The sequence below is a fragment of the Pinus tabuliformis genome, chromosome X (assembly GCF_031772625.1).
Source record: "Pinus tabuliformis cultivar Carrire ecotype Pingquan chromosome X, CPIR1, whole genome shotgun sequence".
NCBI classification, from domain to species: Eukaryota; Viridiplantae; Streptophyta; class Pinopsida; order Pinales; family Pinaceae; genus Pinus; species Pinus tabuliformis.
In genome coordinates, this window is record NC_142308.1 from 629,653,240 (window position 1) to 629,797,418 (window position 144,179).

The following is a 144,179-nucleotide window of genomic DNA, read 5'->3' on the forward strand; positions in this document are numbered from 1 at the left end:
TAGATAGGAGGATAGCAAGAAGAAAAGAATGAAAAGCTGGGTATGCTAGTTCAAGTGCACCCAAACCAAAAGAAGAGAAAATGCTAGGTGAGTAGGTCGGGTAGGTAGCTTTGTGGTTGCAGAATCATGGCTTGTGATCCATTTCATATTGTCAAGTGTTATATCTATCATATCACAAGTTGAAGGCAGTTGTTCAGTTGAAGGACTTCAAGAAATGCATGTCTAACTTCCCCTTCTTCCTCTTTCCCCAAATCACTCATTAACTTCCCCTAAAGAGGTCAAGATCTGCTTGATACCTCTTAGATTCATCATTCTCCATATCATCTGCCTTAGTGAAGATCTGCTTCACTAAAGGAATGTTCACACTTCTTCTGTCAGTCATTTTCCCCCATTGATAGCCTAAGACTTCATTCTTAGCGCTTTTTCTCATCATTATCATATTAACTACTAACTTTATTATGTAACTCCCTATCTCTTTTCCCTTCCCCTACTAAAACTATCTCTATAACTCCCCTATATACTTATCCCCTCCCCTTGGTTGAAAAATAACCATATACATCCTTGGGAATTGCTAAGTTTACCTGAAACTGAGCAAGAGCCCTCACTCCCCCCCTCAAACCATCTTCCAAATGCATTGGGACCCCTTCCTATGCATAAAATCCCTCCTTTCACCTATGTAAACCCTCCATTATCCATGTTTTAACCTTTTTTCAAGGCTCAAAACCCTCTCACCATGCTTCGGACCCCTTCCGATGCATTAACAACCTTCCTCCGATTTCATTTTACCTTTCTTCAAAGGAAAAAAACCCCTTCTGTACATATAAACCCTCCTCCAATGGATTCCCCCCCCGATGCGATATCGTTATCGGAGGCTTCCTCCATTATATTTTCCCATATATCCCGCATATACTCTTTTTTATCGCAACTCCCCTTTTTTGTTTTATCGTTTAAACTCAAGTTTTTTATAAAACTTAAGTTATAACGTAAAAACCCGCATTTTCAACAATATCGCATCGCAGCCGTCCATCGCCCCCGCTCAGATCAACGGCCCAGATCTTGTTGGCGATCTCCCATTTCGGCGATCGCAATAATATAAAGTCCTGCCCCATGTCCCCGCCGATAGCGAAATGCCGATTTAATCGCGGCCGCCCATTTGGGCCCTCAGATCAACGGTCTTTATTGAGTCGCGGCCCCATATACATCATTGCTTATTCCGGAGCCGAAGTATTAATAAAATGCAGCATATAAAATTATCGGGTCCGAAAGGAGGCCTTTGTACATCGAAATGGGAAAGCTCCGATATTCCGGAGCCGAAAAGTTATAAAGGGCAGTTTTAAGGGATTTCGGGTCCGCATATTGATTTTGTTAAAATCTGCCGATATGAAATCGCCGACGGATCGGACCCGATCTCCATAAAGGAAGGGCCTATAGCATATCGGGTCCGCGCAGTTTCGGCGATTGTTTATGTGCCACCCCCTGGTCCGCCCCGATGCGATATTGCGATGAGATCTGGGCCGTTGGATCGGCCCGCGCCGGATCCAACGGCCAAGATTTAATGATTGCTACAATGTCCACTTAAGCGCCAAATTTTCACAATTTCGCAGTGTTTTGAGAGCATTTTCATATTATGATAAAATGGCCATTGTTTAAGGTTTGTGTGCAGCGCTCCCGCCCACCACCACCAATAAGGGAAATCATACATCCTTAAGCCATTTAGGATCGCTCCAAGCCCGGTTTTGATCCACGGGGCCAGTCTCGGCCTCAGCACAGTTGGCAACACTTTTTCCTCCTGTTTGCACCATTTTTCAAAAAGTTTAAGGCTAGTTTTGATCGGCCAGAGCGCCGATTGCACCCAAAGGCCACGGAGGACATTAGCAGCAGTTATTTTTGCATTAAAAGGCAGAAGGGGGTGATGGGACAGTTTAAAGAGTATCAGCGGTGAGAAAAGGCCCAGATTCAGTGCCAAAGTGTATCAGGATGCGGCAAAGAGTATCAGTCCAGTTTTTCAAAGCAGATGAAAGCAAAGCAAGCCCAGCAAAGTCAACAAGGCATCATTCAGCCATTAAGGCTCACCAACACTTCTTTTGTTGCTTTAAAGCCACCTAAAGGCATAGATGAAGGCTTTCAAGGTAGAGTTATTGCAGAGACATTGTTCCCAGTCATATTTTTGGAGCAACGCTGGTTCCTTGATTGCGCAGTTATCACACAGAGGACAGCGCGTGGCTCAAGGCACTCTTTCTGTCCATTTTTGAAGCTGCAGGACCCTGTGCAGCCCTAAAGAGCCATTTTGATGAGGCTGCTCCCTCATGTGCAGCTGTTTTAGATATTTCATTGCATTTATTTCCAGCACAACTTAGCATTAGAAGCAGTCATTGCACAGATCTCTTTTGAATCTGTTTTGATAGATATTTTGGGATATTTTCTCCCTTGACACCTGTTCAAGGGATGCTTGTAAATATTTTCTATTTAAACCACCCTCTACACTGTTTTAAGGGTTGGTTGGTCGATAACTTCCTCTCTAGACTTGCACTGTATTTTCTGAGAGTCTCTATAATCAAAGATCGATGGAATGTTTGGGAGATGAACTGACTGTTGTGTTTTAATGACTAAAGAGTGACTATGGAATCCTAACGCTTCTGCATAGCCCAATAAGTGTTTCTTATCTCTGTTTACAGTTTATATGTGTTTATGCCATCATTGTTTCACTATCTAAATAGCAGAAAGAAAGATAGTTCAGAGCTCACTTAGTTGTATTCTGTTCTCAATTTCTGTGATTTATCTATGTTTTCCTCTGAATTAGTCCTAAATATGAATACTGATTTGCTCATATTTACACTAGTTCCTTCATATATGAATGTTGTTTAGGGATCCTTGATTGCTCCTATATAAATGTTCATTCACCTTCCCTCTGTTAGCATAATGAGAGCTACTTAGTGGCCTTTCATTCACTGACCTTCATTCCATCCTTATTTCCAGCTTGATATTGTTTTATGTGTAGCTATCCTGCTCTGTATTCCTCTTGTGACCAAGAAAACACAACAGCAAGCCTAATCCACGACTCCATGCCCAATGGTTTGAACTTCTCACACTATGCATCCCAACTCTGTTTGAAAGAAACCCCCATCCGACCAAAATCAAAACAAAACCCAAGAAAATCATAACTAGCATAAAATCAACCCAAAACAAAGCTAAATCCTAAATAGAGAGCCCTCTCTGATTGCAGGTAGGCTAGGACCTGTAGTCCAAAGATTGGTTTGTGGTTACCTCGGTCGTATCCTTTAAGGAGCTTTAAGGACAACCTGAGTGATAACAGCTCCGATGAGAAAAGGATCTTTGGGACCCCCTCCGATGCGATATCGCAGTCGGGAGGGAGGTCTTGTGTTGAAACAACAACATTTTTGCATGCCCGATCAACAATGGCCGATGCGATATCGCTTATCGGCATATCGCAAGTATTTGAGGTTATAAGGCATGTGTTATAATGGGCCGCCGATCGCTGATTGCGATATCGCATCGGCAGTCGGCGGTAGCATATGTTATATATCAAACAGTCCCGCCCCATCTACCGATGCGATATATGTGTTATATCGCATATATATCATATCGCAACATTTTTTCGCATCGCAACATTTGCTATGACAGCACCCCGGCCCCCTCCGATCTCCGATCCGCCGATGAATCCAGGACCGTTGGATCGGGCCCCAGATCTGACGGCCCAGATCTTGTCGCGCGGCCCCCCACTTCGCATCGCCCCATATACTGCTCCGATTTGGCGGAGCCGATGAGTTATCAAATGCAGTGTTAAGGGTTTTCGGGTCCGCGGACCCATTCCACTGTTAAAACCGCCGATTTGGGTTCCGCCGATGGGTCGGACCCGAAATAAAATAAAGAGGGCCTGTATAACTTATCGGGTCCGATGGGTTTCGACGTTTTTATGTGGCAACCCCATGACCCCGCCGATAGCGAATTGCCGAGTTAATCTCAGCCGCCCATTCAGGCCTGGAGATCAACGGCCCATATTTAATCGCATCACTCCTATATGGCTCTGCCCAGCGGAGTCAAAAAGTAATAAAGCGCGGCATAAAGGCATATCGGGTCCGAAAGGGTCCGCACTGTGTGCTCTTATAACCCGGAGCCGAAAAATATTAAAGGGCAGTTTTAAAGGATTTCGGGTCCGCATATTGATTTTGTTAAAATCCGCCGATATGAAATCGCCGACGGATCGGACCCGATCTCCATAAAGAAAGGGCATATAAGCATTTCGGGTCCGCCAGGTTCATCGCTATTCGGAGGTTTTATGTGTTGGGACCAATGGTCCGCCCCGATGCGATTTAGCGCCAGCCGTTGGATCTGCCTTCGCGCGATCCAACGGCCAGGATTTAATCTCCGCTACAGTGCCGCTCCCACCTATGTTTTTCACGAATTTTACATGGAAATTGGTCTTTTTCTGTGTAAAAGTAAAGGCGGCATTTGTTCATATTTTCACATATATGCCCGCGCCCGGCTCCCGATAAGGGAATTCATGCATCCCTAAGCTTTCTGAGATCGCTCCAAGGCCCAGTTTTGCTTCAGATAGCCAGTCTCGGCCTCGGCACAGTTGGCAACACTTTTTCCTCCTGTTTGCACCATTTTTCAAAAAGTTTAAGGCTAGTTTTGATCGGCCAGAGCGCCGATAGCATTCCAAAGGCCACGGGAACCTTTGCAGCAGTTAATTTTGCATTAAAAGGCAGAAAAAGGGGCGATTTGACAGCGTAAAGTGTATCAGAGGAAAGAGAAGGCTCAAGTGCATGTCAAAGTGTATCAGGATGCGGCAAAGAGTATCAGTCCAGTTTTTCAAAGCAGATGAAAGCAAAGCAAGCCCAGCAAAGTCAACAAAGCATCATTCAGCCATTAAGGCTCACCAACACTTCTTTTGTTGCTTTAAAGCCACCTAAAGGCATAGATGAAGGCTTTCAAGGCAGAGTTATTGCAGAGACATTGTTCCCAGTCATATTTTTGGAGCAGCGCTGCTTCCTTAAATGCATAGTTATCACACAGAGGACAGCGCGTGGCTCAAGGAACTCTTTCAGTCCATTTGTGAAGCTGCAGGACCATGCGCAGCCTTAGAAAGACATTTGTATGAGGCTGCTGCCTTAGATATTTTATTGCATTTATTTCCAGCACAACTTAGCATTATAAGCAGTTATTGCACAGATCTCTTTTGGCTCTGTTCTGATAGATATTTTGAGATATTTTCTCCCTTGACACCTGTTCAAGGGGATGTTTGTAAATATTTTCTATTTAAACCACCCTCTGCACTGTTTTAAGGGTTGGTTGGTCCATAACTTCCTCTCTAGACTTGCATTGTATTTTCTGAGATTCTCTATAATCAAAGATCGCTGGAATGTTTGGGAGATGAATTGACTGTTGTGTTTTAAGGTCTGAAGAGTGACTATGGAATCCTAACGCTTCTACATAGCCCAAATAAGTGTTTCTTATCTCTGTTTACAATTTATATGTGTTTATGCCATCATTGTTTCACTATCTAAATAGCAAAAAGAAAGAATAGTTCAGAGCTCACTTAGTTGTATTCTGTTCTCAATTTCTGTGATTTATCTATGTTTTCCTCTGAATTAGTCCTAAATATGAATACTGATTTGCTCATATTTACACTAGTTCCTTCATATATGAATGTTGTTTAGGAATCCTTGATTGCTCCTATATAAATGTTCATTCACATTTCCTCTGTTAGCATAATGAGAGCTAATTAGTTGCCTTTCATTCTCTAACCTTCATTCCATCTTTATTCTAGCTCGATATTGGTTTATGTGTAGCTATCCTGCTCTGTATTCCTCTTGTGACCAAGAAAATGCAACAGCAAGCCTAATCCACGACTCCATGCCCAATGGTTTGAACTTCTCACACTATGCATCCCAAATCTGTTTGAAAGAATCCTCCATCCCACCAAAATCAAAACAAAACCCAAGAAAATCATAACTAGCCTAAAATCAACCCAAAACAAAGCTAAATTATAAAGAGAGAGCCCTCTCTGACTGCAGGTAGGCTAGGACCTGCAGTCCAAATATTGGTTTATGGTTACCTCAGCCGTATCCTTTAAGGAGCTTTAAGGACAACCTGAGTGATAACAAGCATATTTCAGTATTTTACAGTATTGAAATGAAGTATTATTTCTGCTACATCTCTGTATGTATGGTTATATCTATAATTTGTTGTGTTCCTGTTTAAATCCAGATCAGTGGTATTAGAGGGTTTGCTCTTTCTTTATCTTTCTTTGCATGTCCCCAACAAGGTCGAGATATAAGGAGTTAGGGCTTGAACTGGTCGAACCTTTGCAAGACCAGCCTCGCAAATCCCGACGGCCTCCCATGGTAGATGAAAAGAAAGACGAGGGGGCAGGAGATCCTATCAAAATCTTGCTCGAAGAGGCCCTCGAGCGACAAAGGAACGCGATGATGGACAACTTTGCCCAGATCCTTCACCGTCTACCCAGGGGCGACACATCTACTTCCAGCAGCTACTTTGGAAGCACTGTGATGCAAGAAAGTGTTCCCTCTGCGGACAGAGGAAACCCCTCTAGCCCTAGAGTGGGTCTAGTCACAAACAAGGACAAATCAACAATAGATTTCCTTAAACAGTCATAGTTGGAGGCCTACCTCAACTGGTGGTTGATGGAGTTCCGTTGCGCTGCTCCAGCTTCTGCTTCTTTCTCCTAATGAGTGATCAACCTGAAACAATGCAAAGGAAATACAACAAAGCACGTAACCGGAAAACAACAATGATCTGTTTACTCACAAAGTCAAGAAGTCATGAGATATCAAGTAAATTACATACAAGAAATAGGTAAACATCATTGATTGTATTAATAATGAAATAAGAGTAAGCTTACAACCAAAGTCTTGACGTCACAAGCCTTCTCAGAGGGATCCAGCCAGCATATTCCTCAAGCATTCACTCTTTGAAGATGAATCTCCCAACATACAAGATCTCTCTCACTCATAAGGTTTCACAAAGTTAAGGGTACTTCACAACCTTCCACAAGCTATCAAAAATCCCACACTTGTCTCACACACACCATCTATCTAGCAAACTCACAAACGCTAACAGCACTGCTCAACTAGCCAACTATCAGAAACTAGCAATGCATAGCCATGGTGAGAGTTTAAATAGGAGAAGGAGTCTCCATGAAAGGTGGAAGAGTGAGCTTATCCCAAAGGAAGGTAGCACAATTGATGGAACTGCCATGCCAGAGAAAGGAGGGCGATACAAACTATGCCAACAACCAGGTCTGGAGTCATCTGGAAGGCCGACTATTGGAACAAATTCGCCCAATCTGGATCATCGTGGGGGAATAACTGAGATATAGTGCTGACATCGCTGGTGAGTAGCGTTGCTAGTCAGATCATCGCTAAAAATAACAAGTGACCTTGCGCTGGAGCATGAAATCGACCATCGCGGGAATCAGATGTACTTCCGCACTGACAGCACAGCCGGATTATTTATGAGCGCCCTTCAGCGCATATATTTTGTCCACAGTTGTGATGAAGCAGATAACTTAGGAAAAGTGGGTCAATTGGCAACATAAGAGAGCATTTGTTCAGTATGAGCATGTTTGACTTGGACACATGACATAGTAGATGGACTGGGAGTGAAGGCAGTGACAAATCACTGTGTAACAAGCACCACACCCTTTAAGGTACACGTTAACTTTGACAGTCCCATATTTGAGGGTCAGATAGATGCATATACTGTAGATAAATGGTTAAATCTGCTAGAAGGATATTTTTCTGTTCATGATTTTCCAGCCGGGAAAAGATTACTTTCTCTCTTCTCAAAGCCGCCCCCCATGTCAAGGACTGGTGGGAAACCTATTGTGAGTAGAAGGATGAAAGTACAGCCTGACGATTTTCAGCCGCACCCACTTGGAATTCATTCAGAGGTCGGAAGCTATGTGGATCAATACATAAAGTGGACCACACTGTGGTAGGGAAGGGACCAAGACATGCCAGAGTTCACCAATATTTTCCATACCCTTCGCACAAAGTTGGGTATCAAGGATTCAGAGCATCATTTGGTACTCAAATACCGTGGTTTCCTGCACAGGTACATCCAGGACGAAATAGAATTCCCGAACATCTCCTTGCTCGGCATGACATACCAATATGTCGTCAAGATCGAGAAAAAGTTTAAACAGAAGAAGCGAGACTTTGGATCTGCGAATCCGAAGCAAGGGAAAAGTGTCCCCAAAACACAAAACAAAGGATAAAGCCAAGCCATTGCGGCCCAAGACAACCTGCCAAAGCCGCAAGCAAAGAATAGTGCTGCGAAGCTGAAAAAGGACACGAGAAAGTGGTGTGAGTTCCATAAGAGGTCCACTCACAACACAAGTGAGTGTCGAGCCAAGCAGTCACTCATGGCCGAGCTAAAGGTTTCAAAATCAGATGCATGTTCTGACTCTGAGTTAGAACTCGACAAGGGGAATGACAAAGGGAAGCAGATTATTGATGCAGAGCCTAACGCCACTGTTGCCACTACGAAGATCCAGAAGGAGGAACCCGAAGATCCAGAGGAGGAGGAGTGCCTCTTCCACTCCCAGATGTGGGTAAAGGGATCCCCGCTATAGTTTATTGTTGACAGCGGGAGCCAAAAGAGCCTCATTTCGGTAGAGGTTGTGAAGCGGTTGGGCTTACCGACCACAGCACATCCACAACCGTACACCATTGGGTGGCTTCACCAAGGATGGGATCTTCACGTGAGCCAGCAGTGTCACCTTCCATACAACATTAAGCCCTTCACGGATGAGTTATTGTGTGACGTTGTTCCCCTTGATGTTTGTAATGTATTATTAGGCCAACCATACTTGTTGAAGCGACATGCTGTGTATGAATCAAGGCCTTGTGTTGTTAGTGTTACTTTGGGAAATAAGTTGTACAGGATACCAGAGGTAGCACCGCCTATCGCCATCTCTTTGGTTACTATAAAACAATGCAGTAAGCTGATTTCCAAAACCGAGAAATTTGTTTTCTTGATGATACGCCCTCAAGGAAAGAAGAAGATGGTGGCCACGACCTCCAGACAGGGCCCCTCCGCACAACAACTACAAATGGACAAGGTTGTGGAGGAGTATGAGGACATCTTCACCTCCCTGTAGGGGTTCCTCTGCACTGTCAAGTCAAGCACTCCATCAATATGACCCCAGGTGCACCACTGCCCAATGGACCAATCTATCGGCACTCTGTTCTAGAGAACGATGAAATCAAGAGGCAGATTCAGGAACTACTGCAGAAAGGTCACATCTGTCTGAGTTCATCACCCTGTGGGAGCCCGATGGTGTTGGTACAGAAGAAGGATGGGACTTGGAGACTCTGTATTGACTATCGAGCGCTAAACAAGATCAATGTCTGGAATAGGTACCCGATCCCATGGATTGATGACCTCCTGGACCAACTGAAGGGGGGAAAATATTTCAGTAAGATCGATTTGAAGTCAGGATATCACCTGGCACCAATCAAACCCTCTGTTGTGTGGAAGACTGCCTTCAAAGCCAAGGAGGGCCTTTTCGAATGGTTGGTTATGCCTTTCGGGTTGACGAATTCTGCCGCAACCTTCATGAAGCTAATGGATGACATCTTGCGACCATTCACCAACTCATTTGTAGTGGTATACTTGGATGACATCCCGATCTTCAGCCAGAGTTGGGAAGAGAACCTCCACCACATTCGACAGGTTCTCCAAACATTGCAGCAACACAATTTATGTGCCAATTTGGAGAAATGCACTTTTGGCATGACCCAAGTTTAGTATATGGGATACATTATTGATGAACGAGGGGTGTATGTGGATCCAACCAAGATCCAAGTCATTCGGGATTGGCCATCTCCAACCACTCTGACAGAGCTTTGCAGCTTTCTAGGTCTTGCCAACTTCTACCGCAGGTTCTTGTTGGGATTTTCTCATATCACTTGGCCCTTGAGTCAAGTCACCAAGGGAGGAGCAAAAGAAAAATTCTTTTGGTCTGAATCTCAAAAGAAGGCATTCACAAAGTTGAAACATCGCCTCTGCTCAGCACCAGTGCTCACATTACTAGACTTGCAACAACCATTTGAGATCGAGACAAAGGCCTCTGACTATGCTATTGGGGCAGTCCTTTCTCGACACGACCATCTAGTGGCTTATCACAGTGAGACACTTTCAGACACAGTCTGTAAGTATCCCACTTATGAAAAAGAGATGTATTCCATTATGCAGGCTTGCCAACAATGGAAGCATTACATTTTGGGGAAGGAAACGGTCATCCACAAAGACCACCAACCCCTACAGTTCATACAGGCCTAAGGGAAATTGCGATCGCCATCAGAAGTGGTCCACATACCTGCAACAATTCCATTTCAATATCAAGTATAAGAAGGGCATCACCAATAATGTTGCAGATTTCCTCAATCGACCACCGAACATAGCATTAACCACCATGCTCAACTCTTGTGGGCACGAGACTTCGGATTGACCACTTCTCTACAAAAGTGACACAGAATTCGGCCACACATACCATACACTCTTGGAGGGTCAACATGTTCCAGATTTTCACCTCAAGGATGCCATGTTATTCCACCTGGGTCACCTTTGTGTTCCTTGAAGCGAGCGTGCCAAGATGATTTGGGAATCACACTACAGTCGGGTTGCTGGGCATTTTGGGGTCGAGAAAACGGTGGCAGTACTGCAAAAGTATTTCTATTGTCCGAATCTTCAATAGGATGTCGGGAAGTACATTAGATCCTGCACTGCCTGCGCCATTGCCAAACTGACCATCAAGAAGCAAGGCCTCTATACCCCGTTGCCAACCCCTAGTCGCCCTTGGGAATCCATCTCCATGGATTACATGTCGGGCCTTCCTTCTACTAAGCATGGAAACGACTGTGTTTTTGTGGTCATCGACAGGTTCTCGAAGATGGCTATTATGGCGGCCTGCAAGAAGAATATCACAACAGAAGTCACTGCTAAACTCTTCTTTGAACGAGTGTGGGTAAACTTTAGGATCCCACAGTCTATCATCTCAGATTGGGACAACAAGTTCCTCAGTACATTTTGGTCCAGTCTCTGGTTGATGCTAGACACCAAACTCACTAAGTCCACAACCTTCCATCCCCAAACTGATGGCCAGACAGAGGTTTTCAACAGGATGATTGTACACATTCTGTGCATGTACAACTCAAAGCATACACACACATGGGATGAGAGCCTCCCTTATGTTCAAAACAACTATAACTGGGCTCTCCACAACTCGACTGGCCACAACCCTTTTTAGGTGTGTTATAGGCATTTTTGGGCACTGCAACCCCAATCAAATATGTCCATAAACCGAGGGCTCCTAAGTCCCTAAAAGTGTTGTTCCATCCCCTAAAAGAACAAGGTCAGTTGATTACATCATCTCCCAGAAGTTCTCTATGAAAAACTACTCAGAACTGGTCAAAACTAGACCATCTCACTTGTGCCATGGTCAAAGTGCGCTGCATCCCACCTAAATGCACATGGGAGGTGCGATGCATACTGAAAAGCCCTTCTATGGGGTGTGATGGGCAAGAGTGGACAAATGGCAGAGTCAATTTGCGAGGTGGAGGATCATGGAATCTTCCAGAAACTTCTCCTGTGACACTTGCCTCTCTACATTCGCCCAGGGATGAGTAAGAGATCATCAATCTCCAAGTGGAATCAAGAACTATCAGAGAGAGGACACTAATCATATCTCAAAAGCTCACTCACCTCCCTGCAATCATCTATATATGGATCCCTCATCCCAGAGATCCAGAGGCTGGAATTTTGTATCTTGTAAGGAAGTGCTGCTGGTTTCTTGGTGTAACATCATAGTGTTGGGTGATCTAAGCTTTTCATGAGGTGAAGAAGGGATTTCTTGCTGAGAGGATGACATTGGGTCAGAACAATTGGTTGTAATCCTCTTTGCTATTCTTGATATTAATAAAGCTATTCAAGTTTTCCTCCGCATTCTTGTATGATTGATGATATATGCATTTGTGTGGTCAATATATATCTGGTCCTATATTGTTTATGATAGTAGATCTCTGTTCTTGGATAGTGTTATGCTGCTTTAATTCCACAAGGGCTCTTTGAAGTTGGGTAGACGAGGAAGCGAGTGGCAAAGATCTATTAGAAGGGAGAGGAATCAAGCAAGGAACCAAGCGCAAGACAGAGGTTGGTCTCCTTTGTTCCCCTCTTATCTACTTCTCATAAAGGAAAACGAAAGTACTTTTAGTTTGTTTGTTTCTAAGATAGCTACCAGTCTTAGTGGGACTAGTAGCTCTGCATAGACACTAGATTTCCCGATAACAAAATGGTGACTCCGCTGGGGAGAGAATAGATTGTTTGTTTGTCTATATTTGTTTGCTTTATAAACTTACAGATGGAGCTTGAAGTTAAGCCAGCTAGCCTTCGAACTGCATTTGCTATGCAAGTGCAAAGTAGATCAATGCTGCTTCAGTCTATCTCCGGGTTTTGTTTATGAACTGAACAATCGATTTACAAACTCTCAAATTGCCCTTGCCGTGGCTCTAGTAACCTCCTTAGATCTACCCCTGTGATTTATTTACTGATTATCACTTGCTCAGCCTAAATCCCTTAACTGTGCTGCAAACTGTGATCAAGAACTGGATCAAAAGTCTCGCATTGTACCATCGCACCCTCTCTTCAAGGATATCAGTATGCATCACACTTCCCGTGTGCTGTAGGTGGGATGCATACTGGAATCCCTATGTAACAGGTGCGCTGATCAGGGAAGGCTAATTTTGCCTCCAGACTTTGGTTTTTCTTCACTCTTTTAGCTCTATTAAGGAGTTTTGCTGTATGTAGTCAGCATACCTCTGTTGGAAACCCCCTTCCTTGCCATTATTTCGCCTCCATTGTGCAAATAACTGTAATTTTTTTTTATGTATTGTGAGCCATTTTCAGTTCTCTTTTACGAAGAAGTAGCGTAATTGAATTGTCGTTTCTTGATTTGGAAGTGTCACAAGTGTCATTTTCAGTCATAGAAGAGAATCCGATTGTTCTTGATAGTCGATTACACTGTTACTCTTGTATTTGATTTGAATTAGTAGTGTTTTAAGTGTCGAAAGCAAGTTTTCAATTCCAAATCGCAAAGTGTCGTCATTGTCTTCATTTTGTCTTGAAAAGAAGCTTGTTAGTAATGTCGCTTTGAAAAATAATTCAGATTTGCACTTAGCTTTCTTTTTATCATTCACACATTAAGAAGGCTGAAAACAAATACATGCATGTGAATTTGCATTTAGACTGTTTGTTGGTTTGATTTAGGACATTGCATATAGTGTGTGCTCTCTGCTCTATGTTGAATGAATATCATCTCTCTTTCTTTAGTAGCTAGGATTTTCATTGCAAAAAGAAGATTAAACGATTGTTTATCATCTTAGATTGCAATTTTAGGAATTGTTTATCTACATCACGCGGTGAACCTGAAAGGCAAATTTCTTAAGCAAGATCAACTGTAAAATAAATTAATGAACCTAAAAATGCTTTGGAACCTAACGCACAACATTTAGAAGTCTAGGCTAGAGACGTATTCCGGCGTCGTAAAGCCTGGTAACTATTGCCTTCATTGCTGGTTGGGTGATTCCTCCACTTTGAGTCGACAAGTGCCAGTACGGACTTGTGCTCCCACGTACCGTTGAGTATATATTGGGAGACCATAATAGGCTATATCCTTTATCCATAGGAAGCCGTGTCTGCCGCCCTATAGATCGCAATGCACTGAACACAGCATTCGGGAAGATTGACTGCCGTACCGTAAAATGTATTCTGCAGTTTTGCGATTGGTTTGGTAATCCCTCTGTCTAGATTTCCAGAGTAGTCTCTTTCGTTCCTTTTCAGACTCCTTAAAGGAAAAGGTCCATCTGAGCACTTGTCACTTCAAGCTCATTAAAAATCGAAGGCGACTACAGTCATCTTTTGTTTTTTCTCGACTCTTCAAAAGTGAAAAAACAAGTTGTGTCAAAGCGTCTAAAATTCATTTAATTCGGAAACATATTTCCCCTTGATTTTTAGTTGATCGAGTAATCCGCAATCGTGGAAGAAAGTCAATTGAAACCCTGTCGTTCACGGAGGCTTACGAGTCAACCGTCTTTGTCTCCAGAATCAAAACTGTTACGGACGAAGCGAACTCGTTTAATCGGTTCAAAATCCCTTGGTAAAGTTGGAACAAGTGTTCCGACATCATTGGAGGCTCCGGTTACTCCAAACATTTCTGGTATCCCTACCTTTATAGAAGAAGTTCCGCAGCCACCAAAGGACAGTAGGGCTGATCCTAGTGTGAAGGTAAACACTTGTATTACTGAACCAGCTCCATCTACAGCTGATTCGGAAGGTGTTATTCCCCAAACATCTGTCGCTGCAGAATCTATACCTTCTTCGACACCGGAAATATTTTACGGACCTGACGGTCTACCTCTTCCACCTGGTCTGATTGCTATAGAAGAGATTGTGGAGGATCCTCCATCTAGTACTCCATCGCAATTTGGAGTCGGGATCAACCTATATCCTTCTTCATCAGAAATTAGTCTACCATTATCGGAAGCTCCTGTAGAATCGCTAGGAAATCTTTTGGATAGACTAGAAATGTCTGAACAACCATCGACATCTAGGACTGTGTCATCTGACACAGTGACGGCAGAACTTCCTGCGGTCACTCCAACAATGTTCGCCAGCATACCATCTGTCCTAACTAGCTCTCAATCGCTAGATGGGGCCCACTCAGGGGCCATTTCGACAGTGTGGTCCGTTCCCATTTGTTCATCCGGAATAATATTCGGGAGCTCTTATGTTGAGTCTTAGCAAATTGATCCTTCACGGTGTCAATTTGGGCAGTCCGGTCCTCAAGGACAAATCATTCATTTGAGTACCGGATTACCGCCGTATGGGGGGCAATATACCCTTTCATTGTCTCCTCCGGGAGAACAACCATATGAGAGTTCACAACAAAATTCAGGTTATGCTAGAATTTGTTGAAAAGTGTGCAACAAGAAATGCTTGTTGAGAATGCAACAAGATGATGGAGCTTAGTGAAAAGAGTCGACTTCACTAAGTGGGCCCGCAGGCAAATTATGGCGCAAGTTCTATTTTTGATCACAGTGTGGGTGATCATAGTGTGGGTGACCACAGTGTGAGTGATCACAGTGTGAGTGATCAAAGTTTATTTTTAGACTGGCTGTCAAAAATAGAAAAGTCAAATATTATTGTCTCATAATAATATTTGGACTATAAACTTGATCTTATTCTCTTGGAGCACTTCAGGATGAGCTACGGATGTGGTACATGCAGATCCCAGAGGGAAATACGTGGTTACCTATGGGATGACTAATATTTGCATGCAGGACTTCAGTTAGAACTCAAGTGAGTTGAGTTTAGTGGACTGGAGGTGCAGTTGATGGAGTTGTGTTCAGTTTAACTTTGTTAAACTAGTTGTATTTAGTCTAACTGATCAATAGACTAGAGATGAGTTGGGTGAATTAGTTATTAATTAATTCACAAGTTATTAACTCATAATGCAACTATAGAATACATCAGTTAACTTAGTTGCATGTCAGTGCATGTTCAGTTCAGCAGGGACAGGTGTTAGAGGATCAGATTACTATCAGTTGTGACTATAGCTGTGCATGATGATTTGCACAATCAGAGGGATTGAGTATGCCAATGAATTGGCCAATATCAAGAATTGTAGCCTGTGCTCACGTCCAACATAGTGTGAGTGATTCTTTGCAGGTCAAATACGAGTTTGGTAAGCCATTCTCATCAGTTCTTGAGCAGGTATTGAGCTGGAGAGGCAGGCAAGCAGTGGAATAGATTTGGAGATCAGATCTGAGCTGTATTGTGTGTAACAGGTGGAGCTGGTACTGGATTGCTTGTGATAAGCATTGTACTTTGTATTGTTACATGATTCAATCAATATAATATACAGATAGTGTGGGGTTTTTAGCGAGATGCTTTCCCCAGGATACATACTGTGTTAATGAGTTTGATTGATGCTTCTATGTGTGCCCGTGAATGTTTCTTCTTCTGTAAATTGATGATCAACGTAGAGGAGGTTATGTATTATGCATGTTCCGCTTATAAGTGTATAATCAGGATAATCTCTGTGAATATGTGTCATATTATTCAAAATTTCTACAGAATTACATCTATCGGTTGGATGCCAATACTGCCTCAACAACCAAGAGTTGTATACTCGATGCAACAATGTTTATCTATGTCAAATATATCAACTACACCGTCTATTGTGACGGTGTTGCAAGTACAAGCGTTGCCTGTTGTATGCCAACCTCAAGTTTCTCAGGTCGTAATGCAACAGCTTCTTATCCCTGCGACTCAAGCACAATCGCCAACTAGTGGAATGACACAGGCCCAAACGGGTACAATTACCCCTCATCTTGGTCAAACAGCTAGTATTGGACAACAGCACATGGCTTCACAACCATGGCTGGTGCAATATCAAAAACCGCAATTCCAACAAGTTTACCAAGGATCTGAGCAACAAATCTTTGCAAATAATGGGCAGTCGTATATTCAAAACGGTCAAAATCAACCATTCTACAATGGTTATGCCCATCAACCTTACCAAAGTTACCAGCATCAAATGCATTATGCTGGTATGCAAAGACCGACTGCCCAGCCGATTCCATCTTATCCCGGGTATGCTTCATCAAACCTGAATCAACAGTTACCCTTCATGGCGACTTTAGAGTTACCGGATCTAAATCGGCTAACGAACGATCCAATTGCTTACGCCCCTTGGTGGCCAGCGATTCCGCATAAACTTCCGTCAGATATTCCTAAATTTAATGGAAATCTGGGTGAAGACTCGTCGAATCATGTGATGACCTTTCATCTGTGGTGTTCATAAAACACCCTAAACGATGATTCGATTAGGCTTCGCCTTTTTCAGAGAACATTAACTGGTCCGGTAGCAAAATGGTATATCGAATTACCTAGAGCTTCGTTTGATAACTTCAGTACCCTAGCCACAACCTTTTTAACCCATTTTCAGTTACCCATAAGGTACGAAACGGGAACAGAACTTCTTACCAATTTCAAGCAAACGACGACCACTCACATATCTGATCATATTCATGAGTGGCGACGTCGTCGTAGAATGGTAAAAACGTATGTTCCTGATCAGCTTTTAGCTGAATGGTTTATTAAGTCATTATTAGCTTCCATTACAGAAGATGTGGCAAAGGGAGGAGTCGTCACTGAAGAGCAAGTTATTGCTCGTGCACATTATTTAGACTTGATTTATACTCAGTCTGGCACGCTCTACGATAAAATCCCTGACGCTCCCAGACCGGAATTTTCCGTTCCTCTTCCTCCTAAATTGAACAATGACTCTCATGCCAGCGATGGTGTGATTGGTACGACAGACACGAAATCAACAAAGGCTACATCTAAAAAGGCCCGTAAGATTTCTAGTCAAAATGAAAAAGAAGAACTTCTCGCCTCGGAAGTAAATGTTGTCTCAACTGACAAAGGCAAAGAAACCAAGCAACCAGGAGGCAAGAAGAAAAACAAAGGGAAGAAGAAGAAACAGGAGGAATCATCACCCGAAAAATCTTCTGCAAACCCTTATGGAGATAAGAAACCAAATCGTCCATGTCTTATATGTGATGAGGATCATTGGGTAAGAGATTGTCCATATAAAGCCGAAATTAAAAGATTCTTCAAGAATTCAAAAACCTCGGCGGTATTAACTGATCCGTTTCCAAATCCAGGAACAAATTTGGTTGCCAGTGAAAATGCTTCCCCGTCCCAAGTGTTGATGTTGTTGGTTTCGAAACAGCAAAATGATGCTTTGATAACGACAAGGAATAAAGATTACGGGAATCCACAGCTGTCGAACAACAAGGATAAAGATCAACCTAGTAGTTCGACAACAACTTCGACAGAAGTTGCGCCGCCCATCATTCCAGAGCTAACAATAAAACCGCCAAAGGGAGTAGTACACAAGTCGACATTTAATCCTCGTGCCAGAGCAGCACAACATTATAATATAGTGGAAGATCTGGCCCAATCGCCATCTGCTATGTCGACACTCGAGGTACTGCAAAATTGCCCCTCCCAAAAGCAGGCTTTATTATCAACAATAGGTGGGATTGACCCAAAGGATTCTAATCTTGTGTCCTTTAATCACAAAGGATACAATCCTCAGTTACCAGCTCAACTAGCTTTCCTCATTCAAGTGAAAGCCCTCAACAAAACTGTTCATCGAACAATTATTGATGAGGGGGCATCTACATGTATTATGTCGATGAGTTGCTGGAAAACTTTAGGATCTCCAACCTTGTCGTGATCTTCGACGACATTAAAAGCATTTGATGGACAAACATATACCCCATATGGGATTTTAAGTAACTTGCAAGTTGAACTGGGGGGGAAAATAGTAGAAATAGATGTTGAAGTAATCGACGGAAACCTCGATTACAACATCCTACTAGGAAGGCCCTGGATATATGCTATGGCTGCGGTTGTGTCGACCTACTTCAGGAAGATTGCATTTCCCTTTCAAGGGGGAATTACAATCGTCGACCAACAAACATTTCTCCCCAATAGTTCCCAAGTTACGGGAAGCATTCCGATGATCCATGGAAGCCCCCATTCGCTTCAAAATATTGGAGTAGGCCTACTAAAAGACCCTATATTAATGGGGACTTTTTCCCTCCCACCTCCAATCAATCTGGCGGAAGTGGCGATGGTATTAACCTGCAATATGATATCTTCTATTCAAAAGATATCGGAAAACGATATTAGCATGGATCATCTGCAGGTGTTGCCTCCAAGCCCAATAGAAATATTGTAGCAATCAATGTTTTTGGCATGGGAGGTAAACCCAAATCAACACTCATCAAGCGTTTGGATAAATAGGTCTAAGGAATATGGCACCCCTTCAGATCCTTGGTCGCAAGTACATTACACAGACGAAGGAATTGTTTAGTCAATGATAATTGACGGGGCGCCATGGGAAGATTACCACCATCGTTCCCATCTCCCGGATTGTCAAGAAGATACTCCTGATGACCTTCATCATCCTTTAGTGTTTGATTTCCTATCAAATAATGTAAACACAGTGGATTCCGAGCGAAACTTGTCCAATATCGAAGAGACTATCGCCATAAATATCTTAACCAAAAAAAAATGTTGTAGAGAATATTTATGTTGGCAAATGTTGTTCTCCTTCAGAACTGGAAATATACAAAGTTCTTTTTCACAAATTCAGAGATGTCTTTGCTTGGTCATATGATGAAATGCCAGGCATTGACTCGAGTATAGTTGAACACGAAATAAAGATGTATCCAGATGTCAAACCAGTACGACAATGGCTATGGCAGGTTCACCCCAAGAAAGCCGTTGCCATCAAGGCAGAAGTTGAAAAACTTCTCCATGCTGGTTTTATTTACCCGGTTCTCCTAACCGATTGGGTATCGAACATTGTTCCTGTTGTTAGTGTCAGTCTTTCCAGCCTTCCTACAGTGATCAAATGTGCTCTTACAAAGTGATTTTGAAGTGTCAAGGTCAAATTTTGTCATTTCAGTGAGTCTTCAAGCAAAATTTGGTCACTAGGCATTAGGTCTAGGGTTTGCCTAAATGTCAATCCATGCCACTATTCAGCTGAGTCTATCATCATTCAGAGGGTTTTCATTATCATGTCAGTGTCTAATGAGTCATTTAACACCTTGTTCATGCTTCATGTTGTGCCCAGGCAAGGTCATTTCCCTCTCCTAGGGTTTTGAAGCCAATTTCTCTTGGATGGTCAAATCACCGGCAAAACTTGTTTCCTGATGTTCATACACCTTCCCCTATCCTTAAAGTACCTTATCAAACACTTCCCATCCCTTAGATCCGCCAAATTCCTCATTTTTGCACAAACCCTAGTTTCTAGCTACAATCTGGCAATTTTCTAGGTTTGGCCTGTGTTTTGCCCTTTTCGACCCCTTCCCCTCACTCAATCACTGAGATTCCACTTTCCCCTGTTTCCTAACATCCTTCCCCACTCCCAAAAATTTCCCCAAGAATTTAGAAGCCCCCTATCCCCTTCATCTCGCTCCATTTCGACAAAATTCCTTGCTTCACACATCGGGACAAGTCGCACTCAAATGATGTTCCAGAGCAATCAAAGATGAATTTTGAAAAACTGAGAGAGGTTTTTGTCCACAACATGCCAAGTAAGAAAAGCCTCTTTCACTTTTTACACAGGTGTCATGGTTTGAGAGAAATGTCAAAAATACCGGCGAGAACGAAGGTGCTCCAAGGACGGTTGGCTAAAGCACAAAAACGAAGGAAAACGCCCGATCCACTCCAAACTTTGGCCAAAGCTTCTTTGACTGAGCATGGTACTTGATTGGGGACTCCCAGCCCAAATTTCAAGAAATTTGGAGAAAATTTTGTCATTTGTGAATTTTTTGTGCAATTTACAGGTTTTGCCCACGGTTTGGTCTCACCCCGGGTGAGACCATTTTGGAGAACTGCTCGGAATTTTGAAAACTTGGCATTTTTGGAAAGGGCATGCAAAAAGAAAAATTACCAATGCTTGGGAGAAGCCTAATTTTGAGTTTTGAGCCTCCAAAAGCTCAAAATACACCTTAAAAATGACTTTCTGCCCACTTTTTGAGTTGCAGAAAGTGACCTTGGGAGAAATGGTTTTTGAGGGGTCAAATCAACACCAAATCCAGAAATTCCACTTGGGATGGAAAGTAGACAGGCCAAGCTTTCCAATGAGCCATCTTGCACCTGATTTGGATCAGTGGAACCCACTCAAAAGTAGCTGCAAAGGGGCGCGACCAGAACTTCCAGGGGCGCGACCAAAACCTCCAGATTTGCCAATTTTTGACTAGTTCGGCCAGAAAAGCACTATTTTCACTTTGGTTGACTATTTGGGCATGTAAATGATGGATTATTGTGTAAATTTCATGGCATTAGATACTTTTACTCTTCTTTACCACTTCTAGAAGCTTCTTTGATGTAAATAGTGAATATTTAATGCATAGATAAGCTTCCTAAGTTTTAGAGGTAAGTTGTTGAGCTGGCCTATTATCTAGTGACTGATTTAGAATTAGTTGCAACAGCTCCTAGGAAGCTGAGCTCGACCCCTAGAGGTGGGGAAAGAGGTTTGACCTTCTATATTATGCCTTCTCTTTCTCATTTTGATGGTTGGACTCTAGAGGGAGAAGTGCTATTGTATTTTTGACTTGTATTTTCTGCAATTTGAGGAAAAGGAAGGCCAGGGTTTTGCAGACTTCATTGTGGATTCTTGTGGATTATTATGTTGATGGTGTGTCTCCTACTGTTATTGTAAGTGTGTTTATGTGTTCCATTTCTTAATCTCTTGCTGCTATTTAAACAAAAGAAGTGATAAAGTTTGAATTCATGCATGCCATGCTCAGCTTTCAATTTTGTTTAAAATTTATGTTTTCCACTGTCTAGAGAGGATTCGAATTCATTGTTTGCCCTCTTTAGCCTCTCTTCTTTCTTCCCTGATCATCTCTTTCAGTTAAAGGCATCAGCATAGACTCCTACCTTGCCCCAAAGACCCACCTGCAAAAACTGAGCTCAATCCCCGCACCCTAAATTGCACTCCCTCCAATTGCCACCAAAAACCCAAAAAATCTTTAAATCAACCCCCCTTATCAATTTACTAGCCTAATATCTTTGATCCTAATTGGTCAGCTTATTATATTATAAGATCTATCAAATCTGACCCGAGAGAGCCTTCTCATACCTCGTAGGGCTAGCTACGAGGTGAAATGGTTTGATGTAGCCTTGAGAGTTTGTCTATCTCAGCCTAGGTGAATTCCAAGCGCTAACACCTGTAATGAAAAAAAAGGAACGATTAGAGTATGCGTCGATTATAGGGATGTAAATCAAGCTTGTCCAAAAGACAACTACCCTACACCCTTTATTGACCAGATAATTGATGAATGCGTCGGATGTGAAATCTTTTCATTTATGGATGGATTCTCCGGGTATAATCAAATAAATATCTGCCCACAGGACCAGTCAAAGACTGCATTTATTTGTCCGTGGGGCACATTTGCATATCGCAAGTTACCCTTTGGTTTAAAGAACGCAGGGGAAACATTTCAGAGGGCAATGAATTATGCCTTCCATGACATCAAAAACATCGTTCAACCATATCTCAACGATCTTCCGGCTCATTCGCGAAAGCAGACCGATCATCCGCAGCATTTGAGAGCGATATTTCTACGTTGCCGACACTACAAGATACGACTCAATCCACACAAATGTGTGTTCTGTGTCAGTTCTGGTCGTTTGCTTGGCTTTGTAGTCTCAAAGGACGGGATTCGTCTCGACCCATGTAAGGTTTAGGCAATCATAAATTTGCCTCCACCTTCAAATTTGCTTCAGATTCAAAAACTCCAAGGGAAAGCAAACTTTCTGAGGAGGTTCATTCCAAATTACGTCGAACTTGCTAAAGGTTATACACGTCTATTGAAAAAAGAAGTACCCTTCGTCTGGGATCAGGTCGCGCAAGCTTCCTTTGATGCTTTAAAGGAATCCCTAATAAAAGCATCATTAATATACACTCCTGATTATCAAAAAGACTTTAACCTGTATCTGGCTGCAGCGGATACAACCATCGCAATGGTTTTAGTTCAAGAAGACAATGGAATTGAACATCCTATATATTATTTGAGTAGAAACTTAAATGATACAGAAAGAAAGTATTCCTACGTTGAAAAGCTGGCTCTCGCAGCTGTTCAAGCGATACAGAGATTTCGACACTATGTCCTCTTTCGAAAAATTACCATTTTGTCAGATTGCAACCCCATGACTTATATATTGTCGCGACAGTTGCTGGGGGGAAAATATTCAAAATGGATAGCAATTCTTCAAGAGTTTGATCTGGAATTTTTAAAATCCAAATCGAAGAAATCACTGGTTTTCGCAGAATTAATATGCAATCTCCCATCGTCGTCCAACGATGAAACATCCGAAGAAACCATCGTGGATGAATCTTTGTTTTTTGATATCTTCAAGCAATCCGTGGTATGGAGATATAATCATCTATCTCCAAACCCAAAAATATAGGTCTAATACCTCTCGCTCAGAACAAAAAAGTATTCGATACCAATCAAAAGAGTACATGATCATCGGTGATACGCTTTACCGTCGTGGTGTCGATACAGTTCTGAGGAGGTGCCTCACCCATGAGGCGGCCGAAAAAGTCCTGAATGATTGCCTTTCAGGTGCGTGTGGGGGGCATCAATCTGGTTACGCTATGACGCAATTTTTTTTACGAGCATGATACTTCTAGCCAACAATGTTCAAAAATTGCATAACCACAGTCAGAAGTTGCCATGCATGTCAAATTTTCAATAGCAAAACCAGAAGACCACCCGCACCCCTGCAACCAATAGTTGCTGTTGGGCGATTCGCCAAATGGGGCATAGATTTCATGACATGTAACCCCACCTCGACCGGGGGGCATGGGTATATCATGGTTGCGGTAGACTATTTTACCAAATGGGCCGAGGCGATGCCTACATTAAACAACACCGGCAAAACAGCTGCCCTTTTCTTTTTCAATCATGTAGTCACCAGATTCGGCGTTCCACAGGCCATAGTCACAGATCATGGATCGCATTTTTGCAATCACATGATGGTTGAATTGGTTGCCAAATTGGGGTTGTCCCATGACAGCTCTACTCCATATTACCCGCAGGCCAATGGAAAAGTTGAAACAATCAACAAAGTCTTGCAGCGGATGTTGCAAAGGATGATTGGAGTCCACAAAAGGAGTTGGCACCTGATCCTGTACTCAGCCTTGTGGGCATACCGAACATCGGGAAGGAATGAAACCGGGTTTACACCCTTTCAACTGGTGTATGGCCTAGAAGCAATCTTACCAGTTCAGTGTGAGATCTCGTCCCTCAAACTCGCAGTCGACCTTCTCCCCGGAACTTCAGAAGAGGAGGCTCGTTTCTTGGAACTAATTCAATTGGATGAAACCCGTCGTGATGCCACTTTGGCTAACGATGCCCATAAGAAACAAGTTAAGGCGCAGTTCGAAAAGAATGTCAAACCTCGTGTCTTCTCAGAAGGTGACTTGGTCTTACTTTACGACCAGGAATCCGATAAATTGGGAGCAGGTAAATTCAAGTCTTTGTGGATGGGCCCCTATATTTTTAAACGTGTATTAGCAAAAGGGGCCTACGATTTAGTGGATTATGACAGGATTCCACTGGCGCAACCTTGTAACGGGTTGTACCTTAAGCGTTACTATGCATGATTCACTGTAGTAACCCCTATGCTTTTGTTACATTTTTGTTTTCGCGAAGGGTAATTGTTTTGGTCAAGTAATCCACTTTTTACATTTGTTGCAGATGTCGAACCTATTGGAATCATTTGTTGGATATTCCGATGGAGCGAGTCGTAGTTCGTGGAACCTATCTTCTGCGGCTTGGGCCATTTTTGATCCAAGCAGCGAGTTAGTAAGTTTCAGAGGGGTATGTATTGGTCGGTCAACAAATAACATCGTTGAATATAGCACGTTGATAGAACTCCTCTCTGATGCCATCACACATGGCATATGCCGACTTGTCATCAGGCTAGACTCACAACTCGTCATCCTACAATTCACTGGTGTCTACTCCGTCCGAAATCCAGCTATATATCGCATGTTCCTAAGGGTCAAGATTTTGGAAAGGCAGTTTGATTCTATTCAATATCAGCATATTTCCAGAAATTTAAACACATTAACAGACTCACTGGAAAATTATGTGTTAGATAAACATTTGAAACATTTATAAAAAGAAGCATTTCATCAATATTTGCATCAGGATCATGTAACTTAACCAAAATAAAACCCTGAAAATAAAATATATATATATATATATATATATAAAACTGTTTATGGTTTACACATAATGTTCTATAACCAAGACAAAATTGGTCAGATGACCCAAAACTCAAAACGCTAGGGGGCGCTGGTGATAACAATTCACCGCCTGTGCAATCATCCGTAAAATCCTAGTCCATCGACTCGGCACGCCGGTAGTATGTCGCTGCAACCTCAGAGGCAGCTCGTCAGTCCTCATGTCTGGAATACCAAGAGTGAGGCCCTCGACCTGATCCTGCAATGCTGAAAGAGTCTCGGCCACATCAAGGTCACGAAGGATAGCCCTTCCCATAGCCTCTCCTGCTGGAGCGACAACTGGCACTCTCAGGCGTACTACTGGCCGAACTGGTCCAACATCTACATGAGCACATGAGTTTTGATTAGTCCTGATAGAAGAAAGCACAAGAACATTATAAAAAGAAACGATAAACATAGATATGGTCAGAGAATTTACCGATAGCACCCCACTGCTCGCCAGCTGGCAGCACGAAATTTGGGTCACCCGGAAATCCATACCAGCATATGGATACTTGGAAAAAACCATCTCCTAACGATTGAACCACTCGAAGAAGGTATCAGAAAAGGAAACCTGGGACTGACCAGCATGTCTGGCCATAAGGTCGACCCATCTCTGCATCTGTGGCTCAGTCGGTGGAGGTAAACCAAGTGAAACGTACTGCGGCTGCATCAACGGGATCTTTTCCAAGGCAAAAGCGGTCAAAATAGAACCATAACCAAAGTTCTTCAATCTTCCGTTTTTTACCTTGGTCAGCTATTCTTTCATCACAGAGAGTACTGCATCACACCAGTTGAACACCTTTGGTTCAAGGCATTCCAAGGCATACTGCATATAAGACCTGTTGGCCACATGAAGAGCCGCACTACCAGCTAGTCTAGCAAAAGTGAACAGAATGGTCCTCAAAGACCTGTCAGTGACGTCTCGGATATTGATCTTTTCGTCCTTACTCGGCTGAGATCCCTCTCTGCAGTATTGGCGAATATAATCTCTCACGGATTCACCCCCACGGGCCGAACCTGATAATGAGATAGGGGCACCACACCTTGATAAGCCAGTCAAAAAATAGATGTCGACAACAGTCAAAGGGATGGATTTGCCCCTAATCTGGAACACCTGGTTAGTAGGATCCCATGCATCGAGAAACTATTGCAACAAGTTGATTTGTTGCCTCATGCTAGAGATGCGGAAAAACTTGAACATGCGACAGCTCCGCAGTGCATTTACCGTAACCGGATCATGTAAAGCAAGCATGTCCTCTTCTTCATGCTCACGTTCTTGCCATGTAACAAGAATTTTGCTCCAATGAATCTCTGAAAACAAACAAGAGAAGAGTCAGGATCCTAATTTGGTGAAAAACAGGCAAAAATTTCCATGAAAAACTGTGCACAAGTTTCCCTCCTTGCGCCCATCACACCCCCAGCAGTGTACTGGGTGGGATGCATGCTGACTGGCCAATGGCCAAGCCAGCATGCATCACACTTTTCGATATAGGAAAGGTGCGATGGAGCCAGGGCGAATTCTTCAAACCCCAGGGGCTCAGAAAAACCAGGAAACATGCTCAGAATTCAAAAAGGAAAGAATGAAACTGAAGAGCTCAGGTTTAGCTCTTACCTGGTCCAGACGGCACCAAGAATCGTCCACAGAATCTCCCGGAATCAGCTAGTGAAAATCAAGGGGGAAAGCACCTCCAAAGCTCCAACAAACCAAAGTTCAAATGAAATGGTAAAATGAGAGGTAAAAACCACTTTTAAATTACTTTTCACGTAATTCAAGTAAAATATTAGTGTTTTGACTCATTTTTCAAGCATATATTATTCGTTTCTAACTAGTTTGATGAAGCAATTGAATAGGCAGTACAACCTTTGAAGGAACAAAGTTGTCAATGGTAAAATCAAGGTAATCAATGACCATTATATCAAGCAGTTTTTATGTGGAGTTCAAGCTCGTTAAAAATTAAACATAAGCAGTGAGAAAATGTTTCCCCCAGAGTTTAAGCTCATTCATTAAAAAATGAACCAATTTCCGGTAAATAACCATCGTGAATGCATTATCATCAGCCTTTGAAGCCTTGGTCGTGTTCTCATCATCACCTCCACTCTGTATTGGCCGATCATTCACCTCCATTTGATTGTTTACCCTTTTTGAGGAACAGTTGCGAAGAGTGATCCTGTTAGCCATCCTTGTGACACTGCCATGATTGGAAAATTCCAAACCTTACCTGGAATCATCTGCTACCCGAATTTATCACTCGTTCCTCGAAAAACGAGTCTCCTTTAAGCTCTTTTCATCTGACTCGTAAAATATGAAAAGATTGCCGAGCAATTGGCCTCTCCAGCTCGTTAAAGTGACCGGAAGTGCTATCCCTCCTCTAGATTTTAATATTTTTGGACTTGAGGGATTATTACACAAAAAGATCGAGCGCTTGTTTTGTTCGGCTCGTTAAAATTATCGAAAATTCATCCCTTTCGTATTATTTTATACTTTTTCGAACTTAAGGGATTATATGACGAAAAAGGATTGTTGGAGTTTTCTTTACGTCCCTTTCAGACTCTCTAAAATTGAAAAGGACCAAGTTATCTTTGTCGTTAAACTCGTTAAAGCCGAATAGCGACAAACTTGTCCATACCGACAAGAACGAGTTTCACTATCACTAGGCTCGTTAAAACATAGCGATGGGTTTGCCCGAAGGGCAAATTATAGAACAAGCATATGTTGTCCTCCTCAAGCTTGACAAAAATAAAGAGGTACTGGTTAGTAATGACTGGGGAAAAATTGGGAAGAAAACTTGAAGAAACTTTATTGGTAGCAAGTCGCTCTTGAACATGACACTTTCACTCCGCATCCGAGTCGAGTTGGGTTGTTCCGTTCACTGGTCATATCACCATTGGTCCATCACATAATCCGCATTTGGGGTTAACGCTACCAATCCATCATGTCAGTGTCGCCGATATGTTCAAGAGAAGTCGCTCAAAGAATTCACCTGTGTCTCATCCACTGCAATACATTTACGCTCCATTCTTTCATGACCGCCACCCTGAACCTTATATCATCAGATCGTTTTCACCTCCAATTAAATCATTTGCTCTGTTCCGTGTCATAGATGTGGGATTCATTAAGGCCCTCCTATGACGGATTGCTTCTTGTCGACATCAGCTCATTATCGAGGAAGTCGATCTAGGAACAACCCTTTCAGTACTTTGAAGCTTGCATGCCTCAATGGCAAGTTTCTCACTTCCGGCGACAGGTTTACATCAATGGCCTTCGACCGAAAGATTTTGCGTGGTGTTTGACACCAAGTCCCTTTTTCACACCACGTGAATTGTACTATCGTACCTTGAGGGTCATCATCATTATCGGTGATTCCTCTCGCACCTGTTAACAGCTTACATCACTGGCTGGTAATCAGGCGATGTCTTTCCATGTTTGACTCCAGAACATCTCTCACATGGATCGACTTGTACTTTGAGTGAAGATCGAACGAGATTGAAGACCCCGGATCTAGTTTCATCCATCCGGGCTACGATATATATTTAGGAAAATAAAGACATTAAATGTACATCATTGCTGCACAGATAATCATCCAATCTAAGGGATGATGGCTCTACCAGAATCATCAGTCCGCACACAGACGATTGTCTGTCTTATGTACATGAAAGTGAATTTATAAAGTTGAGCATGGGAAATTCCCGCCTCAGCTAGATCATGAAAATATTATGAAGATAATTTATTGTATTGTATCTTATTACAGGTCGCCTTCCAGCTCGAAAAAACTTCGGATCCTCATGATAAAGCATTTCACCCGACATCAAAAGATTAACGACCTCATGCTTTAAGGGGCAACTGTTATAGACATTTTTGGGCACTGCAACCCCAATCAAATATGTCCATAAACCGAGGGCTCCTAAGTCCCTAAAAGTGTTATTCCATCCCCTAAAAGAATAAGGTCATCTGATTACATCATCTCCCAGATGTTCTCCATGAAAAACTACTCAGAACTGGTCAAAACTGGACCATCTCACCTGCTCCATGGTCAAAGTGCGTTGCATCCCACCTAAATGCACACGGGAGGTGCGATGCATACTGAAAAGCCCTTCTATGGGGTGCGATGGGTGAGAGTGGACAAATGGCAGAGTTAATTTGCGAGGTGGAGTATCATGGAATCTTCCAGAAACTTCTCCTATGACACTTGCCTCTCTACATTCGCCCAGGGATGAGTAAGAGATCATCAATCTCCAAGTGGAATCAAGAACTATCAGAGAGAGGACACTAATCATATCTCAAAAGCTGACTCACCTCCCTGCAATCATCTATATATGGATCCCTCATCCTAGAGATCCAGAGGCTAGAATTTTGTATCTTGTAAGGAAGTGTTGCTGGTTTCTTGGTGTAACATCATAGTGTTGGGTGATCTAAGCTTTTCATGAGGTGAAGAAGGGCTTTCTTGCTGAGAGGATGACGCTGGGTCAGAACAATTGGTTGTAATCCTCTTTGCTATTCTTGATATTAATAAATCTATTCAAGTTTTCCTCCACATTCTTGTATGATTGATGATATATGCATTTGTGTGGTCAATATATATCTGGTCCTATATTGTTTATGATAGTAGAACTCTGTTCTTGGATAGTGTTATGCTACTTTGATTCCACAGGGGCTCTTTGAAGCTGGGTAGACGAGGAAGCGAGTGGCAAAGATCTATCAGAAGGGAGAGGAATCAAGCAAGGAACCAAGTGCAAGACAGAGGTTGGTCTCCTTTGTTCCCCTCTTATCTACTTCTCATAAAGGAAAACAAAAGTAGTTTTAGTTTGTTTGTTTCTAAGATAGCTACCAGTCTTAGTGGGACTAGCAGCTCTGCATAGACACTAGATTTCCCGATAACAAGGTGGGCTTGGGATTCTAGCCACTTTGTCCCATTGATGTGGCCATGCCATTTGCAGCTACTCAGGCAGATTAGGCTCATGTCCAGTCCGAAACAAATAAGGCAAACAAATTCATTGAGCACATCCAACATATCCGCCAGTAGGTCCACAACATTTTGGAGAAATCAAATGCCAAGTACAAGCAGCGACATGATCAACATTGGGTGCCACACAAGTTTTAGGTGGGCGACAAATTCTGGTTGCATTTGAAAAAGGAACGCCTTACATATCTTATCAGAAACTCAAACCACTCTGATATGGTCCTTACACCATTACCAAGGTTGTGGGAGACAATGCATTTGAGATCAACATTCCCCCATTCCTTGGCCTGCACCCAGTGTTCAATGTGGACCGCCTTCGGCCATACTTTCCACCATTAGTAGACACATCCGACATTACAGAACACCTCACACCAACAGATTTAAATCCAGATTGCATGGAACAAGCTACAACTGATCAGATCAGGGACACACAGATCAAGCACACTCGCCAATAGCAAATCCAACTGTATCTAGTTGTCAAATCAAGCCAACTCCTTCACCAGGGCAAGTGGCTCACGAGGGACCAAGTTCAACAGAAGTTTCCTCATCTCATGGAGGAACTCAACGCAATGGGGGCCATTGCTTCCTAAGGGCGGGGGGCAGGGGGGGGAATGATCCAGGTGGATATTGGTGGCCACCCGCCAATTCCACTTGGACCCCCACCATTGTTTTGTTCAGTTTTTTCATTTTCCTTAATTGTAGCACAATTTACTATTTTTAGCAGTTTTTCAGGTCCTAAACTTCCAGAGCCGTTTTGAGGCTCTAGACGACGTTTTTTTGGAAATATACCGCCAAAGATTTTCTGTTTAAAATTTTCTTTTTTGTCGTATTCCTTGGAGAGATCTTTCCAATGGGTTATCATGCGCGTCAAACGGAGATAATATGACCAAGTCGCGAACCTGGAAAGTTTGTTGTCCAACTCACCCCAACGGGGCCCATAAACTCTTGGTGTTACATCTCCTCGGGTTAGGGTTTTGGTTGCTTGGGTTTGCGATTATTTTTCAATAATAGAAAGGCCCTTGAGCCTCATTGTAAAGCAGTTCAGAGGCATGTAGCCATCACATCTCTTCTCAGAGATAAGCTACCATTGCCCTAGCTAGTTTATTTCCATTTATGTTTGTAAGCATATTTCAGTATTTTACAGTAATGAAATGAAGTATTATTTCTGCTGCATCTCTGTATGTGTGGTTATATTTGTAATTTTTTGTGTTCCTGTTTAAATCCAGATCATTAGGTCCCTAAAGTCAATACATACTTGGATCGTTCCTTGCTTTTTGTCTACGGGGACTGGATTAGAGACCCACTCAGTTAGAGGAACAGGGTATATAAAACCCGCCTTTAGCAGCTTTTTAACTTCAACTTTAATAGCTGTTGCGTTTCTAGGATTGACTGGTCGAATTTTTTGATGAATAGGTTTAGCATTTCCTGATAAGACCAAGCGAACACATCACAAAACTCTTTGAAGAGATCGGTATAAATTTGAATTTCTTCAGGGGAATAGTCAGCTTCGATGAAGACATTTTCGATTATGTTAGGATTCCTAGAGATGTTCACCGGTATAGTTTGTGAGATAACAGACATGTTACCTTCGGCAAAAAACAATGCTGGGGCCAAAGGGTTTAAAACTATATGAACATCACTAGTAGAAGGAATAAACAAACTTGACTCAATTTCTCGCAAATGAGGGAGGAAATATGAACGATGATGTAGATCATCCCATGGTCTATCAACACCCATCATTGCTTCTAGGATTGCTTCCTTAGATGGTAAGACTGTATCTAAGAAATCCTAAGCTGAAGTTGAGTCAAGGGTCTAGGTCGGAGCCACATATCCATCTAACTCCTCTAGTGAGAAAGGAATAGGATGGGAGTCTGCAGAGTTAATAATAGACCGATAAGCAATTTCTGTTGCAGACATATGACGTGTCATTCCACCTACCTGGCCTCCATCTAATGTGGTGTTAGACGAAGATAAAGGCCAAGGATCTGAAAAATAATGAGTTCGAAAGAACTCTCTTTGAGGAGGCCCCTTGGAGGATGAAATAACATTGATTCTAGCTATAGGAGAAGGAAGATAAAAAATACCCATTAAAGAAGAGTACATCCCAACTCCTAATTTCTCTATAGGTTGCCTATGATTGTTCACTAATGGAACAATAGAATCAGAAGATGTGTGGGAGTCACCTGGAGAATAGTCCATATGATCGACTTTCACAATCCTCCACTCATGAGGAAAACAAAGGATGCAAAATAATGATGAAACTATGGCATCCATATCGTAAATCCAATTCCTGCATAAGAGGAGGTTGTAATCCAGATTCGCATCGACTATTTCTACCTCAATATTTACCACCTTTCCCCCAACATAGATGGGAAAGGCTGGAATAATCCTGTGCGGCTTATGAGAGTGTCCATCAAATTCTGTCAATAGAGTCGGTGAAAGAACAACTTGAGGTGATCCAATGGCATTCCAACATGACATGGACATCACACATGTGGAAGCTCCCTCATCAAAAACGGTTCGAAAGATGTTGGTCTTTCGATATGTAGACTTTATCTAAAAAGCCATATGATGGGGGAGTCTCTTTTTGACATTTGACATATCAAAAGTGAGCACAAGAGAATTTTTTGGATCTACTGCTCCAATTGCCGAGAGTAATGCACTCCTCTGAGTGGGGCACGACTGGAGTACCTCTAACGCTGACATAACACAAGGACTTTGAGCCAGATCTTCTACAATCGAGTATTTTTGGGTTGCCTTAGCATTAATGGTCGAGCGCTTTGCGGAGCCTTTCAGCATTCGAGGTATAGACTCAATAGAGGGCCTATCAATATGGACCGGCTTCGAGGCATCGGAAGTAGACTTAGCCTTAGATGACTTTGATTCCCCGTAATCATGCGATCGTGTAGCAACATCGATATGCGAGCTCATCATGAAGACATTTGGAATTATCCCCTTCCTTGTTGCCCCCTGTGGGGGTACCAACATTTGAGTTTGCGCCAACAAGTAATTACTACCCTTGGGGAAAGGGTTAGTGAGAACAGCCTGGGAGTTAGAGGACACCTGTTGCACTAACAACCGTTGAGCGTCTTGGATCTTAGGGAAGTGATGATTCGAATCATCCCCATTACATAACTTGCATGGAAATTTTACTTTTTTCTTGGACTCTTTTCTACCCCCTCCGGCATCATTTCCAGGTTTGTTTGCATTTCCCTTCCCATCCAGGCCCTTTTTCCTACCTTGTCCTTTCTTCTTCCCATTGGATTGTTGGTTTCCTTTGGGTTAGAAGTTTTGACGGAGTTTATAGACATCGGTTGGGAAGGTGCAGATACAGACGACGATGCCTACGTAGAAGAAGCAGTTTGTAAAGACAATTGCTGCAATTGATTCAGTAGGTTAGTCGTGTTGGCATCAATTGATCTGACTAGCCCATCGACATGGGGACCCAGCTTCAGTTTGGATATATCCACCTTGGATCTAGGAGCATTAGGCATAATTTTTTTAAGAACCCCATACTGATAATATATAGGTTCCAACTGCTGGGCTCTGAAAATGGCCTGCTCTTCGGTGAAAACACCGGAGAGGGACACGTCCTTAGAGATCTCAGGCTGTAATGATTTAAGAAACCATTCAAGAAGGAATTATTGTGGAATATCAGCTTTAATGAGTCTCTTCCTTCTCCTCCATTCCTGGATATGATCTGAAATGTGAGTTGCCAGATCTTATTGGAAATTAGCCAGAAGCTCAGTTCCAGCATCATATCAGACATGCAATTGAAAATGGTTCAAAAAGATAATAGCCAAATTGTCGAAAGAAGTGAAGGTGCCCCCTGGAAATTCTATGTACCATTTAGCCACATTTCCAGTTAGGGTACGTTGAAATAATCTCAAGTTGATTGAATCATCTATTAGGGAGTTGAACAAACACCATAAGTGGAATGTGGTTACGTGGTCACCCGGATCTTCACCAGTCTTCCCCTTGAATTCTGGTATATCTAAGGGAAGCTTGGTTGGAACCGGAGGCCAAACCAGGTTATACCTAATTGGATCATTAGTCAATTTAGAGAGATCTGACAACTTTAATGTTGCTAGAAAAGGGAGTCGTGGCGGACCTTGAGGATTCCACCCTGTGTGGGTGGAACTCCTAGAGTTCTGAAAAGAATGGCTTGGATTTGTGAAGGCACCAAGTTGCCTGAAGTAACTTGTGGACCCAACTGAACCATAAGGAGCCCCTTGTGGTCCAGAAAAAACCAGAGTTTGACCAAATCCTGTCGAAAAACCTTCATAACTGGTAAAGTTGCCCCCTAGAGAAGTGTTAAAAGGAGTAGAGAGCCCCTCATAAGGGTTCCATGCATTAGCATAGGGAGAAAAATTCTGGAAAGAACTGACAGAAGAATACAACATATTCCCTTGTTGACCGAAGTAAAATTCATTCCCGGCTTCTAACCCACTAACCGTAGGGTTTGTCCAACTTTGAAATGGATTATAACTTTGACCCATAAAGGAAAAAGGCATTTGTCCCACAGTTGGGTTGGAATGTGGTATATTGCCACCCCCAAAATGGGAAACCCTGAAAAGAAGTTGATCCACTTTCCATGGATGTGGAGGCAACTGATGGAATACTTAAAGGAACCGAAGGAATCGCGCTAGTCGCCATTCCAAAAGGGAAAAATCCAATGCTAGAGGCAACAACTTGAGAACTTCCACTCGAATATGGAATGGAAGTAGAACCAAATATAGCAGTGCTAGGAGTAACAGAAGGTATATAAATAGTTCCTCCTCCTTGTACGGATACAAGAGTTTGCATACTCGTAGCACTTGTTGTGGATGCCATGCTTCCAGCAGTGGTCATCGAAGGAAAAGATCAATATAGACCTGGGCTTGAAGGCCTGTTGGTCGGAGTCCTGACGTATAATAAAACATCTGGATAATTAGGAGGAAGAGGAGAATTAGGAGCCGCAATAGACTCAGAAATCTCTTCAACCTCAATATTTTTTTTCGACTGGAAGAGGACTCGAGAAAGAATTGGAGCGTTACTCTCTAACTCTCTACTTGTATTAGGTCTATCTTGTGAATCAAAAACTCCAACCAGAGGATCAATCTCTGATGCACCTGCTGCCATCGGTTGAAAAGCATTGGCAGGATTGCTCCTACGCCTTCGAGGAGAAGGCTCAGGACTTGTAGGTGATAGCCCACGAAGTCTCCTAGACTGACGAGCTGGTCAATCAGCCACTTTGAATTATTTTTAAGAAATCTACTTAAAGACTTAAAAAAGTTGTAAAGCTAGGCCAACTAGGAGCAAAGAGCACTCTTTAAAAGTCCCTAAAGATACAAGCAATCAAACAACTTTCAAGTATTTCCACTCCGGGTGATTAGGACCAGACACCAAAATACAAGAAAGCCAAAATCAAGGGCCTTCCAAAAATAGACTGGGGTAATTATGCCCCAGGCCTATTAGCGAAGGTATCAAAAGCAGTTACGCTGACCTCCAGACAACAACCTTTGCTGGTGCAAGAACCGAAGCTTCGCAAGGGTACCCTCCAGAATTACTGATGAATGTGATGCAATTTCAGCCTTAGGTGCCACAGGATTACCCTCCGCAGCAACCTATGCGATCCCTAGGAAAGTCAACTACGGATACCAACTCGTATCAAAATCTGGGCGGAACAGTCGTGATGTGGGATCGAACAAGTAGGAGAGGGGGTATCTCTCTTCCTTGTCATCACTCTCCCTCGTGCTTAACTCCCAGTCATGGAGCTTTCCCGATCTTTCTAATGATATTGGGTTTCGCTCTTTATTCAACTTCTAAGTTTTGTAATTTGAGCGGCCTTGGAGAGTTAACTCTCCACTCACCTATTCCAAGGCCCTAATGAACCTAAACTTGTTGGTGTTTATTAATGACAACAATAAAAGTTCTAGTTCATTTTATTAGATCGCTTGATTTTATATAGTTGTTCTTTAAGTCAAGGGGAATTACGAGAGTGAAACTGATGATGTTTTTATGACGCAAAAAAAATCAATAGAAAACTAACTATATGGATGTCATCATTTTCTTCGATGAAGAGTAATTTCTACGTGGGTTCTACAAAAAACCTATATATAAGCAAAATATTTTTCTTTTCTTTTCTGAAACAATCCACGGACACCCAAAAACTAAAAAGGACTAAGAATGCCTTAAGATGAAAACTACCCTAATGCAAGTTATAATGATGATGCAAGAACCTAAATAACACTTCATAAGCAAATGAAACTCTTTATAAAGACAATAAGCCAACTTAAAAATGAAGATGGCAAAAATTTGAACACAAATCTCTCTTCAAAGCAAGCAGAACAAATTGCAAAAGATTACAATTTGCTTCTCAACAACAAAACAAAAGAAACCATAAACCAAAAGCTTGGAAAAAGAAAAACAAAAAGCAAAGTTTTTGTGATTTTTCTTTTAAGGAAACAAAAGCAACTTTTTGAGGTCACAAAAGTACTACTAAAACTCGAAAGATCAATAAATAAGCACAAGGAGTCTTTCAATCTCGCAAGTTATAAACTCGAAAATGAATGAAACTTGAACAAGAAAGACTACAAACTTGCACAAACTGATCCAAATAGTAGCAAAAGATTTCGACAAACTAACAAAAATATCAAGAAAGAAATACTTTCAAACTTGTCAAAAAGACTCTCAAAAAAGAAAGAAAAGAAACGAGGCCACCAAACAAGGGAAAGCAAAGCAAGGGAATTTGAAATCTGGGCTGAAAACGAAATTGAAAACAATTTTCTGTTCTGGAAGACCAGAACAACCAAGAACTTAAAAATGAAGCCTTGAACCCAAGATAAAAACTACAAACTTACTTAAGAAGCAATCCTAGGCCAAATCTTTTCAGTGAGAAGGAGATTTTGAAAAAGAAAGCTTGTATGAAAATTGAGTTCGCCAGACAGAAGATGATCATACAACAACATAAATCACCAGGCAGTAGACCTAATTGGGCAGAAAGATTTGTAAAAACAATTAAAAAAAATGCATATGCGACTGTGTAAAGACACAAGAGTGTGCAGACGTGTTTCTAATACAGGAAACCTTGCGTGTACGTGAGTCTGCTTTAAAGAAAATTGTGTGTATACGCTACTGTAATCAAAGAAAACAACGTATACAAAGCTTAATTAGGAAAAACAAAAATCAAGGTCTGATCAAGAAGATCAAGCTTGATGCCTGGGACACTGATGGACCAAACAATATTGTAAAAGCAAGCAACCAAGCAACTGAACCATGAATGAGAACAAACAACCCAAACCAGGAATAACAAGATTGTTATCCCTAATGGAGTCTCCAATTCTGTTGCAGGTGAGACCATCCTAGGCCTTTGGGTTGAGAACCCTAACGGAGCAAAGGGCAAACCACAACAAGAAATGCTTAGGGAATCACCTAAATGCTTATTCTACTGAACTGTGCAAGAGTGTCCTTACCCGGATGTCCTATGTTTGGGTAGATCCCGCAGGGTGCAAACCCTCAGCTTCTCTTGATGTTCTTGAAACCTGAAAATTATTCAAATGGAACATACACAACAGTAGAAACATAAAGCACGTTCATGATATTAACCTTAACTCATATAAATGAATGACCAATTATACATCAATACAAGATTCATAAACGAATTACAATATAACTTGATGCATAAACACATTTAATATTAGAAACAGAACAACATTCCTTTTATTGAAGTTAGCTACAAGTAAAGTGGAGAAATATGACTTGAGTCCTTCTCTGGCTCCAAGCGGAACCATCCTTTCTTAGCCTTCAGCAATCTTCCTCCATTACCAATACAAGGATATCTCATGCAAGATGAAGGATATCTACAATAAGGAAACAAGGATTTCCTGAAGCTTTGGGGAGTGCAGGAGGCACAGGGATTCGTCAGACTCGATTAGGGATAATCTCGTTATAGTATCAATATCTCATTAAATCTACCAATAGTGGCAAATAGCGTTACAACACCCGTCAGTGGGGCGTTGGAGCCACTACTTACTCCTCAAAGAAAATATTACAAACTCTCTTAGCTATGTGGGAGGAGCTGAGGTGAAAAGCCCTTTCATGTACAAATGAGGGGGGTATTTATAGCCAAGGGTGAAACTGACCCTTGTGGTTGTTCGACTACCTTCATGACTATTCGACTTCCATGACTTTCTGATTTACATGACTCTATGTTCAAAAAGTGGGTCTCTTGGACTTCCATGTTACATCACATTGACTGACAACAAGCCCATAGTGGAGATGTGGGCAACATGACTCATGACTTGACTCGACAAGACTCGACAAGACAATGTTGGTACATTCGTGCTGCTGCTGGAGTGCATGTCGAGCTACAATGTTTCTAAATGATGGATGTCTACATGGTTTACCATAGCTTCACCTCCACATGGCAAAATGCGCGGAGTTTTCAATGGTCCTTAGTTCGCTTGATGAAGCTCTAACATGTTGTTCCTTGCTTTCATGTTGGAAGGCTTGATAGGGTCACTTGTTCACGAAGGTGCATGTTCATCGCATTCGTCCGCTTCGCATGCTTCGTTCGTTCATCTGTTGGTGAACCTGTCCATCTACATGTGCTCCCTTCGTTCATCCTGTTCGTTTTCTTGACATGTTTGTGGATGTACCTATACCTGCAGTCACTCATGACGAGACGACATCAAATCCAAAACTGCGTAGTCTACCATGACACATGATCATTTGGATGCAGGTGACCGAGAGAGGCAGTAGGGCTGTGATGCGGGATGATGGCTCTCGAAAAGTTCTGGCTCGCCTGGGAGGCAAAATTGTGCAAATTTTAGGAGAGGGACAGTATGGGTTGCAGGAGGGCAAGGCAGACATGCTCTGCACATTTTCTGAAACAAACAGTCAACAGGGGTTGGACAACCAAATTTGCACAATTTTCCAGAGGAACGGGTCGGGCTGCATGAGGGGTCAGTAGGCAAGGATTGCTCAATTTTTCTGGTGAACTACTCGGGAGACTGGCAGCCAGATCTGTACAATTCCTAGAAGGAATTGCCAGTTGGCTGCTGGGGTCACTAGCAGCCAGATCTACGCAATTCCCATAGGGAACTGCCAGTTAGTTGCTGGGGTCACTGGAAGCCAGATCTACACAATTCCTAGAGGGAACTGCTAGTTGGCTGCTGGGGTCACTAGCAGCTAGATCTGCGCAATTCCCAGATGGAACTTCCAGTTGGATATTGGGGTCATTGGAAGCCAGATCTGCGTAATTCCTAGAGGGAACTGCCAGTTGGTTGCTCAGTCACTGACAACATAAACTGTGCAATTCCTGGAGGGAACAAGTAGTTTGCTGCTGGGAGTTGTTGTCTAGGAAAATTGAATTAAGGCTGGGAGGCTGACCTGTTGATCATCTCTGTGTAATTTTTGAGCTGAGTTGACTCATGGGCAGTGGGAGGCTTTATCATGAGCACTGAGCAATTTCTGAGATGAACAGTCGGTCGACTGTCTAGGTGGTCATCATGAGTGTTGATGGAACTGCTTATGGGCAGCATAGCTTGAAAGAACTAGCTTGGTGCTTCTGTGTTGTCCTGGTTGACATTCGATCGAGTCGAAAGCAGGGTGATGGTCCGGCTGTCAATAAGGAGTCTGGTTGTCAGAACTTCAACAAAAATGACTAAGTGTGTGAGAAGTCCAAAGATGCATAGGTGATCATACAGACACACACTCGCATGACTTAACGATGAAACAACCAAACCATCCGGATACACATGTTCAACATGACTAACCGATGGTGCAAGCGACAAGCGCGACACTCATGATTGATTGTTCATGATCGAGATGACGCTTACAAGGCAGTGAATGTGACTCTGTGTGTGAGTGCGATAGATGCTTTTATGGCAGACACATCAAACACATACGAAGCAAATACTTTGAGCATAACCAGAACACGGTCGCAAGCATGACTTAGACATCAACATGCAGAAGCTTGAGTGCAATAAACAAGCAAGGCGAATGTAAAGACTCACATGGGCTCACGGGGTGAACCCGGGAGTGTGCAGTCATCAAGTGAAACTCTTCAAGGGAGGCTCCGAAATTAATGCAAGCCAAAATTTTGGAGGGTGATTGTAGCCGCTACAACACTTGGCGACACACTGGTAGGACTCCGGCTTCTATGTTTTGGTTCATTTCTAGCACAAGGCCTTGGTCTTTTGGGAATTATTGAATCGTTGTGTAGGTTACTTTAGTTTCCGCATTGACCCCATGGACATACATGGTTCACCCTTTGCCAAACCAGTCAAACACAATCAAAAGTTTAGCTTAGATATTAGTGTTTCGAATCCGGGAATGGTAGTTTAGTTCGCGAGTTGAAGATTTTCAGAGTATAAATTTTCATCTCTAGTGTTGCTCCGCTACCAGCAGGCTTGGACAATACCCTGATGGAGTCACGCAGGAACACACACATTGCTCCACTTCCAGCGAGCCTGGTCAGTACCCTGGTGGAGCTGCATGCTTCACCTCTCTACGCAGGAAGCCTTTCTCTTCTTTCACCTTTGTATTTTTTAAGGGAACTGTGCACATGCACTTATTAATTTTTGGGGCGGAAGAGGGATCCCGACTTATTGAGAGCAGAAGAGGTTGTTCCTTCAGAGAAGCATGTAAGAACTATGACATAAGTTTGCTTGTTTATATTTTTCCCCTTCTCCGTTTCTACTAATTGGATTAGCTTCAACACACAGAGCAGAATGCTGAGTACAGGCATGGGTCTTCCCAGTGTGGACATAGGTTCACGGTTGGACCAAAGCTTCCCTTACTGATGGTTTGTATTTTACGTCAGGGCTTCATCGGCCGAAGGTTGTAACTAGTCATAGAGAAAATGGACACAAGACTAGCCAAGTGTTGCACTGACACAAGTCTCTTCAAAATTCAGCAACATACTCTATTCAAAAGCCAGAACGTAGTACTAAGCTGGCAACACTTATTTCTGGAAACAAAAATAGTAATATATAAAACAAACAAAATGTGTGTGAACAAAAATAGTAATGAGAATAAAATAAAGAAAAAGCAAAGATAATAAGCAAAACAAACCAAACGAAACAACAAGCAGCAAGAAAACTATGTACAAGGCACAAGTGCGGCCTGACTTACTAAACTAATGTTTGAGGACTTGGCCGTTTGACAGGAAGATCATCAATCCTCCCATCGAGTGATTGCAAATGATAGGTGTGTGAGCCAAGTTTCTTGTGGACCAGTGTCGGTCCACCGGGCTCCGCTACCGAAACCTGGTGGCATTCCAGAAAACCTTCAAGTGAAGACAACATTACTGTCTCAAGAACTGTGTGCAACATGGGCTCGGATGATGGCACGGGGTAATTGTTTTTACTCCAAGAAGGGTTCAAGTTTCTGAATTCAATGCATAAGTGGATCTTCCCAGATTTCTTATGTGGAGGATTTAAATTAGAAAACCAAGTGTGATGATGAACTTTGCAAGTAATCCAAACACTTAAAATGTTAATCAATCTATTCAGTGAAAGGAGTACAAACAACATGTACGTGTTACCTGTTCTTTGATGTAGTGGCTTGTCTTCTCCTTTACCTGGAATCTCATGTTGGATTGTTTGCATGTAGTGGGTACTCAGGTCATCATCTACTTGTGCAAGCCCATCCTGGTACCGTTCGATCAAGCGGCCAATGATTGGTTGCTACTGCAATGTGTAACTTGTACCGAGATTAGCCATCTTTGGATAATGGTGGATCCCTAAGTTGCTCTTTCTGTTCATAGTGTTTACCTTTCATGTGTTCAACATGAGTGCTTCAGCATCATTGTTTGTGACTTCGAACTTCATACATCTTGAAATCATGCATAGTTCCTTGTTTTGGATGAATGAGATGCACTCGGTCCTTGAGTCATCATGCGTTCATGATTTATCAAGACTCATGGTCCACAACTTGTTTGTACATGGACCGTTTGGCATGATGGTACTGCTGCTACTACCGTTGTTGTTACTACACTATTAGAAAAATAAACTGTACAAGTTTCATTATCATCAGTTGGGCGAGGAAGGAGTCCCAACTGCTTATTTGATGAGGTCGGGGTTGGCCGTGTAAGATAACACTCAAATGTCTTTTCTAGGAAATAGTTGCCAAACATGAGTTCTGCGAAGGCCAATGGTTCGTTCTCGCCATTAAGGGGAGTGACATTGTGTTTCATATACCTCTCGGATAACACCCGGATTTGGTTGCATTTTCCCTTGTATGGAAGCCACAAGTGAGACCAGTCTGTAGCAAAGTATCCATATAGCTTGTTGGACCAGTCTCTACTGAGCAGCAGACCATATGCTTCCGGTATGTCCACAACAACTATGTTGATGCACTGGTGGACTCGACTATCATGAGATAGCCGAATGATCATGTCTCGTAGTTCACCAATGGATGGTACTGATGTTCTATCAAGTTGGATGATTCTCGTGGATGTTTCATTCCATCGTGCATTGATATTATTGGCAATGGAGAGCGGTATGGGGGGAAATCTGAGTTTTCTTCTTCCATATGGAGTGTATTAAGCACAATGGAGAGTGATCTAGGAGGTGTGCATGCTCCCTTGTTGGTAGAGGTCGTGCTATCTGTTTCTGTTTGTCCCAATGCGTGCAATAGGATATCTCATTGGCTCTGGACTTTGGCTAACTCGAACAAACTGATGTTCGCTCAAGTTTTCTTCAAGTCATCGACTATGTTGTAATCTAGAGGTGGTAGACTCACCGAGGTGTCCATGGTGGAACAGATGCTCGTGTTGTCTGGCGGACTGTTCTACAACTTGTTGCTCACGAATTTGTTCTTATCTGTCACTATCTTCCCAGAATTTCTTTGTGTTTGTTGCTTTGAGACAGTTGGGGGATTTAACGTCTTTTTATCATTCGTCTCACTTTCTCCTGCATCTCCTCAAGTGTCAGGGGAGCCCCTTTACTCCTAAGATTGTAGTGATCATTTTTCTTTTGGGGTTGCTTCTTGGTGTTCGTCTTCGAGACTACTTGCGAGCACTGATATGCGTTCACCACATGCCCAGAACTTGGTGCTTCATCAGGTGCAACCTCTTCGTTATCATCAGTGTCTTTCGGTTGCTCCCATATGTCACTATCCACTTTGAGTCTGTGAGTACAGACAGAGGTAACAACTCGCTTCCAATCTGAACAAGAGTTCTCGGGATGAAATTCTTCATGGAAGGAACAATACTTAGGATCAACACATTGATCGAGTTGGAACATAGGCTTCTGCGCAGATTTGGAGCCGAATCGACTGTTGCTTGATGAGCCGGTTGATGAACTGCTTGCCTATCTCTGTTTGGGTGGATGAATGTTCGCGAATGTGTCTTTCTTTCATTGCTTGAGTTCTAACATTTTGGTGGTCAAGTTCTTGACAAGGTGAGTGAGGGTCTCAGCGTCAGTTGCTTCCTTGTCTCTACCTTTTCTCGCCATTTCTTGGGGATTTCTACTCGCATCCTTGGAGTCTTTCGTTGATTCGTCATCCTTGATGACTCCAATGGTGCGCAAATCTTTCTCAACAACAATAGCCTCTTTGCAACTTTATAAAAGTGTTGGCTTCGCAACTCACTTGACGAACTTCACAATGGTGGTCAGGAGTGCAGATGTGTAATAGTCGATAGTGATGGAGTCACGAGGTTTCGTGTCTGCTGCAAACTTGTTCAAGATACACGTAAACCTCTGATTGAAATCTTTTACTTTCTCTTTTTCCTCCATCTTGAGGCTTCCCAATTCTTTGAGTAGCATGGTTAGAGTCTTGTCATCAACGAACTTTTCAAGGAACATACGTTTGAAAGAACCCCAGTTCTGTATAGAGTTGGGTGGAAGGCTGTGATACCAAACAATTGCTTGGTTGTCCAAGGTACCTCGAGGGTCTGCAGCTGTAGGTAGAAGTTGTCTAAGTGGTTTTCTGCCTTCACCGCGTTGTCAGGGTTAAACTTGATGTTCATTCTCTCTGCTCACTTCGGCATCTTGTGTAGAACATCCAAGAGAGACAATGGTCCTTGAGTCATCCATTCAAGATTTGGGTCAGCCATCTCTTCATCCTCTTCATCCTCTTCATCTTCTTCCTCTCCTTCGAAATCTGATGGTTCTAGATCTGAGTTTGTTGGTTCGTCTCCACCTCCTCTTCCTCCGCTGCCTTCCCCTCTACCTCCTATACCGGAGTTTGATCGCAAGACTATGAGAGTGCCTTGTTCATCTTCAAAGAAGATTGGAGGTTCCTCTCCATCTTCGATAGCTTCTTCGAAACCTTCAAGAGTAGCAAGGATTGCTTCTTCCACTGATTATACAACAACCCTTGTGGGAGTGGCTTTTGGCTTCTTCGATGTGTGTGGAAGATATTGTACACCTAGGATCAGTCCAACTGCTTTCCCGAACTGGTGAGTGATGGGATGGACAGAGCAAAGGTGTTGATATGAAATTTCATGTTCAATTCTGGGAGGTGAGGAGTAACCAACTGCAGAGTTGTGAGAGAGGGGTTGCGAGTTACTACCTTGACCAAATGGTTGATGAGTGAGTGTGAGGGGAATTTCAGCCATGTACAACTAGTTGCCCTCCTTCTAGCGCCATAAATGTTGAGGGTGTTGGACCAACCAACATTCAAGGGATCACCTCGGTATGAAGGCCCAGCTAGACCTCACACCGTTTGGTGTGGGAGTCACATTTGGTATGATGGCCCAATTTCCATTGTCTTAAGGATTTGCCTCAACTTTTGCTTGTCAGCACAGGAGAGTGGTTTGCTTTGTCTTCAAGAAGTGAGGTTCGCGTGCCTGGTGTGTGTAAGCGTAATTGTGTCAATGGCTCTTTCACTGTGAAGGGAAAATGTGAAGGTGAGTTCCAAGTTGAAAGGGATCAATCCCAACTCGGGTAGGAACACACAACACAAAGGACATACACAGCTTTCGGTGGAGCAGTCCACTCGAATGTGGCAGTCACAACATACAAGGTAAGATAACATGTACAACACTCACAGATCAGTCTAAGACGAGTGCAATGGTTGTTACAACAAGGTTCATGTGAAAGGTCTGTCTGATGTCTAGCAGAGCAGTTGACATGGATGGGAAAACATTAACAACATATACAACACATTTCCATTAATAGATTATGCATTACAACAAATGAATCAATTCAAATGTAGAACACATGGTTAAAGCAACATGCATTACAAGTGTTAAATATTAGTCTTACAAAAAATACAATACATGTGTGAAAATGTGTTGGCCTATTGACATGCTTTTGAATTAAGCGAAAGTTCCAAGACACATCGTTACACCATAAATCACTAACCTCATCAGTGGGGCATTGGAGCCACTACTTACTCCTCAAAGAAAAGATTACAGACTCTCTTGGCTATGTGGGAGGAGCTGAGGTGAAAAGCCCTTTCATGTACAAATGAGGGGGGTATTTATAGCCAAGGGTGAAACTCGCCCTTGTGGCTATTCGAATACCCTCATGACCATTCGACTTCCATGACTCTATGTTCAACAAGTGGGTCTCTTGGACTTCCAAGTTACATCACATTGATTGACAACAAACCCATAGTGGAGATGTGGGCAACATGACTCATGACTAGAAAAGACAATGTTGGTAAATTCATGCTGCTGCTGGAGTGCATGTCGAGCTACAGTGTTGCTAAGTGATGGATATCTTCATGGTGCATCATAGCTTCACCTCCACATGGAAAAGTGCACAGAGTCTTCGATGGTCCTTGGTTCACTTGATGAAGCTCTAACATGTTGTTCCTTGCTTTCATGTTGGAAGGCTTGATAGGCTCACTTGTTCGAAGGTGCATGTTCATCGCATTCGTCTGTTTCGCATGCTTCATTCGTTCATCTGCTTCGCATGCTTCGTTCGTTCATCCGTTGGTGAACCTGTCCATTTGCATGTGCTCCCTTCGTTCATCCCGTTCATCGTCTTGACATGTTTGTGGATGTACCTATACCTACATTCACTCATGACGAGATGACATCAAATCCAAAACCTCTTAGTCTACCATGACACATGATCATTCAGATGCGTAACCGAGAGAGGCAGTAGGGCTGTGATGTGGGATGATGGCTCCAGGCAATTGCTGATGAAAATTGCGTAAGAGTCACTGAGGGATGGAGACAGACGATCTGAGTCGACAATGACTGTCTGCAAGGTTTGGCTCGGCTGGGAGGCAAATTTGCAAAAATTTTAGGAGGGAGAGTTCGAGTTGCAGGAGGGAAGGACAGGAATGCTCTGTGAATTTTCCAAAATGAACAGTCAGCAGGGGTGGACAGCTAAATTTGTGTAATTTTCCAGAGGAACTGGCCGGGTTGCATGAGGGGTCAGCGGGCAAGGATTGCACAATTTTTCTGGGGAACTGCCCGGGAGACTAGCAGCCAAATCTATGCAATTCCCAGAGGGAACTGCTAATTGGCTGCTGGGGTCACTAGCAGCCAGATCTGCATGATTCCTAGAGGGAACTACCAGTTGGCTGCTGGGGTAAATGGTAGCCAGATCTGCGCAATTCCCGGAGGGAACTACCAGTTGGCTGCTGGGGTCATTGGCAGCCAGATCTACGCAATTCCTAGAGGGAACTACTAGTTGACTGCTGGGGTCACTGGAAGCCATATATGCACAATTCCCAGAGGGAACTTCCAGTTGGCTGCTCAGTCATTGGCAACAAAAACTGCACAATTCCTGGAGGGAACAGGTAGTCTGCTGGGAGATGCTGGCTGGGAAAATTACATTAAGGCCAAGACGCTAACCTGCTGATCATCTCTGCACAATTTTTGAGTTGAGATGACTGATGTGCAGCGGGAGGCTTGCTCATGAGCACTGCGCAATTTCTGAGATGAAAGGTTGGTCGACTATCTGGGTGGCCAGCATGAGTGCTAATGGAAGTGCTTGCGGACAACACAACTTGAAAGAACTAGCTTGGTGCTTCTGCACTGTTTTGGTTGACAGTCGATCGATTCGAAAGCAAGGTGATGGTCTGACTGTCAATGAGGAGTCTGGTCGCCAGAACTTCAGCAAAAATGACTAAGTGTGTGAATAGTCCGAAGATGCATAGGTGATCTTACAGACACACACTCGCATGACTTGAAAACGAGACAACCAAACCATCTATATACACATGTTCAACATGACTAACTGATGGTGCAAGCGACAAGCGCGACACTCATGATTGATTGTTCATGATCGAGATGACGCTTACAAGGCAGTGAATGTGACTCTGTGTGTGAGTGCGATAGATGCTTTTATGGCAGACACATCAAACACATACGAAGCAAAGACTTTGAGCATAACCAGAACACAGTCGCAAGCATGACTTAGACATCAACATGCAAAGACTTGAGTGCAATAAACAAGCAAGGCGAATGTAAAGACTCACATAGGCTCACGGAGTGAACCCGGGTGTGTGCAGTCATCAAGTGAAACTCTTCAAGGGAGGCTCTGAAATTGATGCAGGCCAAAATTTTGGAGGGTGGTTGTAGCTGCTACAACACCATGCAATATACTTTGACTCCCCCCCCTTACATTATATATATATATATATATATATATATATATATATATATATATATATATATATATATATATATATATATATATATATATAGATATATGTTGTAGCCGCTACAACACAATGCAATATACTTTGACTCCCCCCTTTACATTCTCTCTCTCTCTCTCTCTCTATATATATATATATATATATAGATATATATTTATATTGTGCGTGTGTGTGCGTGGGAGGGTGTGTTAAGACCACAACCAACTCCTTTGGTTTTGTGAATCTACAAAGTCTTTTTATTTATTAAAAAATAGACAAAGGCATGGTGTAATGGCATAATATAATATCAAATAATTTATTTATTTTTTTGTATCCTAGAGGAATCCAATAGCCTGCCTGACATGTAACTACTAGTAAACCTCTGGGGGTTTATGGCCTATCCTCCCCTTCGTAAACCAGGTCCCAACTAGGGGGGTTTGAACCTTGGATCTCTCAGTTTTCAGACATTTCATATTACTTCAATCACCAATTGAGTTACCCCTTTAGGACAATATAGTATCAAATAATTACTAACAAAGATAACATGTAAATTGTGGCATATTTTCATGACATGTGATGCATGAAAATATTATTTCCACTTGGCAATGATATTGAGTTGTTTCAACTGTTAACCCTTTCCACATTAGATACCTTGTTTTGGCTTATGGTTAACCAGAGTTGTGACCATGGAGTAGTGACTTCCTTGTATAGCTTGGAGTTGATTTGACCAACAACAAACCATCTTGGGGTACCTAGAAACAAAACCCATGTGGTGGATTTCCCCCCTAGATGTGTGTGAGTGTGCCAATCAATGATCGGGGTTACAAGATTTGTATTGGGGTTACATGATCTAGAACTAATGTTAGCAAAAACAAATTTTAACTCTACTAATTCATCAAAACCTGGGAAATTATTAAAATTTGACAAATTCATACCTTATGAGCTTGTTGTGTTCATTTTCCTTGAGAACACAAGTGAATATGATAATATGGATAACAATGAGGTGGGAAGAGGGAGTGAAAAAGGTCCAAATTGGCACTTTTCGTAGTGAAAAAAGAATTCAAAATGAAGGCCCAACATCTCCCCCACACCTGAGATATTGAAAACCTCAGTGATTTGGGTGGAAAACGAATAATGGCTTCAAAATTAGTTCCAAAGCTATTCAAAACTAAGCAAAATTGTGTCTCCCAAAACCACTTCACGAAAGGACAACTACATCTATTAGAATATTTAAAAGGGGCCCAAATTAGAATCTTGGTCAAGCACAAGATGTGGTCTGGGTGGAGAGGGAGTAGTGATAGTGCCATTGGAGATGGGTTTGGAGGTTTCATAAATTAGGGATTGAGGCCCTATAAGGGCACTTCTTCTTCTCCTATTACATTTTGAGTTTCTTCCTTAACCTTCTATTTCGAAACTTTATTTTCCAGGATTCCTTGTACCAACTTCTTTCTTTCTTGAGCAACTTCTTATTTTTGAATGCTAGTTACTTAATTCCTCCTGCATCCTAGTGCTTTGTCTTTTCACGACTTCATTTCTTCTTTTAACATAGTGATCCAAGAGCTAAAATTCTACAATTTCCTCTTTTAACCTTATATTTTCATGTTCTTATTTCTTAGTTTTGAAAGGGAAAAGTTATCTCTAGGGTTGGAGGATATGGCCTCTTTCACAAGCTTAGAAAATCTTGATTAATAATTGAAATTCCCACCTACTAGATCAATAAGTTGTGGCTCAGTGTAGACAAGAGTTTTGGGCTTAAAGAACTTAGTCCTTGACCTTTTAGGCCCTGTTTTGAAAATAGTTGAAGACTCCTCATTCTTTTCATAGCTAAGCCCTGTCCACAAATATGTCCTTTTAGTTACATCTTTAGAGAAACATTGGGTGGTTGGAAAAGGAATTTTAGGTAATGTGGCAGAGAATTGAGGGTGGTGAGTGCATGATCCCAAAAGGTGATGAGGAAGGGCATGACATTGGTATGAGAGATAAGATACTAAGTGTGTGTGTGCGTGTGTTAGTGAATGGGTAATCATAATCAAATTGAAAGAATATGAAAAGGATCACATAATGATCATATAAAAATATTTACAAAATCTCATAGTAGTTTTTCATAATTTTCCCATATTTTCAATAAACCAAAGAGTTTTGAAACTTTCTTTTACCTTATGTTACTTAAATAATAACTCAGGTTGGCACTCCTAGAGTCATTTATACATAAATTTGAAGAATGTGAACAAGGAATAGAGGACCAAAACCTAATAACCTCTGCACTATACAAAAGGAATGTTGATACTTTGCTACTGAGAAAGATCAAGGTTGATGTTGAATGTTGGCATTGGATATAGAACAAATAAACTTGTTTTTGAAGAAGAAAACTTGGAGAGTTGAAGTAGAAGGCTATGAGTCACTTGGGCACCTATAACCTTCAAATTTGAAGTTGGTTTAAAAAAAACTCAGGCTATGAGACGAACCTTAAAGTGCACGATACAAAACATCTATTAACCATTGTGGAGATCCAATAACTAATGATAAAATTTCTTGAATGATGGAGTCAATTAATGTTGAAGTTATTATTGGACAACTTTGGTAGTGTTATCATGTCCAAGACAAATTTTTAATGCTAACCTTCTCCTTTTTCTAAGAACAAAGGGGGCTCATGTAATTGATATCAAGGTCACCCTCAGGTTTTCATGTAAACAGTTTAAACCTTGAATGCTCTAAAAACCTCTAGACCTATCTTATTAAGAAGGTTGTGATAATGAAGTTTGCAGGCCTCCCACTTATTTTTAGAACTAAAAAATAAAATACATCTAATTTATTCTCTCACCTTAGGTTGTAAGAGATAATCTAATCGACTAGATCTAATCTGGGATTTTAACCTTTGAAACCTAGAAAAATGAAAATGAATGTTGAATTATCACTATTGAGGAAGGTAGAATGATATATTAAATTATAATATTATGGGAATAAGGGAACTTTATTATATATATAAATATAAGTATAGGGTGTGTTTTAATTTCTATGTATACATATGTATAAGGATTTTGGAAGACAACAAAAGAAATAAAGCACAATTACAATAATTTTTGAAGATTATTGTAGTGGAGTTTGTTTAACAAAGCAATAATGGAGATGTCCTTTTTTATGCTACCCAAACTAAGGTGATTGAAGAGGTTTCAAGGGCTAGGCTTAGGAACCCGACGAGGTTTGAAGTCAGAGTAGAAGCAAAATCTAAAATCAATATACCATTATGACTAATATATCTTGCTTGAGGGCACTTGAGTGGATTCACATTGAGGACAATGGCATGAACCCAAATCATGTCACCCTTTAAGGATTGTCCCGAATCCCTAACTTTGTATTGTAACAAAAACCTAGGGCCTAATTCGACCCAGCCTTAAGACAAGTTTCCAAAAACAATTCAAGCCTAGTTAGGCTATTTTGAGGTCACATTTGGAGACCCTTGGTGGCTAGAAAATGGCAATATTGTAAGTAAATCCCTTAGTGCCTGACCACATGTTCTAGTTTTTGGAGCTAGTTGTGATAAAATTATTAAATAATAATTGAGGATCGCATAAGTCCTGTGTTGTGGACAAAATTGGTGAAGGAGGACACATACCTAGAAAAGGTCGAGTAGCTCTAATATGTGAACAAAAGGAAGCACAATTTTATGAATTTCAAGTCAAGGATGAACCTTGTATGGATTGTTTTATGAAGATCAAGGTACATTGTTGACGTTTGAGACTCAAATTAGATCTTATTTGATGTTTGTTCTAATTAAAATTTGAATTTATGTTTGGGCCACAGTAGCCCTATGGAGGCCACGTCTTGAGGCATCAAGTTTTGATCTAAGGAAAGAGTGAGGTATGTTCTTTATTCCAAAAGGCCGATTCATCTCAAACAAAAGTCTTAGACCTATAATGATTGAATAAGGAATGGATTTGTAATAGTAATAAACCCTTCTCTAGGAAAATTTGAACCAAATTTGGCCCTATATTAAGACTAAGTTGAAGAATTCTTGCCCTACTATGAGGCCCCTACTTTAATATAAATTTTAGGACAAAAAGGTTTGATCCATGTTTTGGATCAAGGATGAAAATCATTGTTGTTTAATGTTAGCTCCATGGAGAATGAAATCTTGTTGCCTTTGGATGTTGATGATGGGTTATATGGACTTATTCTTAGATTATGTTGGGACTTGGGAGAAGTGATGCAATGAAGGAAGAAAAGATATTTCCTTAAAGGACATACTATATTTTATTGCAAAAATCTAAAAAATAAAGTGACCAAGGATTCTAGTAATTATGGATGCAATTTTCTATGCAGAAACATAAAAAATTCCTCTTAGGCTAGAAGATAGGATAGTTCTTTGTGATATGTAATAAAGGATTATACTTGTGACCTCATACTCCATTTTTTAAATACATTGTCTAGTCAGATGACATGGGGAATTCAACCTTGCTTAGTAAATGTCCTCTGCATAAGACTATTTGTGTTAATACTTAAGGATGGTTCTTGGGATGAAAATTATTCTTCATACAACTTTAAACTACATTATTGTTGTATTCGGGGCATAGATGGTGGCCTCATTATAACACTTAATGTTTCAATATGCATAATGAAGGCATTGATTTCTTAGCTTCATTTGTAGGGCATAGTAGGGTAGAGTGAAACTATGTTGCATCTGAGAAAGAAAGAGATGTTAAAGGTCACTGGTATACACTTGGAATGTTGTTTTTCCATGATCTTGGTGTCTGGGATAGAATATTAAATCTATGACGCTACCAAACCAAGAATCACAATGATACTACTTTGTACAATGGAATATAAACACCAATAAATATACTAGTGCACAAAATATGGACAACTTTTTACAATTTTCAACCCAACTTCGTTATATTAATCAACATATAATACAACAGTCTAGGGCTCCCATACTAGGGATAATGGCCCTCATACATCCACTGATACAAGATACAAAACTAGGGCTTGGTGTCAATCAATAGACAACAATCTACCCTCAACAAGATACTTTTACCATCTAGTTGATGTAGCAGACTCTCTCAGCTCCTCTCAGTGGTTCCCTATGCCTGCATGGTCCTTCGGATCCTGATCTATATCTCATGCCTCTATCAATGCTCTAAGTCCATCTAGCCACTAAACCTCAGTTATCAATCTACTCACTAGTTGTGTCTTATTCCATCAAGGGCACAACACATCGAAACTCCTGTCAAGTTATTCACAACTCCGTTTGTGAACAACTCTCAATTTGCCCACTACTGCTCCTCAACAACTCAGGGACTTCAACCCACTATGGTTCTCCTGAGTTTCTCCAATGAAAACCAACATAGGGCACAGAGGGTTGCCACCTATCACTACAATATTCTCATCTCCCACATTGAACATGTGCTAGGAGGACTACCCATCATCTTTCATAGAAGTCCTTCTCCACACACAAGTCCAGGGCTACTCAAATGCTCCTCTGGTAGATCAAACCTTGAGCTCACCTTTTGCCACTCTAGCAACCACCTAAGTCCATGAATATGGTGAAAAGCGGTCTCCAACTTGGGCATTATCATGCTGTCCTCCAGGAGATCATAAATTCCCAATTCGTGTCCACACTTGGTCCACTCTGACGTTGCCCTCCAATAGACCACGAGTGACCAATGTTGTTGTAGCGTCTGCTCCTAGTTAGGGCATCCAATCATCTATGGAGAACCTTCCACATGGTTTCTAACAGTCTCCAACAACTAGTCCAACCTGGACCCACATCCATCTAGCAAAACCAATGATCTCAATACATCATCAAACATACCTCTAGGCTAATGTGACACTGTTGTACGGTTCTAATATTAGTTATGGCATCTAACATTCCACGTTAACCCTTCCTCCAAGCATCAAGAACCTTGTCTCAGCTATCTCTTCCCTCCATAAGGTCATTTCTCCTATAAGCTCACTGTTCTGATCTAGTACCAACCCCAAACTAGCCCTACGACCTCTCTCTTCCTGAGGTATGGGGTTTGGTCCTACTCTAGTAGCCTATACAATCCACAACCTCCTTTTCTAAGGTTTGTACACACATAAATATCACCATAACCTACACATAATTCCTTCTAACAAAGTGTATGCCCTTCTATAACTAATCAGGCCTGCAATCCATACAAAAGGGACAACAAAAAATCCTCTAATCCATGCAGCCTAGCTGCCAATCCTTTAGGACTCCTCAATAGAGATAAACCATGCCAATCATCATAAAAAAACCTAGCTTTTCTCCAAACTCCTCGGCTCTGCTACAAATTAACTCGTCCTCAAGAAACAATCACAAAGATGCCATATGAGATCTCTTTCCTTCGCTTGGAACTGCCTCCAATTTGCAACGCAAAAACAAATATATACTCTTTATTTTCTTGCTTGGATATGTCTCAAATGAGTTCTAACTCACCTATTTTTATACAAGTCTCTAGGGAAACATCTAGCCCATCAAAGGGTCACCTCATGTCAAGCCGACTTGACTTCTTTAGACAATTTGCCCGCACTTAACTTCAAAAATTAATAACTCTTCAACGACAATTCAGAATTGGACGATTCTTGATTCGTTGGATTGATATTATCATCTACTATAATCCTCATCCATCACATGTCACAATGTCATCACTTTTTTGGCCAAAATATCGATGGGTGCAAAACCCCAAGCTTGGGTTTCAAGCCCACAAGGCCACTTGTGGAGCTCCTTCCTCCAAACCCTTGATCCTCAAGGCTTGGAGTACCTCCCAAGATACAAAAATCAACATGGAATTGAGGCCCTTTGGAAAGGAAATGATGCAATTGTTGGACATGCTTACCAAATATTAAAGAAATATTGAAGGGATTTTCATCATGCGCTATATTGATAAGTTTTCGCAGATGTTGGGGATTGCAGAAATACGTTAATGTTAGGGTATGAAGTTGAAATCATAATAGGATCATGTGTTGTTATTGATTAAATTGTGATGAAAATCACTATTTCAAAAGGATTTCTTTCATTAATATTGTATTGATGAGATAATGATTGTTTTACTAGGGTGTCATTGCTTGATTCTGGCTACTGCTAGAAAAGAAAGTGTTCCTCACAAATGAAAATTTTAGTGATGAGATTCTCAAGTGGTTTATGATTCTCAAGGATTCAACTTGGATAAGAAATCCCTAGGGTTTGTGGGTAAAACCCTAGAGCTAGACCTAGATTGATGTTTTTGTTAAAAGAATAAAACATGTTGGAGATGAGGACGAGCATGATGACTTTGCAAATGGATGATTTCTGTAAGAAGGAAAGGATCAAGAGGGAGCTAACAAATGGATGATTTAGATATGGCTAACTACTTGTTTTGTAATTTGAATTCATTTCCTCTTCAAAAATTTCCATAACAAGAGATGTTATAGCCTCTTCTTTTGCTAATTGTTTTTTCTCATGAAGGAAAATTATGTCAGCCAATGAGTGATAACTCTATCAATTCACAACAAACAAAATTCAACTCAAAAAATGAAAGGAAATTGACTTGTAAGAGTAATTCGGCCAGGTAAGTGAATAGAGTCACTTAGGTAGTGAATAAAACACCTAGGGGATGTAAATTTTCCTAGGCAATGAATAAAATGCACATGGGAGTGTAAATTCACCTAGTCATTGGATAAAGCATCCAAAGGTATGTAAATTCACCTATGTAGTGGATAAAATGCTTAGGAGGATGTAAATTCATTTAGGTGATGGATAAAATGCTTAGGAGGATGTAAATTCATTTAGGTGATGGATAAAATGCTTGAGGGTATGTAAATTCACTTCAATTAATGTAGAATTGAATGTATAGCTTTGTGGAAGAGGAAAAACAACCAACAAGCAATAAAATGTTATGGATGGCCTATGGGAAAAGGAGAAACTCCCAACAAGAAATGGAATATTGTGAATGACTTGTGAACAAAGGAAAAACATCCATCAATACCAATTCAACTCAGGGATTGAGAAGAAGTAGTGTTAGGTTAAACCAATGAGTAGTGAAAGGTGCCTACATTATGTTTAAATGACTAATATTGTTGTAGCTTTGATGAAAACGTCCACACCCCATAGTGGTCAAGTACACAATAGAGTAATGAACACAAACTAGAGCCATGAAATTCAAACTATTACGCACAAATTTCCACATCCTTCCAAGACAAAATGTGGGACATTAGAATACACTGTAAGTTTCTACTATCCAATGCAATAAATCCTAATACCTGCTAAGGAAATGGAGAATATTGCCCATACCCTTTATTTGATAGTTTTCCTTGCATAATCCTAGCCGATATAACCCCAAATATCCAGCTCCATCTCCTAGCACACGCTTCCTACACAAGAGATCAAGAACACCAATGTAAAACCCTTTCAAGCAATAGGAATATTGACTACTATTAGATCTAACCTAATCTACTTAAGGAAGATTAGATCTACCATTTATTGCCATAAAAGACTAAATACACAAGATAATGAAGGGAAAAATCATATAGATTTGTATACATAACAAGAAACACATTACATAAACCAAGTTTTTTTTGACCTTGAGTCCCAATTGAAGGTATCTTATATTCTTACTCCAACTCCTCCTTGGTCCTCACAAAAAGATTAATGCTTTGATCTCTAAAGGTTGTTGCAAAAGAGTTTTGCAAAAGATTAAACCAACACTTAAAGAATAAGTAAAATAATAAAACAAATTAACAAATATTTTTATGGGTAAACAATAATTAAAAAGACTTGAGTGCACGAATACCTGAATGAGCTCCTTTTGGTTTTGAGAATAATTTATTGGAGTATCCTAATCTTGGAGCAAACCTTCCTTGATTTAACGGAGCAACAACAAATTCAAAATTGAGCTATGTTGGATAGACGGAGGTTTACTCCAATATTATTTGAATGCTTATTTATTCTCTATTATTTGAATGCTTTTTCTAAGAACAAAGGGGGCTCATGTAATTGATATCAAGGTCACCCTCAGGTTTTCATGTAAACAGTTTAAACCTTGAATGCTCTAAAAACCTCTAGACCTAGCTTATTAAGAAGGTTGTGATAATGAAGTTTGCAGGCCTCCCACTTATTGTTGGAACTAAAAAATAAAATACATCTAATTTATTCTCTCACCTTAGGTTGTAAGAGAGAATCTAATCCACTAGATCTAATCTGGGATTTTGACCTTTGCAACCTAGAAAAATGAAAATGAATGTTGAATTATCACTATTGAGGAAGGTAGAATGATATATTAATTGATAATATTATGGGAATAAGGTTACTTTATTATATCTATAAATATAAGTATAGGATGTATTTTAATTTCTATGTATATATATGTATAAGGATTTTGGAAGACAACAAAAGAAATAAAGCACAATTACAATAATTTTTGAAGATTATTGTAGTGGAGTTTGTTTAACAAAGCAATAATGGAGATGTCTTTTTTATGCTACCCAAACTAAGGTGATTGAAGAGGTTTCAAGGGCTAGGCTTAGGAACCCGACGAGGTTTGAAGTCAGAGTAGAAGCAAAATCTAAAATCGATATGCCATTATGACTAATATATCTTGCTTGAGGGCACTTGAGTGGATTCACATTGAGGACAATGGCATGAACCCAAATCATGTCACCCTTTAAGGATTGTCCCGAATCCCTAACTTTGTATTGTAACAAAAACCTAGGGCCTAATTAGACCCAGCCTTAAGACAATTTTCCAAAAATAATTCAGGCCTAGTTAGGCTATTTTGAGGTCACATTTGGAGACCCTTGGTGGCTAGAAAATGGCAATATTGTAAGTAAATCCCTTAGTGCCTGACCACATGTTCTAGTTTTTGGAGCTAGTTGTGATAAAATTATTAAATAATAATTGAGGATCGCATAAGTCCTGTGTTGTGGACAAAATTGGTGAAGGAGGACACATACCTAGAAAAGGTCGAGTAGCTCTAATATGTGAACAAAAGGAAGCACAATTTTATGAATTTCAAGTCAAGGATGAACCTTGTATGGATTGTTTTATGAAGATCAAGGTACATTGTTGACGTTTGAGACTCAAATTAGATCTTATTTGATGTTTGTTCTAATTAAAATTTGAATTTATGTTTGGGCCACAGTAGCCCTACGGAGGCCACGTCTTGAGGCATCAAGTTTTGATCTAAGGAAATAGTGAGGTATTTTCTTTATTCCAAAAGGCCGATTCATCTCAAACAAAAGTCTTAGACCTATAATGATTGAATAAGGAATGGATTTGTAATAGTAATAAACCCTTCTCTAGGAAAATTTGAACCAAATTTGGCCCTATATTAAGACTAAGTTGAAGCATTCTTGGCCTACTATGAGGCCCCTACTTTAAGATAAATTTTAGGACAAAAAGGTTTGATCCATGTTTTGGATCAAGGATGAAAATCATTGTTGTTTAATGTTAGCTCCATGGAGAATGAAATCTTGTTGCCTTTGGATGTTGATGATGGGTTATATGGACTTATTCTTAGATTATGTTAGGACTTGGGAGAAGTGATGCAATGAAGGAAGCAAAGATATTTCCTTAAAGGACATACTATCTTTTATTGCAAAAATCTAAAAAATAAAGTGACCAAGGATTCTAGTAATTATGGATGCAATTTTCTATGCAGAAACATAAAAAATTCCTCTTAGGCTAGAAGATAGGATAGTTCTTTGTGATCTGTAATAAAGGATTATACTTGTGACCTCATACTCCATTTTTTAAATACATTGTCTAGTCAGATGACATGGGGAATTCAACCTTGCTTAGTAAATGTCCTCTGCATAAGACTATTTGTGTTAATACTTAAGGATGGTTCTTGGGATGAAAATTATTCTTCATACAACTTTAAACTACATTATTTTTGTATTCGGGGCATAGATGGTGGCCTCATTATAACACTTAATGTTTCAATATGCATAATGAAGGCATTGATTTCTTAGCTTCATTTGTAGGGCATAGTAGGGTAGAGTGAAACTATGTTGCATCTGAGAAATAAAGAGATGTTAAAGGTCACTGGTATACACTTGGAATGTTGTTTTTCCATGATCTTGGTGTCTGGGATAGAATATTAAATCTATGACGCTACCAAACCAAGAATCACAATGATACTACTTTGTACAATGGAATATAAACACCAATAAATATACTAGTGCACAAAATATGGACAACTTTTTACAATTTTCAAGCCAACTTTGTTATATTAATCAACATATAATACAACAGTCTAGGGCTCCCATAGTAGGGATAATGGCCCTCATACATCCACTGATACAAGATACAAAACTAGGGCTTGGTGTTAATCCATAGACAACAATCTACCCTCAACAAGATACTTTTACCATCTAGTTGATGTAGCACACTCTCTCAGCTCCTCTCAGTGGTTCCCTATGCCTGCATGGTCCTTCAGATCCTAATCTATATCTCATGCCTCTATCAATGCTCTAAGTCCATCTAGCCACTAAACCTCAGTTATCAATCTACTCACTAGTTGTGTCTTATTCCATCAAGGGCACAACACATCGAAACTCCTGTCAAGTTATTCACAACTCCGTTTGTGAACAACTCTCAATTTGCCCACTACTGCTCCTCAACAACTCAGGGACTTCAACCCACTATGGTTCTCCTGAGTTTCTCCAATGAAAACCAACATAGGGCACAGAGGGTTGCCACCTATCACTACAATATTCTCATCTCCCACATTGAACATGTGCTAGGAGGACTACCCATCATCTTTCATAGAAGTCCTTCTCCACACACAAGTCCAGGGCTACTCAAATGCTCCTCTGGTAGATCAAACCTTGAGCTCACCTTTTGCCACTCTAGCAACCACCTAAGTCCATGAATATGGTGAAAAGCGGTCTCCAACTTGGGCATTATCATGCTGTCCTCCAGGAGATCATAAATTTCCAATTCATGTCCACACTTGGTCCACTCTGACGTTGCCCTCCAATAGACCACGAGTGACCAATGTTGTTGTAGCATCTGCTCCTAGTTAGGGCATCCAATCATCTATGGAGAACCTTCCACATGGTTTCTAACAGTCTCAAACAACTAGTCCAACCTGGACCCACATCCATCTAGCAAAACAAATGATCTCAATACATCATCAAACATACCTCTAGGCTAATGTGACACTGTTGTACGGTTCTAATATTAGTTATGGCATCTAACATTCCATGTTAACCCTTCCTCCAAGCATCAAGAACCTTGTCTCAGCTATCTCTTCCCTCCATAAGGTCATTTCTCCTATAAGCTCACTGTTCTGAGCTAGTACCAACCCCAAACTAGCCCTACGACCTCTCTCTTCCTGAGGTATGGGGTTTGGTCCTACTCTAGCAGCCTATACAATCCACAACCTCCTTTTCTAAGGTTTGTACACACATAAATATCACCATAACCTACACATAATTCCTTCTAACAAAGTGTATGCCCTTCTATAACTAATCAGGCCTACAATCCATACAAAAGGGACAACAAACAATCCTCTAATCCATGCAGCCTAGCTGCCAATCCTTTAAGACTCCTCAGTAGAGATAAACCATGCCAATCATCATAAAAAAACCTAGCTTTTCTCCAAACTCCTCGGCCCTGCTACAAATTAACTCGTCCTCAAGAAACAATCACAAAGATGCCATATGAGATCTCTTTCCTTCGCTTGGAACTGCCTCCAATTTGCAACGCAAAAACAAATGTATACTCTTTATTTTCTTGCTTGGATATGTCTCAAATGAGTTCTAACTCACCTCTTTTTATACAAGTCTCTAGGGAAACATCTAGCCCATCAAAGGGTCACCTCATGTCAAGCCGACTTGACTTCTTTAGACAATTTTCCCGCACTTAACTTCAAAAATTAATAACTCTTCAACGACAACTCAGAATTGGACGATTCTTGATTCGTTGGATTGATCTTATCATCTACTATAATCCTCATCCATCACATGTCACAATGTCATCACTTTTTTGGCCCAAATATCGATGGGTGCAAAACCCCAAGCTTGGGTTTCAAGCCCACAAGGCCACTTGTGGAGCTCCTTCCTCCAAACCCTTGATCCTCAAGGCTTGGAGTACCTCCCAAGATACAAAAATCAACATGGAATTGAGGCCCTTTGGAAAGGAAATGATGCAATTGTTGGATATGCTTACCAAAGATTAAAGAAATATTGAAGGGATTTTCATCATGCGCTATATTGATAAGTTTTCGAAGATGTTGGGGATTGCAGAAATACGTTAATGTTAGGGTATGAAGTTGAATCATAATAGGATCATGTGTTGTTATTGATTAAATTGTGATGAAAATCACTATTTCAAAAGGATTTCTTTCATTAATATTGTATTGATGAGATAATGATTGTTTTACTAGGGTGTCATTGCTTGATTCTGGCTACTGCTAGAAAAGAAAGTGTTCCTCACAAATGAAAATTTTAGTGATGAGATTCTCAAGTGGTTTATGATTCTCAAGGATTCAACTTGGATAAGAAATCCCTAGGGTTTGTGGGTAAAACCCTAGAGCTAGACCTAGATTGATGTTTTTGTTAAAAGAATAAAACATGTTGGAGATGAGGACGAGCATGATGACTTTGCAAATGGATGATTTCTGTAGGAAGAAAAGGATCAAGAGGGAGCTAACAAATGGATGATTTAGATATGGCTAACTACTTGTTTTGTAATTTGAATTCATTTCCTCTTCAAAAATTTCCATAACAAGAGATATTATAGCCTCTTCTTTTGCTAATTGTTTTTTCTCATGAAGGAAAATTATGTCAACCAATGAGTGATAACTCTATCAATTCACAACAAACAAAATTCAACTCAAAAAATAAAAGGAAATTGACTTGTAAGAGTAATTCGGCCAGGTAAGTGAATATAGTCACTTACGTAGTGAATAAAACAACTAGGGGATGTAAATTTTCCTAGGCAATGAATAAAATGCACATGGGAGTGTAAATTCACCTAGTCATTGGATAAAGCATCCAAAGGTATGTAAATTCACCTATGTAGTGGATAAAATGCTTAGGAGGATGTAAATTCATTTAGGTGATGGATAAAATGCCTAGGAGGAAGTAAATTCATTTAGGTGATGGATAAAATGCTTGAGGGTATGTAATTTCACTTTAATTAATGTAGAATTGAATGTATAACTTTGTGGAAGAAGAAAAACAACCAACAAGCAATAAAATATTATGGATGGCCTATGGGAAAAGGAGAAACTCCCAACAAAAAATGGAATATTGTGAATGACTTGTGAACAAAGGAAAAACATCCATCAATACCAATTCATCTCAGGGATTGAGAAGAAGTAGTGTTATGTTAAACCAATGAGTAGAGAAAGGTGCCTACATTATGTTTAAATGACTAATATTGTTGTAGCTTTGATGAAAACGTCCACACCCCATAGTGGTCAAGTACACAATAGAGTAATGAACACAAACTAGAGCCATGAAATTCAAACTATTACGCACAAATTTCCACATCCTTCCAAGACAAAATGTGGGACATTAGAATACACTGTAATTTTCTACTATCCAATGCAATAAATCCTAATACCTGCTAAGGAAATGGAGAATATGGCCCATACCCTTTATTTGATAGTTTTCCTTGCATAATCCTAGCCGATATAACCCCAAATATCCAGCTCCATCTCCTAGCACACGCTTCCTACACAAGAGATCAAGAACACCAATATAAAACCCTTTCAAGCAATAGGAATATTGACTACTATTAGATCTAACCTAATCTACTTAAGGAAGATTAGATCTACCATTTATTGCCATAAAAGACTAAATACACAAGATAATGAAGGGAAAAATCATATAGATCTGTATACATAACAAGAAACACATTACATAAACCAAGTTTTTTTACCTTGAGTCCCAATTGAAGGTCTCTTAGATTCTTACTCCAACTCCTCCTTGGTCCTCACAAAAAGATGAATGCTTTGATCTCTAAAGGTTGTTGCAAAAGAGTTTTGCAAAAGATTCAACCAACACTTAAAGAATAAGAAAAATAATAAAACAAATTAACAAATATTTTTATGGGTAAATAATAATTAAAAAGACTTGAGTGCACGAATACCTGAATGAGCTCCTTTTGGTTTTGAGAATAATTTATTGGAGTATCCTAATCTTTGAGCAAACCTTCCTTGATTTAACAGAGCAACAACAAATTCAAAATTGAGCTATGTTGGATAGACGGAGGTTTACTCCAATATTATTTGAATGCTTATTTATTCTCTACTAAACAGGGCCAACCCCCCCCCCCCCCCCCCCCCAACATCACTCTCAATTCCCCAGTATCCAATCTATCTACTAGAAAAAGGTTGAAAGTAACACATTAACATTCATGCATAAACAATAGCAAAGCAAAAAATTCATAAAGAAACATATGTGGTTTTATACATACAAAAAAACATATATCAATCATTCATTAACATATAGCATTCATTCATTTATTAATCATAGACACAAAATACTTCATCTCAATAAATTTTATCATCAAAAATATGTTTTCATAATATGGTACATGATGTTTCTAGTTATATAACTAGTTCAAAGATTTATTTTTCATTTTCTTTTTTTTGACATGAATTGAGAAAGGAGGACATCAATTTCTTCTTCCCCTTTAGTTGTTATGGCCTCTGGAACTCTTCTTGACAACCTGGTTGTGTACTCACAACGTGGAGGCTACTGCAAGAGGGGCAAATGATTAACTACAATAAGAAAGAAATGTCAAATTGATATTTTTTGTTATTATTATTACAAGTATTTCATTAATAAAAAGAGCATTAGAGTGTTCTTTACTTACTTGAGTAGCGGAGGTAGGCGAAGTAGTTTCTTGTCTAGCCTTATCCTCTACTTTCTTTGTAGCTAAAATAGGAAATGTTATAATTAATACACCATTTGCAATTAAATATTTTTAATTGTAATCCTCTTTCTAAATGAAGAAAAGGTGAGGCTACCCAATGATTCAAAGAACTCATTCAAAGGAAATATCATTGAAGTAGTTCATTAATACTAAAAAATACCTTTGCAATGTAATTATTTACTTGGTGCACTAGTTGACATCGTTGGAATGGCTACCCTATGCTCCTCTTCTGGTAGAGGATCCTCATGTATGATAGGCTTTTCCATTCAAAGCACAAAATTTATAAGTACAAAATCGTAAATTACCATCGTAAAATTGATAAGCACAATCGTAAAATTACCATTATGGGCCTCATTTGAAGCAATATCATGGGGTTGCACCCCACTATCATGGGGTGGCATGGGAGCACCATGTTTTAGCTGCAGTCCACTATCAATGGACTACTCATTGATATTGTTGCTCCCCTGCTTAAAACAAAGAAACACATTAAATTTATGGACGATATCAAACATGATTATATTTTATAAGTAATGAAAGGTTAATGTGGATTGATTTTTATTTACCGTGTCCTTCAAACTGGATCTTGGAGTTTGTCCCATTTTTATTCGGTGATCAACAACAACTTGAAATTTAAACTTGAAACCAAGTCAGAAGTCTTCCTCTGTTGCTTGGATTCCAAACTCCTCACCCTCCAATGCATAAGAGTATTGATTTTTGTTATTGGCTAGCACAATTCCCAAATAGTTGGAAGGTGATATAACAAATAATATTGTTAATATTTTTGGGTACTTACAACTCATGCCTATAACTTCAAATAGTCGCCCTGGCCTAGTTTGTGTTTCCCATGTTTCTCAAGCCTTTCCTTGGTGGATTTCGAAGTGTTAGGGAGCCTATGAAAAGTTTCAAGTATGTTATATACCATAATTTTATTTAAAACTAAAGAAAATTAAAAGTATTGAATTGAAAATGTAATTTACCTTGGTGCACTAGGTAGTGTTTTTCCTCTAGGTATGTTTCTTATCCTCTACGCCGGTGATGAGGGCCTTCCATTCGCTCACAGGAATCATGGGAAAATGCTCATACCTAGAGTTCTTTTCCAAGTGACCCCTATACATGTGTTGTACATATTTTAAATAGTTGTTGATCGCGGAGGTGACTACGATGTTATTGAAGGTATCTACCACAACTAGACGTTATTCCATAAGTTCTTTCTTTAGGTTGGAATTTTGGAATTTCCACCCTGTGCATATGGTGGGCCCAAAAATAAACAATGATTTGTTATCCATATTTATAGAACAAGTTGTGTCCTACACGCAAAAAGATATGACCATTAGTTTGAAAATAAAAATCTAGATGATTTATGTTTGAAAGAGCTAACATGAAACAATTAAAACATTAAAAATTACCTGAGGTTTTTGGTGTTTTTATTGGAATTCCTTGCTCATTCACCAAAAATGTCCAAGGAATTGTCCCCATGCTGGTAACACGTGATGATATAGGAAATGAACCTAGAGTCTCACCAATGGGGTCACCTCGATCACCACCTCTAGATGTTGGTTGTGTGTTTGCCTTTGGGAGCGTGTGCTCATGGGTCAACGCCAAAGGTGTGGACCTAGTCTGACGACTGGGACTATGACCACTTGAAGATGGAGAAGTAATAGCCTCGCGGGTATATGTTGGCTCGTGGTGGCAAGACCCTGTGGTGTCTCTGCTAAATAATCCTATAGAATAAAGAACATGATTTTTCGATTAGATAATGTAAAAGTTAAAAAACAAACTTTCATAATTCAACTTATGACATAAAAAACATTATGGTTATTACCTCATATATCTTAAGATCTTTGTTTAAGAGGTGAATCCTCTGTTTCATCTCAAGAGTTGTATTTCTAATCTGAATCAAATAAACAAGTTCTTTGTTCGCTTTAACCACAAGCTTTTTTATTGTTTCGATTGGGTTCAGAGAGTCAAACAACTCCTCCTCATCAAACCAATCATGATCACCATGGTCATGTCCCCCAGACTAAATATTTCAACAAAATAAAAGTTGTTTCTATTATTTAAAATATGTTGGTACTTTTCTACTATCATCCTGCCACATTGTAATAACATTGTTGGCTTAATAAATACATAATAAATCAAATGAAGACCAAATTTGGACTCTGGTTAGTTGGATCATATATACACATTCTTATAAAAAATTTAGCCATAGATTCATTTATTTACCCCTAAAAAATGCAAAATGACAATAGATATAAATTTTTGATAAGTTAGTCATACGATGTTCATTGGCCATATAATTTTGATACATATATCCTCCATAATAGCAATGTCGATTGTATTTATTTGATTGAAATTGTAATTGATCAACAACTCTTCTCCTACAACTATTGGTTTTATTACACATATGAATACACAATTTCATTCACGTCCCTAAAAAAGCAATTGGCCTGCTCATTTGTTGTCTCGGGTTGTGTATTATTTATAAACTCTGCAATATACCTGATGTTTTTGGCCTTCTATCAATATAAATAGACACTCCTTTATTTTTATCGTTGTCTCTTAGTTGTATATTAGACCAACTGCATCCAATCATTGTAATTGTAATAGGGTCTGACACAATCCATCAATTCAGTTAATCCACCATAACAAACCTTTATGCCATCCATGGAAAATAGCCCCAAACCATGTGATGATGATGGAGCAATGTGATATATGCTCTCATTGAGACAAAAATCAGAATTTACTTGAGGAATGTCCTTAGGTACCCATCATTTCACTAGATGTTTGTACCTTAAGGGCACCTTAATGTCGTTTATGCTCTCAACATGATAAGAACATGACCCCCCTTTAGCAAGAAAAAATTACATGTGTCTATGGAATTTTCTTCAGATCTTCTCACCTCTAGTTGATCTATGTTTGTTAGACATAATATCTATGACATTCCTCCACTCTACCTAACCTTCCCTCGCTCGACAAAGATAGATCTGACAGGTACTTGTTTGGTCGTACCTATAGTCCATTGAATGAGAGAAGTAGTTAGTGAATTGATGGTCTGAACGTGTAGCTTATTTATATCCAAATAACTCTAAAGATACTTCAAGGTCGTTATCTAGTTGGGAGCAATCTAAGAAAACCTCACTGACTCACAATATGCTTCATAATATATTTGGTATGTATTTATGATGCTTTTCTAAGCATATGTATGTTGTGCCAAGTGCAAGGGCCAAGCATATGTATGTTGTGCCAAGAACATGGGGAAAGCTCTGTAGCTTTGCAAACGTAATTGTGGGATGTCATTACACAAAGGAATTATGGGTAGCATATTTAACATTGTTGAATGGAACACATAAATGGGAAAGGAACTCATTATTAGAGGTATTCAAAACCTTCTACAAGGATAAGGATGTATGTACAAATAGATCTTTCGCAATTACTATTAGCTGGGATATATGGAGGTCTAGAAATGAGATTAGTTTCAAAGATGCCCCATTCTCTCCAGTAGAAGTATATAAGAGTAAAATTTTTCTATGAAGAATACATAAACACTATGAAGAATGGCAAAATCATCAAATCAATCCTTTTATGGGTGATGATTCTCACCCATGTATCTTCTTTGATGGCGCTTCCACAGAAAATCCAAGTAAATATGGTGCATGGGGTTGTCTTTATTTTAGTTCCTCTTGTTATATCTCTTTTTCGTTGGATCTTGGATAAGAGACCAATAATTGGGCCAGGCTATCATCCTTAGTATCCCTTGTTGGCCACTAATAAGAATAAGTAGTGTCTAGGTCTATGGGAACTGTAAAGTTTTAGTGGATTAGCTCAATGGAAAAATCAGATATGATCATCTATGAGAAGTAGCTTTAACACAATCTATTTTTCTCATGTTTTTCATGAACATAACTCCAAGGTTGATTCTTAACTAAATTTGGTGTTCATTGGAGGCTAGAATGATGAAGTTTTTGGAGGAAAATGAGGGTGTTATCTCATAACATTTAACCTTCTACCTTCTTTGATCTTCCTCTGTATTCTCATCCATTGATTCCTCTGGTGGCATAGTTTGATGGTGTTCATGGTCTGTTGGTTGGTAGTCTTCTTGTTTATTCTTGCTTTTATTGTGGAGTATGGATTGTAATGGCATCATGCATATGCAATAGAGTAGCTATCGTTTATATGGATGCAATTGGTGCTTTCTAATAATATTGTTGGTATATTCCAATGTGACCAAGAATTTTTGTGAAGTGAAGTTCCATGTTGTAAGAGGCACAAATTAAAAAATGTATTTTGTTCGTTTTACCTTTTCATATATATATATATATATATACATACATACATACATACATGCATTTTTTTTCTTGTGGTGAAAGCATGCACACATATATTAAGCATGAATGCCATATGGCATTGTGGCACAATATGGTTTGTACAACTCCCAAGGTGGTGCACCCTCTAAGTCTATGTGTCCACATGTCAAGCACTTCTCTAAGCAAGATGGTGCATACTCCAACAATGGCTCTTCAACTCAAGTGCTCCTCCTCAACATATGTGCAAGGTGGCTCTAATTCTCCTAAGGCTCTATGCCCAACCTCCCAATGCATAACACCCTACTCAAAGCTAGTTATTCTACATTTTCTAAGTGTCCATCCTCCTCAATGAGAGCCCCCCTATAGAAGATGTCAAACTAACACATGTGTAAACTACTACATCAAGAAGTGTGCTCCTTGTTACTAATCCTAAAGTTATGCATTTACCTGTTAAGCTCTCCAAATGTAAGTCAATCAAAATCTAAGAAATTATCTAGGGGACCACAAGTCCTCCCTGTCACATGAAACACTTCACTAGCTAGGTGAAAGCATTTTTAGATCAACCTAAAGTTAACATCAAATTGTAGGAAATCTTTAAGACCAACGTTTTTCTTCATTGACGTTTAAGGCAACTTTGAATATCAATTCCTAAGTAAATGTTTGAATATAAGTAATTTCATGAAATCAAAGTTTGGCACAAAAGGTTGAATGATTAAAATCATTTCAAAGGGTTTGGTGGAGGAATCAGACCCATTAGATATCTCATTGTGTAGATAGACTTCATGTGCTTTTTTGGGCTAAGTGGTATTTTGTAATTTATGCATATTTATAACCTATAACTAGTTGATTATGCCCTGCCATGACCTTATTTTCCACAATGAAAAAAAATCCTTCCTTTCTTCGTGCTTCCTTCCCTTTGCCTTTGCCCATTTTGTTCTTTGATTTCCCTTTTCTCAAGAAAAAGAAAAAAAACCCTTAATATCTTTTTCATCATTATTAGGTTTATCCTTTGCCATAAGAAATAATCATGGATTCCAAGGATTGTAATGGGATGTGAATGAGTGTGAATAAAATATTATTGTGATATAAGGGTAAGTTGTTTAATAGCATTGCCTTAGCGTCATCATTTCCAACTTTAATGCCCACTTCATGTAGTTATAGTAATGTCTTTTAAGAATTAACATGACTAGAAATTGACTCTACTTGACCATCTTAAATCCAAGTAGTTTCTCTTTTAAAATGAATTTTGTATTCTAAGATTGTCATCCAAGTACCCTATTTAATTTCTCTCAAATTTCATTGGAACTTTTAGATGGATCAAGGTGATGAAATTGTCTATTAGATCCACTCCTAAACCTATAACTTCCTTCCCATCTCTTAATATATAGTCAATTAATTTACCACACATTGTTGGTATACAAAATTTTCCATTTACTATAGTACATACATAATGTGCATTGAGTGCTACAATAGTTTGACTTCCATGTATGAAAACTCCTTCCATTAAATTTCTTCAACTTTCTTATATATTTTACCATACTTTTTTCAAAATAAATATTCCTTCTTGTCTATAAATATTTTAAAGTAAAAAAAAAATGATACCTCCATGCAAGCCTAGACCACACTTGCACCATTTCGACAAAAAGATCTCTTGGAAAATAACAATAATAATAAAAAAAATCAGCAACAATTTTGTCCTCCCTATCAGACCCTATATTGTATGAGCTTCCAAATTATGATTTTCATCATATTGATAAAGATTTGAAACTGGTATCTTAGAGCATTAGATTGACTTGGAAAGACTCTTCTTCATGGAATGCCTTCTCCTCATTGCATTGAGTCATTTTATGGATTTATTTGGTGTGGGGAGTCTCAATCCATGGTTAGATAATTATGCTTACTAGTTTGGTGGCATTCTCACATATGCTTGATTTATCGATCACCCCTTGGTTTCATATTTTCTAGTATCCTAGAGCATGTCATCTCATTATGGCGTGGTTTGGTATATATGCTTATCTTGGATGATCTACACCTAGTTATTCATGTAGAAATTGCAAGAAATTTTCTACTACTAATGAAATCGAATTGAAATCGAGAGACGTAAATTTCTTCTACTATTCTACGGAGAGGAAAACACACGATAGAAACACATGCAATAACATGCAACCATCAAAACACAAGGAACATAATGATTTTACAAGGGAACCCAACTAGGAAAAACCCCTCTGTTACAGGGAAAACTATCTACACAGAACTGCTTATCCCACTAAGGTGTGATAGCTACCTTAGAAACAAAAAAAGTAAAGCTACTTTCGTTTTTCCTTTATGAAATATAGATGAGAGAAGAACAAAGAAGACCAACCTCTGTCTTGTGCTAATCTCCTAGTTCGATTCCTCTCTCTCTTGATAGCCTTTCGCTACTTGCTCCCTTGTACACCCAGCTTCACAGAGTACCTGTAGGATCACAGTAGCATGACACTATACAAGAACGTGGATCTATAATCATAAACAATCTAGGATCATATGTAAATTGACCATACAAATGCATAAAAAATAAATGACACAAGAGTATGGAGGAAAACTTGAATAGCTTTTATTGATAAACAAGAAAGAGCCAAGGGAGTTACAACCAGTTGTTCTGACCCAGCATCATCCTCTCAGCAAGGAAGCCCCTCTTCACCTCATACAAAGCTTAGATCACCCAACAATCTGATGTTGTCTCAGGAAACCAACAACAATTCCTTACAATATGCAAAATTCCAGCCTCTGGATCTCTGGGATGAGGGATCCATATATAGATATCTGTAAGGGAGATGAGTCAGCTTGTGGTTTGATTAGTGTCTTCCCTCTAATATTTCTTGCTTCCACTTGGAGATTGATGATCTCTTACTCATCCTTGGTCGAATTCAGAGAGGCAAGTGTCACAGGAGAAGTTTCTGGAAGATTCCATGCCTCTCCACCTCGCGGAATGACACTGCCATTTGTCAAACTTCTCGCCCATCGCACCCCATAGAAGGGCTTTTTGAAATGCAATGCACCCACACAGTGTATTTAGGTGAGATGCAACGCACCTTGCCTATGGGGCAGCTGAAATGATCCTGTTTTGACCAGTTCTGAGCAGTTTTTCATGGAGAACTTCTGGGAGAAGCTGTAATCAGTTGACCTTGTTCCTTTAGGGGTTAGAACAACACTTTTAGGGACTTAGGAGCCCTTGGTTTATGGACATTTCATGCTTGGGGTTGTAGTGCCCAAAAATGTCTATAACAATTGCCCCCTAAAGCATGAGGTCGTTAATCTTTTGATGTCGGGTGAAATGCTTTATTATGAGGATCCGAAGTTCTTTCAAGCTGAGAGGAGACCTGTAATAAGATACAATACAATACATTATCTTCATAATATTTTCATGATCTAGCTGAGGCGGGCATTCCCATGCTCAGCTTTATAAATTCATTTTCATGTACATAGGACAGACAATCGTCTGAGTGTAGACTGATGATTCTGGTAGAGCCATCATCCCTTTGATTGGATGGTTATTTGTGCTGCAATGATGTACATTTGATGTCTTTATTTCGCTGAATATATATCGTAGCCCAGATGGATGAAACTAGATCCAGGGTCTTCAATCTCGTTCGATCTTCACTCGAAGTACAAGTCGATCCATGTGAGAGATGTTCTGGAGTCGAACATGGAAAGACATCGCCTGATTACCAGCCAATGATGTAAGCTGTTAACAGGTGCGAGAGGAATCACCGATAATGATAATGACCCTCAAGGTACTGTAGTACAATTCACGCGGTGTGAATAAAGGACTTGGCGTCGAACACCACGCAAAATCTTTCGGTCGAAGGCCATTTATGTAAACCTGTCGCCGGAAGTGAGAAACTTGCCATTGAGGCATGCAAGCTTCAAAGTACTGAATGGGGTGTTCCTATATCGACTTCTTGGATAATGAGCTGATGTCAACAAGAAGTGATCCGTCACAGGAGGGCCTTAATGAATCCCACATCAATGACACGGAACGGAGCAAATGATTTTAATGGAGGTGAAAACGATCTGATGACATAAGGTTCAGGGTGGCGATCATGAAAGAATGGAGTGTAAATGTATTGTAGCGGGTGAGACACAGGTGAATTCTCTGAATGACTTCTCTTGAACATATCGACGACACTGACGTGATGGACTGGTAGCATTAACCCCAAATGTGGATGGTGTGATGGGACCATGGCGATGTGACCGGTGAATGAAACAACCCAACCCGACTTGGATGCAGAGTAAAAGTGTCATGTTCAAGAGCGATTTGCTACCAACAAAGTTTCTTCAAGTTTTCTTCCCAATTTTTCTCCAGTCATTGCTGACGAGTACCTCTTTATTTTTGTCAAGCTTGAGGAGGATAACATGTGCTTGTTCTATAATTTGCCCTTCAGGAAAACCCATCGCTATGTTTTAACGAGCCTAGCGATAGTGAAACTCGTTCTTGTCTGCTATGGACAAGTTTGTCGCTATTAAGTTTTAACGAGTTTAACGACAAAGATAACTCGGTCCTTTTCAATTTTAGAGAGTCTGAAAAGGAACGTAAAGGAAACTCCAAAATTCCTTTTTCGTCATCTAATCCCTTAAGTCCGAAAAAGTATAAAACAATACAAAAGGGATGAATTTTCGATACTTTTAACGAGCCGAATAAAACAAGCGCTCGATCTTTTTGTGTAATAATCCCTCAGGTCCAAAAAGATTAAAATCTAAAGGAGGGATAGCACTTCCGGTCCCTTTAACGAGCTGGAGAGGCCAATGGCTTGGCAATCTTTTCATATTTTACGAGTCAGTTGAAAAGAGCTTAAAGGAGACTCGTCTTTTGAGGAACGAGTGATAAAATTGGGTAGCAGCTGATTCCAGGTAAGGTTTGGAATTTTCCAATCACGACAGTGTTACAAGGATGGCTAGTGGGATCACTCTTCGCAACTATTTCTGAAAAGGGGTAAACAATCAAATGGAGGTGAATTATTGGCCAATACAGAGTGGAGGTGATGATGAGAACACGACCAAGGATTTAAAAGCTGGTACTACATTCACGATGGTTATTTACCGGAAAATAGTTCATTTTTTAATGAGCTTAAACGCGGGGGGAAACATTTGCTCATGGCTTATGTTTATTTTTTTTAACGAGCTTGAGCTATGCACTAAAACTGCTCGATGCGGGTTTATTTTTTAACGAGCTTGAACCTTGCGGTAACACTGCTCGATTAATCCAGTCGTATAATAAGAATGTCTCATATATGAAAATGGCAATTTTTAGAGTTTTCCCCCACATCCTTTCTTTATGCAAGTTAGGAAATGACCAATCCTACGAGTTTAAAGGGTTAGAGGACCTACAAATTTAAAAAATAAATAGTCGCTCTTCACTTGCACGCCAAAAGGTTTGCATGCCCCCAGGTATAAAATAAAGCTTCAAGGCCACCTTTTGCTCTACTGACAAAACTTTTGTTTTATCAGGAAAGGTAATCCTCTTTCAGGTTACCAAAGATTGTTCTATTCACAGCGCAAACAAAACATTTCTTCAGCGATGTCTACCGAAATAGACAAAGGTGAGCGGTGCAGACGCCTCCACTCACATAACTTTGACGAGGGAATCTTGTTCTAGTCTAACCCCGTCTTCCAATCATGGACGGGAGTACAGTCCGGTCATATATCTCTCGCGGAAACCTACCCTATACCCAAAGTTTTCCTGTCGAAGCAGACCAGGGTGCATGCCCCCTGGGTTTCAGTCATGTCCCCCGAATCACTCGCGCTCATCAGGTGGACGGACTGGGGATTGATGAGACATTCCTTGTGTGAAAAGACCATTTAGGGATGGTATATGACTATTTGCTATGCGTGATCCGGGAAATGAAAGTTGGTCTACGAGCTTGACCACTCTTCCTTCGTGCGGAAAACACATTACTCTAAAGAGTGATGAGACAATTGCTCCCATGCAATAAATATAGTCTCGTCCAAGGAGTAGATTATAATCCAGGGGTCCTTGAACTACCATTACGTTCATGTGAACGGTTTTCCCTCTTAATGTTATGGGCACATTGGGAAGGATCCCTAACGGTCGACTGGTTCCTTTATCAAAGCCTGTTAGATTTCTCATCTCAGGAAAAAGCGATGGTGAACCAAGCGCTTTCCAAGCAGTCGAGGAAAGGATACTCACAGAAGCCCCTTTATCTATGATGGTACCAGCCATAACCATTCTATATATTTGAGCAATGATTCTGAATGGTACACTAGCCGGTAAGCGGGGTCTGCCTAGTTGATTCCAGTTGAAGGAAACAACTAGGTTGCTTGGAGGTGGGACCGAATAGACGGACGGGTACGACTCTGATGAACTTCCTTCTTGCGGTAAAGGAACGGGTAAATTGCCCCATGTTCATCGGCGTCTTTGCTTACGAAAAGAATTTGGACGGTGTCATCCTTATTCTCTTCTGTGACTGTATCATCTGAAGATGGAACCTCTGAAGGCAAGACCGGGTCAACTGCCACCTCGACCTTTTGACTTTCATCTGGTATGAGTTCAGATGGTTTGTCTTCAATGATAGATGCTTCGGCCGACCACCTGGGTGGGTCAGCCGACTTTTCAACTAGTGACGGACTCAGCAAGAGTTTTTTATATCCAGGAGAAAGTCGTAGCGGTGAAACCGGACGATCGTCTAAAACTCTTTTAGCCTCATCTAAGAAGGGACAACGGTGGATGACGTGATCGCCTTCGCACAGTTTACAAGGAAATCTATATTTTCCTTTTTGTCCTGGGGCTTCACTTTCACTAGTCGACGGTGTGTTTTCAACATGATCATCAGAGGTTGACGACACCGGGTTGTGCAAACGAGGAGACCAGTCCCTTAAGATCCGAGGGATGCAAGGACAATCTCTATGATAGTGGTCTCCTTTGCAAATGACACATGGAAATTTAGGCCTGGTCGGTGCAATGTGTGGATTTTCGCTAGACGACGCTTGGTTGCCCCATTTCGCTTTTGGCTCCTTCCTCTTCTTCTCGTTCTTCTTCTTTTCCTTCTTCTTCTCAGGTACTTGATTTTTGGCTTTACCAACCCCATCAAGCGAAGAAGAAGGAGGAGAGGAAGAATTGGAGGAAGTAGAAGGTTGGTGGGTAACTCTGGATTCGTCTAGTTGCTGACTCGATTGTTCAGGAATTGCGGTGTTCTGAACGACAGAGGTTGAGAAGAGCCATACGGGCAAACCAATTGTCAATCCTGGAAGCGACAATGTGGCCATATGGGGTGCACCAACATCTCCCCAAGAGGAGAAGGGACTAGGATTTCCTCCAATGGGAATTCCTTGGTTGGTGGGTTCCATTTTCTCAACCTAAGATCAACATAAGAAAGGGTGATGATTATTCCGTTTAAAATAAATTTTAGACGCTTTGACACAACTTGTTTTTTCAATTTTTAAGAGTCGAGAAAAAGCAAAAGATGACTCTAGTCGCCTTCGATTTTTAATGAGCCTGAAGTGACAAGTGCTCAGATGGAACTTTTCCATTAAGGAGTCTGAAAAGGAACGAAAGGGACTGCTCTGGAAATCTAGGTAGAGGGATTACCAAACCAATCGCAAAACTGTAGAATACTTTTTGCGGTACGACAGTCAATCTTCCTGAATGCTGTGTTCAGTGCATTGCGATCGAAAGGGCGGCAGACACGGCTTCCTATGGATAAAGGATTAAGCCTATTGTGGTCTCCCAAAATATACTCGACGGTACGTGGGAGCACAAGTCCGTACTGGCACTTATCGTCTCAAAGTGGAGGAATCACCCAACCATCAGTGAGAACAACAGTTACCAGGCTTTACGACGTCGGAATACGTCTCTAGCCTAGACTTCTAAATGTTGTGCGTTAGGTTCCAAAGCGTTGTTAGATTCATTGAATTTATTTTATAGTTGATCTTGTTTAAGAAATTTGCCTTTCAGATTCACCGCGAGATGTAGATGTATAATTCATAAAATGAAATCTAAGATGATAGACAGTCTTTTATCTTCTTTGTGAAATGAAAATCCTAGCTACTAAGGAAAGAGAGACATTATTCTTTCACAAAGAGCAAAGAGCACACTCTAAATGCACTGTCCTAAATCAAACCAATCAAACAGTCTAAATGCAAATGCACATGCATGTATTTGTTTTCGGCTTTCTTAGTATGTGAATGGTAAAAAGAAAGCTAATGCACAAATCTGAATTATTTTTCAAGCGACAATTACTAACAAGTTTCTTTTCAAAATAAAAAATGGAGACAATCACAACACTTTACGATTTGGAAATGAATACTTGCTTTCGACACTAGAAAAACTACAAATTCAGACCAAATACAATAGTAACAGGGTAATCGACTATCTACAGCAACCAAACTCTTTCCTATGACTGAAAACGACACTTGCGACACTTTCAAATCAAAGGACGACAGTATGATTACGTTACTTTTTGCAAAGGAGAACTGAAAATGACTCAACAAATACACAAAAACATTTACAGTTCTTTTGTACAAAGGAGGCGGAATAACAGCAAGGAAAAGGGGTTTCAAACAGAGATATACTGATTACAGGTAGCAAAATTCATGAATAGAACTGAAAAGAATGAATCACAGAAATTAAAACTGAACAATGCCTAGTCTGATCAGCGCACCTGTAACACAGTGAATTTGAAATGCAGCGCACCTACTACACTCGGGAAGTGCGCTGAATTTAAGATTCACAGAACAGTACCTGCACTAGACCAGAGACGAGACTTTGCTTGGGTTCTGGGTCACAGTTTGCAGTTCAGTTCATGGGTTTTGGCCGAGAAAATGGTAATCAGTAATGCAACAATCAGGGGTAGATCTAAGGAGGTTCTAAGAGCTACCACGAGGGCAATTAGAGAGTTTGTGAATCAGTTGTTTAAGTCATAAACGAAACCCAGAGATTGACTGAAGCGGCATTTATCTACTTTGCATTTGCATAGCAAATGCAGTTCGAAAGCTACCTGGCTCGACTTCAGGCTCCGTCTGTAAGTTTATAAAATAAACAACAAGGAAGATAAACAAACAAACTAATTCGTCCCCAGCAGAGTCGCCATTTTGTTACAGGGAAAAGTGTCTGCATAGAACTGCTTATCCCACTAAGGTGTGATAGCTACCTTAGAAACAAACAAAGTAAAGCTACTTTCATTTTTCCTTTATGAAATATAGATGAGAGAAGAACAAAGAAGACCAACCTCTGTCTTGCGCTAATCTCCTAGTTCGATTCCTCTCTCTCTTGATAGCCTTTTGCTACTTGCTCCCTTGTACACCCAGCTTCACAGAGTACCTGTAGGATCACAGTAGCATGACACTATACAAGAACATGGATCTATAATCATAAACAATCTAGGATCAGATGTAAATTGACCATACAAATGCATAAAAAATAAATGACACAAGAGTATGGAGGAAAACTTGAATAACTTTTATTGATAAACAAGAAAGAGCCAAGGGAGTTACAACCAGTTATTCTGACCCAGCATCATCCTCTCAGCAAGGAAGCCCCTCTTCACCTCATACAAAGCTTAGATCACCCAACAATCTGATGTTGTCTCAGGAAACCAACAGCAATTCCTTACAATATGCAAAATTCCAGCCTCTGGATCTCTGGGATGAGGGATCCATATATAAATATCTGTAAGGGAGATGAGTCAGCTTGTGGTTTGATTAGTGTCTTCCCTCTGATAGTTCTTGCTTCCACTTGGAGATTGATGATCTCTTACTCATCCTTGGTCGAATTCAGAGAGGCAAGTGTCACAGGAGAAGTTTCTGGAAGATTCCATGCCTCTCCACCTCACGGAATGACACTGACATTTGTCACTTCTCGCCCATCGCACCCCATAGAAGGGATTTTTGAAATGCAACGCACCCACACAGTGTATTTAGGTGAGATGCAACGTACCTTGCCTATGGGGCAGCTAAAATGATCCTGTTTTGACCAGTTCTGAGCAGTTTTTCATGGAGAACTTCTGGGAGAAGCTGTAATCAGTTGACCTTGTTCCTTTAGGGGTTAAAACAACACTTTTAGGGACTTAGGAGCCCTTGGTTTATGGACATTTCATGCTTGGGGTTGTAGTGCCCAAAAATGCCTATAACACCCTCCTATGTTTGTATTATATCAAATGATAAAATAATTGATTAATTAAAACGACTACTTCGCACATGAAGCACGCCTTGCACTGCAATTATGATCCCCTCCTCCTGAGACTAATTTGCAAAAGACAACGAAATATTTGCCTCCCACTCCTCCTATTCCCTTGCGCGATTCCTGAGGAAATTGGCTCCTAAAGAATAATATAAGCCCCTATTTTCTTGCACAATTCCCAAGAGAATAATCTCACACGTTGCATACAAAAACGTATACACTCGCTAGTATACAATAATAAATACATTGATGCCTTTTTCCTCCACTCAACTAGGCAATTCGAATTCCATGCATGACTGGACTAGTTTTAGTAAATTGATCAGTTAACTAAGAGATCAATGAGTTAACAATTGTTATAACTACTTAACTGAACTCCTACTGACTCTATTAATGACTAGAGCTTAGATAATTGAGTTTAACTAACAATAACTCCACTAGATTGCTAAAGTTTAGTAATCAACCCATGCAAAACTCTACTTCTAGCCTACAACTCAAATTTAATGATTTAACTAGGAGGCAAGGCCATGTCACTCTAGCTAACTGCAATCCAAGTCATTATGTTGATGTGGAAAATCAAATTTCTCCATTTGACCAAGGGACAAGTCAAATGAAGCCTTTTCTTGCTACAATTCTAACACTCCCTCTTAGCAAGAAAGGGGTTCTACACAACCCCAATCCTGATCTTGTATGAATGTACTGTAACAAAAATCCCTCTCATTGTTGTTGTTTCTATTGCAACTGAAAAGCATCCAAAATACTGAATCAACTGTGTATCTAAGCTGCAATTGTCTCCTGAGTCTCTGACTGCTACTAACCTGCAATTATCACTCAAGATCTGACTGCATCAACTGACATTGATCCTTCTGCTACTGAATACTATGGGACCATGTAGCAAGGATAATGATGCATAAGAAAAGTATTTTTAAATTGTTGCTACTCTCCTATGGACCTTGCTCAAATCTTTTCAACTTTGGGACTAAGGCTCTACATCACCCCACCTCACTCTTGGAGGTAAAGCTACATGTATGGCAAAATATACCTCTAGCTTGTAGAGATTTTTAACTTGAACACCAATTTTTTTTAATTTTCTAGTAGTAACATGCTTCAAATAAGATTTCCCTTTACCGAACAACACATCATATCCAAAGTCTTCAAGTATAGCTACAGAAACTAGATTCTTCTTCAAACTAGGCACATAAATTACCTCCTTTAGGTGAAGATGGAGCATGACTCCCTCTTAAAGGTGATAATGACAATCTCTTTGGTAATATACCTTCCATCATCTCCAATATCTATGTGTAATTGTAAGTCCTTCTCCTCTAGGTTGTTCAAGAACTCCTTACTTCTGGTCATATGATATGAAGCACCAGAATCTAGGTACCACTCACTCCCTCTTACTATGCTTTCCATGCAAGCAATGAGGGTGAAATCCAACTTGAATTGTGATGAAAGAGAATCTCCTCATACTATTGTTGTAGCTCCTTACTAGATGCTCCTTATTGGATTTCTTCTACGCACACTTGGTTGCATAGTGTCCATACTCATGGCAGTGAAAGCATTTAATTTTACTAAGGTATTTATTATTTCCATGGTTATGGCTAGATTCTGCCTCACCTTGGGCCTTCATGCCTTTGGCCTTCTTTCCTTTGCCAACTAGAGCACAATCTTCTTCCTCATCTGCAATGGATGTGACACCATCTCTAGTGTTTCTTCTGATCTCCTCCTGCACCAAATTAGACCAAAGTCTCTCCCAATTTGGTAATGTGTCTCTTCCATTAACTGAATCCTGATAGATGTGCTAAGATTTTGGAAGGCCAATGAGTGTTAAACTCACAAGTTCATATGATGGTAAATTTTATCCTACTCCTCCAAGTTCATCTCGAACCTGAGTGAATCTGGATAGGTACTAAGGAATGGTTTCATTTTTCTACATTTGAATGCTCTTGATTTTATTTTATCTCTCAATACCAATTTCATGGCATCATTGCTTCTCTGGAATAGATCTATGAGAGTTTTCCACATTATAGAAGGAGTCTCCTTTCCATTCAAGTTAGAAACCATATGATCTCTAGCACCCTCCAAAATAATCCTCCTAGCTCTTGTTGTGTCTTTATTCCACTGAGAAAGTGCTTGTGCATATGATGTTGGTTTTGGAATATCAATTTGGGTACATTCCCATACTTCGTTGTCATCCAAGACAACTTCCATCCTATCTTTCCAAGCACAAAAATTCGAGACTCAAGCCTCAATCGATTGAAAGACATTTTTCTTGCACTAAAGAGAATCTGCACCAAAAAAAATTGCAAATCAAAATTTCTCTGAGAGAATATCTAGAACAAGGTTTCTATGTAGTCTTTTTTTTGCTTTGATACCATGTAGAAATTGCAAGAAATTTTGTACTGCTAATGAAATCGAGCTGAAATCAAGAGACATAAATTTCTTCTACTATTATGCAGAAAAGAAAACACATGATAGAAACACATGCAATAACATGCAACCATCAAAACACAAGGAACAAAATGATTTTACAGGGTAACCCAACTGGGAAAAACCCCTTTGTTTGTATTATATCACATGAGAAAAAAATTGATCAATTACAATGGCTGCTTCACACATGAAGCACACCATGCACTGCAATTTTGATCACCTCCTCCTAATACTGCTCTGTAAATTACTTAGCCAAATCTTGGCCTCCTGCTCCTCCAATTTCCTTGCGTAATTCCTGAGGAAATTGGATCCTAAAGAATAGGAGAAGCCCATATTTTCTTATGCAATTCCAAAGAGAAGAGTATCACCTGCTGCATACAAAAATGTATACACTCTTTAGTATACAATAATAAATACATTGATGTCTTTTTCCTCCACTCAACTAGGTAATTCGAATTCCATGCATGACTGGACTATTTTTAGTAAATTGATCAATTAACTAAGAGATCAATTAGTTAACAATTGTTATAACTAGTCAACTAAACTCCTACTGACTCTAATAATGAATAAAGCTCAAATAATTGAGTTTAACTAACAATAACTCCAATAGATTGATAAATTTTAGCTATCGACTCATGCACACATCTACTTCTAGCCTAACTCGAATTTGCTGATTTAACTAGGAGACAAGGCCATGTCACTCCAACTAATTTCAATCTAAGTCATCCCGTTGATGTGGAAAATCGAATTTCTCCATTTGGTTAAGGCACAAGTCAAATGAAGCCTTTTCTTTCTACAATTCTAACACTATGATGATGGGGCTAGCCCACCAAGGGGTTAGATGAAGATGTTCTTGTGAGGTAGGCATTTCCTAGTGACTTGGTGTGTTGTAACTATGCTATCAGTGTGCTACTAGGAGCAGTGTTTTATATGTTCCTCTTGTGTTGATATGTGGTGAAGACATACTTGATGATTAGATGGAATTAACAATTTTCTCTTGTTTCCTTCTCGTATGATGTCGATGTGGTTGGAGGATGTTTTGTGGTAATGCACTTTGCCTTGATGGGATTTCCTTAGGAGATATGACTTGACATTTATAACATTTTCTAGGCTCACCTAAGTGGAAACTATTATTGTAGGACAGAAAAATACTAAAAGACTTATTTTAAGGTGCTTAAAATCCTAAGAAAAAAGTAAATTTATCCCTAAAAATTGACTCTACCCTCACCTTAACAAATCCAAAGCAAAATGAGAAGTACACAAAAAAGAGCATTTTGATGCCACATAATTGTTTTTTTGATGAATATAAAAGTCATTGAATCTGTTCATTTTGAATCCATTTTAAAGTTATGAAATATTAGTGATATATTTTGACACCCTATGTAATCTCTAAAAATGTTAAAAGCATGAAGAAGTCCTCTTTTAAAAACACTTAGCAACAGTTCATTAAAATATTTCATCAACCAAAAGGGAATTTGGTAGCATTATAAAGGTGTTAACGATACTCCCAACATATAAATAACTTTGGTTATTCTATAACATACCCTATATAACAAAATTATGGTTATCATATAGCATGAGCTACTTGGTATGTTTGTACCCTATTTTAAAAAATAATCAAATGAATGATTATTTCGTAAGCCCAACCAGTAGAAACTAACAACCATTATTTCATAGCCATCTAATTTACAGTATGAAGGTGCAGGATGATACGAACTCCATATGAGAAATTATGATATAATCTGACCCCGATAATTTAATAATTATGTAGACAAGAGAGGATTATTAGTAATAGGGTTTCCATTGCATATGAACCAAGTTACCATTACAAGTTTATCTACATACAAACATTGGAGGGGCCATTAACAAAAGAGAGCTAGAAAATTTTGAAACCACCAATGTTAATTCCATAGTAAGAGATTTATTTGTTGAGGTTGGGTGGCTTGGGTTCCTTGAAAAATTTTAGGCTCAGATACTAAACTCACACTTGAATTTTCCAAAACCTTTGATGGAACCCAGGCTCAAGTGTAGTAGTTGGTAATTGATGTCATTAAGGAGTCCATTAGCAATGTTACAAGACAGGTTGTGCATACCCATTAAAGAGGGAGAGATTTTGGGCTAAAGAAGGGGTTGAATCTTCATTGCGCTTGTTGGAAGAGTCTACCACTGCTAGAAGGGTTGATTTCCTCTTGTATTCAAGGCTACAAGTTTCATACCAAAGATATGGGAGTGTTTCTCTTTGCTAGATGAGTTTTTACCTAAAGGGGTTAATTTCATATTAGTGCCACTCTTGGGCTTAAGTGCAATAGTTGGTAATTGATGTCATGAAGGAGTCCATTAACAAGGTTATAGGACATGTTGTGCATACCCAGTAAAGAGGGAAATATTATGATCTAAAGAGGGGGTTGAATCTTCATTTTGCTTGTTGGACGAGTCTGCCACTATTAGAAGAGTCTAGTTCCTCTTGTATTCTGGGATACAAGTGTTGTTGGGAACGAGATCCCCCAAGGATAGTTTTGGGGCTAAAAGCCCACGTTTTGGGTCGAATTTTGTAATAAAATAGTAAAGTCTCCGCATTTTGTGGTCGTGGAGCATGAAGGTGTCATGAGTCATAAAGGGTTGTCTGCCCTTATTTTTGTAAAGTAAAGTCAACTGTAAAAGATCTACCCATGGTCCATGGACCATGGGATTGTATAAAAAGAGCTAAGCTCTAAGTAGTTTTAGAGTCATCGGTTGGAGTTAGATAGTCATAGTTATGAAGTAAGAAGTCTTAGTTTCAGGTTGTAGTGTAGGTAGAGGCTCTGCAACTGAGTGCGTAGAGGCTTAGGGTGGAAGTGCACAGCTGAGTGCACAGACCCTTGCAGTTGTGTGTGCAGGGCGGATAGAGTCTGTAATTACTTGAAAATATCAATAAAGAGAAGTATTCTGCAATTATGTGCCTTTGTTTCCAGTTACTGCATCTTGACATGTTATGCATGAATTTCATTTATAATGCTTATGTGATGCGCGAATACATGTAATTACATTGGTTAAGTGAACGCAAGTAAGAACATCTGTTTACGCGGTGCTAACTATATTTTTAATAAGATAAGTAAGACACTTAGACTAGTTTGGGAATCTGCACAGTATGCTACTCTAGCAGCGCAAAAGTACCAGAGCCACAGGTTAGGGCTGCGCGAAGGTCAATCATACCTTTTCGCGGAGGCACTGACAGCCGAAATAGAGGGCTAGTCTGGAAAGCCCTAGAACTAAGTGACCTGCACAAAGGCAGGAATAGAAGGAATAAATCAACATCACGACCATCTCAAGGTGTAGAAACCTGGTTCCAACATCCTCCCATACTGCTTCAGGTGAGACTTCGGTCTGCGCTCTGCAGGCTGATGCCGAAAGGGCCAGTAGTGTAGGGATTTGTTTCGCTAACTAATGCTGAACCTGGGTCAGGCTCCAACAAGCCAACAAATGGTTGTTTTGTCGGGATCGAAATCTACATAAGAGATGTGTGATGTCGTATCACTGGAATCCAACTAAGAAAGAGATCAGAGACTAGTTGGATAGGAAGATCCACGAATTCGCGGCGCAGGAGAACAAAATCCGTGACTAATAAAGGAACAATGGTTGGACAGGTACCTATATATAGAGATCCACAAGATCTTTTTCTGTTCCTTTTCGGCTGAGCTATACGAGTGGATCGTGAAGCTAGGAGATAGCCAAGGAAGGTGGAAACTTGATGGTCTTATTGTTTGGACCCCGAAGCTAGTACAAAGATTGGAAGCATCTGAGGATAAGATCACCTGCGCTGTCGATCATTGGCTCGATCATGTCATAGGAGGATTTGTAACTAAATTCATGGTCGATAGTGGTGCTTTTTCAAAGGACTGCGAGGTAAGTACTTGAATTCTTTGAATACCTGGATTAAAATGTTATGCAACTACCTTGATGTTTGGAGCTACGCGAAGCGGAAAAACTTACAGGAACGAAGGAAGAAAGGGCCCTGAATATAGTCCATTGATTTCACCTTCGCAAGGTGACGAAGAGGGAGTAGCGCAGGCTTCTCTGCAAAGTGTTATTCAGTTAATAAGACAAGGATTCCCACGACTGCCACCTCCACCCACACTGCCTCCAACTTCACCGCCATCACCAGCGACTTCACCCATACCACCTCCACCTCCACTGCAGTTCAGTATGGCTAATTCAATGAAGCTGCCTTTGTTCAAAGGCTTGGGAAATGAGGACTTGTACCAGTTCTGGTTCGTTGTGAAAGATGTATGGGAAGCTCAGGGCGTTATAGATGATCACATAAAGAAGGCGACATTGTTTGGTTCTCTGCAGGATCGCGCGCTAAACTGGTATATCAAGTACTCTAATGATAACCCGAATGTTGGAGTGGCAGACATCTAGACAACACTGAATAGAGAATTCAGTAGGCCTAAATCTAAGGCACAGTTTATTGTGGGATTCAAGGAAATCATGATGCAGCTAGGTGAGACACCTTTGGAATTAGATCAGAGATTCAAGTGTAAAATCCATGAAGCTAATATGAACTTAATAGACGGACATCATCGCGAATGCTTTGTGGCTTTGCTCCTACCACACTTAAGGGTTGCATTGTCACAACAGAAAATAATGACTCAGGCCGAGGCCTTGGATATTGCAATGAGACTGCATGAAATACCAATGCAAGATCCAAATCTGGGGGTGTAGCAGATCCATGTGCAGTTGAAAAATCTTTGCCTCGAGATGCAAAGCTTGAAGTAGGATAGAACAATTCGACCAGGGGTGCACGAAGAAGTATGGTGCCTGAAATGCAAGGGTCAGGGGCATGACAAAGACCATTGCCTGGTCTTTGTGAACTACATTGTAGGGAGGGGACCGATGCCTTTGAGGTCGGAAGCTCAAGCAGGACCGAGCGCGAGGCCTACATTGCAGTGCACTATATGTCAAGTAGCAGGAAAACATACCACATATAACTGTCATTTGATGCAGAAGTTTGTACAGACACCGCAACAATTGTTCTGCAACTTTTGTAGGTCAGTAGGGCATGATGAGCCTAATTGCAGGGCTACAAACTAATGATGGATAGAACTCCTGCCTATAGGGTTCAGGAAGAAACATGACCCCTTGACCAGAGTGCGGGGATGGCGTGGATAGGCTTTCAGGGGTGCAGATGAGGCTGAGGTGGAGGAGGACCTGGTAGAGGTCTGGGACAATTGATCTGCTACAATTGCAAAGGACCAGGACATTATGCCCATGATTGCACTAACCCAACACGACCATCATGCAAATATTGCACCCTGTTTGACCATCAAACGGAAGAATGTCCTACGCTGATAACAAGGATACATGACAAAGGGGCGCTACCACCTCAGCCGACTCAGAACCTGCAGATGATGAAGTCTGAGCCGTGAGAAGAAGATCTGAACATGAATATAGTGCTCCGAAGTGGAATCAAAATAAGAGCTAACAAGGGGAAATATCCCGAAGACAATACATGGGTTCACAAAGCTACGATGAAGGATGTTGAGTTCGATTTGGAGTGCACACGTGAAACATTCATGGAAGCAAAGAAGAGCTTCGTTGAGGCATCCACCTTGGGAAGCAAGGATAAGCCTGATAAGGAGATCCACCCTTCTATGCTTACAACCTTCCTGGAGACCTGCATGAAGTTATTGCATGATAGTAAGGCCATGAAGGGGTTACAAGAGCTCATAAGTAGATGTGACGGAAACGCTCCAGGTGAGCCGCACATAGTACAAAATATTGGTAATCATAAAACAAGGAGGGGACAGGAGATGAGGCTAACCGTGCAGATAGGAGAGTATGAAATGGATCAAGTTATTTTGGACCTGGGGTGAGATGCGAACGTCTTATTGAAGCAGGCTTGGGAACGGATGGGGAGACCCACGCTGCAATGGTCTCTGATTTAGCTAAGGATGGTGAACAAGCAAAAGATCATCCCCATGGGGCGGCTACAAGGGGTGACTGCAGATATGAAGGTGTGAGTGCGCTGTTTAACTTTGAAGTAATAGAAATTGTGGATGACTGCAACCCCTATCTTGCGCTCTTGGGAATTGATTGGGCTACTAATATGAATGGGGTAATCAACCTAAGGAAGCAAAAGATGATATTTGAGAAGAAATCGCTATGTGTAATAGTACCCCTAGATCCTACTGAAGGGTCGCGCTATACTAAATGAGTTCGTGATTATGAGAGCAATTACGATCTGGACTGTATCTATAAGATAACAACGTGAGACCAAGATTGGGTGAATCCATCAACAGATGTACGAATTACATGGGATTGTGAGAGTTCCTGCACTTCAGACTCTGATGAAGAATTAGAGCACTTGCAGAATCAATTACATGAAGTAACTATACTGAGCTGTAACATGATGACCTCGTCGTTGGGCTGCGTGTCATTCGAGGTAAGAAATCTGCCCACTTATGATGGCCTTAATGATGTAGATATCTATTTGGATGCATTTGAGAGGGAGGTACCAGAAAAGCAATGCTTTCGGGTGTTGGACTGGGCACTGCGCACTACGCCCACAAGATGGTGGGGTACACATAAGGAAAGCTTTGATGATTGGCATGAATGTAGGAGGATGATGAGAACACGCTTTGGGAAGATGAAGGTATGAATTACATACAAGTTGTAGAAATTCCCATTGTAGATCAACATATTATGCAATATACTAAAGCAAAATACAAGATCTACTTCTACAACAAACTTGTAAAAGCTTAATCGAATTTGAGAAAGATCAATTAGAACACATATAACTGAGAATGAGAAATCAATCACACATGAACACAGAAGAATAACCTGGGGAAAGCCTCAGACTAAAACCCCAATCTCTGTATTATCATACAAGTGGAAATCTTGTTCAAGTTACAAAAAGAATCACCTCTCAAGATATCCTGCTCTCTTTGCAATTAAACACTACTTCTCACAGGCATTCGAAGGCTCTCACAACCTTCTGCTTTTCCCTCCAAGCCTCCTATTTCCTTGCACAGTTTTTCTTGGGGTCCAATGCTTCCACTTGTGTGAATTCCCACCTCACACTCTCACTTGGCTTAGAAATAACTGCACAAACCTGAAGGAGATAATTCCTTATGCATGGATGAGTTTCCTTTATAGGAAAATTCCTCCAACTGATAGTACACTGTCCCTTCCTTTGATCTCAACTTGGTCTCTGACTGAACTGACATGCATGAGTTATTTATGAGAGAATATTCTATTATCTGGAAAGCAGCATTTACATGCATGCAAGCATTAACTAACTGAACTCACAATTAATTCAACAAACTATTTGAATTAATTTAAATGAACTTGACTCAGTTAGCTGAGCCAACTAATTACAACTCATCCTTATCTCTTTAACTGATGGATAAATTCCTCAATTAATGGAGAAATTGTTGCATGTCCCCACATAGACTTCATGTTCAATTTTATACAACTAATTAACTCAAGGTGAATTAATTAATTATTTTACAAATAGCTGCTAAGATCAAATTCGAATTTTACTTCTCAATTTTAGTTTAGGCACTAACTAAAATTGGAATCCATCCCGAAATGCTATTTATAGCAATGCTATTTTTAGCACTTCCATTTTTCATTTCTTGTTGCTATGTCCAACAATGGTACCTGAACTGCTATTTATAGCAATGCTATTTTCTATTTTTAGCATTTCTTGTTGCCATTTTCAACACTCCCTCTCAACAAGAAAGGCATTCAACTCGAACCCAATCCTCAACCTTTGGAATGTTCTGCATGCAACACTTCTCCCAAGTGTTATTGCTCCAGCAATGCTAGAAACAAAAAATCTCCCAACTGACCTCCCTGTTGGGCTAGAAACACTCTCTGATATTGAAGTTCCCTCTGCCGCTGACAAGTGCTCCCTCTGTGACCTCTAAGCTGCTACAACACTCCATGCATCTCGCACCATTGCACACCTCTCTATGCCATCCTACACTGGTGCAACACTCCTGTGCCTCTTGCATTGTTGCAGCCTACTAGCTCTACATTGTCTTGGGATTCCTGCACTGTAGCTCCCTTTGATGTCCCATCCGCATTTGTCTCTACCCACTCAGCCAGCCCTGCTACTCCTCGTCAGGGCTCCCGTAGCAAGGTCTAATCAAAGAGGTTGGGTACCTCAATGATCCTGCCCCTATTCCAGCCTTCTTGGGACTGTCACTCCACATCGCCCCACCTCCTACCTAAAGGTTTGGATGCATGTGCTCCCTCTACCCACTTGGCTCGAAATTTCCCCCTGCTAGAGGTCTCTGCATGAGTGGATGCCTCCACTCGATCTCCTTTCATCTTCTCTAGTTGTGGCTGCTCCACAACCTCCTGAAGTTGCTTCACCAATTGTGGCTCCTCCACAATTGTCTGAGACTTCTTCTGGCGCTGCATGTTGAGAGGTAATGTAATCTCCCTCTCAACCACCAAGTCTCCAATAGTTGCCTTACTCCTCAAGGCTTTGCATGCATCTTGAACCTCAAGAGCATACAGGTTCTTGACTGGTGAACCGATCTGCTTCACCTGTCTAGTGGTGATGTGTCGAAGCAAAACCTTTCCCTTACTGAAGACTACATCATAGCCTTTGTCTTCCAGCATTAAGATCGACACCAAATTTTTCCTCAGTCCTGGTACATACTTGACACCGGTCAAGGTAATGCGAGCTCCATGCTCCCTCTGAAAAACAACCGTGCCTACACCTGAGACACTATACTTTTCATCATTACCCATCGCTATGAGTATTTAGAGATCTTTCTCCTCCAAGGTACTGAACAAACTCTTGTCACCGGTCATGTGGAAAGATCATATTTAAGAGAAAATTCTAAGGTTCAAGTAGTGGAAGATCACATCGAGCATCGGCAACAAGTTCTCCAACTCTTAAAGGATAACCTCACCTTGGCGCAGAATAGAATGAAACAGCAGGTAGATCAACATCGCAGTGAAAGAAGTTTTGATGTAGGTGATTGGGTATTCCTACGGCTACAACCATATAAACAAATGTCCCTCAAGCAAGATAAGAAGGATAATAAATTATCACCAAAGTATTATGGTCCGTACAAGGTGTTGCAAAAGATAGGTACTATGGCAGACAAATTGGAGCTTCCTGCAGCTTCCCGGGTGCACCCAATTTTCCATGATTCATGCTTAAAGAAGGTTATAGGTGACAAGCTTCCAATTCAAACAATATTGCCAGAACTTGATGAGGAAGGAAAAATCATATTGGAACCTAAAGTAGTCAAAGAAACAAGAACTCGACAGCTACGAAATCGATCAATTTCAGAGTATCTCATCAAGTGGAAGAACTTACCAGTTGAAGATTCCACATGTGAGGATGGGAATTTCATACAAAAGCATCTAGAACTACTCAAGCGCTGAGGACAACACTGTTTTGAAGGAGAGGGGCATGTTAGGTCCCTATAATACTAGTGATTCCCCCATTACTAATGTCATTGTATCCCTTATTGTTATTGTTGTGCCCCTATTGTCCCCATATTGTCATTATTGTGCCCCACAGAATCCCACTATTGTTATTTTTTGCCTTTATATTATTATTGTTAGGTCGGATTTGGTTATATTGTGACCCCTTAGACTCCTATGTATAGAAAGGAGGTTTTTTCATTTGAATCATCTAAGAATTATTCATTTGTGTAATGTAAAGGAGGTTTCCCCCTCGAAGAGGTTTATTTCTAAGGCGTTGATCTATCTTTTCTATCTTTTTGTGAGATGGTTTCATAACAGGCACTAAACAATGATGGAAGCTAGAACCAATGTACACCACCATCTAAACCGCTCTCATGGAATAAATGTGTTGAAGTCGACAGAAGAGGGCCTGTTAGAGTTGAGGCAGTGGGGATTCCTCAACAAAGGCACGAGGATCATAGTAATGTGACTGATGGACTGACACTAGGGATGATGATGGAAGTATAATAGGAGTAGTGTATTGATGAATTCCCTTGTCAGAGCATACTATGTATGGTTAACCTAGCAGCAACTGACTCGATTCCAGAAGGGATGGTCAATTACTCATATGAAGGCTTTTCATAAAGAGGTCAATATAGTTGGAGGCCAAATATGAGTGAAATGGGATGAGTGTGACACGATGATGAATGATGTATTGTAACAAGACTGAATGGGGCTTTGAACAAACTCCATGGATGCAAGGGTGACTCATATTTGATGCTCTTAACAAGGGTGACTCAATGATGCTACCACATGGGGGAGGCCCAATGGGGATCATAAAAAAAGAGAGAGTAAATAATGGTTACTCATCACGAAAATCGACATGTGAGTCAACAAGTGCAAAAGTAAAGTGGTACTAGAGTATAGGCGAATCATATGAAGAAATTTGATTTTAATAGGTGGCAAAGAGAGAGTTTCAAATTACCTAAAACAAAGAGAGACCCATTATAGATCTCAATGAGAGATTTCCAACGGTGTTTATGGTTCATCAAACCGAGCTACTGTTTGGTCACAATGGGCAACCGAAAACTACATCTTTTCCTATAAAAATGTTTCTTTCCCCCAAATATAATTCATTTTCTTAGTGAGTTGTTGGAAATTTTGGAGAGGAGGAGAAGGTCTTAAATCTTGGCGAGGTTGTAGCAGACAAACCAACCATCATATTTTGGATCTACGACTTTCAAATAGGTGGCCTTACTGGTTTAAGAATAGCCTTAATGCTTCTTGGAAGGATGGTTCCTAGTGAAGAATCAAGGTAAGAAAGGAATACAGGAATAAACTACTAGAGAATGTCTAGGATCATCCCCACCCACCAAGTCAAACATGGGGACCAGGTGCTAAGTGTGTCATCACATAAAGTAGAATGTTTGAATATATGGTATCAATCATCTATGATATGTGATGTATATATGGCTCGTTGGAGAGGCCGGTAGGAAAAACTATCTAAGGGATGAAAGGATAATCGACCATACCTAGATCATTGAGGTTTAGGCCAAGACTAATATTGATTAGGTGAGAAGGTGGCCAGGGATGCCATCATGCCCCCAAGCATATGTGATGGAGGGGACCAATCTGGTATGCAAAGGTGGGAATGATGCTCCTAGTTGGATGAGTCTATGGAGTTCCATTGTGTTTCAAGTGCTTGAATAACTGATTCAAGCATTCGGCTCTACTGGCACAAGATCCTTTAGAGGCTGATGAGGATATGTAGGGGAATGTGACCCCCCAGTTTTGTATGTATGGATGTAGCATTCTATGGACATGCAAAATGTATTCTTAATAGTGGACTCTAAATACATTTTGATGATGTGGTTTTCCATTTGTTGGTGTTATGGATGTCTTCTTGTGGGAAGATTGTAAGATGGGTGTTGTATGAGAAATGAAATGGTGGATTACCAATCTCACTTGGAATTGCATATATCAATGAAATTGACTAAATTTATGGGTTCGCATAAATGGTGTCACTATACCAAAAAGTGGCTTCATCTATAATGAATTGATGCTCACCTAGACAGCACAATGGTTGAAAAAAAACAATGTCTAACAGTCTGGGTTGTTGATATGAGATGGATGAATGATTAATTGGATAATCCCTAGAGTGATCTAAAGTGATATGGGACTCTAGAGGTTCTATTAAATTGGGAAGAATAATGGTACTAGAGTCGACACTACCAAATGCACTATGAGGGTTAGGGAGAATTACTTCTCTCAGACTCTCAAAAGTGGGTGCCCCCTTACCCAAACATTGGATTTCAATCTAATGGCTACAAGGTGGTTTGTGATCGAATCCTTGGGTTCAAAGTAAGGGGTGTTGAACCAATCATCATCATGGGAGACATGGTTCACATGCGCATATCCAAGAGGGTTGGAGAGATGACTAGTAGATGTGACAACTATGGATCTTGAAACTGAAGTGTCTTCCAAAGTAGGTTCGAAAGAAGAACAATAGGAAAATCCTAAAGAGTATGAATATATAGATCCCATGGATGATGATAGGTAAAGAATAGGGGTTGAACTATCTATAATCTCCACATCAGGAGGAGGAATCACAATGGTGGGTTGGGAGACCTCTTGTCCTGGCAAATCATTGGGGCCAAGACCCGTAGGTAATGCAGAGGTGGAAGCACTATGAGTGGCATCTAACTCACAAAGAAATTGAAGCATATCACAAAAATCTTCAAGACGGAGACAGTGATGGGAATAATGTCCATAGTTATCACACAAAGCACAAGGGTGATTCGTGCGTAAGGTAGTGTTCTTCCTGGTTGACATGGGTAAGGTAAAATGGACCTCAGGAATGTTAGAGTTAGGAAAGGTATCAGAGACTGCATACTTAATATGAGGGATCTCATGAAAATTATTGGTGGCATGCCCAACAACATCACACAAAGCACATGGAGGAGAAGGCTTTGGAGGTTTAGGAGGAATAGGAGTTGCTTGGGGTGCCTTGTCTTTGTTTCCCTTTTCCTTCCCCCCTCACCAGATGCTTTCGAAATAAGAGTTTTTTCATGTTGAGGTTGTTGTTGAACTGAAGAAAAGAAAGGGTTGGTTACAACAGGTCAAACCAGAGTAAAAGTTGTATAAGGTTTGAGTTGATCAATGGGAATGTTTGTGGGAGGATCAATGTACCAGAATCGGATCCCTAAGGTGATGTTAGTAAGAGTCAGCGCATCCATTACAGGGCTAGAAAAAATTCTTGGTGGCAGGAACAAGAAAGGTACCTGATGAGAGGGGTAATGACCTGGAGGAACTTCTCCTGGATGGGAGACCTGGTGGAACTATTCTGGGTGGAAAAGGACTGGGAGAGATACCAACAAAAGGAAATTGGCCTGGTGGAATTGTACCTGAAGGATGCATTAAGTCTTGAGTAGGAGGTTGCGGAGGAGCTCGCTGTTGAGAAGGCATACCAGACCGCTTGTCTGCGTCCCATGACCCTTGAAGCATGCAAACATTAGAAGAGCTAGGCTCATAAGGTGTAGGTGGTGGGCCATAGTAAGACCCAAATAGCATGGAATCTTTGTAGACTCCAGGAGAAACATCGGATAAGGAAGGGATAGTCTTATTGTTAGTCATCGATGAGATGGTGGCCTAAGGAGACATCTAAGACTAAGGGTCATAGTAATTTAGCTGGATCAATAGTGACGATCTTTCCATTGTGAGGGAATCACATCTTTTGAAAGACAGTGAATGCGACAACAGACATGGCATAGGTGAAACTAAGACCCAACAAGATGTTATAATCTAATGGGGCATCATTAATTTTGATATCAATCAAGATTGTCTTACCAACAACAGTGATGGGGAAGTTGTGATATAAACCGAGGGGTTGTGAGGGGTGACCGTCCCAAGCATGAAGAGTGATAGCGGATGGTGACAGGTCAGGAGAACCAAGTTGCTTCCAAACACTAGTGGCCATCACACAGGTGGGGGTGCCTTCGTCTCTTATACACGGCTGAAAAGTGGCATTTTTTATGGAGACTGGTATTTGAAAGGAAAAAGATAAAGATATGGGGGGATTTTGTGCTTTATCAACATCAAATACAATCATACGATCATCCGAGGGATTCAAAATGTCCAAAGAAAATAGTAGAGCTTTTCGTTGGGATGGGCACGTCTAGAGGACTTCCTGTGTTGACATGGCAGCAAGAGACTGCACTAAGTCATCTACTATGATATAGGTATGGGCGGCTTTATAAGAAGCACCAGTTAGATGTAATGGACCTTTAGGGATCTTGGGGGGAACCTCAACTTTAGGTGAAGGGATTTGTAAGGTACCATTTGGTGATGACAAAGGCTCAGTGGAAACTTTGGGCTGGCAATTAGTCGTTGACTTCACAAGAGGCTTGTCATAATGGCACGATCAAGTCTGGAGGTTGACTTGTTCGCTGTTGACCTCTTTGAAATTCATCATGAGAATCTAGTAATTATTTTGGCCAAGTTGTGAAGGTTGGAGGGCTACATCACTCTATATGGCTTGGGTAGCCACATATCCTTGATGAGGAAAAGGATTTGTGAGCACAATTGGTTGGGATGAAGTAGGAGGGGGAGGAGGTGGAGCCATGGGCTGAAATCCTCTAGAAGTAGTTGCTTGAGCTTCCCATGCTTGACGTATCTGAGGTAAAAGGAGACATTCATGGGTATAATGGCCAAAAACTCTGTAACAGGCACAAGATTTATTGGTTCTAAGAGCGTTGTTATTCTTCGGTTGTCTGGCATGTTGCTAGGTTGTGGGATTAGCTTGGTCACCCTTAGGGGACTTAGGTTGTTGACCTTGATTTCCCTGGTTACCATGAGGTTGTTGATTCTGGTTACATTTCCCATTGTTCCCTCCATTGGAGTTAGTGGGATGGTAGTACTTTTCTGAGCATACACGTAATTCTGTGGAAGTGGTTGTTGTTGGGGCAGAGGAGGTGTAGGCATGGGAGGTTGAGGTGTTAGTGCCAGTGGGCTTAGAGAGCTAGGCAATGCATAAGGATAGTAAGTATTTGCGACAACATTTTGATAACCAAGATGAGAAACAGCTAACCTTGACATCAACTAATGTGGATGGGGATATGCATATGACATTCTTACACCTTGGTAAGAGTTGATACACAAATAATCAATAGGGGGATAGATGTAAGAGAAACTGGTTCCCCCCGGGGTTGACCATAGCTCATGTAAGGTTGAGGATATGGTGATGGTTGAGGGTGGTGTAGAGCTATAAAAAGGGTCTCTTTCACCTCTAATTACCTCACATTAATATGTCAATCCGGGAACGTTTGGTTATTTCAAAGAGTGACTCAATCCGAGGCTATTTGTCAGAGTAATGCTAGTAGTACAGCGTCCTACAAAAACACAAGAGTAAACTAATGCTCGTCTATGACTAAGTTCCTTCAAATGACTAAAGCACACACTCTTAAAATTAAGCAACTTTATCAGTCAAGGGTCCGACAACAGTAATCCATCCATTTGGAAATTGATGGAAAGGAAACTAGAGCATGGATCACAGGTCTGGGAGCAAGGCAGTAAATGCAGAGGCTCACTACATCCACAGATCGTCTCTCACACCAAATGCGAGTAAATGAAATGGCAGATAAAAATGGAACGACAAATAGGAAATTAAACAACAAATCTAGAAAGGAACAACAATGCTTAAAATGGAACAACAATTCTGAAATGGAACAGCAATCACTATAACTAAACCTCGCGAGTAACAATCAAACTTTATCTTATCAACTCAAATGCTCTCATTGTAATCAAAACTCCAATCTTTCATTCTCCAAGCAAATCACGCAATCCACTAAAGGAACAGCAACAACTCTCAATTATGAAACAGCATGTGAAAATCATACACACGTAACATTCTAAGGAAGTAATCTGATTGAATACCAATCATCAACAGGAATTATAACTATGTTTCAAAATGGAACAGCATGAATTCTGAATCATAAAGAACACACCTTCAGATAATTACCTTAACACACATACTCAACATAGAAGCTTCGTAACACAAGGATAACACTGTTCAGTTAAGTCTAATAAGATTTCATCCACTCTGAAAGTATTGATAATATAATGCAGAGTCAATGGAAAAACATTAATGAACGAATCTTAACAGAGCATGTGGTGTAACTTGTAAAGTATATCAGATTACCAACTAGTGATGATAAGAAAACCACGTAGAAATCAAATTGTAGTGATACAGAAGCAAGTGTCCACCGGGGCCGGGCCCTTAGCCTTAAGGGTACACCGCTTTAAGCTAATCCAGACGCAAAGATGAGATAATCACCAAGTTTATATTAATGCATAAAACAGAAAGTACAATGAGCCAAGTTCAACGAGACTCGATGATCAAAGTTAAGTCTTTAACAAAAAGTTACATAAAAGCATCTCCTCCTTAGACTAACAGTGCCGTCCCTTTATATAAGGGTAACGACGGAGATGTCTAAGTGATAAGATAAATAAAGCAGTGATCCCTCAGGATCGAAGATCCTGAGGGATTCGCAAAACTGTTAATCCCTAATCACTTCTTTCTCCTCCGTCGAGCTAGTGCCTTCTCCTCCTTTTCCGGACCGGTTTGCTTCAGCTTGCTTTGCCTCGTCTGCACTCAGTCCTTCGTCAAAGGGACAGAAGTTACCCTGTTCTTATCTTCTTCTTTGGAACAGCAGCTCCTCGTTTTTACCCTTTCCTGCACAGGAGAATGACAACTAGCAGCGGATGAGCCTTTGCATACTAATTCCACGTATTCTACCACAATTCTCTATTGTTTTCCACATTCATGATGTAAAAGATTCATAAGTCCTACTGAAAAGCCACTGAAATGATCATTAAAAACATACCGTTTTAGTACTCCACAGGCGGGAAAGAGATCCAATGATACCGGTGGTGGCATAAGATGCCCCTGGTGCATTAGCAACACCAAGTCTAGGTAGATCAGGGAGGACACTATAAACAGAACCTGAATGGGCATATATCAAATAATATTTTAAGGCTATCTTGAGAGCTTCTTCCTCAATATGAGGAAATTGAGAGGCAACATCTTTACCTATGGGGGCCAAAATCATTCTCAGAAACCAATCCATATATACACGGTCTTCAAACTCAGGGGCTCTACACAAGCTCCTACATCTGCACCATTCTTGAACATGTTCAGAAAGGTGAGTGGTAGAAGTTTGAAAAAAAGAGGTCAAGAGTTTGGTACTTGTGTCATATCAAAGAGGTAGTTGGAAATAGGAAAGAAAAGCTTTCGTGAGAGCCGCAAAGGTGGAATGGGAGGCATGCGATGGTCCACATATCATTTGGGAGCAACTTCAGTTAATGTGCGTTGGAAAAGACGAAGACGGATGGAGTCTTCGGTAATGGAATTTGATGAACACCACATGTGAAAAGAGAAAACATCATTTGTGGGGTCTTCTCTGGGATTACCTTCAAACTTGGGGATGTCAGAAGGAAGCTTGGTAGGCATAGGAGGCCAATTTTGGTTATGGAGAAGAGGGTCGTTGATGAGCTAGCTGAAATCAGGGAGGCTCAAACCAACCATATAAGGAAGCAAGGGAGGGTTATTCGCCATACCGGTAGAGGTTTCTCTTGCGAGGTTACCTTGGTTACCACCTGGGTTTCCACTGCTCACATTGGTGCCTGAAATGGTGGTGGTACGAGCTTGGGAAGATGTGGAAACAAAGGAAGAATTATAATAATTATAATTAAGGATGGGGACTCAATGGAGGACTAGGAAGATGATCCAGGTGGATGTTGGTGGCCACCCACCTATCCCATTTGGACCCCCACAACTATCTCTTTCAGCTTTTTCAGTTTCCTAAATTGTAGCACAGTTTACTATTTTTAGCAGTTTTTCAGGTCCTGAACTTCCGGAGCCGTTTTGAGGCCCTAAACGACGTTTTTTTGGGAATCTGGGGCAACATGGGTCCATGGACCGATGTTGCCTCCCAAAGTGGTAGTACTCAGATAGATCTTTCTAACGAGCTATCGTACGCGTCAAACGAAGATCGTATGCCAAAGTTACGACCCCGGGAAATTGATGTACCAATTTACCCAAACGGGGCCCACAATTTGGCGTTTCATCTTCTAGGGTTAGGTTTTGGGATGTGAAGGGTTTTCCATTGTTTCTCAACAATAAATAGGCCTTCGAGCCTCATTGTAACTCAGTTTAGAACAGTTCAGAGGCATGTAGCCGCACATCTCTTCTCAGAGATAAGCTACCATCGCCCTAGCTGGTTTATTTCCATTTCTGGTTGTAAGCATATTTCAGTATTTTACAGTAATGAAATGAAGTATTATTTCCACTGCATCTTTGTGTTTATGGTTATCTCTGTATTTTATTGCATTCCTGTTTAAATCCGGATCAGTGGTATCAGAGCGGTCTGCTTTTTCTTTGTTTTTCTTTGCATGTCCCCAACGAGGTCGGGATATAAGGAGTTAGGGCTTGAACTGGTCGAACCTTTGCAAGACCAGCCTCGCAAATCTCGACGGCCTCCCATGGCGGATGAGAAGAAAGACGAGGGGGCAGGAGATCCTATCAAAATCTTGCTCGAAGAAGCGCTCGAGCGGCAAAGGAATGCGATGATGGATAGCTTTGCGCAAATCCTTCAGCGGCTACCCAGAGGCGACGCATCGGCTTCCAACAACGACTCTGGAAACGCCACACCATTTAAGGTACAAGTTAATTTTGAAATCCCCATCTTCGAGTGTCAAATAGACGTAGATGCCGTAGATAAATGGTTAAATCTGCTAGATGGGTATTTTTCTGTTCACGAATTTTCAAGTCAGGAAAAAATTGTTTTTGCTCTTCTCAAAGCAGCCCCCCACGTCAAGGACTGGTGGGAAACCTACTGCGAGCAGAAGGATGAAAGTACAGGCTCACTATTTTCAGCCGCACCCACTTGGAATGACTTCTGGGATGCCATCAAAGAGCAGTACTACCCTGTCGGAAGCTATGAGGACAAATACTTCAAATGGACCACACTGCGGCAGGGACGAGACCAAGATGTACCAGAGTTCACAAACATTTTTCATACCCTTCGCACACAGTTGGGTATCAAAGATTCTGAGCTGCATCTAGTACTCAAATACTGTGGCTGCCTACACAGATACATCCAGGAAGAGATGGTGTTCTTGAACATTTCCTCACTCGGCACAGCATACCGATACGCTGTCAAAATCGAGCAAAAGTTCAAACAGAAGAAGCGAGACTTTGGATCTACAAATCTGAAGCCCAAAGGACAAAGCCAAGGCGGGGTGACCCAAGACAACCCGTCGAAGCCGCAAGAAAAGAACAACACCACGAAGCCGAAGAAGGACACAGGAAAGTGGTGTGAGTTCCACAAGAGTCCCACTCATAACACAAGTGAGTGTCAGACCAAGCAGTTGCTGGTGGCCGAGTTGAAGGCTTCCGAATCAGATGCATGTTCTGACCCTGAGCCAAAACCTGACAAGGGGAATGGCAAAGGGAAGTAGATCATTGATGCGGATCCCAGCGCCACTGTTGCCACTGCCAAGATCCAGAAGAATGAACCTACAGATCCAGAAGAGGGGGAGTGTCTTTTCCACTCACAGATGTGGGTGAAGGGTTCGCTGCTGCAATTCATTGTCGATAGTGGAAGCCAAAAGAACCTCATTTCAGCAGAGGTCGTGAAGCGGTTGGGCCTACCGACTACACCGCACCCGCAGCCGTACAGTATCGGGTGGCTTCACGAAGGACGAGATCTGAAAGTTCGCCAGCAGTGTCGCCTTCCCTACAGCATCAAACCCTTCATAGACGAGGTATTGTGTGATGTTACACCTCTGGATGTTTGTGATGTATTACTAGGCCAACCATACTTGTTGAGGCGACATGCTGTGTATGAGTCCAAGCCTTGTGCTGTCATTATTTCTTTGAATAATTCATTATACAGGATACCAGAGGTAGCCCCACCTACCGCCACATCTTTGATCACCGCTAAGAAAGGCAGCAAGCTCATCTCCCAGACCAGGAAATTCATCTGTATGGGAAAGATCGTTGCTACATCCATGGCCCCCGCGAAGGGTTCCTCCATGCAGCAGCAGCAACAAAGGGATACAGTCATGACAAAACACAGGAACAACTTCTCCTCACCCACAAGGGTAATACACAAGTTTCAAGTGGGCAACAAAGTCTGGTTGCATCTGCAGAGAGAACGCCTTACCAGAACCCATCAGAAGCTCAGACCACTCCGACATGGTCCTTACAATAGTACCAAAGTTGTGGGGAACAATGCTTTGGAGCACATCATTCCTCCATTCCTTTGCCTGCACCAAGTGTTCAATATGGACCATCGTCGACCATGCTTCCCACCATTACTGGACACATCAGAGATTGCAGGACAAGTTCAGCGGATGGAGGAACTCAACGCAATGGGGACCATTGCTTCCTAAGGGGGGAGGAATGATCCAGGTGGATGTTGGTGGCCACCCACCTATCCCATTTGGACCCCCACAACTGTCTCTTTCAGCTTTTTCAGTTTCCTAAATTGTAGCACAATTTACTATTTTTAGCAGTTTTTCGGGTCCTGAACTTCCGGAGTCGTTTTGAGTCCCTAAACGACGTTTTTTTGGGAATCTGGGGCAACGCGGGTCCATGGACCCACGTTGGCTCCCAAAGTGGTAGTACTCGGATAGATATTTCTAACGAGCTATCGTACGCGTCAAGCGGAGATCGTATGCCAAAGTTACGACCCCGGGAAATTGATGTAGCAATTTACCCAAACGGGGCCCACAATTTGGTGTTTCATCTTCTAGGGTTAGGTTTTGGGATGTGAAGGGTTTTCCATTGTTTCTCAACAATAAATAGGCCTTCGAGCCTCATTGTAACTCAGTTTAGAACAGTTCAGAGGCATGTAGCCGCACATCTCTTCTCAGAGATAAGATACCATCGCCCTAGCTGGTTTATTTCCATTTCTGGTTGTAAGCATATTTCAGTATTTTACAGTAATGAAATGAAGTATTATTTCCGCTGCATCTTTGTGTTTATGGTTATCTCTGTATTTTATTGCGTTCCTGTTTAAATCCGGATCAGAAGATGGGTTCGAACTTGACAACATGGAGTAATATGTCCTAAAGGAAACTAGGGGCGAAGGCCGCAAAGTCTCTGCGAAAAATTCCTAAAGGGCACATTGGTGTAAAGACAAAAGATGACTCAAGAGGCTGAAGGGTGATTATAGGAGAAAAGAGTAACAATCAACAAGCAAACACCTAGTGCAATGGTTCTAAGTGTAAACTAACTATAATGATATGCCACTCTAATTCAAGCAAACACGTCCTATCAAAGAAAAACTTACCTCTAACCTAAAGGTGGTCTAATTCCTCAAACAAGTCCTAGATCTATTGTTTCATATGGCCTTCCAAGAGACTTCTTACTTGAAGGAATCTGTTATAGATCAATTTGGGCACATCAATCCCGACTTCCATATCTGTATTATTAGGGTCCATCAAGCCCTAATTCAGTTATTTTCATTCCCTAATGAGGTCAACCTACATCATGCTTGCCTCCCAAGAGTTTCCATGACACCATTCATCCAAAAAGTGTCCCTAAGGAGATCAGCACAGGTAGCCTTCTATCAGGCTACATTGCAATGCAGAAACTGCACTGACTGGGTGCATTGCAGTGCACTTAGCCTTTGTTTCACCTGCGCTGAGTGAGATTCATCAAATTTTTTAAATGAATCCATTGGATTCCTCATCCAATGGATACTTCTGGAAGTTTCCAGGTTGGTTGAGCTCGCATTTGGATGAGGAAGAGGATGAATGAACCTCAATCCATTATCCCTTCCTCCATGGAACCACCTCCCAATTTTGGTAGAGCATTCATGAGGGCCATTAATGGCTTAACCTCCTCCATTCAGCTATAAATTGACCAAGCATTCAAAGGCTGGTCTAGGTTGGAATTTCTTGAGCTAAGGAGATGTTGTTTGAATGAGATTAGTAAGAGTATTGTAATGATGTTGAATTGTTGCTTCATGAGGAGAGAAGGGATCGAACTGGAAGGAAGACAATGAATCAAGTATGAACATTCATGGGTTGTAATATTTCCTTTTATCAATAAAGAATTCAAAGCTTTTTCCATTCATGTTCCTATATGATGTATATAGTATTCTGGATTCTATGATATGTTTAAATTAACATATCTTTATTGTATGCTTTAATGGGTTTCTGTCTCAGCTTGTGTGAAAATACTTTATAAGCGGGTTAAGTACGAAAAGGAGCAGCAGGATCGATCAAGGGAGAGAGGGAGCAAGCAAAAGCGACAGGTTGGTTTCTCTTCTTACCTCTCATATCTATTGATTAAAGAAAAGGTAGTGAATTACTTTGACTGTTGTTTCTAGACTAGCTACTAAGTCTAGAGGGTTAGGCGTTTGATAAAACACTAAATATGCCCAAAACAAATTGGTGACTCCACTGGGGAGAAATCTTAACCCTTTTAGTAGCTTATCCACCTCCTTAGACACCTTGACATACTTTACTTGTTGTAATTCAGCCTTTTGCATTGAATTTTGGTCAAAATTTGAGGTTAGATGACTCTTGAGTGGCCTCACAGGAATCAACGCAGGCTAGCCTTAGAGACAGTGCTATGCAGCGCAATTAGGCCTTCTTTGACCTGCGTTGATTTACCTTGGAATATTTTAATCAGCATAATTTGGCCCTCTTTGGCCTGCACTAATCAATGCAGATAGGCCCTCTTTGACCTACACTAATCAATCTTGAAATCATTGAAATCAGCGCAGGCTTTAGTGAGAGACAGTGCTCTGCAATGCAGTTAGCTCCTCTTTGACCTACGCTGATCAACCTTAGGTTAGATTCCCGCCTTTGGATTGAGTTTTTTCCAAAATTCTTCTGATTTCTTGCTTGCTTGATGGATTGAATTTTTCATCTCCTTAATCCAGCCCTATTTTGATTGGATTGATTAATGTTTCTTTAATGTTTTCTTTGTCATTCTCAGTCTATAGTCAAAGTTAGAATATAGTTGATTGATCTTTGTCGAAAGAAAGTGTCATAAAATCGTCTTTTCTTTCGAAAATTGAATTGTCGTAAAGTCTTCATTCATGAAAGATTGATTGATTTATTTGTGCATTTGATTTGTATTTTCATTTAAAGTGTCAAAAATCTTTATTCCTTTAAAATCAAAAGTGTCGTACAGTCTTCCTTTCCCTTTAAAATAAATTGTCGCAAATCGTCATTTTTTATGAAAGGAGTTTTGAATCATTTGTTGATTAGTTTTTCTTATTGCATCATTCACATTAAGAGAAACTGAAAAGAAATACATGCAATTTGCATTTTGTAGTTTGTGAATGCTTGAAAGGAATAGTGTAGGGAATTGCATTAGTGTGTGCTCTTTGTTGCTTGTTCAAAAAGTACTTGTATGCTCTAACCCTCATAGCTAGGATTTTCATTGCTGAAATTAAATGGAAGGAGTGCTTCTCATTCTAGTTGCATTTTTAGGAATTTCGGAAAACATCTCGTGGTGAACCTTGAAAGGAAAATTCTAAAGAAGATCAACTTAAAATTTATCTGAATTAATCTAATAACACATTGGAACTTAACGAAAAACATCTAGAGGTCTAGGCTAGAGACGTGTTCCGGCATCTTTAAACCTAGTGGCTATCGTTTTCATTAAGGTTGGGTGATTCCTCCTCTTTGATTCGATAAGTGCTAGTATGAACTTGTGCTCCCTGTACCGTCGAGTATATGGTGGGAGACCCCAATAGGTTGAAATCCTTTATCCCTAGGAAGCCGAGTCTGCCGCCTTACCAATCGCAACGCACCGAACACAGCATTCGGGAAGATTGACTGTCGTACATAAAGTCCTTGGTCATTTCTCTTTCATTTATCACCAAGGTGTATATTGCAGTTTTGCGATTTGTCTGGTAAACCCTCTTGTCTAGAATCTCCAGAGCAGTCACTTTCATTCCTTTTCGACTCTTTAAAAGTAAAAGGATCATCTGAGCACTTGTCCTTTCAGGCTCATTAAACATCAAAAGCAACTAGAGTCATCTTTTGTTTTTTCTCAACTCTTTAAAAATGAAAAAGTGAAGTTGTGTTCCAGTGTCGTAAAAAATTAATTGACCACGGATAACATCCTCCACGCTCACTCCTTAGTTGATCTTAGGTTGAAACATATGGCGACAAATCCAGAGTCCACCGATCAAGGAATTCCTTTTGATGGGAATCCTAGTCCTTTTCCTCCTTTCAGAAATATTGGTGCTCCTTATATGGCTACATTGTCCCTTCCAGGATTTACCATTGGCTTTCCAGTATGGTTTTTTTCAACCTCCTTGGTTCAAAATGTTGTGATTTCTCCGCAATCGAGTACACCTCCAACTGGACAAAATCAACCTCCAGTTGATCCTAAAGTTGACCCTTTGCCTTCTTCCTCGTTTGTTTCTTCCTCCCCTTCTTCCTCTTCGCCTGGTGAAAGTATTGGTACTAGTAACCAGGTGGCTAAGAAGAAGAAGAAAGGGAAGAAGAATAAGAAGAAGAAAATTCAGCAGAGGGGCAACAAAGCAACCATTGCTTTGAATGCAACGTTTGATGAGAAATCTTCCGTCAAGCCTCACAAAGTTCGATATCCATGCAAACTTTGTGCGGGAGACCATCTTCTTCAAAATTGTCCTGATATTCCTCAGATCTTAGAAGAATGGTCCTCCCGTTCACATCATCCTGTGTCATCAACTTCTGGAGATCATGTTGGTGACACACCATCAACTAGTGGTAGTAAAGTTTATGGAAAGAAGGGAAAAGTTAAGTTTCCATGTAGGTTATGTGAAACGAATCACCCCATTCACCTTTGTCCTTATCTGGATGAAGCCAAAAAGGTGTTTGATAACCGTCCTACTTCACCGCAACGACTTCCATCTGGTTACAAGAAACTATCCCTTACTTCTTCACTAGTTGATGAATTGACAGACAAAAATCAACCGTTGGTCGAAACCACTCTCTCTGAAAGTGAATCATATGAGTCTATACTCGACCCAAATCAACAAGTCGAGGTAACAGTTGACTCGATTTCACCTTCAGTAAATCGTACCTTTTCTGAAGTGGGTGAAAATGATACCACTCAGGTTCTTTTCATTTCTTCAAATTCTAATGAGCTTGGGGGCAATCCGCCTATTCCATCAAGACAGGAGGAAAATCCTCCTGCTCTCATAACTCAAGGGGTTAATTCTCTCGTTTCTACAGTACCCCCTCCAAGTAGTCTAGTCACTTCCTTTGATTGGAATTGACTGGCAGGATTCTGCCTTCCTTCTTATGTGCCTTTCCAGATCATAGTACAAGTTTGTAATATGATTGTATCTAGCACTATTATAGATTAAGGTGCATCAGTGAGCATCCTTTCCTCAACTTCTTGGCAAGCGCTCAGTTCGCTGCCACTTGTGTCGTACCCAGAATCTGTTGGCTTTTAACATAGGAACGAGTCAACCATTAGGGATCCTCCCTCAGTTACCCATTACTTTGGGAGGAAAAATTATTTATCTGAATGTGATGGTAGTCCCAGGCCCTTTAGATTATAATTTACTTCTTGGGCGCGACTATGTTTATGACATGGGAGCTATTGTTTCAACACTCTTTCGAGTGATTTGTTTCCCGCATGAAGGCAGGATTGTCACCGTTGACCAGTTTTCATTTCCCGGTCCAAATATGGCTTCCAGTCAACCATATTCCCTAAGTGGTCCTTTTGTACCAATGGTATCATCCCCGACTCGGGTTAATTATGTGGCAACCTATTCCATACCTACATCAACTGACAATCAATTCAGTGATGTTGTACATCATGTATTAGGGGCTCTGGAACCAAATCTCTCCTTCATGACCTCTTACGAGTTGTGATTCAATCCGAGGATAGTTCGTTGTCTTGTGTTAACCTCGTTAAAAATGAAACAAAGGAATATGAGGATAGTTCTTTTACTATGTCAACCTCATTAAAAAAATGAAATAGGTCCATGAGCATAGTTCCTTGTCTTGTGTCAAGCTCTTAAAAAATGAAACAAGGAATATGATCATAGTTCCTTGTCTTGTGTCAAGCTCATTAAAAAATGAAACAAGGTCCCCAGGAGCAAAGTTCCAAGTCGAGTCTTTCACTTGATCTCGTAAACTAACCTTCATTCCATCTACCTGATAGCCACGAGTAGTCTACTTAGGTGAATGTAATGAAGCTTGGGGGGCATGCACCTAGTGGTAAAGCTAAGTTTCCCTGTAGGTTATGTGAAGGGAATCACCCCATTCACCTTTGTCCCTATATGGACGAAGCTAAAAAGGTTTTGGATAACTGTCCTGCTTCACCGCAACGACTTCCATTTGGTTACAGGAGACTCTACTTTTCATCATGCTGGGGGCATGTAAACCAATCTCAAGCATAGTTTTTTTGTTTCAAGCTTGCGTAAAAATGAAACTGAATCCAAGCATAGTTTGTCATTTCAAGCTTGTGTAAACATGAAACTGAATCCAAGCATAGTTCCCTATGGTTCAAGATTGTCTAAAAATGAACCCATTTCCATTTTTAACCGATGTGATTTCCATTCTATCAACTTTTTCTATTAGATGAGCCTTGGTTGTTTCACTCCATCACCACCATCTCTTTGGCCGATCATACGCTTTCACTTGGTTGTTTTACCTTTTTTGAGGAACAGTTGCAATGAGTGGTCTTATTAGCCAGCATCTTCACATAAATCAACATGTTTTAAGAAGTTCCAACATCATTGGAACTAATTGCTATCCTATACACCACTCGTTCCTCAAAGTGGAGTCCTCTTTAATCTCTTTTCAGACTCTCTAAACATGAAAAGATTGTCGAGTGCTTGTCGTTTCTAGCTCGTTAATGGATTAGAATCGATATCTACTCAGTATAGTTTTACCCCTTCTTTGGGCTGATATAAATTAACTATGAAGAAGGTACTCATTGATCAAACATGATCAATAGGATCTCTCTTGTATTATTTTACGGTTTTTTGGACTTGAGAAATTATTTTACGAAAAAGAACTTATGGAGTTTCCTTTTCGTCCCCTTTAAAACTCTCTAAACATGAAAAGGACCGAGTTGTCTTTGTCGTTAAACTCGTTAAAAACATCAAATAGCAACAAACTTGTCCATCTAGACAAGGCCGAGTTTCACCTTCGCTAGACTCGTTAAAGCATCAAATAGCGATGGATTCGCCCGAAGGGTGAAATTATACAACAAGCATATGTTATCCTCCTCAAGCTTGATAAAAAATAAAGAGGTACTAGTCAACAATGACTGGGGAAAATGGGAAAAAGATGAGAACACTTTATGGTAGCAGGTCGCTCTTGAACATGACACTTTCACCTCATCATCGTGACTATGTGGGTTGGGTCATTCAGCTTGATGGTTATCACACCGTTTCTCTATCATATCATCCATCACTTTGTTTTGGGTCAATGCTACCAATTCACTTCAGTGTCGCTGATATGTTCAAGAGAAGTCATTCAGTTCAAAACTTCATCCTTTACAATACAGTAAACCTTCATTTTCATGCCCACCACTCCTGAACCTTGTGTCGTCAGTCGATGTTTCATCTCCACAATCAATTACCTCATTTCATGTCGATGATGTGGGATACATCAAGGCCCTCCTGTGATGAGTCACTTCTTGTCGACATCAGCACATCATCCAAGAAGTTTACTTAGAAACACCCCTTCAGTACCCTAAGGCTTGCATACATCAATGGCAGGTTTCTCGCTTCCGGTAATAGGTTGACATCATTGGCCTTCGACTGAAATACTTCGTATGGTGTTTGACATCAAATCAAATGTATTGCAGTACCTTGAGGGTCATTATCATTATCGGTGATTCCTCTCGCGTCTGTTAATGACTTACATCATTGGTTGGTAATCAGACGATGTCTCTCCATGTTTGACCTCAAATCATCTATTCACATGGTTAGACTTGTACATCGAGTGAATATTGAACAAGATTGAAGACCCCGGATCTAGTTTCATCCATCGGGGCTGCAATATATTTTCAGGAGTACTATATCAAATGTACAAATGGCCTTACATTCATGGTCATCCATTCATGGGTCTATAACTGTAGACGAATATATTTGTACATGTAATGAAAGTTTATAAGCTGAGCATGGGTATGCCTTCCCTCAGCTAGTTTGTGAGAAAAAATCAAATTATCGTGATATTTGTATTGTAACTGATGCAGGTCACCTTCCACTTCGGAACCTTCTCTCTAAATGGTAAAGCATCTCACTCGACATGTTTATTTTCGACTTCATGCTTTAGGGGGCAACTGTTACAGGTCAATTTGGGCACATCAATCTCGACTTCCATATCCGTATTATTAGGGTCCATCAAGCCCTAATTCAGTTGTTTTCATTCCCTAATGAGGTCAACCTACATCATGCTTGCCTCCCAAGAGTTTCCATGACACCATTCATCCAAAAAGTGTCCCTAAGGAGATCAGCGCATGTAGCCTTCTATCAAGCTGCATTGCAATGCAGAAACTGCACTGAATGGGTGTGCTGCGGCGCACTTAGCCTTTGTTTCACCTGTGCTGAGTGAGATTCATCGAATTTTTTAAATGAATCCATTGGATTCCTCATCCAATGGATACTTCTGGAAGTTTCCAGGTTGATTGAGCTCACATTTGGATGAGGAAGAGGATGACTGAACCTCAATCCATTATCCCTTCCTCCATGAAACTGTTGAAGCCCCGAAAATCGGGTCTACAACAAGGGGGATACCCACCTGGTCCGGACCTTGGTTAGCAGCTCCTTTTCTGTTTGGTATAGTGGGTCCGACTGGGGATATGGGACCAGTTTCCCAATTTGTGTGTGTGTGTATGATGGACTGATATTTCTCTTTCTAACAGTTTCTAAATGGAATACTTTTACTCTAACTCTAATTTAATAATATGGAAATTGTATTCTAATAAGCAGAAATATCTAAATCTACACTAACCCGGGGTGTAACCTTTCTTTTATGCGATCTAAAATGAGTTCAAATAACAATTGGTAATAAAGATCATTCAACTGTTATGAGAAAAGAATTCAATAAAGATGAACCACTTCGTATAAAAAGTTAGACGAAACAGTTGTGAAAAACATATCGCATAATAAGCTATTCAGACATCAAGCATAAATAAATATCTATCACCGTACAAAAGTGCCAAATGATAACTCAGGCATTCATACATTAACATATAAATATCTGAACATGAAAATCACTTTAACACAAAGGCAAAAATAGTTAAGAGATAGAAGTACCATTTATAACTAGTCCTACTCATGAGCTTCAAGCGATAATGATTTATCTCTTCTTGATCTAGCATCCACTAAGAGTACAAAAGTGCAACATCAGTAGCAGATATCAAATGCAAATATCAATAAATCTTGTTCCATTCATTCATCAAAACCTCCCAGAGGGTACAGAAGTGCATGTTCTAGGGATAAGTTTTTGACAAATTTTAGGACCCTTCACTAAATGCATGAGAAGGGTTTAAATACTACTAACTAAATCTAAAAATAAATTATTAAAAAAATGTAGGATGCAGTTTAAATGACCGTCCTCATTTCAAGAAAATAAAACAAAATTAAAACTAAAATTGAATCTAAAATTAAAACTACTTTTGTATCTGGTCCTTGAAATCGCACGCATGCAGCATCTGTTTGAGAAGAGTTGACTGGCTGACTTCCGATTTTAGCTGAGCTGAGAAAACAAAATTGACAAGAGCTGGTGCCATCTTTTCGGCCGAATTGATGATACACTTAAGATTCATCCACTGGCTATGTGGTTTTACCAAGTATGCCCAGTAATAATCCCATTTCAACTTGGTTAACCCTTGGATTGCTTCTACCTTTTCTTGGTCCTTCTACTTCCAATTTGTCTCTATCGTTGCTTTCTTGCAATTTTCGGGTCTTGCAGGTGACTGGGCAATTAGCAACTTTCCTTTTTGAGAATTTTTTCTCAGCGATGCGCAATTAGCGCTAGGCTAGGCGCTAATCGCGCATCGGAAACTGCCTCCGTTTCTTGGTCTGGACTTCCTTGATGCGTTTTTCGCCTTTTGCGCTTTTTCCTTTTAGCGGATATAAAGCTAAAAATTTGTAAAAATAATAATTCCGTAAGCTCTTGACCCTGAGTCTTAAACTGTCTATTTCTGATATCAACGTTGTCTAGTATCCACTTAACCATATCCGTGTATGGGAGAATTTTGGGTCTTGCTGCTATCCGGTGCAAGAATGAGCAAGCTAGCTCTGTGATGAATGCCTCAGAAGAACTATGTGAGCCCACAGTAGCAGTAACTTCCATTACTCTGGGATTCTCCTCCTCAAGCAGATTATACATGCCTTCCCACGTAGCAATTCCTGCGTCTCTGTTACAGGCCGTGTCTGTATACAAGGGAACCATTTCTTTCTCTTCAGAGCTAGGAGCTTTTCTTTTCTTTCCCATTTTATCCTGCGTATTGCTTTGTATTGTTCTCTGTTCTCTGTTCCTACAATTCACAAGTGAAGTGAAAATAATGACAAGGAAGGGTGATGGGAAAGTTTTAAATGCTAAAGATACATAAAGTATACTACCTTACGTGAGATGATTTTTTGATAAGCACGAAACCATATTCCATTAATAACTGGAAACTAACTCATTTATTAGCATTAAAGCGCATAACTAGGTGTCAGTTTATGGAAAATACTTTTTTGAACCACGCGCCTGAAAGATCTGCGATGAAGCGATTTTGCGATTTGCTTCGCAATATCGCAGATCGCAACATCGCAGAATCATAACATCGTTGAGTTTATTGCTCGTTATATCGCATTATCGCATTGTCGCTGTATCGCGAAATCGCAATATCGCAATATCGCAGATCGCAGGAACGTGATATATGGCAATCTTCGTTATTCTGTTTTCTGCGAAATGTGATTTGCGATATGGGTCATCGCATATCGGCAATTTAAGATGTTTCAATGTAAATTTTGCTTGATGTATGCAATGCGATATTTTATTATCGTGTATCACGATCTCGCAATGTTGGAATTCGGCTTTGTAAGGTGATATCCATTCATCTTTTTGCGATGCGATATTTCCTAAGGAAAGATTAAAGCTTACCTTATCATAAAACTTAGATTTTTTAGATTTTACAAGGGGGTTTCCTAAGCTTATGTTGGTAAGCTTTTATTCAAAAAGGAAATTTAAACACTAACTTGATTTTTTAATTTTTAAGGGTCCCCACTTATTTAGCATTAGGAATAATACTAAATAAGAAGGGGGGTTTTTGCTGGCCACAACAGGAACCACCTCCCAATTTTGGCAGAGCATTCATGAGGGTCATTAATGGCTTAACCTCCTCCATTCAACTATAAATTGACCAAGCATTCAAAGGCTGGTCTAGGTTGGAATTTCTTGAGCTAAGGAGATGTTGTTTGAATGAGATTAGTAAGAGTATTGTAATGATGTCGAATTGTTGCTTCATGAGGAGAGAAGGGACCGAACTGGAAGGAAGACAATGAATCAAGCATGAACATTCATGGGTTGTAATCTTTCCTTTTATCAATAAAGAATTCAATTCATGTTCTTATATGATGTATATCGTATTATGGATTCTATGATATGTTTAATTAACAGATCTTTATTGTATGCTTTGATGGGTTTCTGTCTCGGCTTGTGTGCAGGTACTTTCTAAGAGGGTTAAGTATGGAAAGGAGCGGCAGGATCGATCAAGGGAGAGAGGGAGCAAGCGAAAGCTACAGGTTGGTTTCTCTTCTTACCTCTCTTATCTGTTGATTAAAGAAAAGGTAGCAAATTACTTTGACTGTTGTTTCTAGACTAGCTACTAGGTCTAGAGAGTTAGGCGTTTGATAAAACACTAAATTTGCTTGAAACAGAATCTGATCCCCGCAAGCATAGATGTCTAGAGAAAGGTGGGGTAGAGGACCAAATGCTTGCCCATAGTCAATCCTATAGGGTGTTTTCCTACGATTGGCCACTAAGGTTACCTTCGTTCCACGGGGGTGGTTGAATCTTGATATTCTTGGTGATCAACCATAGCACAGAATTCCCTACCACGGGTTGGGTATCCCTGAGGAGAACCGCTCGCACCATGATCTAACATAACCCCCTCTAAATCGGGTCTTTGACGCACTCCCACTTTGAACCGTGGGATGGTGAAGGATTTTAAGCTCCCTAATTTGTCAACTTTTTATATCTCAATGTAAGTGATCATTGGGTGTTATTGGAAGCCTATCCTATTGATCCTACACCTAACTACAAAAGTTTTTTTGGCCTTGGTGCCCAACAAGGAAAATTTTAGGGGCTAATATTTGCAAGTGGGGTAATTTTCCATGCTTTTTCCCAAAAAAATATTCGTTAATTTCCATTTTTTCTTTAAATTATTCACCCAAAATTTATAGTATAAAATTGTTTTACCTTAAAAATCGCCAAAATTTTATATAGAGACTATCTAAAATTATTAGAAATTTGAATACTTTTACAAAAACATTACCAAACATTTTACAAATTGCATATTATGTACTAGTGAGATTTGCCAATGTTTCTAAACTATAAAATAAATTTCCATCCTTCAAATTTTCCCTGGTGCCCAAGTAGGCTTAATCTATGTGAGTTGAAATATTAAGGTGTAGTGTTTCAAGTATTAGATTGGTGGTGTTAACCAAGCTCACATTCACTTAGGATGTGTGTGTGTGTGTGAAATAATGTGTCAAGTGGATGAGTTAATTGAGCATGTTTTGATGATGCCAATACTGCTAAAAATAAAAGTGCATAAACTGTAAATAATACTGAAAATGAATAGTAAATAAACAATAAATTGAAGCACACAACGCCCCACCCAAGAAGGAAATTAACCAACAAAATGAAAGAGGGAAAACAAGAAACTCAAGGACACACACAATGGCCAAAAAGATCTAAAGTTTAAGGGGCTAGGATCTACAGGCAACAATCTATTGAAAATGGTGCAAAAAACCAGTAAAAATCAGAGCTAAAAATGTTGGAAAAGGACATGCAAGAAGCTAGAAAAACCAAGATACACAAGGGTATCCTAAGGGGGGAAGGCAACACCAAACTCTAAAGGGAGTAAAATGTTGAAGAAACCTATCCAAAAGGGTTGTAAAATAGTGGACAAAACCCTAAAAACATAAGTTGAAAATGTTGCACACTACACTCCTCAACTCAATAATTATCTTCCTAAATGGTGGTGTACTCTAAACCCTAGGGGGTTTTTTCCTTGCTCAATGAGAAACTACTAATTAGATCTAGGCTTAGAGGTGTCTCAGGAAATAAAAAGAACCCTTCCCGGCACAGACGCAATAGTCTCAGCACAATCTGGAAAAACATGATTTTTTTTAATTACAGTGTAGAAATTGATCTTAAAAGTGTGTTGGCATAGTTTTTGGGTAGAAAAGTACGCTTTGTGCACAAAAAAAGGGCCAAAAGGTGTGCTTTTTCATGCTTCTCTCACTCATCAGATTTGACCCAAAACATGTCGTCTCCTGCTCGGCTAGTCCCTGTGACCTACAGAAAGATGTGGAACCCCAACAAAAACAGAAAATTTTCCAAAAAACAAAGGAGATCTAAAAATAGAAATTGAGAGGGCTAAAAATAGTTGGAAAAACACTAAATATAGTTGAAACAATGGTCACCCAGGTTCTGAATTACTACACCAATGGAGTCTTCATTTGTTAGCGCAAAGATTTCGGAGAAGTGTACCAAAAATGCTTCACTTAAGTCACAAGTCCCTAACAACAAAATATGTTTGTTTACGCTTCGGATCTACAATGAAAAAAGAAGAAAAACCATGTAGCAAAAGATCATATGCAACCAGAAACATATAACAACAAAAATGAAAGTGTAGCAACCCAATGGATCATATGAATAAGCAAAATTTTATTAATAGAAATTTTACACCTAGTGAGAAGAACTTATAAACTTGGGTCTATAGATCCCCCTCTATGGGATGGGTCCTTTTGATTTCCTTATGCTTCAAGGATATGTTTCTATCTCTCAACTTGCAATGGGCAGAAAACAAACAAAAATAACTTGAACTCAAGTGGGAGCTCAAAGGGAATGGGACGATAGTGGTGACAATGAGAATGATCAAGGTGAAGAATGAATGGAAAAACCCTTTATTTATAACAAAGTATTGAGCTTAATTAGGAATTAGAAAATAATAAATATTATTGACCAAATCAAAATCTAGTCATTGGGAATACTTTATTATATTTTTTTGGAGAGGGCAAAGATATTCAAAATTGTCAAGTATCTTTATTTAGAAAGTGGTTGAAGTAATTAACAACTAAAAAATTATGTATTAATTAGTTTGTGAGAATTAAGAAAGAAATAATTATTTAATAGTGGTTTAATAATTATCTGATAAGGAAAATATGGAATAAATAAGGAATAATAAATAAATAGTGATTTATTTAAATATTCCAAGGTGATTAAGTCAAAATTAATTAAGAAATAATTATCAAATAATGATTTAATAATTATTTCTAGAGAAAATTAAATAAATAATTATTTATTCAATTATTCTCATGGGGCTTTTGAATTTTAATGAGAAATAATTTAGGAAAAATGATTTACTAAATTATTTCCCATGGTGAAAGTGGTTTTACCATGGTAAAATTAATCCTACATGGTGTATTTTGATCTGCTTAGTGAGAAATGGTTATGTGATCTTTTTTTGGGTGATAACAGAAGAATGCCTCATATAACATATGCAAAGGCCAACCAAGTCAAGGACTTCCATGTACCATTCGACCAAAAATTGGGTTGAACCAAATATTTCTTTTAGCTTATCTTCCCTGTGTCATATTCCATACATGAATGTGGGATCTTATGGGATAAACCAAAGCATAATCAACCAATGACTTCAGAGGTTAAACCACCTCCACCCTCAAGCTATTGTGATTTCACGTAACTGGTCTCGAGATCCCAGAACCAAACCAAGCTTGGATGCCTCAGAATTTCTTCACCATACCTTGAGGAATTTTCCTGTCTCCACCCAACCCTTGGGATTTTCCTAAGACCACTTCACTTGGTTCAAAACCTTCCTATAATACAAAGGTCAACCAAGAATGAATCACATCACACCATGGTTATCCAGGAAATGGAAAGACACAACGAAAACCGTTGTCAAACCAGGCAAAAACCATGTCAATGACAGCAAATGAAACAAATAAGCAAATGCATGTACCATGCATTCACATCCCAGCAAGGAAATCACACATGCAACCTGTTACCTGCAAGATCTTCCTGTTGAAGTTGTTGATCCACTCTTGTCCTTGCTTTCCTTCACTTTCCTTTGCTTGTTTTTTTCCTTCTTTGCTTGCTTGCTTGCCCTTCTCCAAATCCAAGTGAATGTTAAAGTGCTCCAAGAATGCTCTAAGTATGCAAGAGGGTAAGAGATCTAGAATCTAAACTGACAAAAGTTGTGAAGTGTTTCTCTAATGCCTTTTAACCATTGATGTCCCCTTTTTCTTCATTTTCCTTCATTTTTCCTCTAACTTCCCTTGCATGCATATTTGTGTCTCTTCACCTCCCTTTTCTCCTATTTTCCTTATTTTCCATAATTAAATGCCAATTATTGCCTCTTTTCCTTTCCCGATTACCATAGCCATTATTGAACCACAAGTAATGCTCACTAAAGTTTTTTCTCAACATTCATCTTGGAATATGTGTCCCATGACCTTGGTCTTATTTGTATTTTTTATCCTTTATTACATGAAGCTTTAACCTGGGGTTATTACAAACCCCTCCACCTTGGGGGAACACCATCCTCAATGTTCTATGACACCTATGACCAGAAAACCATTGAAAACAAAACTTATTACCTATGGAGCTTTTTAACATAGCTTGATGTAGTATTTACAATGACATCCTACTAAACTCAAAACAAACATACCACTTATTGGAGCTTTATAACACAGCTCATTGCAGTATTTAAAACTATATATATATATATATATATATATATATATATATATATATAAACTCATTTGCTTGAACCAACAAATAATTAAGGATATAAAGCCTACATCTGACCAACCATCTCCCAAGTAGCTTCATTGGGCCAAAAGTGCTTCCACTACACTTTAACTTGCTCTATTGCTCAATTCTGAAGCATGAGTTGTTTCTACTAAAAAAATGCACTGAGCCTCTGGCTAGAACTCTCCCTCTAGTTCCACCAGCAATACAAACCAATCAAACACATGATCAACGTCTTACACATATCTCTTAAGTAATGAAACATGGAAAACATCATGGACTTTCATTGTTGGTGGAAAAACAAGTATGTAGGCCACTGGTCCAATCGTCTCAAGGGTCTCAAAAGGCTCCCAATATTGAGGTGCCAACCTGAAACTCCTTGAATGCTCTATGTTGATTTGCATAATTCTTATGCATGTCCTGCATTGTGTTTAAATTATTTTTGTTAACCTGCATCTCCTACTCCATCTCATCCAACATATATGATCCATTCAGCACCTTGTTCACTGGATCACTCTAGCTGATAGGAATATTACAACTATGCCCATAAAGATATTCAAATGGACTCATCCTCAAGGATTCTTGATACCCATTATTATATGCAAAATCTACCAATGGAGATACTCCTCCCACTTATTTTGTTGATGCATGACATACATCCTCAACATATCATCAAGAATCCTATTGACCCTCTCTTTGTGTCCATTTGTTTGCGGATGATAAGTTGTACTGAAAGCTAACTTTATCTGTAAGTCTCCAAACAACTCCTTCAAAAACTTGGAAGTGAACTTGGCATCTATGTCTGATATGTGTTAGAGTCGGTCTTGTCAGTCCTCCGTCAGAGATCAAAACTCTTTCTGCATTTCATTTTTAGGTGTCTCGCTCCATTCACTCAGCTGCATTCCGCTAGGGGCATGCCATAACCTAACGGAACCTTACCATTCATTCCCCTCATGTCTTGCACCTGCTGGCTTAGGTCCTTTCACCAATGTGTATTCAAGTCCATGACAGTCAATGTTTGATCTTTTAATGGGCAGGAGTCATTTCGGTCATTAAGTCTAGGGATTGGTCATTTGGTCTTCAGACAAGGTCCCATAAATCCAGCAAGGCCAGAGGGAGGCTCCTATAAAGTTTTGATTCATAGATTTTCATCGTCATGTTGATAGAATACGACTGTTCTTCAAAACTCTATTTTGAAGAAAAGTCAACAATTTGTCATTTGTAAAAAATTTCAAAAGTTTCTCAGTGGATTTCTCCAAGCGCAGCCCTGGTCTCCTTAGCCAAATTCCATGTCGGCTGTTAGCACCTAAATCTGCCCTAGGCTGAAGGAAGGCAAAATTCAGGGTAACCAAAAACCATGCTCAGTCTGGTAGCTAGCCCTACCAGAACAGGAGAGGGCTCTCTCCAAGTCACGCTCAGTAAATAGATAAGCAAAAACGGTCTGAGATGACTTAAAGCGACATATTGATCTTAGGCTAGTAAGTGAATATGGATACAAGAAACAATTTTTATGAATGACCGAGCTTCTGGGATGGTATGGGACCAACGGTTAGCAAAGAACAGAGAATTTAATACAAAGGCACAGATTACTTCATGAGGCAAGACAGGCGGAAAGTGTAGCAATTTAGTTCGAAATAATGCAGAATGGAGGGATTGCTTAGGAGAGTGAAAAGGGCATAAGAACATGAATCCTTTTCAACAGAAGAAGAACACTGAACATGAAATTTTCCCACAGGCAGAGCAATAAAATTGAATTCTACCTTATCTAACTCAGAAAATTTCACTGGAAATGAACATGAATTGAACTATGAAACATAACGAAATACATATGAAACATAAGAGACACATTTGCTACACTCACAACCACATGAATCTCATGAAACAGAGCCGCTGCCTTTCATTAATTCTCTGTCAAAAATATACAGTGAAGAAACAGAGTTTCTTTCCCACAGTCTCCCAGAAGTTACAAGCCAACCAACCCTTTGCAAATAGTTTGCATACAATATATAGAATGTGCCATGAAGAGATAGAATGCCCAGGGGTTGGGGAGTTACTCGAATCATTACAAAATGGAAGTGGAAAGCCAACCATTAGCTACAGGTGCAGCATTACAAACATGACAAATGGCTTGGGTGACCGTTTGCCTTCCTTTGCCACTTGGATAGAAGCCAATCTGGAGTGAAAATACTTTAAATGCTGCCTTAGGTGCCAAAAAACTGAAATGTAGATGAGCGGGCCCACTTGGAGAAGTCGCGAATCGAAATTTCGCGAAACGGAGGTAAAATTGGGCTTTTTTCCTGTATGCGCCGTGCCATTTTCTGTGTGCGCCGCGCCACTTTGGAGCCTATTTTGAGGCACTTGCAAGAGTCCAAAATGTGCCCAAGTGTGCTTGTTGGAAAGCCTGTCCTATCTACTTTCTAACCCAAGTGGAATTTCTGAATTTGGTGCTCATTTGCCCTTCTAAATCTTCATTCTCTGAAGACTACTTCCTGTGTGTCAAAATAGGGGCAGAGAGGTCATTTTTTGGGTGTTTTTGACCTCCTGGAGACTCAGATCTTGCCCAAATTTCTTGTCCAAGCACCAGTAGTCGTGATTTTTCATGCTGAATCCAAAAATGCAAACCATTCTTCATTTGGAGCTCCCAATTTTTAGCGCCGCGCGCACTGGGAGAAAAAACCTGTGTTTTGCCCAAAAATTTGTCATGTGACCAAAATTTCCCCAAATTTCTTGAAATTTGGGCTGGAGGTCCTCTATGAAGTGCTATGTTGTGCCAAGGAAGCTTCAGCCAAGATTCGAAGCCGATCTTGCTCTTTTGCCTCTTTTGTTGCTTTGCTCAATTTTGCCTTCAAGCTCTTTATCCGGGCCTTTGCACTCATACCTCACAACTGAAGTACTTCATGATCAATTTCATGAGTGGAGCATACTCATCTTTCAAATATTTGAATGGAAAGACTCTTGTGAATTGACTCAAGAATCTAGCCTTAATGTAAGGCTCATAGTGTTGCCTATCCACCTTCTTCTTCTTATGCCACTGTTCTCCGACATTTGGTATGCCTGTTGCCACTGAGATAGTTTCGGGTGTCAATGTGAAGGTGACCCCGGCCAAGATAGACTGACCTCCATGTAGGTGAAGCACAAAAAGACGGGCCAACTCATGATGAACTCTAACATTAGCCACCCTTTGACAAAAATTCAAAACATGCTAGGTGTCGGAAACATGACATGGCAAGAGGGCATGCTTGTAATTCAGTGAGGGTAGTGGGCTCATCCCTAACATGTTTGCCACTCTTGTGATGTCTCCTAGGAGCCTGCTCTTCCGAGGATGAGTCACTTTGTGTCTCCATCTCATACTCTGATGAATGTTGTGATTCCATGACTGCTGTGTGTACTGTATTTAGGTTTCCCTTTGATGATGGTGGGAGAAGTTTTGTTTAGGGATATATAGGAGGGTTTGGAGATTTTATAGGGTAGGGTTTTGGGGTTTTGATAAGGTAGGGTTTTGGGGTGTATATTTAACAAATAAGAGGAGGGGAAAGAGAATAGGGTTTGGTAGTGTTTTAGGGTAGGGATAATAGGAAAAATGAGAAAATGAGGATAGGGAAAAATGGAGAGGAGGGAAAAGATGAGAGGTGAAAGAGGAGCCTTGGCATAAACACCACAATTTTGCAACCCTAGCAACAATGGCTTTGGTGTTTTTAGGTGGTAGGGTTTAAGATTTTTTGTGCAACCATAAGCTGCCATGAACTATCATCATACTAACATAAAAATGGATGAAACACTGAGAGATTGACCCCACCTGGAAAATTCAAGGGATTGAAGGCAATTGGTTGCAAATTCTGAGCAAAATCAGCCTTGGCAGCTCTATGCGCCGCGCCTTCCATGTGCGCCGCGCCAGTGTAAATTTACACTGGAAATTTTCTCCCAGTGCGCTGCGCTCTCTATGTGCATCGTGCCATTTTCCAGGTGACTTTTGGAGGCCTTCCTAGTGTCCAAATTGGGCACAAGATATCTTTTTGGAAAGGTATTTTAGTCTACTTTCCAACCCAACCAGAATTTTTCAATTTGGAGTTCATTTGCCCTATCAAAAATCAAATCTCCCAAGACTGGTCAAAATGTGCCAAATGAGGCTGCCTAAAGGCAGAGTGCTGTTACAGTCAACTTTTGAATGCCTTCCTCAACTCCAAATTGAGCTCATGATAGCTCATTGGAAATATCTTTGTGTCTAGTTATCATTTGGCTCATCAAGCAAGTCATTTGGCCAACCAAGCTAGGAGAAAACTTGATTTTCCCAAGGTCACTTCAGAGGTGCATCAATTCTCCCGAGGCGATTGTATTTTTGACATTTCTCCAAAACCATGACACCTGTGTAAAAAGTGAAGGAGTTTTTTCTTCCTTGGAATGTTGTGGACAAAAAACTCTCTCATTTTTCCCAAATTCATCTTTTACTGCTCAGAAACATCATTGGAGTAGAACCTATCCCGATGTGTGGAACAAGAGATTTGTCGAAATGAAGCGAAATGAAGGGGATAAGCGGCTTCTAAATTCTTGGGAAAATTCTTGGAAGTAAGGAAGGATGTTAAGAAGTAGGGGAAAGTGGAATTTCAAAGATTGAGTTAGGGGAAGTGGTCCAAAAAGGCAAAACATAGGTCCAACCTAGAAAATTGCCAAGTTGTAGCAAGAAACTAGGGTTTGTGCGAAAATGAGGAATTTGGGGGATCTCAGTGATGGGAAGTGTTTGATAAGGCACTTTAAGGATAGGGGAAGGTGTGTGAACATCAGGATATAAGTTTTGCCGATGATTTGACCGTCCAAGAGAAATTTCCTTCAAAACCCTAGGAGAGGGAAATGACCTTACCTAGGCACAACTAAAGCATGAACAAGGTGTAAAATGACCCAGTGGAACTTGACATGATAATGAAAACCCTCTGAATTATGGTACACTCAGCTGAACGGTGACATGGACTGACATTTGGACAACTTTGACAGGAGTAAAAGCAAACCCTAGACCTAGTGCCTAGTGACCAAATTTTGCTTGAAGACTTACTAAAATGACAAAATTTGACCTTGACACCTTAAAATCACTTTGTAAGAGCATGTTTGATCACTGGAGGAAGGCTGCCAAGACTGACACTAACATCAGCTACCCCTGCAAAAAATTGCCAAAAAATTTCATCATTTTAGTCAAAGAAATAAAAAAGAAGTGTGAAAAGCAGAATTGTATTAGTTGTGAAAAAGTGCCAAAGTGAAAACATTACAAAATGGGTTTTGGAAGAAGGAAAATCAAATCCAACTCTTGCAACATATTTCTCCAAGTTATATAAATCATTTGGGTCAAGTTACATTCATAAATCTCATAGCAAAGTTGAGTTTGAAGGTTGGAGAGCAAACTGCTGTTGGAATGGCCGGACTGTGTTAAGAATCGGAGCGCGACGCATATACACAGAAGCCCGATTTTGCTCAGAACTTGCAACCAATCGCCTTCAATCCCTTGAAATTTCCAGGTGGGGTCAATCTCTCAGTGTTTCATCCATTTTTATGTTAGCATGATGATAGTAAATGGCGGCTTATGGTTGCACCAATACTCTTAAACCCTACCACTTAAAATCATCAAAGCAAATGCTGTTAGGGTTACAAAATCATTGTGTTGGTGCCAAGGTTCTTCCCCCCATTTCATTTTTCCTTCTTGCCCTCATTCCCTTCTTCCCTATTCCACTTTTTCCATTTCTCCCTATCCTAAAATGCTACTAAAATCCTATTCCCTATCCCCTCCGCACATTTGTCAAAGGTAAAACCCAAACCCTAGCCCATATAAATTTTCCTAACACCCCAAACCCTACCCTATATAAAATCTCCTAAACTCCCTACTCCCTAAATAAAATTCCTCCTCATAGTCCCTAATCCCTTCATATTATTCCCCTTCCTAACAGTCCCTTGTTGCATTTTCCCCTTGGTGGCAGATTTCAACACATCAAAAATGGCAGTTCAAGCACAGTTCATACACAGCAGTCATCTTGTCTTCAGGGTATTTTGTATAGTAGTCATGGCATCTGAGCATTCATCGGACTATGAGGTAGAAACCCAAAGTGACTCTCCCTTGGAAGAACAGGCACCCCGGAGGCCTCATAAAAGTGGTAGACATGTTAGAGAGGAACCGACCACCCTTACAGAATTGCAGGCCTGCCCTCTTGCTATGTCATGTTTTCAACATCAGTCATGCTATGAGTTTTGTCAAAAAGTAGCTGATGTCCAATTTCATCATGAGTTGGCTCGTCTTTTTGTGCTACACTTGCACGGAGATCAAGTTATCTTGGCTGGTGTCACCTTCACACTTACACCAGAATCTGTCTCATTGGCAACCGGTATACTGAACATTGGTGAACCATGGCACAAGAAAAAGAAGATTGACCGGCAGCATTATGAGCCATACATCAAAACCAGTTTCTTAAGGCATCTCAAGAGAGTGTTCCCATTCCGATATCTAAAGGATGAATATGCTCCACTAATGAGATTGATCATGAAATATTTCAGCTGTGAGGGACGGTTCTCTCGTCTTTATGCTTACCACATCAGGTTGCTCATGCATTTCACCAGGGTACGGATGATGAACATTCCGTATTTCATTTGCCGGAACATAGAGAGGATGACCACCTTTATACAGCGCAAAACACCTCAGCAGCAACTTAACAGTGTCTATCATTTTTCTCTTATCAAGATTTTGGTGGTTCATCAGCTTGGATTGCAGGGCATCACTTGGGATGATTTCATCTCGCGTGATTTCTTCAGAGCTTCACGGAGAGTGACAGAGGTTAAGCATGAGGGTGAACCTTCTCATCAGTATGAGCGCCATGAGACTGCTAGTGTGCCGGTTTTCATCACATATCAGAAAGGCACCAAACGTTTGTTTGCAGCGGCAAAGCGAGTGTTATCTCCACCCGGGGTGGAAGGGGCCTCGCTTCCTCCATCAGCATCACAGGAACAGGACAAAGGCAAGGAGTCAATGCATGATGAGGGGCCTTCAGGTGAGCCATCAGGTGAATGAGAGACCGAATTCGTTCTCCTTCATGATGATGATACAGATACAGAACCGACAAGTGCACAGCTTAAAGAGATCATCCAGGAGCAGCAAGCAGAGATTCAAGCCTTGTCCCTTGATTTGGAAAGATCCAAATGGAACATGAAATATCTGGAGTAGAGGAAAAAATAGCTGGAGGATCAGCAAGCAATCATGGAGCTACAAAACATTCGTGAGCATCGCTAAGCTGCACAAAGGAGAAGAGTTGAGCTCACGTCATTGGAGCAAGAGATTAATGAGGATCGGGAGGCCAATCTCGAGAGAGTTAACATGCACTTAGAGAGGCTGCTGGACAAGGCCGACAAGGACCATGCATTTCTGAGACACATGGCTTTCCACTACATGGCGCGAAACAAAGTGTGCAAGGCCTGAATCAAGAATTTGAAGGCAAAATTGAGGAAGGAAATCAAGAAGCAAAGGAGGCAAAGGGAGCTTGATCGAATTCAGATATTGGCCAAAACCTCTTTGGCCCAGCATAACACTTGATAAGGAAGCTCCAACCCAAATTTCAAGAAATTTGGGGCATTTTTGGTGTTTTTGGAAATTTTTGTGCAAAAAACAGGGTTTTTCTCCCTGTGCGCCGCGCTACCCGGCGTGCACTTACAATAGGGAGCTCCAAATGACAAAAGGTTTGTATTTTTGGATTTTCCATGGAAAATAATGACTATTGGTGCATTTCCCAGAACTTTGGGCCAGTTTTGAGTCCTCGGGAGGTCAAAAACACCCAAAAAATGACCTCTCTGCCCCTATTTTGACACACAGGAAGCAGTCTTGGGAGATTGCAGTTTTGGAGGGGCAAATGGGCACCAAATTCATAAATTCCACTTGGGTTGGAGAGTAGACAGGTAGGGATTTCCAACAAGCACACTTGGGCTCAATTTGGACTTCGGAAAGGGCCTCAAAACCAGCTCCAAAGTAGCGTGACGCATACAGTTTTTGGCGCGGCGCACAGACACCCAAAGGCCAAAATCGCGCCCGCTTCGCGAAATTTCGATTCGCAATTTTCTCCAAGTGGGCCCGCTCATTTGCAATAAGTTTTTCCCGGCATCAAAGGCAAAGTTTAAAAAGCATTTTTGGCTTCTATCCAAGTGGCCAAATGAAGGCGAACAGCCACCCACAAAATCTATGCTCATATTTGTTTTTTTCTAATTGGTCTTCATAGAAAATTAAATGTAACTGCTAATGGTTGGCTCTTCATTGCCTAGGTTGATCAACCTTCTCATGGCAAAGCTTATTTATTGTATTGAGAGTCATTTTGTAAAGGGTTGGAATTTCTAGGAAACTGTGGGAGATAAACCCAGTCACTCACTGTACATTTTGACAGAGAATTAATGAAAGATTGCAGCTCTGGTTCATGAGATTCCTGTGGCGTGAGTTTAGCAAATGTATCTTCTTTATGTTTCATATGTATTTCGTTATGTTTCATATTTTCATTCATATTCATTTCCAGTGAAAGCTTTCTAAGTAAAAAGGTAGAATTCAGTGTGCTGCTCTGCCTTGGGATAGTTTTCACGTTCTATGTTTTCTTCTGTTGAAAAGGATTCATGTATTTATGCCCTTTTCACACTCTCAAACAATCTCTCCACTTCATATTATTTCAAATCTAATTGCTAGACTTTCCGCCTGTCTTGCCTCACGAAATAACCTGCATCTTTGAGTTAAATTCTCTGCTTATGCTATTCCTTGGCCCCACACATCCCAGAAAACTCAGTCATTTATCAAAATACCTCCATCATATTTATTTACCTAGCCTAAAATCAGTATTCATTTTTGAGTCATCTCAGACCCTATTGTTTATTTTCCTGAGTGTGACCCGGAGAGAGCCCTCTCCTGTTCTGGTAGGGCTAGCTACCAGACTGAGCATGGTTTGTGGTTACCCTGAATTTTTCCTTCCTTCAGCCTAAGGAAAATTTAGGTGCTAACAATATGATCTTGGAAACACCATGCAATCTCACTATCTTACTGATGAATATATGAGCTACATCACTCGCTGAATTTGTAGACTTCATTGTAATGAAGCTATCTACCTTACTTAACATGTCAACCACAACCATGATGGAATCACGCTACTTCGATGTCCTCAGAAAACCTGTAATAAATTCCATGGAAATGACCTCCAATTTCCATTGTGGAATTGGAATAGGCTGTAACATACCAGTTGGGTGCTTCAACTTAGATTTCACCTGCTGATAGTCTAAAAATGTAGCAACAAACTCGCCCACTTCCTTCTTCAAGTTTGGTCAATGGTAGAACTTCTTAACAACTGTCAAAGTCTTATGATATCCCAGGTAACCTAAATATGGATTAACATGAAACTCCCTCAAGATAAGCTTGTTGATCTCACTGTTATTTGGAACATAAATCTTGTTCCCGAATCTGACCAAGAAATCTCCAATGATGTGATACTCCTCATCTCTATCACCTTCACCCTGTCTTTGCAACCGAGTTTGCTTCAACTGCTAGTACCTCTCATCATGTTTATCGGCATGCAAGATCTAGTCATGTAAATATGTCTTGTAAGTGCTCACTAATGAAATATGATTTACCTGCACTCTCCTATTGAGAGCATTTGCAACCCGATTCTCCTTGCCCTTAATGTATCTGATCTCGAAATCAAACTCACTAAGGGTAGCCAGCCATCTAGCTTGCTTGACATTCATATTAGGTTGGTCAAACAAGTACCTAAGTACACTATGATCTCTCATCATAATAAACCTCCTGCTAAGAAGATAATGTCTCCACATCTTCAAGGCATGAATGATAGCTGCCAACTCAAGATCATGAGTCACATAGTTTTTCTTGTGCTCATTCAACTACCTTGACTCATAGCATACCACCTGTCCTTCCTTCATAAGGACTCTACCAAGTCCTTTCTTACAAGCATATGTACAGACTACAAATTCCTTTTCAGGATTTGCAATTGCAATCTTCAAAAGTGGAGCATTTGTAAGCAATTTCTTCAACTGCTCAAAGCTAGTTGCACACTCCTCATTCCATTCAAACTTCTTTCCTTTCCTCTGCAAATATGTAACAGGATAGGAAATCCTTGAGAATTTCTTGATGAACCTCCTATAATAACCTATTAGTCCCATGAATGATATGACCTCGTCCACATTCCTAAGAGTTGGCCACTCCATAATAGCTTTAATCTTTTGTTATTCCATTGTTATCCATTAGAAATAACATGTCCCAAGTAGTGAATCTGAGTCTGAAAAAACTACACTTGTTGAGCTTGGCATACAATTGATGCTCTCTCAACAATCTCAACACTACTACCAGATTCTCTACATGCGCCTCCTCATTCTTGGAGTATATCAATATATCATCAAAGAACACTATCACAAAAATGTATAGATAAGGACGCAACACATTGTTCATCAAACACATAAAGGTGGCTGAAGCATTAGTAAGACCAAACAGAACCACCACAAACTCATAATTCCCATACCTGGTATGGAATGTGATCTTATAGATGTCTTCTTCTTTGATGTGCACCTGATGATATCCTGATCTCAAATCAATCTTTGAGAATATTGATGCTCCCTTCAGCTAATCAAATAAGTCATCAATCTGAGGTAAAGGATACATGTTCTTGATCATCACCTTGTTCAGTTTTTTGTAATTAATGCACAATCTGAGAGTACCATCCTTCTTCTTTACAAACAAAACTGGTGCACCCCAAGGCAACACAATCCCTTATTAATGGCAGAAGTGTCCTCAGACACATAATTTTATTAATCAGAAAAAATAATTACATAATTGATTTTGCAAGAGTTTACACCCGAACATCCAAACACTCTTGCAATGAGCTATTTATAAGCTCCATGTCCTAACTACCTCTAATTATGGATCACTTATTAAATAACAAGTGTCCATTTACAATAAATGCTATTCAAACCAACTAGATAACAAATCTCCTAAAATAGAGCCCAAGATATGACACATTTGGAGAGTCATATCTAGTTACAACAAAATACTAATTCTAAATAATTAAACATTCTAGAATAATAATTATTAATTTAATATCTTAAATTAATAATTATTTTATCCTAATTTTATAACCTATGATAAGATTGTATTTTTGGATCATCTAACATTCCCCCCTATGATCCAAAGATACATTACAACAGATACCAAGTTCATCCCTGAACTTAGTAAATTTTATTTTGCTAAGCGGTTTCGTGAAAATGTCGGAGATCTGAACTTCGGAAGGACAATAAACTGGCTTGAGGACATCTTTGGCAATGAGAGATCTAATATGATGATACTTGGTGTCCACATGCTTTGTCTTTGAATGAAAAACTGGGTTCTTGGCAAGTTTGATGGTTGACTGGCTGTCAATGAATAATGATGTAGCTTCTGTCTGAGAAATGCCCAAGTCCTGCAAAATTCGGCGCAACCAAACAATTTCACATGCTGCTTCCCATGCTGAAATGTACTCTACTTCTACTGAAGAAGTGGCCACTGTAGCTTATTTCTTACAACTCCAAGATATTGTTGTTGACCCCATGTTCATTAAATAACCTGATGTTGATGCTCGATCATCAATACTCCCAACAAAGTATGCATTGGAATATCCACCAAGTACAAAATTTTAGTCTTTGTGTAAAGGAGACCAAAATCTTTTGTTCCTTGGATATATTGAAGAACTCTTTTGGCTACATTCCAGTGGCTGTCTCATGGTTCCTGCATAAAATGTGAAAGAATACTGACTGCATAAGATAGATCAGGATGAGTATTTGTCAAATAAATCAAGCTTCCAATCAACTTTCTGTAAGTTGTACTGTCCACCTTTCCCCCCCTTCAAATTTTGAAAGTTTCAAGTTTTTCTCCATGGGGGTGAGAACGGACTTGAAATCCTGCATGCCAAATCGCTGAAGAACCTCTGCTGCATATTTACTCTGAGAAATGAAAATATGATGCGGACGTTGGAAGACTTCAACTCCAAGATAGTAGTGAAGTAATCCCAAATCGGTCATCTTAAAACCTGCATGTAACTCCTTTTTCACCTGCGCAATATGATCATCATGGTTGCCAGTAATGATCAAATCATCTACATACATAACAAGAATTACCAAGTATTTTCCCTGTTGTCGCACATACAAAGTATCATCAGATTCAGTTCGTTGAAAACCAACTTTCTTAAGGTAGTCATCCATCTTTGCATACCAAGCTCGAGGAGCTTGTTTTAATCCATATAAAGCTTTGATCAATTTGCAAACTTTATGTTCTTGTCCTTCAACTTCAAAACCTGGTGGTTAGGTCATATACACTTCCTCCTGTAAATCCCCGTCGAGAAAAGCACTTTTCACATCCATTTGATGAACTTTCCATCCTTTCTGAGCGGCCAATGCAAGTGTTAATCAGATTGTGTTCCATTTAGCTGTAGGAGCAAAAGTTTCCTCATAATCAATGCCTTCCTGCTGCGCAAAACCTTTTGCGACAAGTCGTGATTTATACTTTTCAAGTTCTCCTTTCTGATTATACTTAATTCTGTAAACCCATTTGCATCCTATGGGTTTAACATTTGATGGACAATCAACAAGTTTCCAAGTGTTGTTATCAATTACTGCTTGATATTCTTCAACCATAGCCTGTTTCCATTCTTTATGTTTTACTGCTTCTTTGTATGTGGAAGGTTCAGTAAAATCATTTGCTATCAAGGAAAAATTGCCTTCACTTCTATGTGCCCTTTTAGTGCCTGTTTTATTTTGCTCATCAGGCTTTACATCTTTCAAAAGTTGAACTGCCCATTTCGGTAGTTGGTGCTCACTTGTTTGCGCTTCTGTAAAATCTCCATCATTGTAAAGAGGATTAATATAAACTGATGTTCTTCGTTCAGGTGAAGAATCTGGAGAATCACTGTCAGAAGAACTGTTGCTGCTTGGTGATATGGATGCACTGCTAGAAGACCCAGATGATGTTGTTGATGTAGATGGACTAGATGACTCATCTTCAGAGGAAGAAAAATCAAGTTCATACCAATTTGATGAAGTTGGTTGACTTTGCATTTTTCCATTTCTTTTACTTCCCTTAGTTTCTAACTTGTGAAGAAGATGTTCGATTTCTTCAGCACTTTTACTCTCAATTTCATCAAAAATGACATCCCTGCTCACAATGAATTTTCCATTGGTCAAAAGACGATACCCTTTCTTCTCATCAGAATAGCCAATCATTGTGCATTTTAAACTTCTTGAGTCAAGCTTAGTTCGTTTTTCTTTCGGAACTAAGGCATAACATACTAATCCAAAAACTCTAAGATGTTTAACTCGAGGTTTGAAACCAAACCAAGCTTCATAAGGTGTGATTCCGTCTAAAGAAGCATTTGGAGATCTGTTTCTTAAGTAGACAGCTGTATGTATTGCTTCTGCCCAATATGTTGGACTTAACCTCTTGAAATTTAACATGGATCTCGCCATTCCTAACAAAGTGCGATTCATTTTTTCGACTACTCCATTTTGCTGTGGAGTGTAAACATTAGTAAGATGTCATCTTATGCCATTTTCACTGCAATAAGTTTTGAATTCATTTGAAGTGAATTCTCCCCCATTATCTGTTTTGAGAGTACATATCTTTTCTTTGACTTCATTTTCAACAAGTTCGCGAAAAATTTTAAACTTATCAAATGCTTCTGACTTGTTCTTCATGAAGTAAACCCAAGTCATTCTGCTGAAATCATCAATGAATAGTAAGAAAAATTTGCAACCACCAAATGAAGTTTGTAGTGGACCACAAACATCACTGGAACTAGTTGTAGCTGCATGTTTGCACGCCATGAACTTGTTGGAAAACTTTCTCGACTTTGTTTGCCATAAATTCAAGCTTCACATTTTGCATTTTCCCTTTTGAATGTGGGAAGTCTGTTAACCATTCCTTGTTTCTGCAATTGAGAGAGACTCTCAAAATTTAAATGTCCATATCTTACATGCCATAGTCTTACAGGTGAAATACATGTACTCACTGCCCCTGCAAAATCAGAATGCCTTGGAATAACTGTCCCTTTCATCCGTCACATTTTTCCATCTTCATAACCTGTCATGACTGTTTTCAAGTTCTGTTTGACTTAATTAATCTTGACTAAACCATCTTCCATAATCACTTGATGTCCTGCTTGTTGAATCGTGACTAAAGAGAGCAATTTTTTCTTAAAACTTGGTACATACCATACATTAGAAATCATTTTTTCTCCAATGCCAAGGAGAAAAACTTTAACTGCTCCTTTCCATAAGGAGTATGTTTTGTATCATCAGCAAGAAAAATGGAATTAAGTTGGCAATCTTGAAAATTCCAAAAAAAATCACGTCGACAAGTCATGTGCTGAGTTGCCCCTGAATCCAAGATCCAGGCATCTTCATAGTCACTTCTAAGATGGGATGAAAGTTGTGATGCTGGCGAGGAAGTAAAAACATATTCTGAGTTATCATCATCTTGATCATTTGCAAATTGCGCTGAATGCTGTTGAAACTTGGGAATTTTATTAAGTGAAGTTCGACAATCTTCAGCATAATGGCCAACTTTGTTACACTGCGACACACAATTTGACTTAAGTCTCTTCCTCTTCCTGAAGATTGTCCTTTGCCTCTGCTTTGACTTTTATGTTGAGATTGTCCTCTACCTTGATTATTGTTTCCTTGTCCTTGAAAATTGCCTCTTCCTTGGTTGTTTCCTCTACCTTGAAAATTATTCCTTCCTGAACTGTTGCCTTTGTTAAAGTTGTTTCCTCTGCTTTGGCTTCGACCTCGACTTTGTACATTATGTGCTACTTGATTCTAATTCCCTCTGCCTCTGCCTCAAGAACTGTCTGCTGATGATTTACTAGTGTTGGCCTCTATGAGAAAATCATCTTCACCTACTTTCTTCTTCTTCCCAAAAGTTTTATCATGTTGGGTCAACATTTCACAGAGTTCATCAAACATTAGTTTCTCTAATTTCCCAGTTAATTGTAGAGTCTCCAAAAAATGCGTGTAGGAAGAAGGAATTCCAACAATTACAATTGTGACCATAAAGCTATCATCAATTGCTAGAAAACTAGCATTAATGATTTCCTGCCTAATATTCTTAAGTCTTGAGATATATTCAAGAACATCACCTCCTTCAGTCAATTTTTGTTGTAGCAATTTTAATTGTAGATCAACTTTCTTTGATTCAGGCTGAGTATCAAAGAGGTATTTAAAAGTTTTCAAAGCAGACCATGCATCTGTAGCATTTTCTATATGGACATACATTTCATCATTCACAGAAGATTTAATAAGAGATAAGGCTTTGGCATTCTTAACTTCCCATTTTGCTAGTGCAGCTGCATCTGTGGGTTTATTCGGCTTAATATCTCCATCACATATACCATGCCATAATTCATTGTAAATGAGAGTGCTTTCGATGAGACGGTGCCATGTTTTATAATATTTTGTGCCTTCAAGTTTGTCAAAATCAGAAAACAAATTAATCAACTTAGACATTGTAGCGTTGAAGCTTCACAGCAAGAATCAGAACAGAAATGACAAGATAGTTAACACAACACACCACGCAAAAACACGATCTATCGAGGCTTGGCCTTGACCCTCGTATAGTCATTTGAAGCAAGAGAAAAATGACTGAGCTTTGCACTTGGCTCTAGTCAATTTCTCAAAAATTACAAGGTAACTTTCAAAATTTGACTTTTACAATGAGGCTCTTGCAAAAACTGGTAAAAAAAAGTTACCCCCCCCCAAAGTAAAATTACTTTGAGTCACACTGTCACTCCATAAACAAATTTACAAAACAAAAAACTCCTTATTACTCCAAAAAAAAATAATACCCTTATTACTCCAATTAGAAAATATTACAAAAAAAAAATTCTACTTATTTCTCCAAATTCCTCCCAATCTGCCACAAAGAACTTCCTTATCTCCCCAAATATGATTTCATTTACAAATCACAATTAAAAAAAAAACAATTATAATGTGAACAATTTGCTTCAATGATATATTGCAAAAAACTGGTTTCAACGCTTTCAATTGCAGATTGCAACGTTGGTTTTAGCGCTGGCATTGCTGAATCTATATTTTAGAAAACGTTGTTCTTAAACTCAACTGAACGTTGGTCCGCCACATGAAAAAACGCTGGATTGAAGCCTATTAAACGTTGTTCCAACACGCTGGAATGAACGCCACTGTCAAACACTGATTTTAAAGCTGCTTTCAAACGCTGTCAAACACATTTAACGTTGGTTTTGCAGAATCGATGCCAGAATCCACTTCAGAAAATTTCTGTCAAACACATTTAATTCTGGTTTTGCAGAATCCACTTCTGTCAAACACATTCAACTCTGGTTTTGATATTTTAAAACGTTGTTTGGAATGTAAAATGTTTGAATTGGTGTTTGAACGCTGGTTCTTATTGCTAGAGGACGTTGGTTCAAATGCCAAACCACAAAATGCTGAATTGATGCCAGACCACTTATAAACCATGTATAAATCGATGCCAGAATGCTCAATGCAGGGGATTTGAGCATAAATCAATGCCAGAATGCCAGAACGAACTCGGAGATTTGGAAACAGAGCCAAATATTATGATATAGAAAGATTAGAAACTAATTGGAATGGCAGAATCGATGTAAACTACTCTCATGAAAATGCAGAATCGATTTGCATAATCGATTTGAATGTTTTGAAAGGACTTTAAAAACAATTAAAATATACAACGCTATCCCTTTTTTTGTTTTTATTCACTCAAACAATTTGAAAAAGTCACACAGATTTGCATTTGCTGATTTAAAAAATGATTTTAAAATTTGCAGATCTAAAAAAAAAAAAAAAATAGAATGCAAGTGTGTAGGGTTTTGAAGATGGGAATTGACGCTACTCCCATGGCTGCCCCTGCAACCCTCCGCCACAACCTGCAAGACGCTGAGAAGGTCATCCCAGGTAAGCAGGAACCGAATCACGGTGCACGGGACAACACCTCGATCTCACTTGAGGCAATACCTGCGGTATATCTCGGCCACGGTGGAAGGGGGGTACCGAATCAGGGGAAAATCAAAGAAAACGCAGCGCATATGCCAACTGCAAAAGAGGCCAGGACGAGCCACCCCCAGAAACGCGTAGGGAAGTCGATTGCACGGAGCAACGACATGGGGGAAAAAAGGAAGGGGATCCTAGGTGCGGTAGGTTTTGGATCTGCAGGTATTTTCATCGGATCTGTCGTTGAAGTCAACAAAGGGGGGTTGCATGGTGTAGATCTGCTCTCTCCCACAGTGGACAGGCTCAAACATTCCAGATCTAGCCTGGATCTAATCGATCTGGCCAATAATCGAAAGATACACCAAGATCCAAAAGCCCTGGATCTTTGGAGTGGGAAATGTCGCTGGAACAAGGACGCGTTAAGCTTCCACAACCCGGGCTATCGCGCATATAACAACAAGCATTGACTGGTAGCTGTGATGAGATCCGCCCTGGCATTCATCACCGACCCCCCTGCCGGGACAGAACCCAATCGATTTCAAATCCTCGTCAGAACGCCCATGGGAAATACAATCTTGATTTGGACACATGACACAGATAGGGAAATAGATCTGAAAAATAACATAGCTAACCAGATTGGCTATCCGACAGGCGAGCAAAACCTAGTAATAGGGGGCAGATCGCTATAGGATCACAGAACCTTGAAGTAGTACAACATCAAGCCAGGATCTACAATCATTCTTAATATGAGACTACGAGGAGGTGCAACAACCAGCAAAACAACAGAAGGAGGCAGTGGATCCAAATCGAATCACAATCCAGCTCAGCACCAGCAATACAGAAGCGAAGGAGCCTCCTAAAAGCATGTTTTACATAGTGGGAAAGGTCCTCTGACAGTCCCAAAGCAGGCCGTAATAGAACCAAGTCCATACATAGTGGAACAACTGCAGCAAATACCAGAACTAACAATCGATACAGCAGAAGCAGAGAAGGTATGTGACAGCTATGAAAAGCAAGCCATCATTTGCTGATTTAACGGGTTTTGGCCCAAACCCTTGGATTGTTTCATTGGATACTCACAAAATGGTCTCTGGACTATGAGATCCACCTCTGTTCAAAAGGATTTTTCATAGTTAAATTTCAGTCGCCAGAAATCAGAGAGCTTGTGATTCAGCAAGGACCGTGGTTTTGGGGCTCTTCGGGTCTCTTTATTACTCCATGGTTCCCGGAGTTTGACGCAAACACTTATGTTGTATCTCGAATGCCTATATGGGTATGCCTTCATAACCTCCCCATCCATTTCTGGGACCAAAAGATACTTGCATGTATAGGCAACTCCATAGGCAGATTTATCAAAATGGATACACAAAGAATTGAAGAAAGAATTTTTACTTTCGCACGCATATGTGTGGAAGTAGACCTTAGTAAAGGATTACCGGGAAACATTAAACTGAAATACAAAGACCGTAGCTGGTTGCAGTCATTAGATTATGAAAATACAGCTTTCAGGTGCAGAATATGTCGGCAAACTGGACATTTGCAAAATGCATGTCCAGAATACAAAAAGAACAGCCGCAGAAAGAAGAAAACAGGTAACCATCAAAAGGGATGGAAATTCTCTTATATAGATTCAGACGAGGAGGAAGATAATGAGGAGGAAGAACGAGTCCAGAATGAAAGCAACCAAACAGAAACTCAGAAGACATCCCCACAAGAACCTATGGAAGCACAATCGGGAAAGAACTCAAATTCATTGGAAATCAGTGGAACCAAAAGGCAGCACTCTCCAGAAGCCTCTGATTCAGACAAGGAAAATCCTCGACCCGGCGAAGAAAATCCTCTTCAACTTGTTCCCATAATTCCATCCCAAGGAGAATGGCAAAAAGTTGAGAAGAAAAAGGGGAGAAAGTCATGATTTCTCTCATTTCTCCTTTTTGTACTCGCTGCGGTCTTTCCTCATAATTCTTGTTTTTATTTTTTTAAAGCTCTCCAACTGGACGGGCATTGGCCCGAGCATTCCTCATATGAGGAGGCCGTGTATCTGTTCAGTGGTTTTCCCTACATGTCTAGCTGGACGGGGCTTAGTTTCCTCTTCCAGCGAGCTCTATGATTCCAAATTATAGAGCAAAATGAATGCTGCAGCATATACTTGTAACTTTTTATCCTGGTAATAAAAAGTTCAATTTTTTCTTTTGGAAAAAAAAAAATAAAAAAATAAATAAAAATTAAAATAAAAAATAAAAAAAATAAAAAAAATTGCAAATTTCATACCAATCTTTTGTTTATCACTTCAATGGAGGTTTCCAAAAACTTATAGAGCTGGAATCTCCTCCTCACATCCACTGCAGCATTACTGGAGCTCTGATACCACAATAATGGCAGAAGTGTCCTCGGACACGTAATTTTATTAATTAGAAAAAATAATTACATAATTGATTTTGCAAGAGTTTACACCCGAACATCCAAACACTCTTGCAATGAGCTATTTATAAGCTCCATGTCCTAACTACCTCTATTATGGATCACTCTATTAAATAACAAGTGTCCATTTACAATAAATGCTATTCAAACCAACTAGCTAACAAATCTCCTAAAATAGAGCCTAAGATACGACACATTTGGAGAGTCATATCTAGTTACAACAAAATACTAGTTCTAAATAATTAAACATTCTAGAATAATAATTATTAATTTAATATCTTAAATTAACAATTATTTTATTCTAATTTTATAACCTATGATAAGATTGTATTTTTGGATCATCTAACACTTATCAAGCATTTCCTTAAGTTTCAACTTCAATTCCACGAACTCTAGAGTGCTCATCCTGTACGATGCCTTAGATGTTGGTGTTGCTCCTAATACTAGCTCAATAGAGAAATCCACTTCCCTATGACGCAATAACTCTGATATTTTTGCAGGAAATACATCCTAAAACTACTATAAAACAACATACCTCTTCAATACTTCATCATCCTCAACATACTTCCCTTTGTCATTGGAAACATGCACTACAAACATTAAATACCCTTTCCTACAACTACACTTAGCTTGTTTGGCTGTAACCATTATCACTGATGTAGGCTTCTTATTTCCTTGCAAGATTCTCTTACCTCCATCATCATCTAGGCACTCAATGGCCTTCTCATAGTAGTCTACCTTGGTCCTGTGAGTAAACAACCAATCCATGCGCAACATCATGTTATATGATCCCAAAGGAAGAACATTTAGATGTGTTGATGTAGGAATACCATTCAGCTCAAATGCACAAGCTCTCACACAATGATGAACTCTTTTCTTGGTCCCTGTAGCTAACTGCACCAACCAAGACTCTGCATGCACTTCTTTATTCAAGCCATACTTATCCACCAGGTCAGGACTAACAAAACTATAATTAGATCTAGGATAAATCAAAATGGAAATAACACAATCACAAGGTTTACCTTCCATCTCATTAATGGATGCCTAATGGTCTGCATGCTTGTTATTGAGTGTTGCATAGATCCGAGGAATTCCCTAACCAACATCCCCGACATTCTATGCTTCTTCGGAATTGTAGATCTGTGGCCTACCACCCTGGTATAATGGGCAATCCTTCTTATGAAGGTCTTTACCACAAATCCAACACTACAATGGTTCTTTGCCACTACCTTTATTTTGTTTCTCTCGAGGATGAGGTCCAAGTCCCTTCTTAACTGCATTAAACTTCTTGTAAGGAGCCACATTTTCTTTCTCACCTTCATCCTAAGTTCTTCCTCACTTTTGAGGTTTTTTCCTTTAGTCTTCTCATTCCCTTTCCAATCACGCTTAGGCTTAGACTTGTACTTCGAATGCTCATAACAATGCTTCAATTTCCCGATGAATTCCTCTAATGACTGAGGCTCATCATATTCAATCCAATCCTTGAATACTAATGTCAGTCCACTAATGAACCTTTGGACCTTTGTATTCTCATCCTTGAGATAAGGCACATACCTTAATAGCTCCAGAAATTGGGTCGTTTACTCTTCATCTATCAAGGAACCCATCTTCAACTCATAGATTTCCTTAGCCTTCCCATCATAATATCTCTCAGACAAGTACTTCTTCCTGAAGAGTCTTTTAAACTCATTCCAACTCAACTTTTATAACTTGATGCCTTTGAAACGCTTCACATATTCCAACCAGATATCTACTTTTCCCTTGAGACTGGAGAACGTTATCTTGCCTTTCATATTCTCTTAATATTCATGTAGTTCAAAGAACTTCTTCATCCCAAGCAGCCATGCCTCTACATCTTTTGATTTCCTCATCTCTCCATCAAAAGTAGGAGGCTAGGCTTTCTTGAACTCATCTAGTAAGCAACCCCTCTCACTCCTCCCATAGGCATGATGGAGGTGATGACGATGATGTCTCTCTTAACCAAAACTAGAATAGAACCCATAAGAAATACCTCTCTTGTTAGGTGTATCCAACCACCTGCCACGTCTAACTGTATCATCTCTTTCCAAACTATATCCTAATTGAGACCTGCTACCATATGCCTCGATAATCCTTTCCTCCTATCCATAATTAGTCCTTAGTTGTCCTTGTCTCTGCAAATTTGATAGAATATGAAGGATCACTACATTAACCTCGGCTTAATTTTCTTGAGTTCTGGCAAGCCTTTCTTGTGTCTCAATCAACCTGTTATTATTTTCTTTACAACTTCTAATTTATGCCTTCAAAATTCTCAATGTATCTGTTATATCAAAATAATAATAATCTCCTTGTTTCTCAATTAATCTGTAAGGAGAGTCATGTGAATTGTAATGCACCATTCTACTCATCATTTATGATCTTCTTCTTCTTGCAAACATACCATGTTATATCAACCGAAGAGAAAATATTATCACACCATACCTTAGTGTATCTCATGGGAGGATATATCATCTGCACAAGTCAAGCCATATTAGTACTATATATATATATATATATATATATATATATATATATATATATATATATATATATATATATAGTACTAATATGGCTTGACTTGTGCAGATGATATATATATATATATATATATATATCAACATCATACATGATGAGACAACATTACAATGATAACCACATGCATGATAATTGTAACCATACCAATGCATGCATATTAGGCACATATACAACTAGCATTCATGCATAACAATCACATCTAGCCCATCTAGTCCAAGTGTTTGAACCTGCAAGCTTTGATACCACCCTATAACACCCCCTCCGACATTTACCCGCTTATTCAAGCTCTCCAGGGTAAACATAAGTTGAGTGCCACTATGAAATGACCCAACCTCCAAGTTCTAGTGATGGAAGTGGGGCCTACAAAATGACAACTTACTAACATCCCTTAGCAACTACAAATCACTCAGGAGACTAAAACCCACCCTAGGTGATCAATCCTTGAGCTGGAACTATTTTTCAATGACTTAACCCCCGAACTGCACCCTTGAAAAGTTGTGCATGTGTTTTTGAGGCTCCAACTGCAGCCTTGACACATTGTGCATGTTTTTATGAGGCTCCAACCGCACCTGTAAGCTTGCCTGCCAACGGTTGTGACCAAAAATCCTCTTTTTTGTGCATGCATTCGCGAGATTTACACCACTTTTTTGAGATAGCCTCCAGACTGCTACCCATAACTGCATGTAAATTTCCATAATAATAAATAAGGTGATGACAATGCTTTCCATTCAAAACATAAAAATATTGACCAGAGCATGCCTACAGCGAGACAGACATTCAGTCAAACCTATGTTAAAAATATAAGCTACAGGTAATGAATGCATATATGATCATAAACTCTTGAACTTCATCTAAGAATCATCAAGAAGGCTTAACACCCTCTCTAGCTAGGTGCAACAACACTTGTTAGCCCATGAATTCATCAACCATTTAATGACTTATAAAATCATGAAAGAGATCCATAGTTAAAGCACATCATATAACCAGGTATATAACCATTTGTTGTAGCAGCTACAACCACCCTCTAAAATGTTGGCTTCGCTTCCTTTTGGAGCCTCCATCCTCCAAATCATAGCAACTATCCTGCACTGATTAGGTACTTGTGTTTATTCAACTTTTTATGTTGCTTAATAACTTGTGTTCACTTACTGGTTCCGTCGAAAACCACAAGTTGACCCAGAACTTGGTTCACATCTGGTCTTTGTGTTGTCTGGGAAAACTACGCAATCCTAGAGGGCAGTCTGTCTTACCCCTAGGAATTGCACAAAGCAACCCATCAACTACCCTGCACTCAGAAATTGCACAGAGCAGGCTAGCCATCCTTGCTCTGGAAAATTGTGTAGAGCAGGCCAGCCAGCACCACTCTCCAGAAATGCGTAGAGAAAGCCAACAGCCTTGCTCTGGAAAATTGCACAGAGTTGGCCAGCCAGCAAGGGCCACTCAGCCTAGAATTAGCACAAAAATATTTTCCCTCAGTGATTGTCAGTTGCATGTGCCGGTAGGTTGCCCAGTTCCCTTCAGAACTACACAATCCTTCTTTGTATATCGAGCAGCTTTTACTGAAAAAGAAAAAAGAGAAAAAGCATCCCTAGATTTTAGGGATCTATTTTTAGTAGTGGGAGTTACATGCAAAGTAGATTTTAGAAACTTCCTGCCAAGTGTCGCTTTTTCCTATATTTGTGGCATGTGCCTCATAAACCCTAAATTCGCCAAACCTATTTAAACGATGCTTCAGAGCTCATTCTTCACGTTCGATCTTGGATCTCTAGCATTCCCAAGGCATATTGGAACCTTCAGCATAGTCGGCACAACTTTTCTGGGTAAGTTTTTCTTTTTATGTCTTTTCCCGCTTTTTCTGTCTCTTTTTATTTAGTGGCCTGTATGACTGTTGTTTTCCTTGTTTTATTGAACGACCGTTGGTGTTTCAATGTGTTTTAACTTGTAGTAGTGTTGTTTCAAGTTTTCCATTAAATTTCCTTAGTTTCGCATGCATAACATTGTTTTTGCACTAACAGTGGTCGTTGCGGCGACTCCCTTCATGAGCTTCATGGTTTTTCCATTTGACTAATTTTTGCACTTACCCGAATTACATGCATGTCTATTCACTCATATCTGCATTATCTTTGCACACACATTCAGTCCTTCATGTTTTCAGGTTGCCCTTGGGTAGATCTAGGATGTCTTGGCCCAGATCTTGTTGATCCATTAATGAAAAAAGTATTATAGACTTTATGTGAATTTGCTTATGTTACTTAGTGCAATGGATCGAAAAGATTGTGAATAACATAAACATATGAGAAAATTGAAAACACATTCAAGCACATCAACACAACAAAATTTAATAAAGGAGTTCACCAGACTTCCTGGCTATGTCTCCTGGTCCTTTAGCTTCCAGTGCTAACTGCTTTATTTTTTCTTCAAAATGTTGTTACAAGTATGAGCTCAAAAACAGAGACTCAAATGAGAAAATGGACCTCACCATTGCGTTCAACTCAAAATTTCGAGTCAAACGAGTATAAAATTTACCATATTTGGCCACTGTGACCTCCAGACCCCCTAAAGAAATCCAAAACTGCCTTTGTCCCTGCAAAACCACTTTTTGCCGACAAAAATTGCCTCTGCCTGGACAAACCACCTCGGTCTGCACGCTGGTGGTTTCGCTGTTCAACACCTGCATAAAGTTTAAAATAATTTTGGGCCGTTTGGTTTACCAAGCCCCGCCCTCAGCATTGTGGTTATCGGATTGCGTTGAAGTCATTGCATATATATGGTTTTGGTAGGTCGAGGGTTTGAAACCCCCGCCCGACCGTTCCGCCATTGGTTATGGTAACATTGTATATGGTATATATTATATGTTCGATGGTGATATATGACTATGGTTTGGACTATAGAATTATGTTTTCCATTGCTTGTTATATGGTTCGGTTGATTCATATATGGTCTATGGTTTAACACTGCCCATTGCATGTGGGATATTACATCAAGAGGTCTGGCGACCAGTGGGTTGACCCCAGTCGTTAGCCTTTTATTCTAGCAACAACACGTAACACCATAAATACAATGTCATCCTGAATCTTAAAAAGTCCCAACATAGCCCGTTCGGTGCGGTTCTCCGATGAAAATTTAGCCATTCCAGGAGGTCAAGGGTTCGATCCTCCCTGATCCCCAAAATTTTGGAAATAAGGCCAGATTGGGCAAAATCTGGGCTGGCACATGTTAGTGTCGGATTGGCCCATATCAACTAATCACATCGCGACACGTCACCTCCTCTGTTAATGTCATCTAGGACAAGTGGTGTATTCTCGGGACGACATGTGTCCTGCTAACATCACCCTATTAACCATTGACTGTTGACCTTTGACTTTTTTTTACTTTTTGCCCTAATTTTCCATAAACTTTGATTAGCTTTAACTTATTCATCTGAACTTGGATTTACGCATCATTTGCACTGTTGGAATCATCACATTTGAATACTTTGATATGGAGGCAGAACTGGATCCATTTTGGATCACTCCTCCCCACTAGAAGCTTTTGGACCACCAAAAGTTGGTTTTAGTTGTTGAGTAAGTGAGGATAAACTTCCTTCACTTTTCCAATCTCTATCCATCGTTATTTACTTGGATTTGTACCTTTTAGTCCAACTCAAAGATACTCAACATTTCCTCGTCGCATAGTCCATATCCTCCTATCAAGAATTGTGTCACAATACATGGTGTCACAATACACATCTTACTGAACCTATCCACAACTACATACAAATAATCATGACCCTTTCTAGACTTTGGAAATCCCCCAACAAAATCCATGGAAACACTTTCCCAAGGGCGAGAAGGAATTGGCAATGGAGCATACAAGCCTAATTTTCTATTACTTGCCTTGCTTGTAGCACACATAGTACATCCTTTAATATATCTAGAAACTGTCTCGTTCATTCGTGACCAATAGCAAAATCTTTGTAATTGTGCAACTATTTTACTTACACAAAAATGACTTGATATGAGAGAAGTATGTGCTTCTCGAATTATATTAACTCTTTCAGTTTGTGGAATGCATAAATTTCCGAAATGATATAAGAGTTTGTCCTTTATGAAATAATCCAATTCTTCTACTTGCTTCATGACTTAAAGTTGCATATACATCCTTAAAATCTGTGTCTTGAGCATATTGTTCAATGCAAATTTCATGAATTACTGAATTATTCTTAAGTATTGTGGATGCATTTATAATTGGTCTTGATAACATATCTGCAACCTTATTATGTATGCCTTTCTTATATCTGATAACAAGATGAAATTTTTGTAGAAAACCCATCCACCTGTAATTTTGTGATTGTTGCAATTTAGTTTGTGAGTGTAAGTATTGTAGTGGTTGATGATCTGTGTGTATGATTGTTTCTTTACCCATTATGTAATGTTTCCACTTTTTAACACTCTGAACTAATGCATATAATTCCTTATCATATGTAGGATAGTTAACTATTGTTGATGTGAATGTCTCAAAATGAAAGCATATAGGCTTTCTGTGTTGCATCAACACTTCCCCCATGGCATATTCACTGGCATATGTCTCGATCTCAAATGGATGTTGAAGATTTGGCAGTGCTAGTATTGGCATTGTACTGATCCTTTCTTTCAATGTGTTGAAGGCTTTCTATTGTTTTCCTCCCCACTGAAACACCTATTTCACACTTGTCAAAGCATGTAAAGGAGATGCAATCAAAGAAAAGCTAGCAATAAACTTTCTCCAATATTGTGTTGCCCTTAAGAAACTTCTAACTTATGTAGCGGTATTGGGCTTAGGCCAATTTACAATGACTTCAACCTTAGAGGGATCTATCTTCAATTCACCACCCCCTATAATATAACCCAAATAATTCAAAGATGTTTTTCCAAATTCACTTTTTGACAGTTTTACATAGAGATTTTCTCTTTTCAAAACATCTAAAACCTGCTTTACATGCTTTACGTGTTCATCCTATGTTCTATTGAAAACAAGAATATCATCTAAATAGACTATTACAAAATCATCAATGAATGGTCTAAATACATCATTCATGACTCGTGTGAATATAGCTGGAGCATTAGTTAAGCCAAAAGGCATAACCATCCATTCATAGAGTCCTTGCTTTTCTTTGAAAGCAGTGTTCCATACATCCCGTTCTGCAACTCTGATTTGATGGTAGCCGCTTCGCAAGTCCAATTTAGAGAAGTAAACTGCATCTTTTAACTAATGTAACAAATCATCAATATAAGGAAGAGGATAACAATTCTTTATTGTGATTTTATTTAATGCTCTAAAATCAATGCACATTCTCCACGAACCATCTTTCTTTCGCACTAAAACAATAGGTGATCCGCACATTTATGTTCTTCATTGAATAAACCCTTGATCGAGCAACTCCTGTACCTGCTTCTTTCTCTCTGCATTCTCTAGAGTTGATAACCTGTACATTCTAATGTTAGGTAGTGGAGCATCTTGCTGCAAATAAATCTCATGTTCTATCTGTCGCTTGGGTGGAAGCCCTTTAAGCTCTTGAAACAGAATATCATAATCGGGAACAACTTTAACTAGATCTGCTTTCTATTTAGGATTACAGCCTTGGAAATAATCGGATTTATCAATATCCTTTGCTTTTACAATCATAAGTAAAAATTGTTTACTTGAATTTACAATTCTTTTCATCTGTCCTGAATTTATGAGAGAGAAATTATCTTTGAGTTTGTGAGCCCTTACAATATATTCAATTCAATTAGTGGGTTGAAAGTTATTTTCAGTTCGATAGAAGAGAGCATTTATATCGTACAAGTATGGACTTCCTAATACAATTCCACATATGTCCAATGGGACTATGTCTAACTCAACCTCATCTACAAACTTTGACCCAATAGCAAAACGAAGTTTACATTGTTTCGTAACTTGTAGCTTATTTTATCACACACCCAACCTAATGGATATGGATTTTTATGAGGTTTTGTTTCTAGACCCAACTTCTTTACAATTGCTTCAGAAATCAAATTAACTTGTGACCCACTATCAAATAAAGTATCAATTTTAGTATGCTTGGAAATGACTCTAATGTGAAATAGCTCATTTCTTTTCCTCTCATCATTATCATTATCAATAGAATTCGAAGAAGTACTTGTAGATGCTTTAGAATCTTTACCTTTTTATACCTGTAGTTGTAACCGTTGTCTCATCACCTGAATTTGATCCTAGTCCTTTTGAATAGCAGCAACATTCTTCCGCTCTTTACTCCCAAACTTCCTAGGCTTCAATTCCGCTCTTTACTCCCAAACTTCCTAGGCCTCATCGTGACCTTCCTTCTTACAATGAGTGCATGAAGGTTTATCTTTCTTCACAGTGTTTGTTTTCATCTCCTTCCATTTAAGTTTCTTCTTGCCTTTATTCTTGCTTTCAATAGGTTTGGATGATTTCCCAACATCATGGGTTACATTTTTGCCTCTAGCTTCTAGATGAGTTTCTTGGACCGATACATCATCTAAGCTAGTTGGATTAAACAGAAGTATGGTATGCCTCAAGTAACTATGAA